General features: G+C 40.6%; 2 protein-coding genes across 4 annotated transcripts; one reads left to right on the top strand and one right to left on the bottom strand.

Annotated features, from left to right (window-relative positions):
- Window positions 1–9398: 9398 nt before the first annotated feature.
- LOC134488097 (visual pigment-like receptor peropsin) lies at window positions 9399–35824 on the bottom strand. Its single transcript, XM_063290352.1, has 5 exons — window positions 35601–35824; window positions 16931–17030; window positions 15541–15645; window positions 14249–14472; window positions 9399–9905 (listed from the first exon to the last, which is right to left on the bottom strand). Exons 1-5 carry the CDS (start codon window positions 35799–35801, stop codon window positions 9462–9464), a joined length of 1074 nt encoding a protein of 357 aa, XP_063146422.1. The 5' UTR covers window positions 35802–35824; the 3' UTR covers window positions 9399–9461.
- A 17398-nt stretch (window positions 35825–53222) lies between these two features.
- Window positions 53223–83951, top strand: LOC134499168 (microtubule cross-linking factor 3-like). Of its 3 annotated transcripts, none has more exons than XR_010068099.1 (9): window positions 53223–53488; window positions 54671–54895; window positions 57378–57536; window positions 69223–69294; window positions 70293–71471; window positions 74224–74393; window positions 77073–77167; window positions 78856–79186; window positions 82475–83951. XR_010068099.1 is itself a non-coding variant. In XM_063305774.1 (6 exons), the coding sequence occupies exons 1-6, from the start codon at window positions 53282–53284 to the stop codon at window positions 74151–74153; spliced, it is 1953 nt and encodes a 650-aa protein (XP_063161844.1). In that variant the 5' UTR covers window positions 53223–53281; the 3' UTR covers window positions 74154–74321. The 3 variants fall into 3 exon arrangements, 1 of the variants encoding a protein (XP_063161844.1); XR_010068098.1 differs by having other exon boundaries at window positions 78856–79123; XM_063305774.1 differs by lacking the exons at window positions 77073–77167; window positions 78856–79186; window positions 82475–83951 and having other exon boundaries at window positions 74043–74321.
- The last annotated feature ends 28719 nt before the right edge of the window (window positions 83952–112670 follow it).

The raw sequence follows: 112670 nt of genomic DNA on the forward strand, positions 1-112670 counted from the left end.
GAAATTAAACCCATGAGAGAAAAATAAAAAAGAAACATAGCTAAATCTAATTTACACCCACACTGTACATTGTCCCTTCTTCCTATCCTTCTAGCCTTGCAAGCCATCCTTGCTTCTACCACTGTCTTTGGTTTTAAACTTCTCGCCTCTCTCTTTTTGAGGATCTCATCTACTCCATTCAGTGATGATTTCCTTGGTCTTTCCCTTCTTCTTAGCCAGTTCACTCTTCTGTCATAGATTTGTTTTGTGATTCAGTCTTCATTGATTCTCTATATATCACCAAAACACCTCAACGTGCATCTTTTGCACTGGTTCCGCATTTTTGTATTCACTCCACGTTCCTTCATCACCCAGTAATTCTTGTCCTGATATTTTTGTTCCTTTACCATACACATACTTCCTAAGTACCCCATTTCCACTGCATTCAATTTAAATAGTAAATAGACAAAGTAAATAGAAGCATGCTCTTATATGCAGCCATTTTCATTTATTTCTTCAAATGTTCATTTCTTGCAACTAACCACATCTCAGGCATTTCTATATCTTAAGATTTCTTCATTCCCCCGAGGTGAGGCTGGCCACAACCCTGCTGGCCTTCCAGAAGGCCCTTAAAACATGGTTTTGTCTGAGGATGGCCTGGGGATCCCACAATAGAGTGGAACCTGCTAGATGGTTATATGATAGTTAATTGGAATGCATTCTCTTGAATGTTTTTTCACCATCTTGTTTTTACCTTTTTAATTTAATTTGGTTGTATTTTAGTTGTTTTTTTAGGTATTTGGATTGTTTTATTATGTACACTGTAAAGAGTCACTATGTGAGATGAGCAGCTATATAAATGTAGAAATAAACAAATAAATAAATAAATAATTTTTTTCCCCCATCTTTAGTAAGCATCCTCCCAAGGTACATAAACTCATCTAATTGCTCTAACTTGCAGTTGTTCACTTCATTTTTCCTGACAAATACAACTACCATGGTTTTTGAAATATTAATTTTCAGAACCTTGTTGTATTCCTTGTTGTATTATGTAATCTACTGTATATATATTGCAGATAAGCCCATCTGCAGATAAGCTGACCCTCGAATTTTTAACCAAAATACACTGAAAAATGTGCAACCTGAGGATAAGCCAACCCTCAAAATTTTAATAAGTTTTCATTTTCATAATTGGCTTATCCACGGGCAGCACATTTTTCATGTATTTTAGTTAAAATTTTGAGGGTCTGCTTAACCGTGGAGTGGTGTATCCATGAGTATATATGGGACATACAGGTACTTTAAAAAAGTATTATTGTATATACTCGCAGATAAGCTCATCCACGAATAAGCTGAACCCAATTTTTGGGTTGTATTTTGGCACCTGAAACTCTTGGCTTATTCATGAGTATATACAGGTATCTAACATTGCCTGCAAATAATTCCAGCAACATGGAATCTTCTCTATATAAAATTACATGCATATTTATGTCCTCAACCAATGTATCTCTAATATCACCACAAGCATTCTTTATGCATTTATCTATAAACATACTAAACAACTAAGGGGCATTGCACAATTCTTACTTGTTGCTCCATGTTGAACCATTCACTAAGCATTATATTTATTCATATACATACTTTACTTCCATCAAATAGGCAACAGGCTAGAAACCAGAAGACTGAGAGTTCTGATGTCATGAGTAAGGATGGCCAGCAGGGGGCTCCCATCCAGACTGTCAAGCGCATGCGTAGCACTGAGGAATTGGTCAGCCATTCAAAGAGACACAGATCGGGACCGCCTTAACCCTTGGGGTTTATATGGCTGGGTTTTTCCCACGCTTCTTCAGTTTGTTAGGATTCCTGTTATGTACAAGCAATAAAACATTAGAGACCAGTTCCTTGTCTCAGCGTGGTTCCTGGCTGTTAGGACATCTAGTCCCGCCTTAGGCATGAAAGCCGGCTGGGTGACCTCGGGCCCGTCCCTCTGTCTCAGCCCAACCCACCTCACAGGGCTTCTGTTGAGGGGAAAGAGGAGGAGGAAGGAGTCTTAGGTATGTTCCCCGCCTTGAGTTATTTATAAAAATAATAAAGGCGGGATAGAAAATAAATAAATAAATGAACAAATATGACATTTTTAGACAAATTATCACTGCTAAAAGAATACAGTACTTTTCCAGTGAGGATATAATGAACTGGGAAGATCATGGGAGAGTTGGCTGATGGGAGGGAGGGAAGTGTTATCAAGATTGGCATGTGTGCTGTGGGAAGATTGGGGAAGTAGGCAGGCTGGGAGGAAGTAGGAGAGAAGGTGCTGCAAAGATTAGCAGGTATGTGGCAAAAACTTGGGGGAGTGGGTGGGCTAATGGGAAGGAGGGAAGAAAGGCCCTGTGAAGGTATGCAGTGAGGAGATCATTGTGGAACATTGGCAGCTGATTGGTGGGATGATGGAGGGCTTGGACGCCTTATGTTATTGTTACACAAGCACAAAATAATGAACTGATTTAATAAATGTTCACGTGGGGCAGCCTGAGGGTTTCTAAAAAAAATCAGAAAGGGAAAGCAAGGCATGTGATGTTGAGAACTTTGGGAATTCCTGTTCTAAATCAGCAAATGTAAACTAAACTTTCTTTCTTACACTCACACATTTCTCAATGATTTGCTGAAGAGCAAAAGTCTGGTCCTCACATTCTTCTTGGCAAAAGCCTCACTGCACTTCCCAGATGTTGGTGTAATGATGCTGTTTTAAATTGCATTTTATATTTTTATTTTGATAAACCATCTTGGGAATATTATGCACTAAAAATCCAGCCTATAAATAACTATGGAAGTATGCATTCAGAAATGATCCAGAAATACTCGACATGTTCTAATAGGTTATCCATTTGCAAATCTAACTCAGAACATTAGATTTGCACATGGGTTATTAGTTTAAAATATTTGCAGTACAGTAGTTCCCTGAAAGCCAACCAGGGTCTGCAGTAGAAAACTAATGACCTGCCCACCAACCACCTGCCAATGTTCCACAAGGAAAGGATGTTTATAAACAAACAAACAAAAATATTACCCAAATTCAAATTCACTTTAAGGTACTTAGAGAAATTGAAAGGAGTGAAAAACCTCTTTGAAAGCTTACTTTAAAAATATGTGTGTGCGTGCGTTTAATCTAAAAAGCTAATATAACTCTCCAAATCTTGTTATGCAGATAAAGTAAAATCTCCCTTGAGTAGAGCTTACCTAGCTTACCTCCTGGTAATTATGTGGATACAGTCATGCTGTTTTCTTGGCAACATTATGGGAATAGTTTACCATTACCTTCTTCTGATCTTTCACATTCCTGTCTAGTCTACAATCCTGATGTTTCCTGATTATCTGCCATCCAGAGATTAACCAGACCTGACCCTGTTCTACTTTTTCAAGATCAGAAGGTCAGTTATACGCTGCCACTTGCTGTGATGTTAAGACACAAAGCCTTCTTAATATGCCCCTATTTATGCCGTCTTGGCACCAATCTCTGGCCAGTGCTTCACCGTGTTCTCTGACAGGCCATTCTGATAAAAGCACGGTTTAACTATGAGGGAAGCCTTGGAAATGCAGGGCAGGGCTGTTCCTACCATTAAGCAGAGTGAAGTGGTAACTCAGGAAGGAGATTTGGGACATCGGTAACTCTACAAATTTTAGTTATTTCTTTTGTAATATTTTTACTTCCAGGATGGTAGAAGAGACACTACCAGGATTTTTTTTTTCTTCTTCTCAGGTGCCAAAGTAATTTGACAAGTTATGGGAATTCTGTACCTTGACTTAAGGATCCATTATTTGTTTCTCTAGCTCAGGTAACCAAATATACTGGGTCAATTTACATAATATTGAGAAAGCCAGTCTGGTCTAGTGGTTAAGGTGCTGGGCTAGGAATCAGGAGGCAGTGAGTTCTAGTCCCACCTTAGACATGAAAGCCAGCTGGGTGACCTTGGGCCAGCCACTCTCTCTCAGCCCAACTCACCTCACAGGATTGTTGTTGTTGTGGAGAAAATAGGAGGAGGAAGGAGTATTAGGTATGTTCACTGCCTTGAGTTATTTATAAAAATAAAGGTGGAATAAAAAATCTAAAAAAATATTGCTTATATCCTAATATTCTATTATATAATAATAATCTGTTCCCTTTTGTGCTATCTCTTCTGATGAAGAATTATGGGGCACTCAAAAAATTATGCACTATTTTATTTATTTATTTTATTATTGTCTTTGAAAGAAGGAACCGTGAATGGCTATTTTATTACTGAGTACAAAACAATATATCGTAAAAAACTGGAGTTGTAAAAATACTTGAACTAAACATAGATAAAATCTCCTTCTAGTCATGCTTGACAACTGATGACTTCATGGACCCATCCCTTTTTTGGGCAACAACATGGAAGTGGTTTGCAACCAGCTTTTTTCAGGATGTCAGAAGGTGGCAACCTGGCCACCCTTGTCTAAGCCTGGAAACTAAGCAGGATTGCAAAAAGAACCCTGGAGAAACCTCCAGAAAGTATCAGGGCTATTGGCTAAACTCGAAAAAAAATCCCCAAAGGACACATATATAGGAATATCCACAAAGTTTGCAACTCTCAGTGAGCAGAAAGCACTCTTGAATCTGTCAGGAATTTAATAGAAGGGGCTGCAGAAACATTAATCAAAATAACTAATGAACCTCATTGTTCAGACTGTTAGAAGATATTTCAAAGGAAGTTGATGCAAACTCAGATGTTTTCTTGGTTAATATGGGCCAAAGTTATACCTAGGTCCAACTGAACTGAAAATAACAATACTAAATAAGCAATCAAAAACCAAAAACTTGAGGGTAACACAAATCCTCTAAAGATCTGGCTCAGCATTCCTTTTCCTTCTTTTCTACTTCAAACAAAAGCTACATTTTTTAAAAGCTGACCTTTCTTAATTGTTTTCTAATAGCAGTTGGCTGGAACAGCTAGGAAAGTGTTATGTAACCAATTTCTGTGATTGCTCTGTTGAAGTTGAAGGAATGTCACTATTGGATTTAGTTTAATTAAAGCCCCACACATCTACACTCTGCTTGTCTTTGTCTTCCTTCTTTGTTGACTGCTGTGAAATGTCATGGCTTTGATATGCAGAGGTCAAACAGCAGCCATGCTGTTAAGCTCAACAAGATCTTTTCAAGAAGCCATTGTTCAAAAGATTATCTCCACCAGTGAGTTGATGCTGACTACTTCTCCAGCCAATTCCCAAATACTTTTACACTCTGTTTCTTTCATTAACTGGATTGTTTTCCAGCATTTTTCTGGGAAAGCCAAACTGTCCCACACCTGGTCAGTTAAAGCCTAATGTAATTGTGATGGGATCAAAGTGGTTTTGGGGATAGGTAAAGTATGAATGTAGATATCTGTTCTTGATCCTGAAGCTACTATCATAATTTAGTCCATTTTGGGCTTTCCCAGATCCTAAGGCATCTAGTCCAACAATCCAGTGGTTTAAAGATTGTCTATGACCAACACTGATCCACTTTTAAAGGAGGAGGGTGTTCAGCTGAACTTTTTACAGGAGTCCCAGAATCAACCACATCAATTCTGTGGACCTGTAGGAAACAAGGGGTGTCCTTCTCTTTCGTCAATAACAAGGAGTTACAATATTAAGCAGAAGATTGGCTCTCCCAAATAGTAGTTGGGTTGATCCATACAACTGCACTCCTGAACAAGAATATATATCCAAAATGTGTTGATGATTGGTCTCAGAACGACCCTTTGAGTCTTTTATATTTGAATTGGGGTAATTTTGTTCTGAACCGTATAATCACTACAGTTCCCTTAAAACTCATTCCCACACTGAGTACCACTCTGTTTGCTGGGATCCAAGGCAAAAATGTGTTCACTTGTAATTATTCTGTTTTTTTCCATCCTGTTTCTTTTTTGTTGTAACTAAGTAAACAGGTTAGAGAAGAAAACAGAAAAGCTGTACTGTGGTCTTTGATTTGTAGCACTACGTATTGCCTGAAATTATTCTGTGTGTTGTCTCTTAGAAGTGGTAATTCAGTCTCCTGTAAACATGTATTTCTACACATCTGACATGAGATTGTTGAGATAATTCAGTCGCATGTAAGGGCTAATTGTCATTCTCATTCATAAGGTTATGATGGGGTTTTTTTTGCCTCAACTACCAATATATTTAACATCTCCTTTTGTCTTTCTTTTTGTATAATGTTAATGTTGGAAATAATGCCATAGATAAGCTGTAGTAGTACCGCATCCCTCAGTCATATTATTCACGCCTCTCCCTCCTTACTTCGGATGAATTGTCAATTGAAAAGATTGACAAAAGAATTGTCAATCTTTCAAGAGTCCAGATTGCTTTGGGATCTGTTCAGGGCTGTGTGTGTGTGTGTCCGTGTGTGAAAAAAACAAAATAGCAGCCACAACTGTGTGATTGAACCCCACCCCTTTGTTGCATAAGTTGCATGCGCAATACATGTAAAAAAATGGGCAAAACTCCAATCACACAGTCACAGCTGCCATCTTGACTCTTTTTACACACTGGGTTTCACACCAAAATGCCCAGATTTGATTAAATAATAAAAGGACTGGGCTGAAGAAGGTCAGTTCTGAGCACAGGAAAAGGTGAAGGAATAACTCTGGAATATGGAGGAGGGAAAGGGGACAATAGATTTGTCTCTGGCCTCTGCCACCTCCCAGAATGGAGTGGTGTTGTGGTAGTGGGGGATGACTGAATCAAGCTTTTGTTCCTTTGTTGTCAGCCTCTCCCACTCTTTCATTCACAGCCATTACAGTCAAGAGAAAAAGTTAAGCTCATATCAAGAGGCTGATGTCTGAATGGTTGATCTGCCACAGAAATATTTCATGAGGCTTTATGTGCTATGGTTCAGAGAAGAAACCCCCAGCAAATGGAGTTCGTGCTAGCCAATCCATCCTGCTTTGGCTTCCAAGCAAAGGAAAAGCTGTAGTGTTAGTGCCCTTAGCTCAGGTCCCTTCAGAAATGGCCATGGTCAGCTCCATACAAGAAGAAACATACTATCTATTAGCTTTTTATTACTGATGGTAATTAAGCAGAGAGAAAAAAAGAGAAACCTCCCATTTTCTCCTAAAAATGAATATACCTCCAGTTTACCTAAAAATGAATATATCTTCAGTTTATCTGTGATTCTTTCTTATTGCTTATAATGTTTATTTGTTCTGAAATAGAAATTAGAGATGACAATCTTAAAACAAATATACTAAGGAAGGAAAGGAAGGTGGGCCTTTTTTGTAATCATCCCTAAAATCACAAATCGAAAAATATAGTCTTCGTAAAAATGCATGAGGCACCTATCCCCTCCCTACCAAACCATGTACAATTCCACAGGCTTGCAAACTCTGAGTGCCTTTCCCCTGCCCACTCATTTAATGGTCAAAGGAACAAATATTGTTTATTGGACAGATATGAGTGCACAAAAAAGAGTGAAGAATATAGGCCAGTATCAGATGTTTTCTATTTGCTGATTAGCTGGGTTTACACACCAGGTTTGTGTTGCATGAACCCAGCAGTGGGTTATATAAACCATTATAATGGTTGACAGAGATCCATTAGCCCAATAATTAAGACTACATGGGTGACACAACAGAACTTTATATGAGATTCCTAACAATTGAAGTTCATTTTGCATCCATCTTGAGACTGCTGTAACCCAAGTTTCCATTCTTCCCAAATAATTGATCTATGTGCAATTCTGTTTCAGTATCATTCATATGATTATAACATGCTGCACTGAACTTATGGTTTTGCTGTGATTTTTTTTTGTAGCATAAACAGCATCATCCTTTTAGCCGGGTGGTTGAATTAAATGAACCATTTTCATTATATAGAAGTATCATGGTCTTAGGCTGCTTATTGAAGGAAGGTTAAATAAAAGATTTTAAAAATCCGCCAGTCAAGGCTTTTCTGCAGGCAAGATGGGGATGTCGCACTGCCTTCAACCGTTGTGTTAGCAAAAATAAGACAATGTATCATCATCTTTGCTTCTCAGTTCGGGTTCAAAAATATTGTTAGCATCAATAGTCATACGATACATGTCAGTCATAATAAAAAGCACATGGGTAGAATTATTTCACTCTTTTTATTCCCCCCCCCTTTATTTTTAGTATTCCTAATGTAATGAAGAATTTTTGCAAACAGTTTTCCCCCTACTTTTTTTGGCCTTTTGGTTGGTCCTGTTAAAGACAGGGTTATCCCTTAAAGATCTTGCATAACACTTTTTAAAAAAATAATTCCTGACTATTGTCTGCACTTTTGGGCCAGTCACATTCTCTCAGCCCAACCCACCTCACAGGGTTGTTGTTGTGGAGAAATAGGAGGCAGGAATATTAGGTATGCTCACTGCCTTGATACATACATACATATATATAATATATATATAACATAGATATAACATATACTGTGTGTGTGTGTGTGTGTGTGTATATATATATATATATATATATATATGTATATATATATATAAAACATATACTGTGTGTGTATGTGTGTGTATATATATATATAACATATACTGTATGTGTGTGTGTGTGTGTGTGTATATATATATAACATAACACACACACACAAATACACATATATATACAGTATATATATAAAAAGGCAGGATAAAAGAACAACAACAATATGGATTTGTGGGAGTTGTATTTCAACGATCTTTAGAAAACAACAGTTTTTTCCTTTCCTTAAATTGACTAATATAGCTATTCTTTTCTTAAATATTACCCAATACAGTATACATAAACTAGGTTTCGACTATACTCTACGTGCAGCTATGATTAAGGAATCAGGACTGCCACCCCAGTGGCTTGGCTGAGCTTTTGGGTTAATTACAGCTTGATTTTCAGGACAGTTTCTGTAGTGGTATACTTAGTAAGCATATTAATTTTTTCCCACCCTCTAGTGGCTGAAGGTGGAGCCACATTCAAATGCTGTTGGCAAAAGATTCCCTGATTATCAAAGCAATATTGTGATTTGGTGGAACAAGCAAAATAATATGGGATTCCAAGCAAGCAATAAAAAGGCAGAAAAATGTAACTTCTAACTTCTATGAATTAGGAGAGAAAAAAATTGTGATTTTTGTTAAACCTGCCAGAAAATAAGAGGTGTACAAGAATATCTTTCTCCTGCAATCTTGGAGCGCTAGAAGGGAAATACCACCCAGGGTATATGTAGGGTTATATAATAAACCGCCCAGAGTCCACCTATTTGGGGGGAGATGGGTGGTGTTAGAAATTTGAGAAATAAATAAATAAATAAATAAATAAATAAATAAATACCATCCGTGTTAAGTTTTACTTCGTATGTAATCACTTGCCCACTTGTAAGTCTTATGATTTTGGTTGTAGTTTCATGTTTTTGTTTAAAATCAAATGGGCAGAGAAAGGACACTCAAATAAATCCGTATTCTGTTGGTTGGATTCATCAGATGTCCATGCTCATATTCACAGTCGATCACATTCAATGTCAGGATTTTTGGGGAAGTTATCAAAAACAATAAAATACCCTTCTCTATTTTCTGGGGGAGGAGTATTAGAACGATTCCCCACCCCAGAATCAGAATGCAGGGCAGGCTGAGCATCTCTTGCATCCTTCTGTTCTCCATGAGAAGGGGAATTGTCCGGTTTCTGCTTGAGGATCTTGAACTGTTTGAGCTTCACAGGGTCCTTGATCTCTTTGGCAAAGTGGAACAAGATGGAGATGTCTTTTCGGAATTTGGAGCTCATCCCAAAGTAAATGATAGGGTTATAGAAGCTGGCAGATTTTGCAAAAAGGCTGGCAAAGATGCTGGTCAAGTTGGGTACTGTGTAACCACAGGCAGACCACATGGAAATGACGGCGTATGGGGACCAGGCAGCAATAAAACACGTGCAAACAACAAGGGAGACCTAGATGAGAAAAACAAAAGAATAAGATTTGTGGTTTCCATTTCCATGCCAACAGTTTAGTCTATTTAGATTTACTGAACTTTATAAAAGGTTTATGTTAGAAATCAACAGACAGGGACCAGGGGGGGTGGAATCTGGCTCCTGCTCTGTGTATTATCAGCTGGCCCTTTCAGAAATAAAATAGCATGTAGAGGAAACATCAGCAATGGCACAGCACTTCCTGCAGTCCACCTTCAGGAATGGCTGATTCTTGGGACTTTTGAGAAGGCTAAAAAGTTCTGGGATCAAATATATATTACTATCCAAAAGATTCTTAAAGTAATTATACAAAAAAACCATAACTTCTTCTTCTGGGATTGATGGAGGAGGAGTTAGAGAAACAACATGGAGTTTTGCTGTTATACATGATTACGACTGCAAAACTGTGATACACACAACGATGGAAGGATCCACAAATACCTACGGTTGAAGATTGGATTGTTAAATTAATGATTTGGCTCAGATGGCTGAATTAACAGTTTTAATAAGAGAACATTCTGTTTCTGGATTTGTATCTATTTGGCAACCACTTTTAGAGTACTTGCTTGTGATAGAAAAAAAATGATGTTTTGACTTTGGGTTTTAGTGATTAAATGGTCTGTTGTAATAGAAATAATGTTATGATAGGTTAATTAATTGTAAGAGATTAGATTTGTAAATTTATTTATATCTGTATTGCAGAAAGTCAGAAGTCACTTTCTGTTTCTGCTTTCTATCGACACTTTTATAGTTTTTTTCCCTTTAGCTCTGTTTTCTATCTACAGTATTCTATATTCTCTTTTTTGTATCTTAACTATACACTGAAAATAATAAAGTTTTATATTAAAAAAAAAAAAGGAATAGCTGATTCTTTGTCTGGATCCACTTTTGGGTATTGAGATGATGATGTTGGTCTCTAGGAATGTTTTTTTTTATTTTTTTTATTGGCCTAAACTGAAATATCAGCTGTGCCTTCTTGGGAGACTGATCCAGTCATAGCCATATCTAACTCGGTTATTTCTAGCTTGAACTAATGTAAGTCGTTCTCTGTGAAGGTCCCCTTTAAAAATGTGTTTAGAAACTTGGGTTGTTCCACAATGCTTCCACTTAAAGATACAGAGTCTAACCAATAACTTCATATAGTTTGCATTGCTTAACTATTTGTTTCCAGATTCAAAATAAGGTACAGTTCCTTCACTTGGGAATGTGCATGTGGCGGTCCATGTGCTTCTTATAGAGATAGTCAAGCACCATGCTTGATGGCTAGCTGGGGATTCCAAGGTCTTACCTGTCAGGCATAATAGCACGGGCATTATCTCCTACCAAGGAAATACCATCTTCAACTTATTGTGTAGCTATTCCTACTATGCTGGCTGGGGAATTCTGGGAGTTGAAGTCCACACATCTTGAAGTTGCTGAGGTTGAGAAATACAGATATAAAGTAGCTGATTTTTGTTCCAATAACTACTGTATATACTGAATGCTGTTACGTTTTTGTTCTTGTTTTTCTGCTGCTCAAGGGCTGGATTTAGAGCTTTTAGTATTGCTGTTGTTTATCTGCTACTCAGTTCTGCTTTGATTATTTGTCTGTTTGCTTCTTTCACTTCCATTTGAAGGAAAATAACCTCAATAGTAATAAACCGAACCAGGTAAGGGAAATCTGTCTTAGAAAAGGGTCTTGCTGCAACTGATGGAGAAGCAGATTGAGTGCCAGAGGTTCACCTCACCACCGTGTTCACTCAGGGGCACAGAATCAGCCAGCGTCTTTTTCTGATGCATCCAGACAACCTGTAGTCTGGGTTGTGGTATGAGTGGTTCACAATTAGAGCTGGATTGGAATCAGTGTCTGTATCATGTTCCTGATGTTATCTGATTTTGGGTGGGCATCAGACCCTCAAATAACGCTTCAAATACAGGAATTCCCACTCAACTATGTATGCATGTGGTGTGAATATCCATGTGTGTGTGGGTATGGGGTTATGAATGTGCTTGCTGCCACTGCCAGGGGGTGGTGGTGTATCGTGTTTTTATGTTTTTTAATTCTGTAAGCCGCCCAGAGTCACCGTGTGTGAGTTGGGCAGCCTTATAAATGTGTTTAATAGATAGATAGATAAATAAATAAATAAACATGGGGTTAACCCCCTTTTTTTTTTAAATGGTTCCATGTGCACTGTTGGGCCAGGGAAGAAACTGAAGGTAAAGAACCTCTCTGTGGCTGCATTTCTTCATTTTGCCAGGAACATGCATGTGTTTGTGACCTGTTTTCACAGCCATAAGGTGACATCTCCATCAGAATGTATGTGCTTTAAATTCTAGGTGCCACATTATTATACTCGCTGATGCTAGCTCTATCTTTTGGTAGAAAGAACTGAGCATCAGGGAGGCTGTGAAGCACTTGAACCCAGGTCTGGAGGTAATTTTGGTACAGATGAGAGTTGGGAAGAATCTAGTCAAGAGACAGGTGCTTACCCATTCCGGGTAGAAATCTACAGCTGGTCTTAGATGGGATTCTAAGCCTCTGGAGGGTGTGCAACATGGAAGTTCTTCTAAACTCATTGCTAGCAGGGAAAGCTCAGGAGCTGGTATTAGCCACCAGCAAGAAGTGTTTTTTTATGGCTCTTCGCTACCTAGAAATTCATGGTAAACAGGGCAAATTGAAAGATACACCATACTGTGTTGCCTTTACAGACAATCTGGAAACTTTCTTTGTTGCAAAATGCTGCTGCTGAAGTCTTCCTGTAATTGCATTGGTTGCAACTGTCTCTCTGAGCCAAATTTAAAATGCTGGCTTTAACTTTAAAGCCATAGGATTTGTTAATTACAAGAGCATCTTAGCCTAGCCAGCCTGTCTGCACTTAATTTCTGCATTCTTTCTCACTTGTCTGGCTGTGAGAGAACACAAGTTGGCAAAAGCAAGTGGGAAGAACTTATTCAATTCTTTCTAACTCAACAGAATATTGGAAAGAACTCACATAAAGGAGTTTGGGACTCCATCTCAGTCTGTCAGCAGGATAATTCTCCCAAAACAGAATAGGACCAAATTTGGTGTAGGGGAAAAAGCCAGCATAAGAAAAATTAAGTTCAACAATGGGCTGGATCCGGCTTGGGGCTACAGAGGAAAACAGTCTCTGGATGTGCCCCTCTGAGAGACCCGGTGGGCAGCACTTGGAATGCTTCCAGTTGCTCCATTCTTAAGCCTCCGGCCCTCCTGGTCAAGTGACTTGGGGCAGGGCTGCTGCTATTATTTATTTATTAAATTTACATAGCCACCCATAAAAAATACAATTTAAACAGTTAAAAACTATAATAAAAACAGGGGAGGGTGCATTTTAAACTTAAACACACTGCAGCCATTTCCCACCTTCTTAAGAGGTGGGAAAGAATCCCAGGAACTAGTGCTGGCTCCAGGCTATATGGCGCCCCTAGGCCACAGTGACTGATGGCGCCATCTCCTGCCAATGAGAAGATCTGCATTTCTAGAATGATTCGGAAGGAGGGGCAGCATTGCTTTGGGGCCTTAAGCCAGAGCCTCCTTGGTTTTAGCCTAAAGCCATGCTTTACATTGTTTCCCTTCTTGTTTTGCTTGCGCACTTGTGCACCAGAGGACACCACAGTGGAGTTGAAAAGGTCAAGCTGGTGGCCGCAACCTTGTGATCGAAGCCCCGTCCCCTTTTCACATGCATTGTACATGCAACAACACTTTAAAAAAGGAACAAGGCTTCAATCATGCAGCTGCAGCTGCCATTTTGATTTTCTTGACCCACTTGATTGACCCTGTCATTCATAATTAATTAAATATCAGAACATATAATTTAGAAAGTCTTTTATGACCTAGTCTTGAACTGCATTTTAATAGAAGCATAATATGGATTTTGTTTTTTTCAGTTTGGCTTGCAGATTGATTGGGATAAGAGAAAAAGGCCTTTTTGTAATGGCTTCATGCATTTATCCTATAAGCCTCTTCAGAATGGTTTCTTATCTTAAATGTCAGTCTAAATATACTGTAAATCAATGGGTAAATCCATCTCATGATTCTCTATTTGTATCTGTTCCATTGCCGTTTTCTGTCAGTATGCTGCTGTGGGTTACCATGGAGATATAGGCAATAACCTATGGAAAAGGTACCATACCTGGGCTGCAAAAGTCCCCAATGACCACTGGATGGCAGTAGAGATCTGTCCACCATATTTTTGCTGCCCAGATATGGTAGCTATCACAATGTGTCACTTGCTGAGATGGGCGGCTATAGAAATCAAATGAATAAATAAATAAAATGGAGTTATTGCTGTTTTTGTTTCAGCAAAAGACGAGAAGGCCAGACCAACCCTGGTGACACTTTGTTCCATCCTCCGCTGCCGATCTGTTGGGTCGCCCATTCCGCTTAATGCATGGCTTGACTTGACCGTATTGATGATGGACACGTATGAGAAAACCATGACCATTACGGGCACGAAGAAACAGCAGATGAAAACGGACACAATGTAGGACTTGTATGTGGTTGAGAAGTTGGCCTTTGTCCAGTCAATTTCACATGTTCCATACATTCGGTCTAGGAAACAGGAGAACTTGGTTCACTGTACAGTTTTTAAAACAGGTCACTCTTAACTTTTGCATTTTAAGAAACTACTCTGCTGGTTTTCCTAAGTAGGGGAAAAGGTTACAATGTCTTAAGGCACGTCAAAAATTACACTGAAGTTTGTACTGGGGAGAAACCACACCTAGCTCAGCTTTTCTCATCTATGGCAGAAGTGACCTACTTTCTGCCTTGCTTCATAACAGAAGTGATACATGATGGTGTAGCATTATTGGTGGCAGCATTAACAAAGGTAGCCCTACCTGGACCTGCAGAATGATTTCCTGGGGAAGTAAAAACTTTCCACGTGTTCAGCTCAACTCAGTTTTTGCTGAGTGGATGGGGGAAACACTGAAAATGTGCATGTTCATATACAGGTATTTTAATCCTCTTACGGTTTCCTCTGATAAAGCTGTCTTCCGTAGAAATGTATTTACACTGCTTCCACTGAGTGGGACCATCCACAGGGGGAGGTAAAAAAAAGCCAATACGACAGCCACAGCTGCACAACTGAAGCTCTGTTTCATTTTAATGAGCATTGCAGGACTTCAGTTGTGAAGTCACAGGCATCATTTTGCCTCTTTTGAACTCCCTCCCTTGACTGGGACATCCCTGCCAATAGATAATGCAAGATGATAAGTCAGAAATTGAAAATCCAAATAGTTTTATAGGAAAGGTAAGTGTGTTCTCCAAAGAATTCTAATTTATGATTATGAACACTATTTCTATGAGATTAAAAAAATGAAATTTCATGCAAGCCTGCACCCAAATAAGGTCAATGAGTTTCATGGGGAATACTCGCAGGTAAATGGCATGAATATAGTACTGGAATCTTTAAAAGCTCATCTTCAGATCTGGATTAGAGCAGGAATTGAGCCACTAAAATTTGGGACCTGACATTTTATTTCCAGTAGAATAAGATAATAAGCCCGTAGAATAAAATAATAATTCCCTTAATTCTTCTAGAAAGACCACATCTGTCTGTCTACCTCTCTCATCTACTCAGATTCCTACAAATACCTCACTTAAAGAAAAATGAATTACCTGTATAGCTCCCCCATCCCAAGAGTGGGGCCAGTGACCAGAAGAAAGCTGCTGTCCAGATAAGAAAAATAGCAACAGAGATGCTGCTGGTGCTGATACAGTGCCCTGAAATACACACCAGAAGTTGGCTTTTAACACCTTTCGCAATAATACATTAGATAGGCAATAATAAAGAACGTTCCATCAAGAAATCAGGAATCCAAATTTTCATACTGTATTTAGAATTTCTAGACAATTTGACTTTTCAGTTGTGTACATTTTAGAAGATTAAATAATGTTCTTACCAAAACTATTTGAATTATAGGTCTGCTGATTTGTCCATATCACATCTTCCAATTTAACTTTGAAGAAAAATTATTTCACCTCTAATGAATTAAGAATATGACTAAGAATATCCACTCTTTAGGATGTAGGAGCACTGCTCTCTTGTTTTATTGGCTGTAACAATAAGGACTGAACTGCAATCTCTTGATCAGACATTGTCACCTTCAGGGGTCATGTATGTATATCTTTTCAACTGCCATACCCCTTCTCTGGAATAGTATTTCTCCTAATGTGAAATGAATCCCTTCCCTCCTATTTTTAAAACTACTGGTGAAAACCTGGTTGTTTCACCAAGCCTGGAGAAGGCTAGACGGTTATAACTGCCCCTCACATCAATTGATTGTTCTTTATTATTAATGTTAATTTTTTAATCATGACTCCTGATTTTATGGGGCTAAGATATAGTTGTTGTTTTTAATTTTTATGTAGATGGTTTTAATTCCAAGTATGTATTAGGGAATTGCACACTGCCCAGAGTTGGTGGATTGGAGTGGCTTATAAAGGTAAAGGTAAAGGTTTCCCTTGACGTAAAGTCCAGTCGTGTCCGACTCTAGGGGGCGGTGCTCATCTCCGTTTCTAAGCCTTTAGAGCCGGCGTTGTCCATAGGACACTTCTGGGTCATGTGGCCAGCATGACTCACGGAACGCCGTTACCTTCCCGCCGAAGCGGTACCTATTGATCTACTCACATTTGCATGTTTTCGAACTGCTAGGTGAGCAGGAGCTGGGACTAGCAACGGGCTTATAAAGTCTGACATAAAAAAATGAATAAACAAACAAACAAACAAACAAATGCAAGTCTTGAAGGCACTAGGTTTGGAAGATTGTTTTAGAAAAAGAGTACAATAATTAACTTGTACAGTAGATATGACACATTCAAACATCCTGGAAACCACCAAGGCGGCCAGGGACTGACTTAATGGCAGTGATAGCCTACCACAGCTGGGACAGCAGTGATTCCTGTCTTTCCATCATAACCAGGAATGTTCAGGGTTATACAAGCAGGTCTAAGGGTTCAGCTGGTACAAGTGTGGTGGAGTGAACTTTGTACCTCCCAAATCTCTTACCTCTGTTGGGATGGCACCCTTTTATGTAGCGAGTTACACTAATCACTGTGAGTGTATTAATACTGGTGAGGCCAAACAGCAGTGTCAGAAATCCATCAACCTAAATAAATAAATAAATACATGCATAGATTAGAGCAGCCTTTCTCAAGTTTTTGATCCTGGAAGAATCCTTGAAATATTTTTCAGGCCTCGGGGAACCCCTGCACATTCAGGCTCAAATACAGGCCAGAAGTTACAAAATTAATATATTCGTTTCACGTGTAGGCCTCTGTACATACACTAATAGTGTTCTTAAGCTAAAAATAAAGAATGAAACTTACCCCTTTAATATGAAGTTGCCTGAATTTGAAATATTTTTTTTAAATAAATTGTGATCTCCCAGGGAACCCCTAGTGATCTCTCATGGAACCCTGGTTGAGAAACCCTGGATTAGAGAGAAGTGGTGCCACTTGGTTTTAGAATGAAGAGCAATAGCAAGTATTCCAGGATGTGGGTGAGGTGTGTGTGTTAAATGAATAAGCAAACCCACACTCTGAATTAGAGAAAAGGGGAAAAACAGATTTTTTAGATGGATGTGGAAAAAGACCATGAAACAGCCAAAGTCAAACACTTGTAACTGCTGTTGCTTGCTATAGACAACAGTTACTTACAGGAACTTAAAATGCAAATTCTGGATGGAGCACAGCCCAAAGAAAAGAGAAAATGAGGAAAACAAGTTAGTCACATGATATTTTCATGTCAAAAAAAGATTCACATGCTATTAAAAATGTATGACATGCCAGGCACCATCAGGGGCATCCAGGGAGGCAAGGAGTCAAAGAAAGTCAAGAAAGGCTTTGATCTCATGGTTGTGGCCACCATCATGACTTTTTTGACACCTTCCCATGGATGCTCCTGGGCACTATCAAACCAGAAGGACAGAGTGTAAGATGTTGTTGTTGTTGTTCAGTCGTTAAGTCATGTCCGACCCTTCGCGACCCCATGGACCATAGCATGCCAGGCCTTCCTGTCCTCCACTGTCTCCTGGAGTTTACTCAAATTCATGTTCATTGCATCGGTGATGCTATCTAACCATCTCATCCTCTGCCGTCCCCTTGCTTTCAGTCTTTCCTAGCATCAGGGTCTTTTCCAGTGAGTCCTCTCTTCACATTAAGTGGCCAAAGTATTTCAGCTTCAGCTTCAGTATCTGTCCTTCCAATGAGCAGTCAGGGTTGATTTCCTGTAGGATTGACTGATTTGACCTCCTTGCAGTCCAAGGGACTCTTAACAGTTTTTTCCAGCACCACAGTTTGAAAGCATCAGTTCTTCAGCACTCAGCCTTCCTTATGGTCCAACTCTCACAGCCATACATTACTACTGGAAAAACCATAGCTTTGACCTTTGTCCACAAGGTGATGTCTCTGCTTTTTAATATGCTGTCTAGGTTTGCCATAGCTTTCCTTCCAAGGAGCAAGTGTCTTTTAATTTCATGGCTGCAGTTACCGTCTATGGTGATCTTGGAGCCCAAGAAAATAAAATAGCCAATCTCAAAAATGTGTTCTGTTTCTCTATACTTGAATGAAGCAGCTACTTATTTTTCTATAAAGTGTTCCTAGAAAAGAATCAGAAATGCTCTTTTTTCCCTAACCTGAAGGCATGCACTATATTTAATTTGAATTGTAATGTGTAATTACATGTTGTTGTTGTTTATTCGTTTAGTCGCTTCCGACTCTTTGTGACTTCATGGACCAGCCCACGCCAGAGCTTCCTGTCGGTCGTCAACACCCCCAGCTCCCCCAGGGACGAGTCTGTCACCTCTAGAATATCATCCATCCACCTTGCCCTTGGTCGGCCCCTCTTCCTTTTGCCTTCCACTCTCCCTAGCATCAGCATCTTCTCCAGGGTGTCCTGTCTTCTCATGATGTGGCCAAAGTATTTCAGTTTTGCCTTTAATACCATTCCCTCAAGTGAGCTGTCTGGCTTGATTTCCTGGAGGATGGACTGGTTTGATCTTCTTGCAGTCCAAGGCACTCTCAGAATTTTCCTCCAACACCCCAGTTCAAAAGCATCGATCTTCCTTCTCTCAGCCTTCCTTATGGTCCAGCTCTCGCAGCCATATGTTACTACGGGGAACACCATTGCTTTAACTATGCGGGCCTTTGTTGTCAGTGTGATGTCTCTGCTCTTAACTATTTTATTGAGATTTGTCATTGCTCTTCTCCCAAGGATTAAGCGTCTTCTGATTTCCTGACTGCAGTCAGCATCTGCAGTAATCTTTGCACCTAGGAATACAAAGTCTTTCACTGCTTCTACATTTTCTCCCTCTATTTGCCAGTTATCAATCAAGCTGGTTGCCATAATCTTGGTTTTTTTGAGGTTTAGCTGCAAACCAGCTTCTGCACTTTCTTCTTTCACCTTCATCATAAGGCTCCTCAGTTCCTCTTCGCTTTCAGCCATCAAAGTGGTATCATCTGCATATCTGAGATTGTTAATGTTTCTTCCAGAGATTTTAACTCCAGCCTTGGATTCCTCAAGGCCAGCTTGTCGCATGATGTGTTCTGCGTACAAGTTGAATAGGTAGGGTGAGAGGATACAGCCCTGCCGTACTCCTTTCCCAATCTTAAACCAGTCTGTTGTTCCGTGGTCTGTTCTTACTGTTGCTACTTGGTCGTTATACAGATTCTTCAGGAGGCATACAAGATGACTTGGTATCCCCATACCACTAAGAACTTGCCACAATTTGTTATGGTCCACACAGTCAAAGGCTTTAGAATAGTCAATAAAACAGAAAGAGATGTTTTTCTGAAACTCCCTGGCTTTTTCCATTATCCAGCGGATATTGGCAATTTGGTCTCTAGTTCCTCTGCCTTTTCTAAACCCAGCTTGTACATCTGGCAATTCTTGCTCCATGAACTGCTGAAGTCTACCTTGCTGGATCTTGAGCATTACCTTACTGGCATGTGAAATGAGTGCCACTGTTCGATAGTTTGAACATTCTTTAGTGTTTCCCTTTTTTGGTATGGGGATATAAGTTGATTTTTTCCAATCTGTAGAGGAGGTAATAATATGATGATTGATTCATTGAGGGATAATTAATTATGAGGTAATTTATTAAACAAATTGGATCATTGAAGAACAAATTAATTGAATAAGAACTGATCTGAGTGATCTGGAGTAGTGTCCAACTTAATCATGAATGTTTGCCTTGCTTGTTCATTCCAGAAACTAATTTAAAATATACAGTATACATAAATATTAAGACATGCAAATTTCTATTCAAATTGTTATCCTTTTTATCTTTTTTTCCCCAGGAGTTCACATCCTTTTTTGGTGGTGGTGGGGCAATGCATAAATATTTCCCTTTCAGAATCTACATCATCTGATGCAATATCTCGATTCATGCTTCTACACTGGAATACTTTGAATGAATTAACTTCAGGGAAAACACAAGTGGTTGACTTTGAGCCAACCTCTAACCTCTTGTAGGGTTGTCACATGGTGACATGGTTGGCTTAATTATTGTTTACTGGGATCACAGCACACACTGAGCCATAAAGCATGCCTGACAAAGCACAATACTTGAGATCACACAATGTGCAGACTCAAAATCAAACAATACAAAAAAACATAGGTTGGCATGTTGTGTTAATATAGTTACTGATTGGGAGGAAAGAACGCAATGAGTGGGCAGAAAGAATCCAATGTTCTTGAATTTGTTCCCGGAACAAATCTTGCTCTTTGAATATTAAGCAGCACTGTTGGGTTTAACATCTCCAATTTGTGGATGGGATGGTTTTTCTAGGATCTAGGAGAAGCTCTCCTGTTTAATGAAGAAAGGATGAAAATAACTATTGACTTTTTTGTATAAGAAATCCCATCAAGAATGTTTAGCTAATTTCAGTATTGACTCTCTTGGCTTTTCTTCTTTGAGATTAGAAAATATTAGCAGATTGCCAGTTTTACACCAAGACTGTTGTTTCTATAACATAGGGATTCATTAATTTTTACTTACGTGTTGTCTGCATGCTAAGCAGAGCAACACAAGAAATTGTCACATTTAAGCAATTTTCTTTTCATACTATATTTTAAACTGCTTTATATATTAATACTACAATCTTCTATATTCAAAACTGAAGTCCAGTGTGTTTCCTCTCAGGATAAAGTGAACAGTATTACATCCTAAAGCTTCAATTGTGTGTTGCCTTGGGGATAATTTCCATTGTACTCAAGAGCAATTACTTCCAAGTAACGTTAATGGGATAGGACTGACAAATGATTAACAAGAAACTTCATGAGAACTCCTGATGAAAATGGATTTTTCATTCTGTCTCTCCATCAGAGTCCTGCTCCTGTGCTTTTAACAGCAGCCTAAAACACAAGAACACAAACTTGTGTGTATCTGTGCAGGATGAAATACAACCTGTTTCAGCTCAAAAGGGAAAACAAAGTTATGTTAAAAAGTTATATAAATGGGGCCTTTGAAGTCCTTGGTTTACTTTGAACCCAAATCCAGCCTCCCAACTGATTTAAATGTTGGCATATGGACCCAGGAAGACGAAAAGTACTGAAACAAAAAAATACTAGGCTTGCTCCCATGCATCCAGGCCAGGGGTGAGGAGCTTCTCTCTCTCCTAATACAGTTTCCTCATCTTTGGCTATGCTGAGCAGGAGCTGCTGGGAGTCTGATTTTCTAATAGATGGAGGAACACAGGCTCCCCACTGCCTGATCTACCTTCATTGGAATAGCTTCAAGATTGTGTGGATGGCTTCACTCTATTGAGCTATGAACTCTGTCACTAACTGTTTCAGAATACAGACATCATTCCCACATTACTTTTTATACTTCATGATTCAGATGTAGATATGCAGGAAAATGCCATAGAAATACTACTCCAATATATTTTGTTCCCAACACAGGCACAAAGATTTAGAAGATAAGCAATTTCAGCTTCTCACTCACTTATGGACCCATGTCGTCTTCTGTCATGTGAGTTATGGATGCTCTTTGAATGAATCTGAAAATGTCTTATTGTACATTGTTAATGACAATATCTGATTGCCTGACTGATTGCTCTTATCTACTCAGATGTAAGGAGCTTAATGGAACTGATTTGTCATGAGTACGGATGGTGAGCAGGAGGAGGCCCCTATCCAGGGGGGAAAACACATGTGTAGGTTAGAGACTTTGAGCTGTCATTCAAAGAAACCCAGAACAGACCCGCCTTGAGTTTTGGGGTTTATCTGTCTGGGTTTTCCCATGCTCCTTCAGTTTGGTAGGATTTTCTGTCTACTGTAGCAGTTAATAAAACACTAGAGACTTTCTCCTTGTCTTTGTTGGCAGAGTGCTAGAAAGCATTTGGCCCAGGAGAGATCAGAAAAGTCACACACTATTTCTATAAAAATAATTTTATTTACAGAAAACAAAAATATTTAAAGGCTGTTTGCTGAGAGGGGAGATTTCTCTCAGCTGCATATTCTCTGCAAGCCTACACAGAAGGGAAACTGAAACTAAAACAAGTTCAGGCAAGTTCCTCCCTTAGGCAATGCAACCATTAACACGTGAAAAGGGGACAATTAAATTCAACCTCTTCACCCGGCCAAAATGATTAGTTACCATAGTAACCTTAATCTGTAGTAGAAAACATATTAACTGTCTTGGCGTAGTCTTTACTTAAGCCAGGACATGATTGAAAGTTAAGCATATAGGATTGCAGTTTTAGTCATTAAATTAGTAATTATTTTCTATAGTAGCTCCATTTAGAGATTGCTGTCAAAGTCCTATGTGTTCAGGGTTTCTATTGTAGGATCATTTCCCTACTAGTGATTTATAGTATCTCTGAGAATCATCAAACCATTGTTATGCCAAAACAATAGCGATGATGAGCAGGGCCACAACTGGCGGGGGGAGGCAAGCGGAGCATGTGCCCTGGGCGCTGCGCTGGGGTGGGTGCCAAAATGGGCATGGAATCCATGTTTGCCCCGGGTGACACAGACCCTAGTTGCGGGCCTGATGATGAGGACAGGCTTTTTATCAATCAAGATGAGTAGCTGATGTTATAAGTTGCTAGTTGGAAATTGCCTGAGATGAAAAGCATTTAAGTTTAATAATAAACACCAAGGATCCATACAAGACAGGACAGTCTGAGTCTAGTGTGAGAACCAATGGTGCCTAGCCAAGGTAATGGATTGGCTGTTTTTGTTTTGTTTTGATAGTGTACCCTGGCTGGAACAGCATCTATGCAATGGGAAACACAAAAAAGTAAAAGGAAACTCAACTCAGATGGGGACTGCCATGCTGGAGAGTGAGCAGAGACAAGCAAAGCCTGAAAAAAAATCACACTCTGGAGAACCAATCATGAGCAGGAAAACTCTCCGCTGGCCTTCAAAAAGAGATAGGAGAAACTCCATTTGAAGAGGAGTTTCAAATGGAACTATATATATAGTATATACTTCCTTGAGCTCCTGAACGAAAGAGTGGGGGATATAAATCTAACAGACAAACAATTGTATAAGATATGTGATTACTATTCTATACAATATACATTTTATTCCTTCATTCTGTCAATTCTTAGTTAAACTCTTACCTCCTACAAAATGAATTAGGAAAAGAAACTGTGCCACAAACCACACTTTTCTCTATTATGCTCTGCTGGATTAGCTTTCCTCAGTCTGGCACAATCCATGCCAGGTTAGTGATTCTGGAAATTACAGTCCCAATGTACCAGGGCACTGCCTGGCTTGGGAAGACTGTGATAAACAATTATATATCCAGATTTTTCAGTAACTGAAATCTGTTGGTGTTCATAATACAGCATTTAACATTCTAGTTCCTATTTAAAGTATCAAATGTTTGCACCAAAAGTTTTAGAGGAAGCAAGATTTCACTTTTGTTAGTCTTTCCTGTTGGCAGATGCTGGGAAAGCCTTCAGCCCAGGAGAGGTCAAAAAAGTCACACACCAAGCATTTCTATAAAAATAATTTATTTACAGAAAGCAAAAAACAAAAGCAAAACATTTAAAGGACTTAGCTCCCTTGGAGCAAGCCTTGCTTGGCTACATTGCCGGCAGAGAAAAAAAGAGGAAGTAAGAAACAAGTCCGGCAGGTTTCCTCCCCCAGGCTATTTTGCATGAAGCACGTGAGAGGAGACAATCAAATACAACCTCTTCACCGGCCAAAATGATTAGGTACAATAGCAGCTTAATCTATTAGGAAAACCTCAACATTTCCCATAAGAATATGTCAATGAAGATTCTCAGTCATCCAGGTGAAATTGTCTGTAGGTTGAATCATGGCAACTAGATTTCTTTCTTTTTGGTTGAAATGTTTCACTGCTTGTCCAAGCAGCTTCTTCAGTCTGGGCAAAGGTTGGTAAGGGGACCCCATATACGTCTTCCAGGGTGGCTGCATTGTCCCTACACCTGAATGGCTTGCTAATTGTGCCATGGAGGTGTGGATTGTTTTTGGGATGTCTTACTCCTAAATCCCTCGCTCATCCCCAAGTGGATCGTTAAGAGAGGCCTTCCTGGTGAACTTGTGAAGTGGTCTTAATCTTCCTGGGGACTAATGAAAGAGCAGCATAAAAAATAGGAGACAAGTTGTGTCTGAGGCCACCGCCTCTATTGAGGGAAGGATTTTCCACTTTGGCATGAATGGATTTCCCATAAGAAGTAGGAAACTGAAACACTCTTGAGGTCTCTTGTTTTCTGCTTCTGGCTCAGCACTATGGTTTAAAGCAACTCCATTTTTAGTTGATCCAGCATGTCAAAGATTGCTGAATGATTTCTCTGATGCATCTCCTCAGCATCTGTAGGACTGCTTTATCCAATAATGCTCTTAGCATTGTCAGGTGCACAGTTGGGTTGCCAGTGCTTCCATTTTGCACAGGGAATAATGAACTATATATATGCACAAATCTGCAGGAATACTTGCACTTCAGAAATAGTTTAATTAAGCCTAAGAGTGTTTAAATGTCAGCCTTCTCTTGCATTCAACATAGGTTGCTGCCATCTCCCTCATTTACAGGGCTTTTTCTTTAATGCCAGATAATGTTGTTGTTTATTCGTTTAGTCGCTTCCGACTCTTCGTGACTTCATGGACCAGCCCACGCCAGAGCTTCCTGTCGGTCGTCAACACCCCCAGCTCCCCCAGGGACGAGTCCGTCACCTCTAGAATATCATCCATCCATCTTGCCCTTGGTCGGCCCCTCTTCCTTTTGCCTTCCACTCTCCCTAGCATCAGCATCTTCTCCAGGGTGTCCTGTCTTCTCATGATGTGGCCAAAGTATTTCAGTTTTGCCTTTAATATCATTCCCTCAAGTGAGCAGTCTGGCTTGATTTCCTGGAGGATGGACTGGTTGGATCTTCTTGCAGTCCAAGGCACTCTCAGAATTTTCCTCCAACACCACAGTTCAAAAGCATCGATCTTCCTTCGCTCAGCCTTCCTTATGGTCCAGCTCTCACAGCCATATGTTACTACAGGGAACACCATTGCTTTAACTATGCGGGCCTTTGTTGTCAGTGTGATGTCTCTGCTCTTAACTATTTTATCGAGATTTGTCATTGCTCTTCTTCCAAGGATTAAGCGTCTTCTGATTTCCTGACTGCAGTCAGCATCTGCAGTAATCTTTGCACCTAGGAATACAAAGTCTTTCACTGCTTCTACATTTTCTCCCTCTATTTGCCAGTTATCAATCAAGCTGGTTGCCATAATCTTGGTTTTTTTGAGGTTTAGCTGCAAACCAGCTTTTACACTTTCTTCTTTCACCTTCATCATAAGGCTCCTCAGTTCCTCTTCACTTTCAGCCATCAAAGTGGTATCATCTGCATATCTGAGATTGTTAATGTTTCTTCCAGAGATTTTAACTCCAGCCTTGGATTCCTCAAGGCCAGCTTGTCGCATGATGTGTTCTGCATACAAGTTGAATAGGTAGGGTGAGAGTATACAGCCCTGCCGTACTCCTTTCCCAATCTTAAACCAGTCTGTTGTTCCGTGGTCTGTTCTTACTGTTGCTACTTGGTCGTTATACAGATTCTTCAGGAGGCATACAAGATGACTTGGTATCCCCATACCACTAAGAACTTGCCACAATTTGTTATGGTCCACACAGTCAAAGGCTTTAGAATAGTCAATAAAACAGAAATAGATGTTTTTCTGAAACTCCCTGGCTTTTTCCATTATCCAGCGGATATTGGCAATTTGGTCTCTAGTTCCTCTGCCTTTTCTAAACCCAGCTTGTACATCTGGCAATTCTCGCTCCATGAACTGCTGAAGTCTACCTTGCAGGATCTTGAGCATTACCTTACTGGCATGTGAAATGAGTGCCACTGTTCGATAGTTTGAACATTCTTTCGTGTTTCCCTTTTTTGGTATGGGGATATAAGTTGATTTTTTCCAGTCTGATGGCCATTCTTGTGTTTTCCAAATTTGCTGGCATATAGCATGCATTACCTTGACAGCATCATCTTGCAAGATTTTGAACAGTTCAGCTGGGATGCCGTCGTCTCCTGTTGCCTTGTTATTAGCAATGCTTCTTAAGGCCCACTCAACCTCACTCTTCAGGATGTCTGGCTCTAGCTCACCGACCACACTGTCAAAGCTATCCCCGATATTGTTATCCTTCCTATACAGGTTTTCTGTATATTCTTGCCACCTTTTCTTGATCTCTTCTTCTTCTGTTAGGTCCTTGCCATCTTTGTTTTTGATCATACCCATTTTTGCCTGGAATTTACCTCCAATGTTTCTAATTTTCTGGAAGAGGTCTCTTGTCCTTCCTATTCTATTGTCTTCTTCCACTTCCGCGCATTGCTTGTTTAAAAATAATTCCTTATCTCTTCTGGCTAACCTCTGGAATTTTGCATTTAATTGGGCATATCTCCCCCTATCACTGTTGCCTTTTGCTTTCCTTCTTTCTTGGGCTACTTCTAGTGTCTCAGCAGACAGCCATTTTGCCTTCTTGGTTTTCTCTTTCTTTGGGATGTATTTTGTTGCCGCCTCCTGAACAATGCTGCCAACTTCTGTCCAGAGTTCTTCCGGGACCCTATCTACTAAGTCCAGTCCCTTAAATCTATTCTTCACCTCCACTGCATATTCCTTAGGAATATTAGTGAGCTCATATCTAGCTGATCTGTGGGTCTTCCCTAATCTCTTTAGTCTGATCCTAAATTGTGCAAGAAGAAGTTCGTGATCTGAACTACAGTCAGCTCCAGGCCTTGTTTTTACCGACTGTACAGATGTCCGCCACCTTTGGCTGCAAAGGATGTAATCAATCTGATTTCGGTGTTGTCCATCTGGTGAAGTCCATGTATAAAGCCGTCTCTTAGGTTGTTGGAAGAGAGTGTTTGTTATGCAGAGTGAATTGTCTTGGCAAAATTCTATCAGCCTGTGTCCTGCTTCGTTTTGTTCTCCCAGGCCATACTTACCTGTAATTCGAGGTGTCATTTGACTGCCCACCTTAGCATTCCAGTCTCCTGTGATGAAAATAACATCTCTTTTAGGCGTGTTGTCCAGTAGGTGCTGCAGATCCTCATAGAACTGCTCTACTTCAGCTTCTTCAGCATTTGTGGTTGGGGCGTATATTTGGATCACTGTGATGTTAGATGGCTTGCCCTGAATTCGAATTGAGATCATTCTGTCGTTTTTTGGGTTGTATCCAAGCACTGCTTTAGCCACTTTACTATTAATTATGAAGGCTACTCCATTTCTTCTGTGGTCCTCTTGTCCGCAGTAGTAGATCTGGTGGTCATTTGATGTGAAGTGGCCCATTCCAGTCCATTTCAGTTCACTGACGCCCAGAATGTCTATCTTTAATCTTGACATCTCACCAATAACCACATCCAATTTGCCCTGGCTCATAGATCTTACATTCCAGGTTCCGATGGTGTGTTGATCCTTAGAACATCGGATTCGCCGTTCACCACCAGCACCGTCGGCCACTAGCCGTCCTTTCGGCTTTGAGCTAGCTGCGTCATCACGTCTGGGGCTAGTTGAGCTCATCCTCTGTTCCTCCCCAGTAGCATTTTGACCATCTTCCGACCTGGGGGTCTCATCTTCCGATGGTATACCGACATATCTCTGGTTGTACTGATCCATTTAGTTTTCGCGGCAAGAATACTGAGGTGGGTTGCCATTACCTTCCCCAGGGATCGCATTTAGTCTGACCTCTCTGTCATGACCTTCCCGTCTTGGGTGGCCCTTCACGGTTTAGCTCATGGCATCATTGAGGTGCTCAAGCTCCAGCACCACGACAAGGTAACGATCCTTTGCTGAAGAATGCCAGATAATAGCAGATACTTATCGAGGGTATAGTAATCATAGTACAGCAATGAAATTCCCTCCTGGAGCAGCCTTCCCCAATTCAATGTCCTTGAAATGTTGGACTCTGACTCTTGTCCAACATCTAGTTAAATCTGGAATGCATTGAGGTAGGGAAGGTCTTCCCAGAATCATACATCTTTTTGAAGCATTAGAAGACATTTCCATCTGGTCTGCTTGGAGTACTTTTTTTTTAATCCATTCAATCGTGTCTGATTCTTGGCGACTGCCTGGACATGTCCCTGCAATTTTCTTGGCAAGGTTTTTCAGAAGTGGTTTGCCATTGCCTTCTTCCTAAGGCTGAGAGAGAGTGACTGGCCCAAAATCACCCAGCCAGCTTTCATGCCTAAGGCGGGACTAGAACTCACAGTCTCCTAGTTTCTAGTCCAGTGCCTTAACCACTAGACCAAACTGGCAATGGGGTCACCAGGAGTCAAGCTAAACTTGAGGGTATGTTTAGTTGATTTAACTGAATTTTAATTAAATTTTAATTAAATCAAATTTAGTTTTTGTTTTGGCATTGTCCACTTTTTGGACCACTCAAAAACTAATTGTGCTGCTTGATTCCCCAAAAGTTTTGCAACACTGGCTTTAAATTTACTAAGTTTTTGAGGCTACAATTATGTACCTTAATTGTATTTGTTTGTCTGTTTATACCCTACCTTCTCTTTAAAGAATTCAAAGCCATGTACAAGGAAGTAACTCATTTTCTCTTCACAACAACCCTGACAGATAGGTTGGGTTGAGAAAAAGATATTGGCCCAAACTCACCCCATGGGCTTCATTGTCAAGTGGGGAGGTGAACCTGATCTTTCCATTCTCAGGGTTTATCCTGATGCCCTGCTTACCATGGAATAAAAACTTCTTGATAATCTTTTTAAGAAAGATGTCCTCATGATCTCATCCCCCGCATACTGGGGCAACCCAGAGTTGTCTTTAGTTATTACTGTGTGAAAGTGGTGTTTCCCCTCTTCTCTTGAAGCAGATCTTGCCATATGGACCACTCTAGTGTTCTGGTGATGCTGCAGCAATGCTGTGGTCAAGATCAGGAAACTCCCAGCATCAATTGGCTGTTTAAGGCTACCGGCGGTACCCCCTTTTCCTATCCAGTTGCTGGGTACCGATCTCTACATCCATTTGGATCTGGGCTGCAAGATAGATGGGATATTTGGCCGTGTGCGGCAGACCAGTCATTTGTTTGTTTGTTTGTTGCTTGTATTTGTTTTTGGGATAGGACTATTGATATCCTAAGAGATCCTGTGTCAGAAAAAATCAAAGAAAAATATCTAGCTATCAGGCCTAACCTGTCAAACTCCTTTTTCTGCATCTTTTAATATTCACCCAAACCTACCCTCATTTAATGTAAGACCTGTACATCTAGTCCTCTTGGGCACTGGAAAACAATTTTTGGCCTTGTGTGTCAACTCTTCCAGTTTGGAAAATGCTGCCATAATTTATTTACTTGAGAATGATGCATCTTGATATGTGAAGGAAGTGCATATTCTATATTTGTTTGGAAGTAAGCCCAAGAATGGTCATAGCATTCACTAAGGCTACTCTGCAGCAAATATGCTTAGGACTGAAGTTTGATGGTTTGCAGGATATTTGTTTGTTTTTCTGTTAAGGTCAGACTGAGTTTCAGCTAGTTCTTTTGCATTTGACTTTATTTATTCCATGCTGGCAGAGCAAACTGTTTTTTGTTTCTGAGCAAAAAGTTAAACCTACCCAATAAATGAACTGTTGCTTGAGTTGCTCAAAGCCAGTTTTGCCGCAAATTGGCAACAGGACCTTAGAGGTAGAGTCCTGGACTTGGACAGCTTTGAAAAAAGTCTTGGAATTATTGGCAGTATGAAATCTACTGCCAGTAATTCAGTGAATTAGACATCAATTTAATACGATGATGTGTAGCCCCCACCTTGGATAGGCTGCAAAAAATAATCTGGCCCTCCTGACTGGTCCTTACAGGGGATCATGAACCACCTGGTCCCATATATTCCAAGTGATTCAACTACAGAGGTTACCCTGAGTTTCCTCCACATCTTCAACATTTTCATTTGGCTAAATGTTATGGCTTCATTTAAACATACTTGTATGTTTATACAGTCTCCAATAATTGTTCCTTTTGGAGAGAAAGATATTATATGTATTAACTCTACTGTGAGACAAGATTTCAATCTTTCAGATGCTCATAACTGGGAAACTGTGAGCATCCTAGACTAAATCTGAAAATGCTAGGGGATTCCTGGAAGCTTGACATTCTGACATATCAGCCATCAATAGACACATAGAGATAAATCATATTTACACACCATTCAAGAGACAATAAAAAAGCTAAGAAGGAAACAAAAAGACCAGAACACATCCCCTTGAGCAGCCCACACCCAGATCAGCAGGGATTAACACCAGACAAATAATCATGCAGAAAACAATCCCCTAATCAAGGAACTACCAAGGAGAAAATCACACCCCCACCAACCCTGGAAGGGCAAGCTGCTGTATATAAACAGGGAGCAAACCCCACATTCACTCGCACTGATGATGTTGCCTAGTCAGGTAATGAAACATCTGTAAGCAAACAACCAAGCTCAGAGAGCACCAAGGACTCCACAATGTGGTTATCGTTTATCTTAATGGTTATTTGTACAAGTATACACACAGACATTATCATCCATCCATCCATCCATCCATCCCTTGCATGTTTGTTTGTTTGTTTTTACATCAAGAACTTTCAGGCAATATGTAAAGATCACAACAAGCACCATGCATTTTTAATACATTACAATTTGTAATTGAGAATTTGTACCATTTGTAATCTCTCTCCCACATCACCTGCATCTGCATAACCAACCTGTTTTCCTCTCCCTTCCTCCTGTCCACCTCACCCCAATTTAAATCCTGTATCAGTCTAGCCATTGCATGCATCTGATGAAGTAAGCTGGAGCTCACGAAAGCTTGTGTCTTTTAATAGAATTAGTTAGTAATAAAAGGTGCTACCAGATTCCAGATTTTTTGTTACTATTGAGTCACATGGCTCTCTTCCTACAATACTTAATGTTGTCTGCCTTAAGTCAAAATATGCTTTACATACTTAGGGTCATCCTGTGCATTCTATTTTATTCAGTGTGAGCATGTGTGCACCTGTGTATGTTTTTCCGCAAAATATTTTCACTGTTTTCCATGTTGGACCTCCCAAGAAAATCTGATAGCATTCTGTAACTACAGTTCATAAAAGGTGCCAACACATGCTTTCAATTTCCTTGTTGCTGGTTTAAAACATTTAAAAATAAAATGTTATGTGTTGGCAAAAGTTTGTTCTATAAAGTCAGTGTTCCAGTCAAAATGATAACAAGGAAACATTGTCAGCCAGTGTTGTTCCATTTGACAATTCCATGCCACAAATTCATTGGCAGGCAACATATATTTTTGCATTAAGAAATGTTAGCAAAATGGTTTTTCAGCTACAAAATGGGCAGAGTTCTCCATGTGTTCTACTTAAGGCTCTGTAATATAATTGATTCCATTTTAATTCAATATTTGTGTAATCTTAGTAACAGTTTTGTAAGAAATTTTTAAAAATGAAGTATTTGTTTTAGCATCTCAACATAAACAGGATCTAATACTGCTATCCATTACTTAATGATGCATATCATATATAAATGTATATTTGTGTGTGTGTGAGAGAGAGCTTCCTTTGCCTTATTCTAGAGTTACATTCCTTGGAAAGCTCGCATAAAGCAAATTTGCAGAAAGCGAGACACCAAGCCAGAAGGAAAAAAGAAGGTTGAGGGGTATAGTGTCAAATTTTATAACTCAGATGCATTGAGAGTCTTATTCTTAAGTTCGGTGTTACTCATATCTGTTTTATTCCTTGTCTTGTTGTCTATGTACAGTGAAAGCATTTTCTCCATCTTTTCTGCAGCTGGACTTGGTGTATGATCATAATTTCCTTTTCATTTTGGGTAAGGAGGTTGGACAAGATGTTGATGGCCATTTTGACCCCATAGTAACAGGAGAGCTATTGCAGGCACGGAAATACATGGGAGGCGGGAGGCACAATTAGAGCAACTGCCCAACACAATGGTGCATGTGCACAAGAGAGCAGAAAGGGGTTTTGGCAGGAAAATGTTCAAGCAGCTTTGGTGGGAAAAAGTCTTGGCATGTTTCCAGACCTTTGGTGCAAATGGACTGTGCAGGCACTACTTACTGTACATAATAGCGGGTTTTTGTTTTGTTTCCTTTCGTTTTTGCATAAAGTGAATTCTTGGCAAGAATGATCAATCACATAAAGTGAGGGAAACCTGTGTATAATTTCCCTACACATCAATAGCATAATAGAAGAGAAGGTAGCTATATAATGAATCATCCATCTGGCATGTTTCTTTTTTCCAAAAAAGAGAACTTGGTGCATTCAGTTCATTTGATTCAGTTCCTATAGATTGTAATAGGCTTTAAGCAGTTTATATGCAGAATTGCAGTTTAATTGCAATCCAAAGCAAATAATTTCTAAATCCAAACTTCTGGCAACTTTTGCACTTTCATTTGTTTAATAAAAAATACTTTAAGTTGACTGGCTTCTGGGTGGAGAAAATGGCTGACTGACATGTCCTCAAAGAGTGGGGATGATGCTGATGTGGAGAATCATGATTGGGCAGTGGGCCTGGACTGGTGGAGCTTCTCTGGATAAGATTGCCCACATGTGCTTCAGAAGGCAGCTCCCTGTGAGGAAGCCTGCAGAAATTCTGCAAGCAACTCACAATTAAGAACAACAGAAGCTGAGGAAGAGAGATTGTGCTCACAGCCTCAGCGGAGCCTGTAATGGACACTGGGTCTGACCTGATTCCACTTTCTAAAACACATTTGCATTATAATTATTTAAAAGCTACAGAGATCTTCAGAGCAGCAGAGTAATTAGACCTCCTGGTGAGTGTTCCTATGACCCGGGTCATGAATAAAGGGAAACGGAAAGAAATAAGTGCAAGGATTTAAAAATAATCTACAGCAAAAAGCTTGCTAAGGGTTTGGACTATGAAAATTTAAAATGGATAAAGGATTTGGCTGAATTTGGATTTTGCTTATTTAAAAGTATTTTTGAATTAATTAAACAAATTAAATAAACAAATAGCACATATCTTCGTGGGAAAGAAAGGGGACTGTTTGGGTCTTCCAAGAGAAACAGTTGGGGGATTTTTCTAAACAAAAAGTCAAGGGACTGTCATTAAAGAGCACAGACTACAGAATGTATTGAACGGGATTAATGAGTTAAGAACATAGAGAAAGGGAAAAGAAAAAGAGAAGGGCTCTCTTTTGGCTGTTGCTTTCCCTTGTTGGACAAATTTAAAGAGCGGGAGGAAGGGAGGGAGGGAGGGAGGGAGGGCTATTATCAGGAAAGCAGTGAAAGAAGGGAGAAGAGGATCATTAACGCAGCAAACACCAGGACAAGGCGTTATACCAGGGATGTCACAAAAGATGTTTGAGGAACGGAGGAAGAATGTTATAAAGTCAGTGACATCTTTACTGGCTGAAAAATTTGAAAATATGGAAAATGAATGAAAAATTGGAATAATCTGCAATAAAAATGATTGGAGGAGTTAAACAAATCGAGGAGAAGTGGAGATCCCAGAAAATAAGATGGAAATAACCAGAGAAATGAGTGGCATCACTGGAAATAAGAGAGGAAGAAATTCATCCAAGAGTAATTTTGGAAAACCCGGGGAAGGCATTTAAGGAGAGGGCTGTTGGAGTTTTAGCAGAATCTATGGCATGGGAAGAGGAAGATGAGAAGCAGACAGGGTGTGCAGAATACAAAATCTGTAAAGACAAGAAATATTTCAAGAGATATACCTGTGCACGCTGTCAGGAGGACAAGAGTTGAAGTTATAGAACAAAACTTTAATATCAACTTAATTCTGCCCAAAGAAACATCTATTAGAAGATTGCCTATGAGGAAAGAATACAGAATAGACTTATTTGATCAGGGGTAAAACAATAAGTATTTTTATAAAAGATTGAAAACCCTTGATGGATTTTTTGCTGAAAAGGGTTAAAAATGACCTGGGTGATTTTTGTTTTTGTTAATTAAAAAGGGTTGAACAAGGGGAGAAGGGAAATATGCATGACATTTTAAAGGGGGAGGGGAGAAAATAAGCTTGTTTGTAACTGCTGTGAAAAAGATTGGAAGTCGCTTCTTTTTTCTAATCTCTTTTTCTTTTTTCTTTCCTTTTTTTCCTGCACTATTTCATCTTTTATCTTTTTTTTTCTTAATTTTCTGTTTTATATTTTTTCATGTTACTTTTATTCATATAAAAAACTATACACACACACACACACACACATACTCTAATAAGTGAAAACTAATGTTTAGGTATTTTAAAAAATCCAATGTTATTGGTATTTCTGAAAATAGCAATATCTTCTGCTGAGTTCCAAAGCTTCAAAGTGAAATGTCAGTGAGGTTTTTTGGTACTTTTAATATCTATTGATTTACTACATTTATATAAATAGAGAGAGACGATGCATCTCTCCTAAGATTTTGAGTGGCTTACAAACATAAAATACAACAGAATACTAAAAAATCCTATGAAACATAGAACATAAAAGAATCTGCATTATCAAAACTGAATCAACAGATAAAAATCCCATTTTAATGACTATAATGTATAATGCAGGGGTTTTTATTATATAGTCACTAGCAGATTTGTTTTTGTAGTTGTTTGTTGCAAAAAATGAGGATGAGAGAAATATGTTTTCTAATATGTATATAGAGAAAAAGATACTTACAAAGAATGTGGTCAAGAAGAACAAGGCATGGTTCTTCTTGACTACATAAAAGGGGCTCTTAAAATTCAAAGGGATTCTGACGGAAGTGAAATATTGGGTTGAACATAGATGGAAATGACTAGACAAGGAGCTTCCAGCAAAGTGAATGGAATTAAAACTAAAAATAATGAAATTATTTGGGATGAAACTGAAATGAGGGAATGATGGAAGAAGTACAGCTGGTCCTTGTTTAATGGCCACTCATTCAGTGACTGTTCAAACTTACAGTGGTTCTGAATGAGTGGTGGTTACAACTGGACCTTGTAATTACTGCCATCGCAGCATCCTGCAGTCACATGATCATGATTTGCGACCTTCCCTGCTGGCTTCTCACAAGCAAAGTCAATGGGGAAGCCTGCAGGAAGTTGGAAGTCATGGTCAGATGAGGTACTTGCTTAATGACCCGCTCTGGCCTCATTTAATAATGACAACTGGGATTGATTGCATAGGTGCTGCCACCATCTTAAATTTTGACAATCCCTGGTAGATGCTCCTGGAAGTAGGCTTCATACTGTGTGATGTTTGTCTTCCACAACTGCATAATAGTTCAAAATGGAATGCTTACCTGGCAAGTCCATATTGATGTTACAAGGAAACCATCATCTCGGAACACATTGAAAATGTCAATGATACCACGGGAATAGCCAAAAATGGCAATGCTGCCATCCGACACAGCCAGATTAAATGTCAAATAATCCGTGGGCTGAAGAACAGCTCGTTGTTTATATAGTACAAAAATTACAATGCTATTCCCAATCCAAGACATCCACCCTGGAATATAAAATTAAATAAAATATTTAAGTCTGCATTCATATAAATCAAGGCAAATTCTCCTTAGGGATTACACAAAGGCTTTCCTATTTTGGGCCTATTAGTGTAATTACTTCTCCCCGAATGTATATTGCGCTTTCTCCAAAGGAAAGTTTATGTTTATCAAAAGCATATGAAGGCAGTAAAAGACAATCCTCTATATGCTTCCTCCTCTTGAACATTTTGCAACCAATACTAAACAAAAAGACCCCTCTTAGACTATTAGGCCTTCTCACATCTGGGAGCAGAAGAAATTTCAGAAATAAATTTGGCTCATCGGACAAAGTTAACTGAGGCATGGCATTTTGTACTAATATGATTTTCTTCATTGAAGTTGCTGACTAGAATTTCAGACTGCTGAATAGCAAAAGTTACATATCCCAAGAAAAGAATAAAGGGAAATAAATACACAACTTATACAACCATTTAAATAAAATGATCAAACTGCAAGACAAACATAAATACCAAAATAATAAAAACCTAAATGGCTAAAATAGAAAATTATAGACATGTTAAAATTCTAAATGATTAAAATGCTGGAATACTCATGTATTAGACTATTAAACTACTCTGCTAAACACAAGAATATAAGATAGCACTTCAGACTGTATTCCAAAAGGTAATTCAGAGTGTGCAGAAATACAGCATCTGTCTTCAACTCATTGAAGTAGCCATATCTTGAAGAGCCCTACTTGAAGACATAAATTCTCAAATGCTACAATGGTTATCCCTAGAGCATCCTTTTCTATTTCTTCCAATCAGGCCTTCTCTTCTTTGCAGTATTGCTTTATCACACAAAATTAGTTACTTCTCACAAAGACAGAGAGAAACAACACGATGGCAGATCTGACCACTGCCAAACCAAGGAACAGATGGAATCTGGGCCTCCTGCCCCAAAGAGCAGCAGCCCATTGTATAGGGCAAGAAAGAGGAAGAGGATCAAAAGAATGTAACGATGGATTCTATAAATTGGACTTGCTCTTGAAACACAGCAGTCACTGGAACTCTTAGGTAATGGCTTCCTATATTTTCTTCAATGAAAACTACTTATTCGAAATTCTTGGAGTTTTGTGAGCTTGCCTGATTGGTTCCAGACCTGCCTGCCAATTGAAGCCAGACAGAATTAATTCCTCCAGGGAACTTACCACCTGCTTCCATCTCTGCAACACACAAAAAACGGATGGGGTTTTGAATGCACAGCCCAGCCAACAACTTGCCTCTTTTGACATCCCCTGCAGATACCCCTGAGAAGGTCACAAGTAATAGTTCTTGAAAAACAATAGATTGGGACTAGCACTCATGCAAATGGGTTGGGAAAAGTTTGCATCAAACAGCTTAGCTTTGGAAAGAAAAATATTTGCAGCCCGGACTTCATCAGTTTCTAGTCCAACTTACCTGAATAGCAGACTGGACTGATAATCTTGTCTTTCTCTCCCACCTTTCCAAAATCTTGTTTACTTTAAGATAAACATATATTATTGTCCTGCTCTCCTAACAACTGCACAAGAAAAGAAAATGGACTCTTATTCTTTAATGAGTCTAATTTAAACATCGCCTGTATGTTTCATTTCATAAAGCAAACAGACACCATAACCATACATACCTAGAGCGAGCAGATAAAAGCCAATAATTGTTTCTCCTTGTTCAGAGACTGGGTGGTCTTTATTTAAAATGGTAATATTGTTGTTCCTCCAGGGTGCCTGAACAGAAACCTGGAAAGACATCTTCAGGTTTCCTAGAACCCAGGACTTGCTCTTTTCCCCCAGTCCCTATGAGTCCCACAGGGGGAAGCTGACTGCTCTCTGTCTAAAACCTCTGCTCTGTATTCTGTGGAGCTGAGCCTGGAGACTGATAGCAAAGGGGAAGCTAAAGCAATAAATAGGAGATTTGCTGTCTGCTGCATTTGCTAATCCTGTCTATTAATACCCAGCAATCACCAGCTGTGCTAGACAAAGACATAAGAGTTTTTATCCATTACCTGAGGCTATTACATGTCAACACTGTTTAGTATGCAAACAGTGTGCCCGTACTTTGCAAGCTGACCATGTAAGAGAATACCTCAATGTTTATCTCATGAATCAACATCCCCAAATTTGTCCAGATAGCTCAACATTCTTCTTCCTTTGCTGAAAAAAAAGCCTAATTTAACAGCTAACATATCAAATATATGCAAGCTTATCATATCTAGGTTACAAACTCCAGACAATCACTGGATGTTATCAGAGAAGTAAAGAAAATTCTTAACTTTTGCTGCCATCATGTGCTCATCTAGATGTTTGAAGCCAAGATATGGTTATCCTGCATGTGTCTGAATCCATTGCTGCCAATCATTTTCCTTCTAAAGTTGTATGATGATTCTTTTGGCCATCACCGATGTGTGAAACATCCCCAGTTGTTGATGTCTTCATAGGCTCCAAATCTTGCAGATATAGTCAAACAGAATATATGCGTCTTTCACCAGCAATAATAAAAACAAAGTTATGTTAACACTTCTGAGGCTTTCAGGATTTTATTTTACAGAGATTATAAGAAGTGAAGAAAACTATGCCTAAAGTTTGCATAGAAGTGCATGCCTTGTAATAATTGTAACAATTTAGATACAGAATTCCTCTTAGATAAATCATGAAATTTTTTTGTATGCCTTTCTGGGCACTGAACTTTGGTAGGTTAAAATAATGAACATCTGCAAAAGATGCAAAATCTAGAACTACCCTGTGCCATCAAATTCAGTGCTTCTACTCTTTGCGAGGAGTGTGTGTGTGTGGTTTTGTTTTGCTCAGGATTCTTCACTGATACAGTGATTAACATCTGAAGGAATAATAAAATTTAGCACTAAAAAGAAGGGTTTATAATATACTACAAAGTAGTTTTACTTAGATTCAGGCCAATAAACCTGAATATCCACATCTCTAGATGCAGCATATTATTAATGATAATTCTATCCTTGAATATGGCTAAGAATTCACCTTATTTTGTCTCTTTCAATAATATTATAGTTGGAAAGGCTACTGGGGGCAGATTGAGCTTTCCAGTTTATCCCAGCAGGAGCGCAAGCCACCCACCATCTCTGAAAGGCACGATGTATGACATCATCCTACGCCACCCCCAGCAAGTAGCTAAAACTATCTTTGCCATGGTTTTTGGGCTGCAAGTCAAAAGTACATTTTTCCATCTTGAGCCACCTACAAGCCATGCCGTCTGGTTTCTATGCTGTGCTATAGTTCCTTCTAAGCAAATCCTTCCCCTCCAGTTGGCTAATGGGCCTGTGGTAGGAATACCCCCTTTATCTAGAATTTTGTCACTTTCCCTTTTGGCTCAGGAAAAAGAGTAAAACTGTGTGGGTTTCTTTCTTTTTCTACTGATCCAGGAAAGGTAAAGAAGCAGAGGAATCCACTAATCAGCAGCTACAAAAACATGGTCAGGACAGAAATCAAGCCATCACAGCAGCCAAAACAAAGGAAGGGGCTGAAATCTGGAAAGAGATTTCTTAAACTGGCCTCATTTCCAGCCAGATTATGCATGGGAGACAAGCAACTGAAGACTGCAGTATAGTGAAGCTGCCAGTCTAGTTCCTTACTCAATGAATAAGGGCATACAGCCAGTGAAGGGAGCCCACCATATCCCTTGGTAAATGTTCACTACTGAACTACTCACGCTATCAGGAAGTTTTAAAAAATGTTCAATCTGAAATTGACTTCCTATAATGTTAGATTATTAATTTATATCCTGCATCCTGGGGCAATAGAACATGGCTCTTGGCATTCTGTGTGATAACCCTTAAGGTACTAGAAGGGTGCTGTCATATCCCATCTCAGTCACTTTTCTAAAGGCTAAAAATGGACAGTTCCTTCAGTCTTTCTTTGTAAGACTTAGCTTCTAATCATCCTTCTCGCCCTTCTCTGAACGTATACCAGTTTCTTTGAATTTTTCTGAAAATATGGTGCCCAGACCAGAATACAATATTCAAAATGGGGTCCAAAGACTGGTACTATTACTTCTAGTGATTCGAAAATTATATTTTTATTGATGTAGTCTAAAATTAAATTTGCCCTTTTAGCAGTTATGTAACTAGAATTCTGGAATCTTTTTCATACATTATACTGTATTTGATACCTGTGTATCTGATTTCTGTTTTCTAAATGAAGATCTTTGTATTTATTTTTATTAAATTTCACTCTGTGCTTTTCTGTCCACTTCTGTAGCCTATCAGGATCATGTTGAATTTTGCTTTCATCATCTAAAGCAGTGTTTCTCAGCCTTGGCAACTTAGAGATGCATGCTGGCTGGGGAATTCTGGGAGTTTCGTCATTCATTCATTTGTTCAATTTATATGAATGAATGGAGTTGACATCTCAAAGTTGTCAAGGTTGAGAAACACTGTTCTAAAGTATTAGCTATCTCAGCCAATTTGAAACATCTGCAAATTAGATAAGCATTTCCTCCACCTCTTCATACAAAACCTTAACAAAAATGTTAAAAGTAAAAGGTCCAGGACTGAACCCTGTGGCACTGGAATTAATACCAGTTGATATGAACTGTTAATGAGCACACACTGAGTGCAGATTTTGAGCCAACTCTGATTCTACCTAACAGAAATGTTGTAATGAAGGAGGAGAAATCCCATCCCAAGTTCACCCTACATCAGATCCATCAGACAAATAAGTGACTCTGGGCAGCATACAACAACAAAAAACAAACAATGAACTAAACACCACATAACATTAAATCATATACAGTATATAACAGACAAAATGTAAAATATAAAATGGTGACCAAGCATCATTCGAAAACAACCAAAAAGGGATTCCACTCAACTGTCCCTTAATGCTTGGGGGAAAAGCAAGGTCTTAAGGGATTTCTTAAAGGTGAGAAGAGTTGGGACCTGTTGTATATGGGGGGGGGGAGGCGGGGAGGATTGTTCCGGAGACAGAGGCAACCACAGAAAAGGCATGCTTCCTAGGTCCCATAAAATGACAAGACTTAAAAGAAGGAACCTGGAGCATATCCTTTCAATGGGATCATGTGGGGCAGACAGCTGTTCTTGGGAGAAGGTGGTCCCACAAGTAACTCAATCCTATCTCATTAGTGATGACTAGTAAATTTTCTTCTATAAATAAATTTGTTTGATCTTTTCTTTATCAGAGCAACCTTTACTACAATACAAAAACAACCTCTCTTGAACAAGTATAATACATAAACCTCTCTGCTTTAATATATTTCTAAAATTTAGCAGCTGAAAAACAAAAATTTCTCTCACTGCAAAATTCAACTATTAGCAATATTCTAATAGTTTTCCTGTAATATAACTTTTTTACAAATAATTTCTTCCATACTTAATCTATATGCCACTGACATACTCCTTTCATCTCACTTCTTATGATGGTGAGGCAACAGAAATCAAGCAGTGAGACTGAGAATTATAATACAAATCTAGGATTACTGTGTCTAGGCTGCAATAATCCAGATGACTGCTCAAAGATTCACTTTTCCTGCCATCAACTGGTCATCTTGATTTTTGTGGCCAAAATATGTTAGTGCTAATAATGTCCAACAGATGCGAAGGGTTACCTTTAATATTAGTGAAATCCTGAGCACTTAATGGCAAAATGAGACTAAACCTCAAGTTTGTAATCAAGTTTATTTTCCCAGTCCCTCTCTTCTTGCTAATTCATTTTACATTGTTATCACTTGCCTATCTCAGATTTAGGCAGGCAATCTTTACTCCTTGTTGCCTGTGATATTTAAATCAATTCAATAGTAGGATTTTATACCTCCTACCAGCAACTATTGCTTCTCTTTATATTTTATTCTTCATTTATCACAATTACCATCATTGAAAAGAAGAAAAGTGAGTGAGTGAGATGCAGTTGATTAGTTTAGAGCTGGTTCAAGGAATAGCCTTGGTATTCATAAATAAAATATGACAAATAAATAAATAAATAAATTCATAGACAATATTTTGCATTAAATAACTGCTGGAGAGGTAGAATAAAAATTATCTTTACCTGGTTATTCATGGACAATTTACACCAGTTTTTTTTTTCATGCAATGTATGAGTCACTTGTTAATCTGGTAAAACATCTCATATTAGTCATTCCCATCTTATTTCTACATTTATGATCTGGAACTTTCCAGAATAATTTTGTGACAATATGGGTATCTATTAACTTTGCAACATTATAAATCATACCCAAAAGAGTGGCTTAAAAATGGTGCACCATTCATATACTACTCAGAGGTCAAATACCGGAATGCAAGTTGAGAAAATAAGATATGGAAATAAATGGTTAAAACTCTCCATGCTTATGCAGTGGAGGAGTGGGCTGCCTGGCTAAAGTAATGGGAGCTAAAATACAACATATCTAGGGTGCAGCAGGTTTGGGAATCCTTAATATTTACAATTCTGAGAGCTAGGGAGGATTTCTTTTCATGACATCCACTTTCTCTTCAGGTTAACAGGGAAGTTATCAGGGTGTAATTTCTGAGAAACTGAACTGATGGTGGCCCTGGACTTTTTATGAGGCTGCTAAAGGAATTGCTGACAAACAGCAGGCATTTGGGCCATGAAGCAAATAATATGAATTGCATTGCATATTATCTCATCCCATGAACAATTCCAAAGCAATATCAGAAACAAACATTTTGTGCAGAACCTGCCTTCTGACATATTACTCCAACTCATACTTTTATAGCAACTGCCTTTCTGCCAATATAGGATAAGAATAGCTTTTTATAACCAAACTAATAATATGCCTTTTGTATGAGAAAGCAACTCAGCAAAGGATCGTCACCTTATCGTGGTGCTGGAGCTTGAGCACCTCAATGATGCCATGAGCTAAACCGTGAAGGGCCACCCAAGACAGGAAGGTCATGACAGAGAGGTCAGACTAAATGCGATCCCTGGGGAAGGTAATGTCAACCCACCCCAGTATTCTTGCCGTGAAAACTCAATGGATCAGTACAACCAGAGATATGTCGGTATACCATCGGAAGATGAGACCCCCAGGTCAGAAGATGGTCAAAATGCTACTGGGGAGGAACAGAGGATGAGTTCAACTAGCCCCAGACGTGATGACGCAGCTAGCTCAAAGCCGAAAGGATGGCTAGCAGCCGATGGTGCTGGTGGTGAATGGCGAATCCGATGTTCTAAGGATCAACACACCATTGGAACCTGGAATGTAAGATCTATGAGCCAGGGCAAATTGGATGTGGTGATTGGTGAGATGTCAAGATTAAAGATAGACATTTTGGGCATCACTGAACTGAAATGGACTGGAATGGGCCACTTCACTTCAAATGACCACCAGATCTACTACTGTGGGCAAGAGGACCACAGAAGAAATGGAGTAGCCTGCATAATTAATAGTAAAATGGCTAAAGCAGTGCTTGGATGCAATCCAAAAAACAATAGAATGATCTCAATTCGAATTCAGGGCAATCCATCTAACATCACAGTGATCCAAATATACGCCCCAACCACAAATGCTGAAGAAGCTGAAGTAGAGCAGTTCTATGAGGATCTGCAGCACCTACTGGACAACACGCCTAAAAGAGATGTTATTTTCATCACGGGAGACTGGAATGCTAAGGTGGGCAGTCAAATGACACCTGGAATTACAGGTAAGCATGGCCTGGGAGAACAAAACGAAGCAGGACATAGGCTGATAGAATTTTGCCAAGACAACTCACTCTGCATAACAAACACTCTCTTCCAACAACCTAAGAGACGGCTTTATACATGGACTTCCCCAGATGGACAACACCGAAATCAGATTGACTACATCCTTTGCAGCCAAAGGAGGCGGACATCTATACAGTTGGTAAAAACAAGACCTGGAGCTGACTGTAGTTCCGATCACGAACTTCTTATTGCACAATTTAGGATCAGACTAAAGAGATTAGGGAAGACCCACAGATCAGCTAGATATGAGCTCACTAATATCCCTAAGGAATATGCAGTGGAGGTGAAGAATTGATTTAAGGGACTGGACTTAGTAGATAGGGTCCCAGAAGAACTATGGACAGAGGTTCGCAACATTGTTCAGGAGGCGGCAACAAAATATATCCCAAAGAAAGAGAAAACCAAGAAGGCAAAATGGCTGTCTGCTGAGACACTAGAAGTAGCCCAAGAAAGAAGGAAAGCAAAAGGCAACAGCGATAGGGGGAGATATGCCCAATTAAATGCAAAATTCCAGAGGTTAGCCAGAAGAGATAAGGAATTATTTTTAAACAAGCAATGCGCGGAAGTGGAAGAAGACAATAGAATAAGGACAAGAGACCTCTTCCAGAAAATTAGAAACGCTGGAGGTAAATTCCAGGCCAAAATGGGTATGATCAAAAACAAAGATGGCAAGGACCTAACAGAAGAAGAAGAGATCAAGAAAAGGTGGCAAGAATATACAGAAGACCTGTATAGGAAGGATAACAATATCGGGGATAGCTTTGACGGTGTGGTCAGTGAGCTAGAGCCAGACATCCTGAAGAGTGAGGTTGAATGGGCCTTAAGAAGCATTGCTAATAACAAGGCAGCAGGAGATGACAGCATCCCAGCTGAACTGTTCAAAATCTTGCGAGATGATACTGTCAAGGTAATGCATGCTATATGCCAGCAAATTTGGAAAACACAGGAATGGCCATCAGATTGGAAAAAATCAACTTATATCCCCATACCAAAAAAGGGAAACACTAAAGAATGTTCAAACTATCGAACAGTGGCACTCATTTCACATGCCAGTAAGTCTTAATGCTCAAGATCTTGCACGGTAGACTTCAGCAATTCATGGAGCGAGAATTGCCAGATGCACAACCTGGGTTTAGAGAAGGCAGAGGAACTAGGGACCAAATTGCCAATATCTGCTGGATAATGGAAAAAGGCAGGGAGTTTCAGAAAAACATCTATTTCTGTTTTATTGACTATTCTAAAGCCTTTGACTGTGTGGACCATAACAAATTGTGGCAAGTTCTTAGCGGTATGGGGATACCAAGTCATCTTGTCTGCCTCCTGAAGAATCTGTATAACGACCAAGTAGCAACAGTAAGAACAGACCACGGAACAACGGACTGGTTTAAGATTGGGAAAGGAGTACGGCAGGGCTGTATCCTCTCACCCTACCTATTCAGCTTGTATGCAGAACACATCATGCGACATGCTGGGCTTGAGGAATCCAAGGCTGGAGTTAAAATCGCTGGAAGAAACATTAACAATCTCAGATATGCAGATGATACCACTTTGATGGCTGAAAGTGAAGAGGAACTGAGGAGCCTTATGATGAAGGTGAAAGAAGAAAGTGCAGAAGCTGGTTTGCAGCTAAACCTCAAAAAAACCAAGATTATGGCAACCAGCTTGATTGATAACTGGCAAATAGAGGGAGAAAATGTAGAAGCAGTGAAAGACTTTGTATTCCTAGGTGCAAAGATTACTGCAGATGCTGACTGCAGTCAGGAAATCAGAAGACGCTTAATCCTTGGGAGAAGAGCAATGACAAATCTCGATAAAATAGTTAAGAGCAGAGACATCACACTGACAACAAAGGCCCGCATAGTTAAAGCAATGGTGTTCCCCGTAGTAACATATGGCTGCGAGAGCTGGACCATAAGGAAGGCTGAGAGAAGGAAGATAGATGCTTCTGAACTGGGGTGTTGGAGGAAAATTCTGAGAGTGCCTTGGACTGCAAGAAGATCAAACCAGTCCATCCTCCAGGAAATCAAGCCAGACTGCTCACTTGAGGGAATGATATTCAAGGCAAAACTGAAATACTCTGGCCACATAATGAGAAGACAGGACACCCTGGAGAAGATGCTGATGCTAGGGAGAGTGGAAGGCAAAAGGAAGAGGGGCCGACCAAGGGCAAGGTGGATGGATGATATCCTAGAGGTGACGGACTCGTCCCTGGGGGAGCTGGGGGTGTTGACGACCGACAGGAAGCTCTGGCGTGGGCTGGTCCATGAAGTCAGGAAGAGTCAGAAGCGACTAAACGAATAAACAACAAACAACAACATGAGAAAGCAAATACTCCTGCTGATAACTGTATTTTACTGGAGAAACAAAGAAGCTGGCAGTAATTAGTGGATGCTAATGGTTCCTTTTAAGAAGCTAAATCTCTCTATGTAAAAAAGTGTACATTCAGATCTGGATATATTGCTGGCAATCATGCAGACCTCTGAGGAAAACAGCTTTCCTTTCTGACTTCAGTAGTTATTGAAGGTTGAAGGTAATGTATATGAATGGATTGACATATGCCTGTAGGAAGAAACAAGTAAGTTTGTGTGTGGTAAGGAGAGTTTAGGGAAATGTTGTATTTCAGAGTTATATGGGCTCACGATTCGTATATGCATCACCTATCACTTGCTGTTATAAATGTAAATATACACTTCCCTGTTTGTAGATAAACATTTGTAAACAAACAGAAATACAAATAACTGGGCCAGAGGTGTCCACAGGAGGGTCAAAAAAGTCAAGACAGCCACAACCACATATTAAAGTCCCACCCCCTTTTTACATGCATCCCACGTGCTATGCATGTAAAAAGGGCATGGTTTTAGTGAGCAGTTGTACCTGTCAAATTGTGACTTTTTGACACTTCCCATCCCCCAGTTCCTGGGCTTTTTAATCTGAAATATAGTTTCCTTCTAAAAAGTACTGGGAACCTTTCCATCTTTGAGTAGGGGGACATCAAACTAAAATCTCTAATTTATTTTCAGGAGATACTTTCATTCTTATGTCGTTTAAAAATATTATTTCTAAATTTTATATGGAAATTTTGTAAAAACTTACACTGAAAGTTGCAAAATAACAAGCAAATGAATTTTATTTTGGATATCAGCCCCAAATCTGTATAATGTATTATGAGACTTACTGAATTAAACAGAGAAAATTAAATGACACAGAAAGCTTGATGCATAAACCAGCTTTCTAGGATGTTGAGAAAATGGAACTTAAAAAAAATGAAATAGCTCACAAAAATATTAAGTTTTATTAAAGCATAAATGCACAAAAACATGTGATCAAATGTTAATTTAAGGTTAGGACAAGAAACATTGGTATTACCTTCTATGGATAAAGAGACTTGTCAATAGTTCCTATGGATGTCCTTGTACCTAAGCTCCATTTCTGTCTTTTCACTTATGAATGGCTGAAAATCATTTGTAGTCAAATGGGCACACACTGTTTTCACCCTGAATCGATTGAAGCCTGCAAATTTTCCTTCTGAGCAGATTAAAGTCTAGCATGTGTCACAGGCATGTATTGTATCTTGAATCCAAAACTTAGTACAAAACAAGACATTGCAGATGGCTTTGGTTTTATATGTGTAGATCATAAATCCCCATTTTCTTTCAACAGGGACTGAGGGCTGCAATAACCGAACAGGGATCCAAGCTTATTACTGAGATAACCATTCATGTTATCTTTATATTTTAGTTTTCATTCTGTTTTCAGGCAAACCCAGGACTAAAGGCTGTAGGCTAGACTGGACAGTCAATAACATCAAAGAAGGCAAGAGAAAATCACTTTAATGATTGCTCTTAAGAAAACTGTCACCAGGAGTCAAGCTAGACTCAGAAGATATTGGGCGTTATTATGGTTGGTCACACAGTCAGCCAGATGTTTAGACTGGTTTGGCATTTTTGTCCACCTATCAAGTCCTTCCCAAGGACCTGGGACAGGCAGATTTTTTAAAAAAATAACATTAAAGGTATAATTTGTTCCAAGTAAAGCTGCCTTTTGCTATTGACTGATAGTGATTTTGTCAATGCCGATGATATTCAAGTGGTGCTCCAGATGTTTTGGAATTGCACCCAAGGGGCCTATTGCTATTGGTACTATCTTTGCTTGCTTTTGCTACAGTCATTTTATTTCTATTTGCAGGTCTTTATATTTTGTTTTCTCCAGTTCTTTCTCTTCTATTCCACTGTCTCCAGGTATTGCAATGTCCACTATCCAGACTTTTTTGTCTTTCTTAGCAACAATTGTTAAGTCTGGGGTGTTGTGTGGCAAATGCAAGTCTGTGTGTGAATTCCAAAGTCCCAGAGCACTTTGGCTTCTTCATTTTCTATTACTTTGTCTATTTTGTGGTCCTACCAGTTCCTGCTTGCAGGCGAGTGGTATTTCCTGCAGATATTCCGATGCACCATTGTTGCTACTTCGTCATGCCATTGTTTGTAATCAGTCTGTGCAAACTTCTTACAGCAGCTAACCAGGTGGTCCACTGTTTCTTCAGCTTCTTTGCAGAGACGGCATTTGCTGCCTACTGCTGTCTTCTCAATTCTGGCTTAATAAGCATTTGTTCTTAAGGCTTGGCCTTGTGCAGCCAGAATCAGCCCCTCTGTCTCTTTTTTCAACTTTCCTGCTCTAAGCCATTGCCAGGTCTTGTTATGTGCTTTGCCAGCTAGGTTTTTTTTATGTACTAGCCATGTAATACTTTGCCTTGCCATGTCTCTTTTCTATTCTTCATTTGGTCTTTTATTTTCTCCATCTGACTCAGAAGAATATTGGGCGCTGTTGTTGTTGTTACTACTATTTCTTACACTGGAGTGCCCTCTAGAGTTTTAAAGTCTTTCTTGCAATTTTCTGGCCATTTCTCACATTTAATCATCTTTGGTTTTTTACCCCACAAGCAAACTCTGCTTGTCACTTGTAGAGAACCAGGGAGATATCATTGAAGCAAATATTCAGAATCTGTTATGCAGACAAAAAGGACAGAAGTACTCCTTAAGTCCTGAGAAGAAGGACAGTGTTAAGAAGAGTCTCAGGCTGGCCCCTCCCTGACCCATGATGGGGGTATAAGAGGGAGGGGAGGAAAAGCAGAGTCAGACTCGCAAGAGTCTGTTACTGTATAGCCTACCTCAGTAAACAATAGTTCTAGTCTTCCTGTGGAGTCAGTTTCCTGGTCTGGTCTGCCTCATAGGGCTGACATCACTAGGGTTAATCTGCCCACAATAAGGCTCTTCTAGTTATTCCTGAGTCTCTGTGCAATACCTCTTTTGTGCCTTCAGCCTGTCAACTGGGTTTCCTCTACTCAGAGCTTTAGCACTCATTCAGAATGCTTGACCCACATTCAGAAATAGCCCACATTTTGGGCACAGGCAGACAATACCTCAGTGCCTGCAACCTGTCAGCCAGGCAACTTGACAAGTGGCTAAATCCATCAACCAAGAGCATCATTTTCCTTTATTAGGAACCAAAATGGCAACCTTAGATATCAATATGATCATGGACACTTCTCTTTTTACTCACCAGACCTCCTTTCACTCTACTTTTTAAATGTCTTGAAGATCATTTTAATTTTCAACAAAAACTGAGCTGGCATGCAGCAAGGCACTAATTTCTAGAATCATTTTTCAGGTGGTCCTCAGGTTACGACCACTCGTTCGGCAACTGTTCAAAGTTGCAACAATGCTGAACAAGGAGAACTTATGAGTCGGTTCTTGGAGTTCCGACTGTCACAGAGAGCCACAGTCACATGATTGCGATTTCTGACGTTCCCTGCTGGCTTATCACAAGCAAAGTCAATGGGGAAGCTGGCAGGAAGTCAGAAGTCATGGTCATGTGAGGTCCTCGCTTAACGACCCACTACAAAAGAACCTCCACAAGAAGAAAAGTTTTTCTTAACAATGGCTCTCCTTACACAATCAAACTTATCCAGTTTTCCTTATATGATCTTAAGATCCTGACAGTGAATAAGAGTCCTAGAATTTTCTGCTCTACAATTCAAAATTCTTATAAAAGGTCTTACTTTTCTATTATCCTCTGTTTCTCTCCTTGTGAAGCTGGAACTCAACAATGGGTTATTTCTCCTCAGTGTTGTGTTCTTTTTCTCTGAATTTTTCATGACACCTGTGTCCTCTCTTCCAATCTTATAGCATTAAAAATTTACATGTATTAACTAACACATCATGTTTTACATGATAAACATACAGCCATAACAAATTTGTAACAAATTCATAACTTTCTCCCTTTTTGAATAAACAAGTCATAGTGGGTTGGGCTATACTGTTACTAAGATTGCTTATCTTGTAAGGAAGTGAAATAATCTGTTTAATGAAATTTAGAGAAGGGTTTCTATATTTAGACAGATTAAACATTTAATATACTGTATAGGAGAGTTCTTTAATGTAATGACCTGATACCAGTTTCAATAAACTGATTCTATTTGTATGTACCTGGTTATCATTTTGCTATAGTATTTTATTCATTTTTGGTATGTAGACTCTAAAAAGTGTAATTTCCAATGCTGAATGATCATTTAATATGTTGCCATCATCATTTGTTTAAAAAAATACTGTTGCATTTATATGTTATCTTTTTTCTAGGAGCTTGAAATAGTATATTTTGTTCTCTCCTTTGTTTTACCTTCACTGACTTACCTAAGTTAGGCCAAGATATTGTCACCAACTCAAAGGTACACTGTGGGTTTCATAGCAGAGTAGGGATTTTTTTAAAAATAAGTTTTATTAAGTTTCAAGAGAAGAGTAAAAAAAACAAAAACAAAAAACCAAAAAAACTACAAAGAAGGAAAAAAACCCTAAAAAGGTGCAAAAATACAAGAGAATTTTTTTTCAGGTTTACAGAAAGATGTTAAACAGCAAGGATATACCAAAATGATATACAAAAATTGCCATAATCAATCCTACTCTATATTAAACCAAAACCACATTATTTCTATAAATCATTCCACTTTGACACATAATAAAAGTCACTAAGTACAGTTACTCCTCCCACTTATATTAAAAAAAGAAAAATAAAATTTCATATAAACTTCCTAAACATCTTCCTCCCCTCTAAAAGATAACACATATTTAATTATTCCCTTCCTACCGCTATTCTATACATTTCTGTCTACTAAAATAAGAATCAAATTAAAAAGCACATAGATTGTCTGCTATTATACTTGACAATACAACAGTTTTAATAATCTTAATCTTAATAAACCCCAAAAAACAAAGACAATTCAAAATGGTAACCTTAAATCAAATCCTTAAAACCATCCAAACAGTTTTATAACTTTAATAATCTTAATCCAAATCTTTAAAGGCAAATAGCATCAATCAAATCCTTAAAGCAAACCAGATGAACATTCTTCAACCTTTATCCCACTTCAAAATAAACCAAAGCAGTTACATATCCCCACAATGTGCAGAGAACTTTCCTCTTAAAAGAATCAAACAGCCCGACTGCCCCTCTCAAAAATTCCAGCTTTTCATGGCATTCCACCAGAAAGTCAATTTCACTTGTGACTTGCAGATCTCTCTCTCCCTTAAATTTCTCCAAGTTCACTATCCGATCTTCATCAAGTATCTCAATAAAAATCCCAATATCACTCTTAGAAGAAACATTTTTATCGCTGTTGAATTCCTTAGTTTCATCCACTGCATCCCCAACTTGATGGCACATTTTAAATCTCATATTTTCCACGATATCCTGAATATCTTGCATAAAAGCTTGGTAAAAGTCAGAAGAAATCTGTTTAAAATCTTGGTCAAGTCAGAAAAAATCTGTTTAAAATTCTCCATGTCTCAGAGTAGATTATGGTGCTCCCTAGGAGCTTGACCAGCAAAAGTCCAAAACTTTTAAAAAAATGTTTAAGAAGTAATCCCAGAAATAACAAGTACCAAGAGAGTCAGCTTCTCCTTGCTTTAGAAAGCCTCTCTTGGGGTACATATACGAAATAAATAAATAAATAACATACAAACATACATATTTGGTGATCTAGAAATGGGGTGGCCAGTCTTAGTGTCCCTTTAAGGCTACAGCATGGCTCAGAAAGTGATGATGTTCCCGCCTCCCAGCTGGCTCTTACCAGTCGAACATGAAGTGCTGTTTGCAATCTTCTGGCTGCAAGCAGCTGTCCGGAGGACAGATGGGATGGTTCCAGGCGTTTTCCTTTATCCAGAGAACGTTTTTGGGCTTTAGGAGAACCTGCCTGAGCCTGAAAAAAGTTACTGTGTTGTCAGCTCCACCCACTAAGCCTGCGGGCACAGCTGCTCAGTCTGCCATTCCCTACTGGAAGCCCAGCAGAGTAGGGATTTGAATGTGGGTCTTCCAAATCATAGGTTGCCATTCTAATCACTATTTAAAGCTTGTGCTTCCTGAAAATTGTTTGCGAGGTTGGTTTGCATGTAGCTCATTAATAGAACTAATCAAGTTTAATATTAGATTAATATTATTTAATATTAACATTTAATATTAGACTAATATTATTTCAGCACCTTCTGTGTAAATGGAACAGTGGTCCCAATCTATCGGGAGTGAAAGCACATTTGGTATTTTCAAGCATGTTTGTCATCTTCACAAAACAACTGCCTCCATGGCCAAAGCTCATCAACACACCCATGCCAGAATGCAAGGGCACTGCATCACTCTTGTTTTCTTTTTATTGGGTAAGTAGACATATTAAAAAAAAAAACCACTGGAGTGCAGTCCCCTTTCATTTTTATTTTCCGAAATCACCTCCTGGATGTACACAGGGCCTGGGAGTATTTTTGGAAAAAAAGCTGATGCTTGAGACAGGTGTTCTGCAGCACATTTGCTTCAATCTTTTTTTTAAAATTGAAATAATTTAAAGTAGATAAAACGAACGGTACCCAGAGCAACATAGACCTTTCATTCACAAAAATAAAGAAATCCTGCAACAAACGCTTCAGTAAAGGGATTTGTTCCTAAAACCAGCGGAGAAGTCTACTCTGAAAAGTCACCGACTTTGTCCAAATAAGGTCGTTTTAACAGGAATGTACGAGGGACTCAAACTTCGGCTCAGCTTCAGCAGTTTCTCTCTGCAACGGCTTTGGCCCGGCACTGCGGCGATTTCCACGTAAGCCCTCAGGTGACGCGCAGCGCTTGGAAAGAGCCGGCCTTTCCGAGAGGGAAGCAGCGAGAGACAGGCTGTCCGCGGGGAGCCGGAGACTTGGCTGGACCAGCCGCCGAAAGGAGCAGCCGCGCGGGCCTCCCTTCCGCCGCGCCGAAGCCTTCCCCTCCCCAGCTGCTCACTCACCCCGCACAGACTTCTCCGCAGCTGCTGCTGTTGTGGTGGCGGCGGTGGCTTCCAGAGCTCGATTGCCCGGCAGTCCCTACCGGCGCGGCAGCAGCCAGGGCGACATCCCGCCTGGGCTGAGGGCGGGGGGGGGGAGTGGGAGGGGACAAGCAGCTGACAAGCGGCGGAGACCTGCCAGAGACGTCGCGCTCGCAGCGCCCGCAGCCGCCACCCGGGACCGGCCGGCCGGGGTAAAGCCGGGGGCCTCTCTCTCTGCTGCCCAGCAACTGAAACGGCTTCTGCAAGGGGAGAGGGAGGCGGCCCGGTTCCTCCATCTTCTTGCTGGGCTGGGCTGGGCTGGGCAGGGCCCCGGCGGGGGGTGGGCGGCGGCGGCGGCACAGCACGAGGATGCTTGCGAAGTGAGCGCCTCCCGTTCTGTCGCGAGAAAGGGGTGGCGCGGCGGCCCAGATGCAAAGCCCAGACGGCGACCTGGACGGCGGTGCCCCGTCCGCGGCCTCCTCCTCTTCCACCCCTTCGCCAATGGCGCTGGGAGCGGTCGGAGAGGGCAATGGCCGTGGCCGAGCCCCGGATGGGGTCTCGAGCTTGAACCCTCGGCGGCCCCAGGAGCTGCTGGAGGAGGTGGAGAAATTGCGGGAGGAGAATGACGCCCTCAAGGTGAGCGGAGGTGGGGTGGGAAACGGAGGGTGTGGCCCAGCCGGAACTGGGGGGGGGGTATCTTTCATTCTCCTCCAACAAGAACCCGCATTACAGGCGAGCAATAGGGCTGTTCGTCCATCTATTTTCCTTGCGTGGGGGGGAACCTTAATGTGCGTCGATGCTTGTCCTGCCCCACCCCCCCATCATATATTGCCCAGGGAATTTTCTCTGTGGGAGGACATTGAAATGTATCAATCGATCAAAACATTCCGTTTTGTAGAGATGAAGCTTCTGTTTTGTGTCTCCCGGGAAACTTCTTAACAGATGCTGAAGGGTGTCCTCTTGATTGGGGCGTCTGGAAAAGCTGACCATTTCAGATATGATGGCTGTGTTCGCACTTAGCTATGGTTTTTTAATCATGGCTTATTGAATAAGCCAAAACCCCTTAATAAGTAATGGTCTTTTACAAGCCACAATGGCTAGGCCCAGATGGCATTCCAAGCCAGATTAAACAAAGCATTTTATGATCATCTACGGTGTGTGAACCCAGCCTGTGATTTTCTGTAGGTAATTTCTTATGATAGAAAAAATCATATGGTTTGTTCAGTGATGCCTCCCTGGTCCATGTTTCTCACTTGCTGCATACATGTTTTTTTTATGACAATAAAAGATCATGATTGACATGTTGAGGAACTATCTTGTTCTAGTGTTTCACAGAATTCTGAATAAATTTTAACTTTTATATTTTTCAGAACATACTTTTGCACCAGTTTATTTCTGCTGCAGAGGAAAGGAGTATGTTTAAAAGATCTGTTTAAAAATCAAACTATATTGTGCAATTATTGGTAAAATATTCAGGAATAGCTTACCATCATTTACTTGGAAGTTCTAATTTTGTGGTATAGATTTTAAACATCTGTAATATCCTCATATAGATTTGATAAACTGTGACATGTACTTCGGACCTCCTTCTGATGCCAGCACTGGATAATTAATAGCTACCCACAATTATATCATCAATTACTAATACAGGTGTCAAAGCATGGGAATACTCATTGGGTATGCATAAGAGATTAACTGATGCATCTGTGAAAAAATACACAAAGATTATCTTAAATCTCAGTCTCCCCCTTTTTTTTAATTTACACGAAATACCATTGTATAATATGTTTCTGCCTCTTCCTTCTGATTGGATGCCAGAATGAGATAGATGAGCTGAGGACTGAGATGGATGAGATGAGGGACAGCTTTTTTGAAGAGGATGCATGCCAACTACAGGAAATGCGCCATGAATTGGAGAGGGCTAACAAAAATTGTAGAATTCTACAGTATCGTCTTCGGAAGGCAGAGCGCAAAAGGCTTCGTTATGCACAAACTGGAGAGATTGATGGAGAACTTCTTCGTAGTTTGGAGCAGGACTTGAAGGTACCTCTGGGTTAGAAGTTGGCAAAGTTCATGAGATCTTTCAGAAAAAACTGGCATGGCTTTCTCTCGATCACTCTTTTTAGTACAGGAATTTTGTTAACTAGAGATCCTAAATGTGAAAGCTCAGTTTTTAGGTAATTCTTTAGATTTACCCTTTCCCAGTAATTGGAGAATGAGTACCCAGGTGTTCTGAGCTCCATTGCTTTTACAGTTGTTCTCATGATCCTTTGTATAATGCGATCCGTGGTCCTTAAAGGTCATTTAAAGGAGTGACTATATATAAAAGCTCAATCTTTTTTGACTTTTTGGGTCACATTATAAATATGCCTTCTAATCTAGATATATGAAAAGGTAGATAATGTACCACAAATGCTTTAATATAATAGGAAAATATAAATGTGGTTAATATAATAGGAAAATATAAATGTGGTTAATTGATCAAAATGTCAAGGGCATAGATCTTTCTATTATTTGATACAATATGATTTTTTTCTTTTCTTTAAACCAGGTGTTGTAATAGTATGTGAGAAATGGGGTGAAGAGATGCTGCCTGGGGAATGGTCAGATAAGAGAGGGCATACACAGCTGCATAATGAGTGGAGAAAGAGGCTCAGAAGGGACCCTCCCTAACTTCTCAGGCTGTAAAGGAGACGGCAGGAGATTTGTACTTTCAGACTTGCAAGATTCTGTTAATGTAGCCTTGCAATAAAGTAGAATTAGTTCATCTGGTCGTGTTTCCTGTGTGGTCTACCTGGAAAGGCTGACGACATCCTACTTAGGTAGAAATCAGTGCTCTTGAAAGTGGTGCTTATGTCTGGCAAGATGGGCATTTGATCAGATTGTAAGCCTAATAGATTTTAAAGTTTAAACTTGCTATCGGGATGCTAATAGATAACTAATACAGAAATATGATGATAATTGGATTCTAGTAGAAGAGAATATCTGTAGCTCAGGGTTGAACTATAGAGTTCATGGTGCTCTCTGAGCTTGGTTGCTTGCTTGAAGATGTTTCATTACCCAACTAGGTAACATCATCAAAGCCTTGCTTACATCAGTTCTACAAGAATACAACATTGATCTTAAAACAATGGAGATAGAAAGCCTAGATAAATAAAAGTTTACCCAGATATTCAGTACTTACTTTCATTTTACAAAATGGCATATTTCTTTGTTTATATTTTAATATAGTTTGTATTTTGAAATAAGTTGCATTATTTTGAAAAGAAACGTGATATTAGAATAAAATTAGAACTGTCAGTGTTTTTAAAAAATGTAATTGTTGTAGACACAAATCAGGAAACTTATTCTGTTAAATTATGAAGGGAGTATCTAGCTCTGCAGTGACCAATAATCTGCCTTTCAATTAAATTATTTAAGGTATTGATCAATGGTGGCAAAAGCTCTAAATCTGAGAAACACATGTTGACGATTTTTAACAATACTTTCTAATTTAATAAACAAATTGACAACTCATTTTCACATACTTCATACTGTAAGTATTTGTCAGGCTCCCTTTTTATGCCTGCCATAAAGTACTGCTACGTGTATCAAACTACTATACACATCAACCTAGGGAAAACAAACCTGTGTCAGCTTTGCAGCTTCGTAGACATAGAGAATGCTTCAGCACATTCCTTCACAAGTCGTTAGAGCCAAGGACGGGCTGATAAGACACCTGGACTCTAATTAAGCCTAAAGAGCTGAGAGGGGTAGATCAGGAGTAAGAAAGAGCTTGTTTGTAAGACAGGGAGGAGGGAATGATGTCAGAGGGAATGAATTACTTTGAATGCTTTGGCGCCAAAACATTATTCAGAGCTTTGAAACTGTCCTGTGTAATCAGATTTTAAATAAATGAGTTCTCTAAGCTTCCTAAAGGACTGTCTGGAGATTTTCTTAGGTTAAAATCCTGGTACTGGGATCATCACAGTATTTCATCTTATAGTGGCATACCAGAAGCAAAGCATTTTAAAAAATAAATACATGTGAGTGCTTCTTAAATCTATCAATAAAAATTATTCTCATCTGTTAAAAGTTGTATTTATCCAGGTATCTTATCTGGGTTAATTTGCTACCAAGAATATTTTACTGACAAGAATTTCAGGTCTAAATTTTGGTTAGATTATATCCAATGATAATAATAAACAGTGGGTTGGGCCTTGACTTGGGAATTCCAGGTACAGTGCCCTCTTAGTTGTATAATCATTGTTCAGATTCCTATTTTGTAGAAATTATCAAGGGAATTACTGCATGTACAAACTGAGCCTCAGTCACATTTTCATTTTTTAAAAATCTGGGAAAATAATTTACTGATATTATAATAAAATTGAATTAAGCCATAACTGTTTGAAATATTATATTATTTCTATATCAATGCCATTTACAATACCTATGCTGTTTCAATCTTTGTTTGCCAAATATAAGGTTCTATAATTGTATGACCATAGTTAGCTCTGTTGTAAGTTTCTAATCGTGTTCCATTTAGGTTGCAAAAGATGTTTCTGTGAGACTTCACCATGAGTTGGAAAATGTGGAAGAAAAACGCACCACCACAGAAGATGAAAATGAAAAGTTACGACAGCAATTAATAGAAGTAGAAATTACAAAGCAGGCTCTACAAAATGAACTTGACAAAATGAAAGAGGTTAGTGGTGTCTACTTGTTTTAAAGAATTGAGGAATATTATCAATTCATATTCTCTGAATTTCATAAGCTCTCTTTTGATGATTAGTGAAGATGCATGCCAAGATTCATAGCATCTAGGACTATCCAAAACTTGAGAGACGTGGATGGAAATTTGGAAAACTAGACATTTTCCAAAACAACAGGGATGAGCTTTCTCAGCCTTTGTATATTTGTTGAAAATTTCATTGTACCTGTTTTTGAAATTAGAATCACTGAGCCTTGCTTGAGGTGAGAAATGCCTTTTGTTCAGAAAAATTAAAGCCAAAATAATGTTGCTCACAAAATATAAAATCATGGTATTTAACCCAAGATGCTCTTATAAGTACAACCAAAGAATTATATGAACACTGTAGGATTAGTGGTACTGAACAACTTGTTGCTATTATATCAGCCTCCCTGCCTGAGCTCTTTGACTCCATTTCCAGGTTGGCAGTGGAGTTCCCCAGGCTTATGGTCCTGAGGGACTTCAAACTGCCTTCCTTGGGAGTGGAGTCTGAGGTGGTTCAGGAGTTCATGGCCACCATGACAGCCATAGGTCTATCCCAGGTCATCCAGGGTCCAACATGGGACAGTGGTCACACTGATTTGGTTTTCAGCTTGGAGCAGTGGTAATGTGCTTTAGAATTGGGGCTCACTATGGCTCCCCTTTCATGGGCAGATTGTGCCCTGATGACCATGGGATTTTCTGGTGCTACTTCCTACCACAGGGAGGCAGGACCCATTCAAAAGGTCCACCCTGGCGACTGATGGACCCTGAGGGATTTTGAAGGGAGCTGTGGGTTATTCCTGAGGGTCTGCTGCATGGTCTGCCTGAGGCGGTGGTTGTCACCTGGAATAGGAGGGCGACCCAGGCCTTGGATCGGATCACGCCCATGCAACCTCTCTCCTTTCTTGGATACGATCATTCTTTGTGGTTTATGGAAGAGTTGAGGGAGAAGAAGTCGATTAAGAGATACCCTGAGTGCCAGGAGAAATGAATCAGAAGGAGAATGAAGAACGAACTCCACCAAACATGAGTGAGAGTCACTGTTAAAGCCTTCCTTGTGCTGGTAAGGGTGGCAAAGCATCAGTACTTCGCCCTTATTGCATCCATGGGTGGCCCTGTTTAGGGGGACCAGAGCCCTCTTGGGTAGAGGGGATACTCTGGGATACATCTTCAGGGCTGCGTAGAGGAGATAGCAGAGCATCCGTCAGACAAAATTGCTTGGATTCATTCCGAGCTGGATGCCAGCCTTGGTACAGGTCCTGTGGAGATGCCCGGGGCACAGTTTTGCCATGTTATCTGGGAGGAGTTCAAACTTGTTGGGTCCAAGGAAGCAGACAGGGTCCTTATGACTGTGAGCTTGGACATGTGGTTGGGTTTCAGCAGTGGTGAATTCTTTGAAAGAGGGGATGATGCCAGGACCCTTAAAGAGGAGTTGGTTCCTCAAGAAGCCATCACTGGACCCAACCATTCTGGACAATTTTCGTCCATATCCAACCTTCCCTTTTTAGGGAAGATTGTTGAGAAGGTGGTTGTGCAACAGCTTCAGAGGGTCCTGGATGAAGCTGGACCCCTTTCAGTCAGGTTTCAGAACTGGGTATGGGACTGAGACAGCATTGGTTGTGCTTTTTTATGGCCTCTGGCGAGAGCAGGATGATGGTAGGTTCCATCCTTGCTCTTCTTGACCTCTCAGCAGCCTTCAATACCATCTTGACCAGTTGGGGGTGGGGTTTGGGCAGCACTTTATTGAGTTGATTCTCTTCCTTCCTCAGTGGCCGATTTCAGCTGGTGTTGATTGGGGATGAGAGGTCCCATGATCGGCCCCTAAATTGTGATGCCACAGCGTTTGGGACCCTGTTTGCTCCTATTTAATGTCTACATGAAGCCACTAGGTGAGGTCTTCCGTAGCCATTGAATGAGGTATCATCAGTATGCTGATGATACCCAGCTATATATATCCACCCCTGGTGAAGTAAGCAATGTTGCCAATGTCCTGTCGGACTCTGGAGGTTGTAGGGATTGGATGGAGAACAACAGACTTTGACTCAACCCTGTCAAGACTTTGGGTTTTGGGGTCACCCAAATGTAAGAATTTACCACCTTTGGTTCTGGATGGGGTTGCACTTCCCCAGACAGACTCGATATGCAGTCTAGGGATTCTTCTGGACTCAGAACTTCTGCTCAAAGAGCAGGTGGCAGTTGTGGCTATGAGGGCCTTTGCACAGCTTCAAATTGTGCGCTAGTTGTGCCCATTCCTGGATCAGGAGGCTCAACGCACATTCATGCCCTGATTACCTCCCGTATGAATTACTGTAATGTGCTGTTCATGGGGCTGCCTTTGAAGAGTACTTGGAAGCTTCAGTTGGTGTAAAATGCAGCTGCATGGGCAGTTATGTGCATACCTAGATCTGCATGCATTACACTTCTGCTCCACAAGCTACATTAGTTACCAATTTGCTTCTGGGGTCAAATCAAGGTGCTGGTGATAACCTGTAAAGCCCTACATTTGAGGGTTATTTGAGGGACCGCCTTTCCCAGTGTCATCTACCCATCCCATCAGGTTCAGCAGAAGAGGTTGTTGCAGGTTCCGTCCACCAGAGAATGTCATCTGGCAGGACCCAGGAGGAGGGTCTTTTTGCTGCTGTATGGAACATCATTCTCCCCTTGGTCAGGCTGGCCCCAACCTTGATGGCCTTCTGGAAGGGCCTGAAGACCTGGTTTGGCCATCTGGTCTGGGGATCAGAGAGTGGTTTGGAGCCAATAAAATGGCTGTTCTGTTCTTGAATGGCTGTGCTCTCCTGGGGATTGTACTGTATGCCTTTAATTGTTTAATCGTTTTCAATGTTTATATTGTTTGTACGGCTGTTTTATTATTTTTTTTTGGTATTATTTGTTTTAATTTTAAGCTTCCCAGAGTCACAAATGTGAGATGGGCTGCTATATGAATTGCATAAATAAGCAAACAAACAAATAAATAAGAAGTCTGGGAGTTTTCTACTTTGTGGCTATACATTTTGAAGGGCATTATGAATCATCTTGCCCAAATGTAATCTGGAGTTATTGATTGATTTTATTTATCAAATTTATTACCACCCGTCTCCTCCGAGCAGAGGAACTCTGGGCGGTTTACAATATAAAACAATATATAATAAAATTCCAATATAAAACACATTATAAAACAATTTCACAGAGTTAGGTGTCTTATACAGGCTGGTCCAAGATAATTCATAGTATCTGAAGAAGAAAAAAATTACTTATTTCTGTAGATTAAACATCCTACAATTTGCGAGTCACATCAACGTTCCAGCAGACTACTGAGATCTGCTGGTATCCTAGCCAAGAGAGAAGGGGCATTTGGATGTTCCAAAGAAACGGGGAGGAAAGTGTTCTGATTCCTGACACTATGTCTTTGGTGTGACCAGTAAGAAAGAAACAGTGGAGATAAGCATGCAAGTTCTGTGCATATATTAACTTGAGCACAGAAATTCAATAAGTTCTTGTGCGTACATACTGAGATAATGAGGGTAGTTTAATTGTCCTTTTCTTTAGAACAGCTGTTTCTTTTAAAATCCATAGTAGAACATTATCCCTTTTAAGCCAACTCAAGATCATAAAAATGATATGTAAGCTTCCATGTTCTAGTGAACATTTGGTATGATGGTAAATAAGATGCCAAAGTTATGTTCAGTCCCATGCGTCTGTATTAGTTGCTGTCTTGATGGGATGTGGGAACACACCATCAGGTACTAAGATGGTTTGTGGGATGAAGGAACAATAACCAATTTTCTACGTCTTGGGAATATAAAATCCAGCTACAGTATTTCATTTTTATTTTGTTTTAAGATACCTGTACTGCACAAGAGTTCTGCCTGTTGTTCTGGTTGTTGCTTTATTGCATTCATTAGATCAGAGGTGAAATGTTTGCAGGATTTGCAACATGAAGTGTCTGACTTTATAATGCAGGCTTACTGAATAGAATTTGAAGAGGCTGTCAAAGGTTGAGGCCATCTCATTCTTTAAGTTCATGAGATCTAGCCTTTGAATAGCAGTTTGCCTCCAGTTATGAATCACAAGCCAATGATTGTGGTTGGCTTCCATTATTTGCTGCTAATATGAAAAAAACTAAGTATTTTATTTCAGTTCTTATGGATAGCAACAAGAAGAAAGAGCTGTAAAAATGATCTATCTCTAGCTGTGTTGCATATATTTTCCTTCATCATTTGCTCTGACAGTCCTGCAAGGATTTATATTCTTCAAGATCTTTTATTTGTTCTACTGTCATCTTCATCTTTGGGAATCATCTGTATGTGGTGATGTATGACAGAGAGGTCCACTTCCTTTGATTTTTCAAATTGTTTAGACATGGTATAAAGGAAGATTTTTTGAATAAGGAAACATGTTTCTATCCTTATTATATAGATGCGTTTATGATACATTTATCAATCTGTACAACCATGGATAGTGATCAGAACTTTGATCCATCACACTCTTAAAACACAGTTATTGGATTTTGAGAATCCCAAGGAAATGGTGAAGTGTTGAGCTCTTTTTGCTTCTGTGGTCATATTTTTGTACTTCAGGTCCTTGTCACAGTAAGAATTGTTAATAGGAGTTTGTAACATGATTCAGAAATCAATGACAAATGTGGTATTACTGGGATAAATAGTGTTTGGCTTATCATACATTCTGAAAATTGATACTCAGATTTTACCTTGATACAACTGCTATCCTGAGAACAAGAAAAAAGTGCTTGAATCTTCAATTAGTGTTGACTGAGTAGACAAAAAACAACATACTAGGTAAATATAATAGTATGCAGTGATTCAATGCTGTGTGTTATAGTTAGTTGTTGATCTTGTGTTGCTCCTTGATATTTATACGCTCTGTTTAGTTTTAATTTTGATTCACTTCTATTCTCATATATTTGTTATATTATTCTGAATTTTGCATTGTATTCTGTTAGCAACTGAGAGTTGGATTCGATTGCTGCTGTGCGTGGTGGTATACAAACTCGCTAAATAAATAAGGGAAATAGACTGCCTTGTTTAGCTCTTGGCACTATCTTCTTGGATCCAACAGAACACTTATGTTGCCTAAGTTAGCTGCTTAGGGATTAATATGTGCTACTGGCCGCATTCTAGAATGTTATAGGAATTGTAGTTCCAATATATCTGGTAGGGAAGGTTGACATACTTGCTAAACATTTGTGTTTATCGAAGCTTTGCAAAACCAAGTTTGTTTTGCATCTGCATCAAAAAACACAAATTGTTTTCTACTTTGTGTTGTCTGCCCACATACAGTATTCCTCTTTTAATAATGGGAGATAGACCTATCCTACCTACTCCCTGAAGGCATTTGCTGTTTATTGCCAGCAGTCAATCCACTAGCTATTGACAGGACAGCATTTGGAAAGCAAAACTAAAACTAATTAAAAGATATTCAAGCGCTTACACTGAGGCTGATTCCAGGATCATGGTACCATATCCCGCTATATTTTAGCATTCAGGATTTTATAGATTGTGCTAACCTCTGTCTGACTTGCTCTCATTTGCTTGAGAAAATACCAACCTCTTTTTTAAAATGTCACCATTGGATTCTATAGTACAGCTAATTAAATATCAGAGCTTGGAATTGTCATTTTGTCAGCCTTCATTTTTATATCTTTCCTTCTGTCCTTTCTGATTTGTGATTCTTGGGGGCAGGGGGGCAGGATAATAAATGCTAATTAAATACCTTAATTTTATTTTGATGGACATGGTTTATTGGCAAGTCATTGTTATTATGGCAAGTCCATAGGAATTCTGCAAGATAAATTTATAAAACCTTTCTTTTACATGGCATTTATAGAATGGCCCAGGATTTCATATGGAAAAAATATAGCATTTAGTTTCTTAAAGTAGAATAAAGAGATAGAATAAAGAAGGATGCCACTAGTAATACAGATCTAGCAATGCTTGGGAAAAATAAGCAGTTAATGACATAATTATTTTCTATCTCAATCCCCAATATATTTCTCACTAGTAAATGCAGGAATTTTATTTTCAGGAGTTGATTAGATGGAGTACCTGGGTATAGCTTTCCCCCAATGTGATTGGCTAGATTGCAACTATCTTCATGACCAACTGTCATAATCAGCTGGCTGTAGATGATGGTACCTATACCAGCTAGTCCTCAAGTTATGACAGTAATTGGGACCAGAATTTCCATCACTAAGTGATGTGGTCGTAAAGCATGATGTCACGTGACCATATCACTTAGCAATGGCAATTCTGACACTCCCTATTGCCATTGTTAACTGAATTCCACCAGTCATTAGCCAAGGACCCACCCCAATCCAAACCATTCTGAGCTTGGTCCCTCCCAGCCCTGAGCCTCGGTTCTTCCAAGGTAAGGGTCTGCCTCCCCTTCAACTCCCCTAACTGCCCATCTCTGCCCTTTTGGCTGCCCTGCACCCTGCCTTGTGGGGCAGCAAGCAGCCCCAGAACCACGCAGTTCTGGGGTTGCTTGCCACACTGCAGTTTAGGGGCTTCTTGGTGTGCCATGGCTCTGGAGCTACAAGAAGTCCCTGAGCCACAATGCAGCAGGAGCAAGAAGATGGCAAAGGTGAGCTAGGGCATCAGGGGCTGTGAGGTACAGGGAGCCAAAAGAGCATAGAAGCGGGGGAGATGGGTGGGGGGAGTTGAAGCACCCCTGCAGTCGTAAGTATGGGTAGTCTGCCAAGCACCCAAATTTTGATCATGTGACCATGGGGACACTGCAACAGCTGTAACTTTGGGACAGGTTATAAGTCCCTTTGTTCAGCACCGTAACTTCAAATGGTTGCTGAACAAATGGTCATTAAATGCTGAGCTGTCGATCGGAAGGTCGGCGGTTCGAAACCGCGCGGCGGGGTGAGCTCCCGTTGCTCGTCCCAGCTTCTGCACACCAAGCAGTTCGAAAACATGCAAATGTGAGTAGATTAATTGGTACCGCTTCGGCGGGAAGGTAACGGCGTTCCGTGAGTCATGCTGGCCACATGACCCGGAAGTGTCCTATGGACAACGCCGGCTCCAAGGCTTTGAAACGGAGATGAGCACCGCCCCCTAGAGTCGGACACGACTGGACTTTACGTCAAGGGAAACCTTTACCTTTACCTTATAAGTCCCTTTGTTCAGCACCGTAACTTCAAATGGTTGCTGAACAAATGGTCATTAAATGAGGACTACCTGTACCACATCTTGAGGATATTGTACATTACCTTGGTAGCTGGCTTTATATTTGTTCCTTTTGTGATCACGATAGAATAAGTACAAGAGAAAGCCACACTATAATCATTAAAATGTTAATTATTCAAGCAGAGTGCAGGACTCTGTTTTTAGAGGGAAAATGTGGGTGAAATGTCTCTAGAATTAAAACTGTAGTATTGCAAAATGAATTTTTAATGACCTCTCCATAATTGCTTCTAGTATAGTTAATAAAAGTATTAGAAGAGTAGTTGAATTTTTCATTATTTCCATGAAATGATTGACGGCAAAGACATTCTACGTGCCTCAATGGGCACAAGTAGTTTAATGGACAACTTAGCAGTATTTTGCATTCTTTGGAAGTATGAGGGTTACTCAATCTGCCATCAAATTCGATTCATACATAATTGTAGTAGAAATCACTTTAATGGAGTGTAGCATACAGAACAGTGAAAAAGTTGCAAATGTAAGTTCCTGTGTTTTCCCCAAGTTAAGCAGCCCAGTGAGTTCAAACCCCCTCCCTTACTCAGGCATGCAGCCCCCCTCTTCGTGCCAGTCAGTTCAGCTCCATGCAGATGTCTTCAGTGGCTCAGATGCTTGACCTTGGATAGCAGAGATAGTCCAAACAGGATGCTTTCACACTCCTGGCATGTTCCCCCTCCCAATTCTACTAACTTGCAAGTCCCAACATGTGTTAACTCCACTCATGCATGTGAATCCAATCAGATAATTCTTTAGTGTAGGGTATTAGGATATGCTGATACTGTACTCTTATTTTTTTTAGGGAAGACAGCACTGTTTTGGGGTGCAAAAATATGTTAAGTAGGCACGTAACTATTTTTCTACTAATGGTTATTCCATTCTAAATCATCCTTTCCAAATTATTTCCAATGCTCATGTTCCAAGCATTTATTTGCAAGGATCCAAATAGGAGGAGCAATGGGATAATAGATGGTCACCCACTCCCCACAAGAACAACCTTGTGAGGTAGGTTGGGCTGAAAAATACTGACTGGTCCTAAATCCCCTAGTGATGGCTGAGGGCAAGCTTGACTTTGCTGTCCCTAGTACTAGCCCAGTACCAAACCTTTTACACCACATTGACTCTCCAGCATCATGAATAATAGTGAAATACCAAATTCACCACATTTCTCCAATTGAGAATCTTGAAAAACAATTTTAGTTGAATGTAATATCCTGTTTCATGATTTGGATAATTACATCCAGCACTATTATGAAGGATACTTATATTATTTGTCCCCCCCCAAACATATAAAGAAAAATTTACATTAATTTAAAATATGATTGATAGTGACTGTCTTAATTACTAGAAATACATGATGCAAGAGGTTTAGCTATCCCTTAATTTGAAAAGATACCGAACAGTTTGGATCTATCATAACTTGACTTAGAGTGGTTGTAATTGTGGTTCTATATCAGGATCTTATTCTCCACTGAGAATATTACAGTACAAGAATATTGGGCTGTTATTCCATTGGAAACCAGGACTTTTGGGAGTTGTGGGAAGAGTTGTATATAGTATCTTGAAAGGATTTGACAGATACAGAGATTGATAGGAAGAGATTTCAGTAGGACTTAATAAAGAGTAGTGTTTTTAATCACTGGTGTCATAATTTATCATAATATTAGAGTTATTATTGAAGCCAAAAAAAAAAAAGGAAAAGCAATGTACCTTGATTGGTGTCATCTTGATAAAGGCTCAAAAATGTGTGTGGGAATTTTGTGTGCAGAGGTATCCACAGTGGGGGCAAGGGGAAGGGCAAATAATGAGAGCATTGTCATGTTGCACGCTCTACCCTTCTGTGTGTGCGTCATGCATGCATGTACACAAGAGATGGAGATGGCAGCATAATGATACTTTCAAAAGGATGAAAGCACTAGATCCTGCGGACAGTTCTCTCTCTCTCTCTCTCTGTTCTACATTGTCTGTGTCTCTAGGACTAGTCTATGAGCAGCTTAAGATAAATCAAGAATAAGTAAGGGATGTGAGTGGTTAAGCTTTAAGAACCAGTCAAAAGTGGAGGACAGCAAAAGGCAATACAAAAGGTTTAAGTGACCAGTCTGAATATGCGGAGTCAGACCAGAAGTGCTATAGCTGAGACTTGAAGTAAACATTATAGAATCAAAGAGTTGGAAAGAAACATTTAATCCATCTAATCCAGTACCCTTCCAAGTATAGTTCCAAGTTAAAACATCCATGACAAATACCTGTCTGACTTCTGCTTGAGCACATCCAGCAAAGGAGAGCTTATCACCTCTCTGTGGAATTGATTGTACTGTGTAATTCTTATTGTTAGGAAATCTTTCTTAAGACTCAGCTGGAATCTGGCTTCCTGTAACCAAGACAACTTGCCTGTTCTGAACAATTATTCTCAGTAGTCCATTATAGATACAGTTCAAAGTGCTGGTCTTTACTTATAGATCTCTATTCGATGTTCTCATTTCAAATCACCTGGGTATTAAGTTCAGGCTTAGAAACTCTGCTTTTGTTTTGGCCATGGCCATCTTTTGAAATGAAATAACCAGATTACAGGAGATGGCAGTTTTGTGCTGTATCATCTTGTCTTTGAAATCCCTTCTCCAGAAAGGTTTACTTGACACCACTTGGGTTTTCCATTGGTAAAAAGCTAAGAAGGGAGGGAGGGAGGATAAATGCATCAAAATCAGATGGTTGCATGGATTTGCAAAGTCTGGATGATCTTGAATCCTGAAATAAATTGGAAGCCAGGGGTAATTTATACTAATCCCATCAGCTAAGGAGTGTTGGCTGGCAGGGCCCAGGAGGAGAAACTTTTTTGTCATGGCAGCCACCCTCTGGAATATCATCCCTCTGGAGATCAGATTGGCCCTGTCCCTGTAGGCCTTCTGGAAGGCCTTGAAGACATGGTTCTGGGCTTGAGCCTTGGCCCCGGGTGTGGGACGGAGCCCATTTCTTGGTTATATTGAATGTTCTATTGTGGTTTTGTGGTTTTTTCCCAGCTGCTAGAGATTTTATATATTTTTTGTATATGTTTTTATCATTTTTAATATTGTTAGCCACCCAGAGTCAAGTATATGAGATGGGCGGCCATATAAATCCACTAAATAAATAAATTTAGTTATATCATTCACCTTGCAACCATTGTTTTTGCTGTCCCAGTTTTCAGTGCAGAGAACTGTAGCTCTATCTAGTTGATGCTCATTGTTGAATGCATGTGGACATTGTGGTTGGTGAAAATAGGTCACTGTGATTGAATTAGGCTAGCACTTTAATCTACATTGACTTTTGCTAAACCGAACGCCAGCAAAAGGGTTTGTACTAACCTGCAGATTCCAGCCAGCTTATAACTGTTCTGTATGTGAGAAAAATGTTGTGTTATAGTATTTGAGATAAATATATAATGCTTAATTTGAGTCTGGCTGATTGGCAGTCTGAGGGCCCTGTTTAGTCCTTGTTTATCAGACTCCAAGGCATGAATATCTATAAAGAAAATGGTTGTGACCATGGGACTGGAAGTCCCCCTTTTGAGATGAGTTTAGGTCTTGGTGCTAAACCTTTCAGTCAGGAATGATTTGGACAATGTGCTTTTGAGTTTCCGGTTGTCTAAATAATAAATGGGCTCCAACTCAGAAAGGCCATGAATGAAAGGAACTTTTGTTAATAGTGTAGAGTAACATCAATCTTGAAATCCCTGCATTGATTACCAGAAGGCTTTCAGGCCCAATTCGAAGTGCTGGGAGGGAGGCAGGGAAGATTGGACAGGCTGTGTGCTGGAGCAACAGCTAAGGAGGAGAGAAGGAAGGTGCTGGGAAGTTCTAGTGGATGAGCAGGTTCACCAGTAGATATATGATGGGGAGTGGTAGCTATTCCTTTTAATGCCCTGTGAGTCTAACTCCAACCAACCAATGATTACTTGTTGACAAAGCAATTGGAGAAAAAAGGGCCCTTCAACAGACCCAAAGATTGGCCCCAATAATGACATATCTTCAAGTCCTATAGTGTACTGAAAGGGAAAGAAAAAGAGGAAGGAACTTTCAGGTTTAAAAGACATTTGGGTTCAACTGATGCCCCTTCCTCCTGCATGGTCCTTTAAATCAAAGTTTTACTGTAGGTGAATAAATTTTCTGTTCCTTTTGAAAAAGGACTTGCTGACACTTGAGCCTGTCATTCTGGAAGAGTTTTCTTAAACCATGTTCATTAAGTGTTTTGCAATATTTTTTGGCTATTTGCAGATATTTTGATTTATTCAAACTGTGTCTAAATAAGCAATAATGTAATTTTATTTTATATGATGTATCTAATATAAACCTAATATTAAGTTAGGAAAGGTGATTTTTTCTCTGGCTTGTGAAAAAGCTGTAAAAAATTCATGTACTTACTGGATTTGCATTGCATCATATTTAGTAAAATGTTAATTTCATCTTGTTTTTCTTTTACAGCAGTCCATGAAAAGAAGAGGAAGCAAAGACTTGCAGAAATCAGAAAAAAAGACACAGCAGACTCCCACTGAGGTGACTTAAAAAACTTATTTTGCCCCTATGACATTCCAGTAAACTATGTGTCCTTAGCTGACAACTAGGCAAAGATTCAGGTTTTCCTTAATCAACAGGGAGAAAATTGTTGTTATTTTTGTGACATTCATAGTCCAAAGATCTAAACTGACTTTATTAATTCTGTTTCTTTATCATACCTACATTTATTTCATTCTCTGTGGATGCAAATCTGCATTTGGTATTTAAATTACAGAGATTGTAGCTTCTTGCATTTGAAATTAATAATTTGAGCCTCTCTGGAATAGATATTACAGTGAGGTAAAAGAGCAGGACTATGTTCTTGAAAAAATATCACAGGCATGTTTATTTGATAATAGTGCCCTTTCTCTCAAGAATAAATAATTGTCAAAATCTCAGTTATTCCGCATGGGTGCTTTCCTGATACTATATTTTAAGTACATTATAACATATAAATCATAATGTATAAATCACAAATATGAATGTTTTATCAAAAAGGTCTTTGATAAAACAAAGTTTTATCAAAAATCTCAGTTATTCCGCATGGGTGCTTTCCTGATACTATATTTTAAGTACATTATAATATATAAATCATAATGTATAAATCACAAATATGAATGTTTTATCAAAAAGGTCTTTGTGTGTGTGTTTATATCTGTAGTTATTCCTTCCTGTTAAAGTGTAAAATCTGCTTTATTTGTTTTCAATATTGTTGAGCGTTATTAAATGCTGTTGAATAGGTTTTTAACTGAGAACATATTGTAAGGCTGATCCCAAATGCCTGGCAGATTTGTTGGAATATTGTGCTTTTGCGGCATGTTCAGTATTGAAAATATGGATCAGATGAATTTTGCCTCCTCTAAAATTCATTGAAAAACTCAGATTGGGGTTTTGGAACCTTCGTTATTATAAATATCATTGGTTTTCTTTTTTAGTTGCCAAGTAGGGTTCGTACGTATATATAAAATAACTACTGATTTTTCCCCCCCTTTTATAAGGAGGATAATGAAGATCTGAAATGCCAGCTGCAGTTTGTCAAAGAGGAAGCGGCCCTAATGAGGAAAAAGTTGGCCAAAATAGACAAGGAAAAGGATAGATTTGAACATGACCTGCAGAAGTATAGGTCATTATATGGTGACTTAGATAGTCCCTTACCAAAAGGGGAAGCTGGAGGCCCACCCACCACAAGAGAAGCAGAACTCAAACTTCGTCTGAGATTAGTAGAGGAAGAAGCCAATATCCTGGGGAGGAAAATAGTGGAACTGGAAGTAGAAAACAGAGGGCTGAAGGCAGAACTTGATGACTTAAGAGGAGACGATTTCTCAGGGGCAGCCAATCCCCTAATGGGGGAGCAGAATGAATCTCTCTCAGAGTTACGACAGCATCTGCAGCTAGTTGAGGATGAAACTGAACTCTTGAGAAGAAACCTGGCTGATGTAGAAGAGCAAAATAAGCGCATCACAGCAGAGCTGAACAAATATAAATACAAGACTGGGACCCATGATACTTCAAGGCATCATGACAATGCCAAGACTGAGGCGTTGCAAGAAGAGCTCAAAGCCGCCCGCCTGCAGATCAATGAACTCAGTGGCAAAGTTATGCAACTTCAGTATGAGAACAGAGTCCTGATGTCCAACATGCAGCGCTATGATCTGGCCTCACATCTGGGAATCCGAGGCAGCCCCAGGGATAGTGATGCTGAAAGTGATACAGGGAAAAAAGAAAGCGATGATGATTCGCGTCCTCCCCACCGCAAAAGAGAAGGGCCTATTGGTGGGGAAAGTGACTCAGAGGAGGTCCGCAATATCCGCTGCTTGACCCCTACGAGATCCTTCTATCCAACAACACCTGCAGGGTGGCAAAAAAGCTTCACGGACCGTCAGCAAATGAAGGATATTCGCTGTGAGGCAGAACGCTTGGGCAAGACGATAGACCGCCTGATTTCAGACACAAGCACTATCATAACTGAAGCAAGAATTTATGTGGCCAACGGGGACCTGTTTAGACTTATGGATGATGAGGATGATGGCAGTAGAATACGGGAGCACGAACTTCTTTATCGGATCAATGCCCAGATGAAGGCCTTTAGGAAAGAGCTCCAAGCTTTTATTGACAGACTAGAAATTCCAAAGTCTTCAGATGATCGAAGTACAGATGAACCTTTGTCAGTGAGTCAGGTAGATTTTTACTTTGTAAGCCATCTAGGTAAAAAAAAAAGTTCTGCCTGAGATATTGCAAGAATATTTGATACCCATTTTCTTTTCAATCTTAGATAATAGGAATGGCAGAAGGAGCAGCTTAATGGAAGTTTCTGTGGTTTAATGGAAAAGGCTAGGTAGTGGTTTGCAGCCTAGTCCTAATTTGTTACTAAGGGCTGTATCAGGTTGGTATCATGGCTTGGCATAATTGGGCACCTGCCAAGACCCATGGTCTTACTGTGGATCCATTAGCAAAAGCTCTCTGGCTTTTATTGTTGGGTCTCTTCACTCTTGCCATGATTCAGTTGTTTTTCACCTCTTATTCAGGGTAGGCAAATGATGGTTATAAGAAGAGGGAGAGCTGCTTTCCAGCAGTCCCTCTGGCAAAAAAAGCATGCAATGGGAGGAAGAAGAGAAAGGGGAGGAACAGTCATGCAGATGGGACGTAAAAGTGTGGGGATGGACAGGACTCAAGTAGCCTTGCCTTTGGGCCTTCCAAAATGTGTAGCCTATACTAAGCCTGTAAAAGCAAAATATAATTAATTGAAGGAAAATAACCACTGAAAGCCATTGAGAGGGAAAGAAATCTTTTGCATATATTTTTCATGGGAATAATCATGGTAAACTGCTGATGCACTTGATAAGGAGAGGGCTCAGCTAAAAAATTATGCTGAGAGAGTGTGTCTGCAGGCAGAACTGCTCCTTTAGGTCTTGTTCAATTCCAAAATATGACCTCTGTAGGACAAAAATTATGTATTGAAGATTGAGAGAATCATTGCACAATAAAATCAAGGAAGTAACATAGCATAGAAGTGATTACATGCAATTGAACATCCAAGGAGAGCCTCATATTTGTACTTGTTTAAAATTATGCATTCTCTGCCTTTTCCTGTAGGAATTCAAGGTGGTTGTAAATTTCAAAGATAAACACTCTGCATTTGAACAGTAAATATTAAAATATGCAGCTGCATTGCAAATTGCTATGGGACTTTTAAAATAGGAAACATTATACATTTTCAAAAAATAAATGTTACAGCAGAGGCCAGTAGTTTTTTTAGACACAATTGCAGGATTTGGCACAATGCACCAAAAAAGGGTTTGTTAAATTGAAAAATATCAGAAATGTTAAATTGAATTTTTAAAAAAATAGCCAAAATCTTGCCTGATCTTAGTATTCTTCAGTGTGGTATCACAAAATTTGGCTATCTCATAAGAATTTGACCATTTTAAGGATTTGTTTGTACTTTTAACCTAAAGGGATCCCAAAAATTCATTCATTTATTCATGACTTTTTTTTTTGCCAGAAGATATAATGAATAATGTTTTTTTAAAAAATCCTAGGCAGGTTAATGGAGGACAGCCTATCAATGACCACCCATGTTTAGAAGTAATATACTGGCATGGCAAAAAGAATGGGGAAGGAGACTAAGATCCAGGCCATATTATAGGATTGTGTGATAGTGTCAGGTGCTCCCCCAAAAGTTTCCCTCTCCTGCCTTACGGCATGATACAACTGTCATTAACTTTTCATTATTTTAATAGTCACCACCCATTATTTATATTTAAAGCTTGTGTGTATAATGGAATAGTGGACCTAAGCGCATTTATGGTATGAGATGAAGCAAGATGAAGCAAGTGCCCCATTCTGACAGCCTTTCCCTCTGAAAAATAGTAGAATACCATGGGATCTAGCAATGTCCCAGGGGGATGTCAAAACAGTAAAGATGGTGGTCTCAGCAGTGGTCAAAGCCCCACCCGTTTGTATTTGGGTGTGAAAAGGGGCAGATGTTTGATTGCACTACTGTGTCAGCCATCTCGACTTTTTTGATGTGCACCCCCCCCCCCAATGCTGCTGATGGAATCTGCAACAGGTTATATATTATATATATTATTAATATATATATATATAATCTGGAACAGATTTTATATATATATTAGCATCTGCAAAGTAAGTGGCTGCAAATTCAGGCTTAATGTAACCCCAGATCAAGAGGTTTCCATTTGGTGGTGGTTTAAAAGCTCACAATGGGGTGTTTGATGAAGAAGTATTTTAGTCCCTGCCTTAGTAGAATAAAGGGTGATATATCAAATGCTGGTGGTCCATCAATGAAACAGAAATAGAGTTGGGAGATTATCTGGAGTAGATTTGGGCGGTATCTAGGGGCCCAAGGCAGAGCAAGTAGACCAAGAGGAATTCCCATTACATAAGAAAAATCCAGACATAGCTCTGTCACTATAATGCTGTTTTCTCTATGCAAGTTAAGTAGATGGTAATGAAATCTCACATTAGCATGAAAGTACTGTGTAGTCAATCTAGGCCCAAGAAAGTCATGTTTAAGGAGAACTTTTGGAAAAAATTATTTCTAAGTTAAAAGCAATTACAACGTTACTTTTTTCTTCTAAAAAACGAATCCACCCTGAAGCTAACTGGACCTGGCAAACAAAGCTTTGCAATATAAGCCTCCATTTGCATATTTTTTTTCTCTTGAAATGTTAATTTTGTTGTGCGATTAACGTAGTATTATCTTGTTTCTGTATTTACTTTCCCAGATGTTCCAGCCTATCATTTTACTTATTCTCATCCTTGTCTTATTTTCATCCCTTTCTTATGCAACAATATTTAAACTTGTCTTCCTTTTCACACTGTTTTTTGTGCTGTAGATCTTTTCATCATTTTACCATTCATTGTAGCATTATTATCAGTTTATTTTATTTTGTCCATCCTCCCAAGATAAAAAGTGCAAGAGCTGTAGTTTCTGTAGCAATCGCTGCTGTAAAAACACTGAAGACTATTTGTTTGAAAGCAATGGGAACAACCCTTACATTCCAAAATGTGGATCATAAAAGAAGTGAAAACCAAAAATCCCCACCACCGAATCTGAATTCTGCTTATGAGGAAAGGTAGGAATATGAAAAGCAGATCTTTATTCTTTAATAAATTCTTCTTTTAAGTAATGCTTAGATGAAATGTGATGAAAATCTCACTTTTTTTTGCAGAACTGAAAGCCAGTTCTAGAATAGAAATACTGCATATCCATCACACCTCCCTGAATGCAAATATATATGTTTTTCTGCATATATAAGAGATACTGTAATGATACTGTACAGAACAGAGTCTGTGGATGTAAAGAAAAATTACACAATATTTTCACTTGATTTCTTTCCTGACAGTTGATAAGCACAATTAAAATATTGTACTAGGATTGGGGAAACCCAAATTTAATTCACCTTCCACCATGACAGCTGACTGGGTGACTTTGGGCCAGTCTCACTATCTTTCACCCAGCAGTCTAGCGGTGGGAAAAAATAGGTGGCAATAGGCTCTGTATATTGCCTTGAGCACCTGGAGGTAAGGTGGGGTATGAATCAACCAACCAAATAAAATGCAAAAAGATCTGAAGAATGGCATTTGGGAGTTAATATACAACTCCCTAGCCTGGGATCATCCGGCGCATTAAGTGATCTAATATTTTATTGGCGAATGGAGATTAGTTTTAGGTTTGATGATATGAGGGTATTTGTCATGAGTAATGATGGCGAGCAGGAAGGGGCTCCCATCCAGGGTGGAAAACGCATGCGTAGTACTGAGGAATTAAGCAGCCATTCAAAGAGAGACAGATCAGGCCCGCCTTAGCTTTTGGGGTTTATATGTCTGGGTTTTTCCCACGCTTATTCAGTTTGTTAGGATTCTGTTTATGTAGCAGTGATAAACACTAGAGAACTACTCGTCTCAGTGTGATTCTCACTGTTAGGACAGTATTTATTTTATTTTTATTTATTATTCACATTTCTTTTACCACCCATCTTCCCCCAAGAGGGGGAGTATGAAATATCAGAAGTACAATACTTATTTTTGGGAACCTGAACTTCCCAAAGTTCTGAAGCCATAGGAAAAAGCTGCATTCCTCCATCCCAGAAAAATATTTGGAATAAGCTAAACTAATTTTGCTATGTAAACAACATGAATAATTTAATTGGTATAATTATAATACATGTAAGGAGGAATCTTATGCATGCATCCCACTGTCACAACGCAAGTTTGGCATATAGGACCCAAGTAGCTAAGACATTTGTTGCAACATTGCAGTACACATTTCATCATTGGTCCCCTTGCCAGCACTTACGACTGTGCTTCCCCCTCCACTCCCTAAAGCAGCCAGTTCTGAAGATGTCCAAAAGGGTGATCTAAATTGCTTGCCTGCTGTCGCTGGCATGGAATGGTCCCAATGTGTGGCATGATGAAGTGAGCGCTTCTTTTGATCTTCAGTGTCAAGGCCTGACAAAGCTTTTCTGCTTAATTTAAAATAGAATAAACAGTAAGCAACAGAGCACTATAGTAATAAATGCAAATAATCAAATAGAAGGCTGTATTAAGGAAGCTTTTTGTAACTACGAAGTAAGTTTTGTGCACTGTGGAATCTTCTTCCCCCAGAGGTGAGGTCGGCCTCATCGCTCCTGAGCTTCCAAAGGTCCCTCAAGACCTGGTTGTGCCAGCAGGCCTGGGGACCCCAGGGGACGGGTGAACTAGGGAGGTGGCTCCATTATTATTAACATCCCTTTGTCTACTATTTTCTTATCTCTGTTTTAGTTCTGTTTTTACAGTTTTTAATGGTTAATAGTTATTTTTAAAATAATTATTAGATAATGATTATGGTAATTCTTGTTTTATATATCTACTGTTTTATTGGATTGTTGTATGCCACCCAGAGTCACTTTTCCTGAGAGGGGTGGCCATGTAAATTAGATTAATAAATAAAAATAAAAGTTAGAGGCTGGTTCTAAAGCTAGCCTCATGTAGCTCTTATAAAAAGCCAGGATGCTTGGATTAAAAGTCAGTTGCAGAGGCTTACTGAGAATTCTGTGGTTTATACTAATGTATACATTTTAAAACTCTGAATCTTAATATTTACATTACAAGATAGAATTATATTTGAAAACAAGTGTTCTAAACTATGTAGAGATCAAAGCAATTTTGTTTTTTATACATTAATCCAGCTGTTTAAATTCTGTTGATAAAGCTGGTAGTGGGCAGCTGTAGGAGACTTAAAATATGGTTATTACATCGTCAGAGTTGCCCCTCACTTTTAGATAATCCCTCTTCCAAATGATAATGAGGTGGAATCCCTCTGTTCTAGCCATACATAGAATTTATGCACATAAGTATTAATACAATTTTGTGAGCTTGGTAAGTTAGTATTATGCCTATTGGAGTTCAATGATATTTGATAGATGTTCTTCTCTATAGAAAAAAATATTTGAACACTTTTGTATGTATAAATGGTTCTTTAAAAAATATGAAAGAACATTACCAGTGTGACATTACTTCTGGAAATGAAAAAGAGTAGGTTTAAGTACAAAACTTAAAATATTTTAAATATGAAGTTAAAATAATACATATTTACAAGAATTTATTGAAAAATACTCTGAAATCCTTCTCTGTGTATCCACATTACATGGAAATCAGCTGCTGGGACAATGTTTTGATTTCCCCCCCTTTTTGTGGTACATTGCAGAGTTGATACAATAGGATTAAATGAGATTTTCCTAGTGGAAAAACTGATAACTTTCTTTTCTTTGAAGACCCTGTCTTTTCCAGAACTGGAAGCCCCATGCCTTTCCTACTACTTTATGTTTGGGTTGAAATGTTTCTGAAGGGATTCTTCACATACTTAAAGGTAGGTTTATAGTTTATTTTTATTTTAAATCTAACTATCTTCTTAAAGAAGGATATAATATTTTCAAAATGACATAGACAGAAAAATCATTTCTATCTCTCTTGTTTTCTTTTCCATAATGGTCTAAGGGGACTGTTTTGTTTTGTTTTTAAAAGAATGATTAACATGATTTTCTCCAGCCTAATGCCTTCCAGATGTATTGGATTCAGCTCTCCAAAATGTTTGGCCAGTTAGCCAGCTGATCAGATCCCTGATCTGAATCTGTTGACAGCACATTATTTTATACACTTGATTTTCTACCTACAAACTGAATTTTACAATGTATACTCAAAGGTGACATAAATGTGTGATTGGGATGCTGCAAATCCTTCCACCCTTCCCCAGCCTTCCAAGATCTGATTGAGAGTTGTCTTAGTCATCCATTATTGTTAATCTCTGTTACAATATCTATCTGGTTTATAACAAATTGCCAGACACTTCTTCTAGTTGCCTTCTGTGGAATTGTATGTATAGTTTTGTGCAGAAAGTGGGAACTAAACTGAAAATCTAATTCTGTACAGCATTTTTTTCAAATTGTTTTAGTGAAGAGGGAAATGATAGATCCTTCCTTTCCTTCCTTCCTTCCTTCCTTGATGTGTATATTGCCAGCCTTAAAACAATCTCAGGAGTTTACAGCCATGAAAATACAAAGTCGTCTACTAGAGCAACAAGTGTGGCATCCATCCAGTGTCCAAGCCTGAACCTTGACTGAAAGGGATCCAGATAACCTTTTCCATCTCGAATAGCCTACAACTAATACCCTTCCATCTTCTCCAAAACCTTCTCTAAAATGGGAAGATTGAAGATATTTGTCTAACATGGTTGGATCAAGAGATAGTCTCTTCTGAAGTGGATGGTAAATCCCCCCAAAAGCATTTACCATCTCCAGAATCAACTACTCAAGCACACTCTGGTTGCCCAAGGAATTGAGTAGGGTATGGCTTCAGCCTACAGATGTCTGAGTTCAGAAGAGGAAAAATCTTCATACACACCCTCACATTTATGCATCTACCAGGATTCCTTAGGCAAGAGCGTTTTGTGTGTGTGTGTGTGCTCTGGTTATATGTATAGAAATGCGTAAGAAGTCCATTCCTAAACTACAGTTGAAGGAAATGTTGTATGAGGGAAGACTGATAAAGAAGAGGCTGAGATTCTTTATAGAATTTATCCAATATAATTTTGGAACTGTGCACTCTATCTATTTGAGCATTTGGGGCAAAATCAGTGATCTATTCATATGTATCAATAGTCAGATTTTAGCTCCAGGAAATCCATAAATTGTATTCTTTGGAAAGTCAGATAAGAACAAGACACATTTTGCTACCCCATTGAAATTCTCTGTGCAGTGTCTGCGAGTTTCTAAGAGGTTATTGAGGTGAAGGAAGGTTTGTTGGACACGTAGGTTTAGGGGATGATTTTCAGACATTATTCCAGCAGTGATAGGTTGAAACATAGGCAGCATATTCGAATTACATTGCTTGTTTTCTGAAAATAAGGCCAGAAACATTTAGCTTTATAGCATTTACAGAAGATATGTCACAGATTATTCAGTCCATCAATGATTTTAAACTTTGTTGTCCAACTTTGCTGGTTTTTTGGACTTGTAAAATCTAATTGTTCTTCGCTTTTTAATTTTTTTTTCTTTCCAGTGTTACCAGAAGGCGAAGGAGAGTAATAGATGAATATCGTTTGAAAATAAGGCTGTGCATATAGCAAGGCCCAGCAGCAGTCTGCATATTTCAGCTTCAGTGTGATGTGCCTTACCAGGTCAGAATCACTGTTCACCAGGAATATAAAGTTTTAGGGAAGGGGAGGGGAGGGGAGCAAGGCCACAAAAAATGAAGGAAATCCATGTGAAGGAAAGCTCATCCTTTGAGAGTTGCAAAATATCCAGAAGGTCTCAGAAGTGAGGATATTGTGAGTGAATGGGTGTTTCACTGATGGTAATCCAAGAGTCAACCTGTAACCTATTATATATCGGTTTGTGTGTGTGTGTGTGTGTGTGTGTTTCACATATGCAATAATAGACTTACACAAATATGAAAATAATATTATTAGTTAAGTTAATGGTTTACCTTTTGAATAAAAATGCAGCATAAAGAATAGCAATAAGAATAGATTTTTATTCCACTTTACCTGCTGAAGAGATTTAAAGTGGCTTAAAGATACCCAGTGAACACTTGTGACCAAATGTGGATTTCTTAGAAACAGAGAATTGGAAGGCACCTCAGGGTCATCTAGTCCAATCTCTGGCTTGGTGCAGGATCCACTAGGGAATTTCTGACAAATGATGATCCAGCCTCTGTTTGAAGACCTCTAGCAAGGGAGAATTCACTACTTCATGTAATAGCCTGTTCCATTGGTTGATAGCTTGTAAAGTTAAGCTTCACCTGAAGTCCAGCCAAAGCTTGCTTTCTCAAAGCTGTAACTCACTAGTCCTAGTCCTGCCCTTTTCTGTGTAGCAGCCTTTCAGATACTTGAAGACTGCTGTAATATCTCCCCTCGCTCATCTTTTCTGTAAGCTAAACATATCAACTATTCCTCATAAGGCTTGGTTTCAACAATCTTCACTATCTTGCTCCAAATTGTCATTGTCCTGTTCCAGTACTGTGTCAGAACAGGACACAGTATTCCAAACGGGATCTGATCAGGGCACAGTGGAGTGGAACTGTGACTTCCTGTGATCCAGACTCTGTGCTCCTGTTAGTGCACCCCAGGGTAGTATTTGCCTTTTTGGTAGCTACATCACACAGCTTTTGTTTCTTAGATCCTAATATAACACTGTTCCACACTAGTTAAAAAAAAGTAGAAGATTTAGACACTAAATACATGTCAGATTGAATGTGGTAACCTAGTAGATCAGTGCCCACAGGAACCTCTTTTGAAACTTAACAGGCTAAGTCATCAAATGACAATTTTAAAAAAAAGTTTGGTATTAAAAAAAAAGGAAAAATGGCATATTAAAAAGCAAAACAGGACCTCTAGTGTCAACTTTATTTGCAGGAATGTATCTGGTGCCCAAATAGGCCTTATCAAGCCTCCTTAAACATGCTGTCTCACAATTTACAAACCATGGGTTTTCACAAAGCCAGACCATAGGATGAGGAAAATGCCTGCCCCTTGAGGAGCCCAGTGCTGTTCTGAAACATGCTTGGCTGCTCAGAAAGAAATATAAACCTAGGTAGAAGACAACATCCAACAGGGTAAAAGGACTAAGCCGATGGCTTAGAATTCCTGTCAGTACAGGTAGTCCTCATGTTACGATGATAATTGGGACTGGGATTTCTGTTGCTAAGTGATGCAGTTGTAAAGCGCAATGTCATGTGACCACATTGCTTAGTGACGGCAATCCTGGCACTCCCTGTTGCCGTTGCTAATCCGATTCCCACTGGTCGTTAGGCAAGGACCCACCCCAATTCAAGCCATTCCCGGCTTGGTCCCTCCCAGCCCCAAGCCTTGGTAAGGTAAAGGACTGCCTCCTCTTCAACTCCCCCACCTGCCTATCTTCTCTCTGCCCTTTTGGCCGCCTCTGCCAGCCTTGCCACCCTGTGCTCTGCTTGTCCTGCCGCCCTGCACTCTCTGGCCCTGCTGCTCCCAGCTGACCTTCACCGTCTTCTTCCTGTTGATGAGGTTCACCTGGCCTGGCCCTATGCAAGGCAGCTGCTGACTACGCCATGCCTCCTTCCCAAGGCCACTTCCACTGTTCTCCAAATAATGCACGCCATTCTCCTGATGCTTTGGAAAGCATCTCAGGCCTGTCAAAGCATCATGAGAATGGCATACACAATTTGGAGAACAGCAGGCCCAGCATTCTTGTGAGTTTTTAGAAGGCCTCAGAAGCCTTCTGAAGCATTAGGAGAATGGTGCATGCAATTTGGAGAATGGCAGGTGCAGCCTTCTTGTGAAGTTTTAGAAGGCCTCAGAAGTCTTCCGAAGCATCATGAGAGCAGCACATGCTATTTGGAGAACAGCCTGAACAGCCTTGGAAAGAAGGCCTGGCATGGCCAGCATAGGGCCAGGCTAGGTGCACCTCAGCAGCAGAAGGAAGACGGCGAAGGGCAGCTGGGTGTGGCAGGGCCTGTGGAGTGCAGGGTGGTGGGGGCAGCTGGGGCTTTGTGCTGGGGTGGCTGGCCATGGTGCTGGGCTTGAGGCAGTATTTCTCAGCAGCAGCAGTGGCGCTGGGGCTGGCTGAGACCGCTGAAGGCCTTGAGCCTCTACTTCAGCCCCAGCACTGTTGCTGCTGCTGAGGAGTGCCACTGTTCAGGGCAGCCAAAAGGGTAGAGATGGGGGTGGGGGAGATAGGTGGGATGGAGGAGGTGAAGTGCTCCTGTAGTTGTAAGTGCAGGTGGGCTGCCAGGCAACCAAATTTTGATCACAGGGGTGCTGCAATGGCTGTAACTTCAGGGACCAGGCGTAAGTACCATTTGTTCAGCACTGCCGTAACTTCAAAGGGTTGCTGAATGAATGGTTCTAACTCAAGGATTACCTATATTCAAAGTACTTTCGGTTCAGAACCACGGAGAGCAGACTTGCACCTACTGTATGTGCACAAACAATTTACCCCAGAATTAGTTTGATATTCTTTTATGGTTGAAAAGAAGGCCTAATCTCTCTACAGCTTCTGGATGGAGGTGGGGAATTGTGCTGTCCTGATGTTGAATCCAATATGGATGGGGCAGGATCAGGTATTGGTTCTCTTTTATCTCCAGAGCTGCTGACAGTGTTTTTTGGGCCATGCTACTTGGAGGATTCTAGACCTTTTCACATTAGTCTGCATCAGAAATGGCCTTTCTGATTCAGATTAATTTCTGGTGTTACTATATATCCTGCCATATTCTCAACCAGAAGTGGGATGAGAATTGTCCCCCTCTAATTCTAAGTAGCTGGATAATAGTTGAATCAGTCTTCCTTTAAATGTTTGTTTGTTTGTTTACAACTTGCTGATAGACCAGTGCAGTAATAAAAACCATCAAAAAATAGTTCACTCTGAAACCTGCTTGGAGAAACATTATTTAATGCATATTGGCTGTATATAACGACAAGGTCATTTAACACTACATGAAAGCTTCTGGAATGTTTTGTATCTTCCTTACATACCATGCACTTATTTTTTGCATTGTACCTATTTTTGTCTTAATGTAAACATATAATTGGTTTTCTAAAAGCAGAGCAATTATTTGCTGAAGGGCTGATCAGCAAAGCTGATAACTGTTCTAATGCTGTTCCATCAATGTTTCTGAGGGGTTTTATTTTATCTTTTTCACTCAGGTGATCACATTTGCATTGGAGGTTCCTAAACTGGCTAAATGGGAATGGTGCATCTTGGCCAGCATGACCAGCAGATGCTTGCTTTCTATATGGGCTTCCGGATTGCTATCAGTGCCACCTGCTATGAGAAGAATAACTCTGAAGGAACTCCCTTGAACTTTTGCTGAGGGATCTCAGTGAAGCTGGGTTTAGTGATTTTGTGAAAGCTTCATACTAGCAGTGGTAAACCTTTCTTTTCCATGGCCACAACCAATTCTGTGCTGGACCATAATCAGTTCACTTTTTGACATGCTGGAGAAATGATGTTGATTCTTAGATCAGCCTTCCAGTCTTCAGTGTTTTTATCAATGAGAGAAGGACACCCCTCCCATCACGCATATATATAGATATTTATAGCTCATGGCAAATTTTCCTTTAAATGACATGCTAAGGTTCGTCTCCTCCATCCATTTTTTTAAAAATTAAATAATGTATAATTCTGTATATTCTGATTTTTCCCACAAACAGCAGGAAGAAATGCTGTGTGCATGATCATGTGTTCATAGGTGCATGTGTTGGAATAGGAAGTATTACTAGTCTGTATTTAGACGAGACAAACTTAGTACTAGTATTGATGCTGAAATTAGACATGCCTATATGCAGGCATACACATATACAAACAAAAACTTTTGTGGTTTACTTTCTTTGAAAATATGTAGCTCTGGCAACAGATAATTCCAAAATACCTTTTACAGGTTTCACAGGTCCACTATTTGATATAAAAGAATGAACATAGGCATTTTTCTAACTGCAACAACAGGGAAAAGGCATTCACATAATATGTACTACTTAGCTCAGTGGATTGGTTTCTCATTTGTGCTTAATGCTCTTTTCCTCTTCTTTACAATGCTAGGTCAAAGTGAGCTGTGCATATTTTTCTGACTTCACTAATCTACTATTTATAACTGCACTTGCCTTTTTCAGTGCACAGACATTTGTTAAAATGATCACCTCTCTTATCATTCTGCCACTCACGGTAATCCAGCTTAGAGACTGGACTTCAGTGGAATTACTGTCCAGCAACACTGTTAAACAGAGGAGAAAGAACCAGACCCTCATCTGTACAACATCCTAGGGCATAAATAAAGCTTTTAAGAAAATGCAGGCCTTCTGGTAACACTTACCTTGTGTCATGCCATGTTAGCGTCCCTGCCAAGTGTATTTAGTGATATGGAGATGCTCATTGAGAGCACGCATTGTAACAAAGTCCAGATGTGAAAGAAGATGAACCATGTGACATGGGGTGGGATGGGATAGGAATTTGATAGACGGATGCTATTTTGTAGGGACTGTTTCATTGGTCCTGTGAAGTTTTTTTTCTGTGTTTAAACTGTTTTTAAAACAACCTCCTTAAAGTACTGTCTTTTAAAATGGTGCCCAAGAAATATATGGTGACTTACCCTTACCTGGTGATGTCCAGGTGTGCGTGTTAATTTCTGTAATTAATTAATTAATTCTGTAATTAAACAGTCAGCACAGCCTTGTATTGAAGTCCAAAATATTTGGAAGTTGCCAGATAGAAGGCTGGTGTATATAGCTAATACGAAAGTTTCTCAGATGTCAAAGGTTCACTCTGCTGGATTTGTTGCCATTCTTCTTCTGGTCCTGATGATCAGCAGCTGTCAGGACACAAGCTGAATCTATTTTAAACAAAAACAAAATAGGAAGTGCTTGGTGGAATACAGGGCTGTATTCTTCCATGTGAATCTGTTTTTATTTTTGCTTTTTTAAGCTGCTACCTGACTTCTAGTGGTCAGGTTAATCATATACATTCTTCTCATTGAAACAGCTTTTGTGATTGGATAGCTTTGCTTTTGAATTGTGCCTAATATATGTTTGGGGTGCCCGGATTCCAGACTCACTCTCTGTGTGATTGTTTTAATATAGTATGTGTATAGCCTGATTGATTTTCCCTCCCAACAGTCTAAATGAAATATAGATCCTATTGAGGTGCCTGGCTAAGTCATGAAATGGGCCCTCTTCCACCTCTGAATTCTCATCCCTTTGGAATTTCGTAGGAGGAAGGAGCAGACAGTATTCAGCTAGCCTCTTTAAAATATTCCATCTCAAGAGCAAGAGAATAGGCCTACTGTATGTGTATTAAATCAAAACTTCTCTGCTGCTGTAATCCACATTTCATGCCAACACAAGCTAAATTCTGCAATCTGTAAAATTTATATGAGTTAAGCAAATTTGCCTATCTTTCGTATTTTATTTTGTTTCTGCTGTTCATGGGAAGGAACAAAGAATGGGGCTTTGTTTTCTAACCATTATAAATACTATTCCACCTTGTACTGTTACAAAAGTTGTAAATTTTTATTAACAGTTCCTTGCAAATCCAATGCTAACTCTCTCCCCTAAATGATTAGAAACATTACTGTCTTTTAGTTAAAGGAAAGCAAGATTTTCAAGATGCTGACTTTTGTATACCTGGCCAGTTTCTGCAGACACATGGTATAATCAAAGGGCTGGTTCATACAGCAGACTAAACCATCATATATTTTGCTTGGTTTAAGGTATTGAGTGAATTCAGCTATTATTGTTTGAAATGATGGCTTATTGTGTTTTACAAATCCAAATAATTGTAGGGTATTTTTTTTTTTTAGAAATCATGGCTAAGCAAACCATGTCTTAGCAGGAAGTCTAGCCATAGTCACAAAATACATTCCATTCTGGGCAGAAGAAAACATTGGGCAATATTTGGCAAATACTCTGAATGGCAAATAAATGTAGATTGAAAAGAAAGTGACCCTTATGAAAGAAATCTGAGGGAGTCTGGTCACACCTTTTCCAACTAACAATTTTTATTAACAAGAATAAGCTTTGTGAGCTGCAGCTTGTTTCATCAGATGCATAAAGTGGCAAGACTGATGTAGTAAATCCTAATATAATTCTAATTGGGGTGAAGGAAGGGAGGGGAAGACAGGCTGGGACAAGAGACATCAAACACAATGTTTTTTTTAACACATTGCAGTGGTTAACTGATAAGGTATTAGTAAGCTGTGCAATTTGCATCTGCATAACCAGCCTGTCTTCCCCTCCCTATCTCACCCTAATTTAAATCCTACATCAGTCTAGCTACTCTATGCTTCTAATGAAGTGAACCACAGCTCATGAAACCTTATGCCGTTTAATAACATTTGTTAATCAGAAAAGTCACTACCAGACTCCTCCTGATTTTTTGCCACCATAGGCTAATACGGTTCTTTTTCTACAGTGTTCATGTGAAAATATATTGAGTAGTTTGGTCATACAGAGAGATTGAATGAGATTTGAACTTCAAAGCAAATATGTGAAGGAATGAATAAATTGAGAGGAAGGGAATGTCTGAGAAAGTCATGGTTGTGATGTTGATGAGATCTTCATGAAGATGAGAAAAGTATAAGGAGCAAGGGTGATACATAAGTGAATAGAAACAAGGATGGTTTGCAAAGACAGAAAGTCTGGAATGGTATAGTGACTTGTCAAGAAAAAAAAAACTTATCACTAGTTTTTATTTGGTTACTATTTCTTACTCCTTTTCTGAATTTGTAGTAATATTGTTTACCCTGAAATTAAACACTGTGATGGGTGTACATGGTAGACATTTCCTGATACTTTGGGCAAAGTAACATAATTGATAGTAGCAATGTAGCAACCATACCTATAGCTAATACTGGTATCTGAAAAGGGAGGACATTTATAAGAATTAGCTGGTTGGTTTCTTGAGCCTCCTTGACAACCTCATGTTTATAATCAGTGAATATTATTTGTGATGAGAAGCTTCCCCGAGAACTGAAGGAAGAATAACAGAGTCCTATATAAGTTTGTTCAAGTAAAACACACTGAATTCCACTGAATGTGACTTATTCCCAGGTAATCCTCTGAAGAGCAATTTGGGAATAATGCCAGCAGAATGCAGTTAGATGTACTGCTGAGTAAATGTGAATAGAATTCCATTGTGAAATTCTAGAATAATATTTAAAGGCTAATACAATTTCCTCCTGTCTAGTGAATAATTATCAGTCACTGAAGGACCCACTCTCATTCTCTCCCATATCTGCAATGCCATCGATCTTCATTAGCAAAGCTGAGCAATGCCTTTCAGAGATCTTTGAGTAGACTAATCTTTAGATGTGTTGGAACTATGATGCTCAGAATTTCCTGCCATCCTTTGCATTGTGGCCTCAGCATGTGTGAAAAACATCAAGTGGGAGAAAGTTGTTGTAGACAATAGTCTATAGTCACTTATAGCTTGATATGTGATTGCTTCATATCTTATATTATTGATGGACTTGTGTAAAAATTATTGTGCACGTGTGTAACATGAAGTGAGCCATGATTTTTGTTTTTCCATTTTTCTGGGACAAAATCTTCCAAGTATCAAACCTAACCAGCCTGTTACAAAATAGATACAATATGGATTATTCCTTGTTTTCCTCTACTGTAAGACTTCTTGTCTTGAAACCAACAATACCTGAAATGTTACTGTAGTCAAAATACTGGTGCCTAATATACTCAAAGTATGACTTACTTAATTCTCTTTATGTGTGCATCATGCTAAAACAGAACACTTTTATATTATTCCAACATGCAGTTTTAAGTGACTTGAGGTTAAGTTTTAGCCACTTTTTTGCTGACAGTGAACGCTGTGTTTCTAATACTGCTGTGGCCTGCAAGAGTTCATCAGATGAAACTGTTACCACTAGGTGAGTGCAATGATGGGAAAACTTCCATCTTCTGGATTTTTTCCTGTGATGAAGCTGTTAAAAGCACAACACTATAAGGAAAAATATGTTACCCACTCTAGCCCAATATTATTTAGATACCTGAATTATAAGTGACTAAAGTTGCTACAGTTTTGAAGGGAGCGAATTGCCTATTAACTCAATGACTGTCACTTGATATTGGAGTTAGAATTAGCAAAACCTTCTCCAGACTTTGAAGCATTCCATCGGGTATTTCTGATTTTGTCCATCAAAAAGGAACGGATCACAGTGGAGATGAAAAAACTCATGGACAACCTTGGGAGAAGAGTAGCTGTCAGATGTTTCCAGGGTCTTGACAAGCTACTGCTGATTTGAACTAAGTAATTATTTGAAGAGGAGCTTGGCGATATTGGTGAGAAATTAACCAATATTGCTTGCCTACCTTGCATTTACTAAGCCCTTGTGGAGGCTTCCTCAGATCCAGTTTCCTGCAACCTTTTATTTGGAATGAACAGCACTCGGTAAAGTGGAGTGTACTTCCAAGAAAATAGAGATAAGCACTCTTATGTCTTATGGGTGCTTGAAAATAAACCCTATTGAAAAATGTAGGATTTGGGTACATATTTCTAGCAGGAGTCCCTTATGGTAGAGACCCCTTTGCCATCCCATATCTTGGAAGGATTACAGTGTGCCTCTTTTATCAACCTCATAATCATGTAATAAAGGTTTTCCAATGCCTTGCTTTTCAGATGTGCCATGGTGTTTTACCTGCCTATTGAAATCTAATGTGGTTTGCAAACCTGTATGAAAATGAAGTGTACTATTTAAGCAGCAGTATCTTTTGCTGTTTCCTCAGGCTCAGCAGATCAACCTGCCTATTTTTCTGCATCGCATGGCAATGTTTGTTTGTTTGTTTGTTTATCAAATTTGTCACCGCCCATCTCCTCCGACCAGAGGGACTCTGGGCGGTTTACAATATAGAATAAATATACAATAAAAATTCTAATAAATATACGATAAAATTCTAATAAAATCCCATTAAAACTAAAACAATTGCTTAACTACCCCAGCTCATAAAATCCAGATGGCTATGGTCTCATTCAGTTGTTGTATAGGAGGGGCACTTTAAGGCACTAGCCAACCCCAAGTATGTTGATTCTCTTCCCTGCCCCAAGCCCAGTGGCAGAGCCAGGTCTTCAACTTCCTCTGGAAGGCTAGGGAGGGGCTAGTTCACCTCCAGGGGCAAGGTGTTCCAAAGGGCGGGTGCTACTGCCGAGAAGGCCCGCCTCCTGGACCCCGCCAGATGGAATTCTCTTACCGACGGGGTTGTTACTAGTTTTTCCATTGATGCAACAGCTTTCTTGACAAGGGGTAAATGTCCAGGTAACAGGAAAATCACAAGGTTCCCCCTCCCTCCAGGCAACATGTATTTATTCCTCAATAATTCATTTTCTGGCCAATTCTCTGGTTCAGTGTGTATGACCTTCTCTACTAATATTGGAGAAAAAGATCCATTTAACTTTTTTTAAGGTAGTTGTTGAAGACACCTACCCTTTATCTCTGTGATGCATGTAATTTTCATAGAGGTTTTCCAGAAGTAAATAAAATCCTATTTAAAAAATTGTTCTGGCCATTTGAGTTCCCAATGATAGCCAATTCAGATTCTTTTGCAAATCATTGGAACTGGGGCTGAAGCATTTATTGGAGTTGGTGGATAATGACTAGGGATTATTCAGCTGTCTATCAATACTAGATTGCTTTGCAGAATTACTGTAACTGGTGATTTTTCAACTACAGAACTCTTTGTACTGCTGCTGGCCCAAATTTGGGTTCTTATTTAAGGTTTGAAAACTCCAAATAATGATTTTCATGAAATAAGAACTATGTTTTCTTTTGAGATAGAAACCTTACTGTCCAATAGTGTCCAGTGTTAGGTTTCTCAATTATTTGCACTTATAATGCCCACTGCATGAGGAGACCAAAGTGATGGAAAGGAGGAGAGTCAGTATTTAGGTAACAGTAAAAATTAGCAGTTGCAGTTCAATCATAGTTGTAACTACATTCCCTGGTTAAGAACTCATACCATTGCTGTTCGCACAATGTGCTTAATCTGACTACTGAAAGAAATGGCGAACCAAAGATGGCTCTGCTAAAAGTGGAGCTGACAACCGCAGCAGAATGAAGAGATTTGTCTCTTTTATAAAAAGAAAAAGGAAGAAGGGTGTTTCACGTGAATGTTAAAGGTTTTGCGGGGGTGTGCAGGAGCATTCCAGTTTACACACTTCAGGTCCTGCTGAATTTCTGTTAGCCAGCTGTACCAAATTGTAGGCATTCTTGTGGCTGTCAGCAAGGAGTATGGTAGCTGATGCAACAGTCTGCCTGCTCACACAAAAAAAGCCATTGACAAAAATCACTCTTGAACAAACTCAGCAGCCATTGGATAAGAGGACAGGTGCTCTCATAGGATATGAATCTAAGCACAGAAGGGGGAGAGAGGAATGAAGAGTTTTCAAATTGGAGAGGTTCAAACTGGGGATTCCCAGGATTCATTGTTGTGAGCAATACTTTTTAATACAATTTATACATTTTTTATAATACTTGTAAGGTTATGACAGCCAAAAGATCAGCAACAGAAGTGAGTGCATGTTTAAAAATTAAGTTTTATGATTACATAAATATATCTTAATATTATGTATTTGTTTAAAACTTTGCTAGTGCTTCACTCATTCTTGACCTTTAATTTACCTTGAAACATGTATTATGTATGCGATAGACAGTATCACAAAATTTATCAACATTATAGGAAATGCTCAGTAGTTGCTTTTGCAAAAGGCAAGATACATAGCAAAATCCCAGCCTGGCTGACTCCTTAAAATCACGTCATTGTCTCTAGAAAGATAAAGTGTACATGTCCATAAAATGGTCGCCCATTTATAACCCATTCCTTCCTCTAGGCCTGCTAGCACAAAGATTAGATAAATTTTAAACAGGTATTAAAAAGATGGAATGACAAGCTCTACCATGACCAGCCTAGATTCTAACCAAAGAGTTGTATTGAAGACACATTTGCAAACAGCAAAGCAGACCTTAAAAACAATATTTAAGGGGCCAGATTTACAACAATAGGGACGCGGTGGCGCTGCGGGTTAAACCGCTGAGCTGTCAATCGGAAGGTCGGCGGTTCGAAACCGCGCGGCGGGGTGAGCTCCCGTTGTTAATCCCAGCTCCTGCTCACCTAGCAGTTCGAAAACATGCAAATGTGAGTAGATCAATAGGTACCGCTTCGGCGGGAAGGTAACGGCGTTCCGAGTCGTCATGCTGGCCACATGACCCGGAAGTGTCTATGACAACGCCGGCTCCAAGGCTTAGAAACGGAGATGAGCACCGCCCCCTAGAGTCGGATTCGACTGGACTTTACGTCAAGGGAAACCTTTACCTTTACCTTAGATTTACAACAGGAGCAGATCTGTGCTCTGTAAATCACTGTTGTTTCACCAGCTTTTAAAATGGTTGGAAAATAATGCCCATAATTTGTAGAAAAAGACAGTGATTGTGGCCACACTTACTTAAACACATTCTACTGAATATTTAACATGGGCCTTCTCTACTTGGGTAACTACCCCTGGAAAAATTGGGGCACCTGTGTGATTTAAGTGTCTTCGTTGGCCATCTATGTTTTGATTTCCTCCCCATAAAATTATCTGTGTGTGTGTGTGTATGATTGAATGACAATTTCTCAATTTTGCAAAGGGAAGAAAATCTAAAGTTCTTCTCATTCCAAGCAGGGACTCTGGAAAGATGATTGTGTCACCCGCATAGGGCAGGTCTGAAAGGGCCTTCAGAATAAGTGAATAAGATGATAGATCACCAGCAAGCTAAGATGAAAAGAAAAAGAATGGGGTTGTCAAAATGAAGCCCTGAATTGCCTTTTCCATTCAGACAGTTTTTCCTGAAGATTACACTTGACCCTGAAATAGGAATCTTCACAGAGTTGGGGGAATCAACAAATGGAATCATTTGCCAATTGAGGATTGTTCTGATTTCTTCCGAAGCCTGTCTTTGGGCAACACAGAGCAGATTTAAAATTCACAGATACCCTCATCAGAAGGGAAAGGGATATTTCTCAGCCAAGGAAAATTGGCTCTTGAAAACTCCTTAATCTGGCCTGTAATCAGTTTGCTTCCCTGCCAGAATATTTTCATTTTCTAGCCACTTTAGTAAATGACATTTAGTTGGCAAATTAGAATAAGAAGGCTGATCAGTCTGTAATTGACCAGGTTCAGTTTATTCCCTTTTTAATAAAGTGGAATAATGAGCACACTTTTGAAATCTGTGCTGTACAATCTTTCTGGGTGAGCAGCATGCAAGACTAGGGGTCCACCAACTGGCTATTTTATTTTTGCGATTTGAGATTTCAGAAACCATTACTGGTGTGGCCTGTCTAGAAGACCTCCACATGGGTTTAGGCGGTGCCATATCAAATTCTGCAGTAAAGATAGAGTAAAAATATACCTCCTTCAGTCCGGACATGCATGGCTGGTTGGGTCTCCAGCCTGCAATTATCAAGACTACAAAAACTATATATCCACTAGATGGCATCAAAGAGCTAGAATTTTTGTTTGCTTGTTTCCATTTGTTGGTTTTGGTTTTATAATTGTTACTGCTTATAATATAGAAAAGAAAATAACAAAAATGTAACATGCTTAAATAATCAATGGATAAAGAAAGGATGAATGTAATTATGCACAAATAATGCATTTTTGTTGAAAGCCAAAAATGCAAAGGGTCTGAAAGCCCCAGTACTAAAAGTCAAATAGCACAGTGAAAAAATGGGACTAAAATTAAATATAAAGAAGACCAAATGAATGACAACAGGTACAACAACCAGACTTAGAATTGACAGTGAAGATATCGAAGTGGTAGATAGTTTCTGCCTTTTAGTATCAACCATCAACAGTAAAGGAACAAGCAGTCAAGAAATAATGCCACAGACTAGCACTTGGTAAAGGAGCTATGAAGGCTCTAGAAAAGATACTCAAATGCCGTGATGTGTCTACACCTGCAAAGATCAGAATTTGGCTTGCCTCAGTTCATGATATGGCCTGTGACACTCTATAGAAGTGAAAGGTGGACTTTAAAGAAGCCTGATAGGAGGAGTATTGACACCTTTGAACTTTGGTGTTGTCGAAGACTCCTGAAAATACCAAAGACAACCAAGAAAGCAAAGAGATGGATCACTGAACAAATCAACCCAGAGTTCTTACTCAAGACACAAATGACCAGGGTTAAATGATCCTACTTCAGACCCATCATGCGAAGACCCAGCTCTCTGGAAAAGGCTCTAATGCTGAGAAAGGTGGAAGGAAAGACAAGAGGATGACCAACAGCAAGGTGGATGAACTTGGTTACAGTGGCAATAGGTGCACCATTGGGAGACTTGAAAGAACATGTTAAGGATAGATCATCGTGGAGAAGATCTATGTGGTTGCCTGGAGTCGAAAACAACTTGAAGGCACATAATCAAAATCAATCACTGCATTTTTGTATACTGCATATCACAAACCTCCATTTTTAAACAATGACCACATGGAAGGGTATTGAACTGACTTTTTTTTTCATCAATATAAATGAAACTCATAGGTTGGAAATGAACACATTCCATCAATCCAAAATGTAAAACTATGTGAGAGTCATTCCATCAATATGAAATAATATTTTTAAACTACAGTTCATGCCTAGTAAATCCAGACTTCTTTATGTTGTTAAATACATTTTTGCTATATAGCTGAATGTTACATAATGTCTATAAACCTTATTTCTCTTCACAGCACCTGACTAAACTTTTATTAGCCAAAAAAGGACCACCATGGAGCAGGCCCAAAACCTATTTGACTATGTTTCCTCCATCACTGCCCACTTCCCAGAGATTGAGGTTGACATCCAGCCCAAATCAGAAAAGAATTGTTTGTTGAATTAAATGCAACTTAAGGCCATAAGCAGCAAAGAAGCAGAGGGGGCATGGGAAGCATTTCAGAAGGGACCCTCCCTAGTTTTCCAGAGAGTAAAAGGAAATGAAGGGAGGAATACTTTCAGACTTGCAAGATTGATGTTAGCCCTTCAAGGTAGTCCAGACAAGAAGCACATCTAGGAGTACTAGCTCTATCTTTATTGTAAGGTTGCATTAACATAATCTTGCAAGACTGAAAGTATTCCCCCTCTCCTTTCCTTTTACTCTCTGGAAAACTAGGAAAGGTTCCTTCTGAAACGCTTCCCATTCCCTCTCTGCTTCTGTGGACTGAGATACCTTTTGCATGATGGTTGTCTGGTCTGTGGCTCTTCCTCCTTTCCCAAGGTCATTCCCACATACCTTTATAATATATTATCCATCTATTTATACAACTTAACAGGCATTAACAAAGATCATGTCATTTGGAGTGACATTCATCCTGACAACATTAATTCTTCCCCAAAGTCTCATATGCATTTTAGCCATCTACTGATGTCAAGAATAATCAGAGACAGGCAATTTAGAAATTTGTACCTCTTCAGATTTGGAATTAAACAGGCCAATGTTTCTGAAATCAAATTAATATAAGAAGGGATAATGGACATCTTTGATAAGTTCCATGAAATATCGTGACAAATAAACAAATAATCAAGTTTGTAATAACCTTGTCTGGTGGATTAGAAGGAACTAATTTATTCAACGAGGCATCATTATAAAGCTTCAACAGCATAGGAACAAACCAAAATCAATCTGAACCAGGAGGTTTACTACTTTTTGTTGCTGTAAAGCATCAGTTAATTCTTGAAGTGATAAAGATGCAACTAAATAGAAAGCTTGGTCAGGTGTTACTCTTCAGAATATTTACTTTATTGAATAATTACTTCATCCAAGACCTTAATTACTTCATCCAAGACTTCTGAATCTGGGTTATAAAGTCAGGTATAAACACTTTTTAAAATTTAAATTCATTAGCAAACAAAGAGAAAGAAAATACACTTCAAGTATTTGGCATACCTGCTAAATTATAAGGCAAGCTAAATTATGCTATCTCCTCCCAAACTGAGAAGTGAGTTTGTAAATCAGGATCAACTTTTTTCTGCATTCTAATGATCAGATTTTTGCAGCCCCAATACGGTAGTCAAAGTTACCCCTCTAATTACTTGCCAGAAAAAAGCTTTTTTTTTTTTTCCACTGGGGCTGCTGAAACCAACCACTTCTTGGAAAGACATCTTTCTTTTTCCGTTGGATTAATGCTTTCTAGTGCTTTTTCAGCAACCACAGGGCAAGTGATAGGGTAGACTGCTTGAGTGATTGGTTGATGGTAGTCTATATAACTGTCCATTAAGGCATTTCCTGATAATTTATTTCCTTGGTCAAACCAAGGTTTGGAATTAGCAATTCACATCCAGGACTTCTCTGCACATCATCACATAAAAGATAATTTCAAATGTTCTATTAAGGGATTATTTTCAACTAAATCATCCCCTAATGGAACACTTTAAAGTAGGATATGGTAGATTTGACTCCATGAAGTGCTTTGTGGTTGAGAAACTTTGGTTAAGATAAGAAAATATTATTATTGCAAAAAGAAGCTTTCAGACTTTTCAACTGGACATATTTCAATGAAAAAAGTCTAGCTGAGAAATGTTTGCATAATACTTTTTAATAAAAGCACTATTATGAGAAATAAAATATTTATTAAAAATATTACCCCATATAACTGAAGTAGAGGATTGAAAAGTGTATTTAAATTTTGTAAAATGTCTGTGCTAGTAAGATAAAATATCACCCCACATAAAAGAGATGACCGGAAGAAGTTAACTCTGAGACTGTAAATGGGAAATTTGGGTTATAAGCATTCATATCAGAACATTTATTTTGGAATATATATACTCTGTGTGGGTGGGTATATATATATACCCACACACACACACACATATACACATACAGTATATATATATGTATATATGTATATATGTATATATATACAGACACACACACACACCTGTATTCTCATTTCAGATAATTTACTTGCTGTATTGGTCAGTCTGCTGTACCTGCCTTTGTCATATGAACATATTATTATTTTGTATTATGGTGGTACTGTCATGCGCTGCCTACCTCCGAGTAATACTCAGACGCTGATTCTGTGAAACAGGCTCTGATTTATTCGCAGTGTAGGTACAGTATAGGAAAAAAGCTGAGAGTGACAGGAGCGCGCCGGTGCGGGGTTTAAATACCCCGCGCCGGTCAGCGCCCCCTCACTCGCGGTTACGTCACCCCCCCTTTGTCCAACACGCTGTCCTGCCGGTAGGTGAGGGGTTGCGAGGCCCCGCTGGCGTTCCGGGATCGCCCATCATCGGTTTCCCTATTCCTCCGGTGATTGCTGTCAGCTGGGCGATCTCCGTTGCGTTAGCGCTAACAGCTTGGGTGTGCCTCGCGATCCGTTTAGCCATTGTCTCTTGTCCTTCAGTCTTTGTAAGTTGATGGCTACTTATCTTGAGCCCCTTCCCCTGTTTCCTTGTTATTGTCATGTGTGCCATTGCGCTGATGTCTTCAGCTCAACGGCACTCATGACATACTGCCCCCTGTCCGAATAGTGCCCCCCCCCCGGTTTTCTGGTTTTTACCAGGGAGCTGTCAAAATGGTTTCTTTTTTTTTTTTTTTTAATTTCCCGCCGGAGTGTTTTTCGCCCCTCCCTTTGTTCCGCCCTCTACCACGTGTCTCTCTAGGGTGTGTTCTTAGTGCGCATGCCAAGGTCACACCCTGGGCGTGCGCATGCTCCGGCCACACCCTGTTTGTTTGGCTCAGTTCGACGAGGAGAGAGGCGTGGCTGGTCGGGTGCTTATCAGCTCCAGGTAGGGCCCTTCTTTTTTATTCTGAGTGCGTCGCCTTTGTTATGTGTGCTCCTGGGCGTTGCCCCCAGGATGCACTATTGACTTGCTTGCCACTCCCCCGTGGGCCCGGGGCGGGGGGAGGGTGCTGGCGACCGCTTGTTACTGCCTCGTGGGCCCGGGGCGGGGGGGGTGAGTCCCGGGGGGTGGAGGTCGCGGGCTTGGGGGGGCCCTTTCCCTTGGGGCACGGTAGGCGGGGGGGCCCGTGGGGGAGGGGTTATGCCGGGGACGGTTTGCTAGCCTTGGTTTTGGCTTGTTGGGGTATGCCCGGTGAAAAGCCCGGGTCAGGTCAGGCGCGTTAACGTTGTGCGCCGCCACCCATTCTGGGTGGGGGAAGTGTTTCCACCTGACCAAATAGTGTAAAGTCCCCCGTTGCCTGCGAGAGTCGAGTATGTCCCTTACGTCAAAGTGATGTTGCCCGTCGATCATCACCGGTGAGGGCAGTGGCGTGCTTGGGTGCCATCGAGAGGTGGTTGCCGGTTTCAGGAGGCTGGTGTGGAACACCGGGTAGAGTCTCCGTAGGTTGTGTGGCAGGTCCAAGCGTATTGCCACCGGGTTCACCATCTGCGTGACTCGGAACGGCCCGATGTACTTAGGCCTCAGTTTTTTCGAGGGTTGGGGCGACTTTAGGAATTTGGTGGATAGGTAGACCATATCCCCCGCTTGGAACGTCGGTTGTTGGCGCCGGTGCTTGTCGGCCTGCTCTTTGTAGGCCGCCTGTGCATCCTTCAGCGCTGCCGTGATTATTGGCCACGATTCCGCAATCTTCCGTCCCCAGTCGCTAGCGTCCACCTGGGGTTCTGGGGGTTGTGGTAGCTCCGGTATGGGGATGAAGTCGTGCCCCGAGACTACCTCGAACGGAGTTTTCCCCGTGCTCGTGTGGACGGCGTTGTTGTATGCGACTTCGGCGAACGGGAGCAGTTTGGCCCAGTCGTCTTGATGATAGTTGGTGTATGAGCGTATGAATTGCTCTAGGGTGGCATTAAGGACCTCTGTGGCTCCGTCCGTCTGGGGGTGCCAGGCAGTGGATAGGGCCTGTTGGGTCCCCGTCAGCTTTAGAAAGGCCCGCCAGAACTTAGAAGTGAACTGTGTGCCCCTGTCGGTCACCACACGTGCGGGACATCCGTGTAACCTGTACACGTGGATGAGGAAGAGTTTGGCTAGTTGTTGTGCGGATGGGACCGACGTGCAGGGGATGAAGTGGGCCTGTTTCGAGAAGTAATCCTTCACCACCCAAATGGCCGTTTTCTTCTGGCTGGGTGGGAGGTCCACTATAAAATCCATGGAGATTTCCTCCCATGGGCGGGAGGTTCTGCCACCTGTTGTAAAAGCCCCGCGGGTTTGCCTGGTGCCCGTTTGGCCCTAGCGCACGTTGGGCAGGACGCTACGTATGCTTTCACGTCTCGTCTTAGCGCGGGCCACCAGAATTGACGCCTTGTTAGGTGTAGGGTCTTAAGGAACCCAAAGTGTCCCGCTTGCTTGGCGTCGTGTGATCTATGCAAGATCGCTTGGCGTTGCGCGTCCGGGACATAGATTCTGCCTTCCCCCCATGCCAGGTCCTGTGCCATCGTTACCTTGTCGGGGTTTGCCAGGAACCAGGGGTCGGTTTTGAGGGCGGCGGCGAGGTCCGTGCGTATCCCCCCTGGTAGTTGCGGTTGGCGTCGTCTGGTCACAGGTTGTCCCGCCGTCGGTTGCGCCGTAGAGTCGAGCTGCCTCCGAGCGCCGCTTCGGGTGGTCACGGCCATCCCCAGTTGCGAGGCGGATAGGACCGTCCCAATGGTGTCTGGGGCGGGTTCTTCGTCTTGGGGCAGTCGGGAAAGGGCGTCGGCCAGGAAGTTCTTTTTACCCGGCATGAACTTCAGCTGGAAGTTGAAGCGGCTGAAGAATTGGGCCCATCGGACCTGTTTTGGGCTGAGGCGTCTGGGCATTCGGAGGGCCTCGAGGTTCCGGTGGTCGGTCCAGACCTCGAATGGTTGGGTGGCTCCCTCGAGTAGGTGTTGCCATGTTTCTAGCGCCGATTTTACCGCGAAGGCTTCTTTCTCCCAGACGTGCCATCGCCTTTCTGTCTCGGAAAATTTCCTCGACAGGTAGGCGCATGGTTTCAGGAGTCCTGTGGGGTCCTTTTGGAGTAGGATGGCCCCCAGGGAGAAGTCTGAGGCGTCGGCTTGGACCACGAACGGCCGTTCTGGGTCCGGGTGCGCGAGGATTGGCTCCGTGGTGAACAGCGCTTTCAGCTTGTTGAATGCGGTCTGGCATGCGGGAGTCCAATTCAGTACTGTGCCCGGGTTCTTGGCGTGATGGGTGTCCCCCACCCCTTTGGTTTTGAGGAGGTCCGTTAGGGGGAGGGCTATCTCTGCGAACCCCCGGGCAAATGACCTGTAAAAATTCGCGAAGCTGAGGAAGCTCTGGAGTTGGCGTCTGTTGCGGGGGCGTTCCCAGTTCAGCACCGCCTCGACTTTTGCGGGGTCCATTTCTATGCCGTCTCCGGAGATTCGGTACCCCAGGTAGTCTAGGCGCGCTTTATGGAATTCGCACTTTGTAGGTTTGGCATAGAGCTGCGCCCTTCTGAGTTTGTCGAGGACTTGCCTGACTAGGGTCACATGTTCCTTGTGCGTTTTAGTGTAGATAAGGACGTCGTCTATGTAGACAAGGACCCCTTTGAACAGGTGTTCATGCAGGACCTCATTGATGAGCTGCATAAACACCCCGGGGGCCCCCACGAGTCCGAACGGCAGCACTTTGTACTGGAAGGCGCCTAGGGGGCAGTTGAACGCAGTCTTCCATTTGTCCCCCTCCCTAATTCGGATGCGGTAGTACGCCTCGCGAAGGTCCAGTTTGGAGAAGACTTTGCCCGTGGACAGATGGGCGAGCATGTCTTTCACCAGGGGTAAGGGGTATTTGTTGGACAGGGAAGCCGCGTTTAGGCCCCGGTAGTCGGTGCAGAGCCGTAGGGTGCCGTCTTTCTTCTCCCGGAATAAGACGGGGGCTCCGACCGGTGAGCATGCTGGCTCTATGAATCCCCTCTCTAGGTTTTTATCGATGAACCCCCGGAGGGTTGCCATCTCCTTCGGGGTCATCGAGTAGATCTTCGGTCTAGGTAAGGGGACGTCGGGCAGCAGGTCGATCCGGCAGTCCGTCTTGCAGTGGGGGGGTAGTTGGTCAGCTTCCGCCTCTCCGAAGACCTCGGAGAAGTTGGCGTATTGTTCCGGTAGGTCTGCTGTGGTAGCGGCGTTGTCCTGTGTAGTCGCCTCTGCTCGTCCCACAGTGGGGTTGGTTCTGCCCGCCGGAACTGGTGCCCGATACTCGCCGTCGCCAAATGTGAAGGTGCGGGTCTCCCAGTCGATGCGCGGGTTGTTTGTCGCGAGCCATGGCATTCCTAGGACTGCAATGGGTCGTCCGATGTGGGTGACGACGAACGATGTGCGTTCGGTGTGAGTGCCCATTTGCAGGGTGACCGGCTCGGTTTGCATCGTGGCTGGTTTCCCTCCCGCTGTAGAGCCGTCCAGCTGGTGGAATGCCAACGGCGTGGGGAGGGGGAAGCAGCGGAGGTCGAGTTTGGCGACTAAGTTGGGGTGGATGAGGTTTTTTGAGCACCCCGAGTCCACTAGTGCCGCGGCCGTGGTGGCTCCGTTGCCGGCAGAGAGTTTGATTGCCGCCATTATCACGGAGCTTTCGCCGTTCCGTCGAGGTGGTCCGCGTTGCTGTCCCACCGCCTGCCTCGCAACGCGTTTCAGGGCAGGCGGGGAGCGTTTCCCGCCGGCTGGTCTGGGTCTACGTCGTCCTCTTCCCCCCAGTAGGTGTCCCCGCCTTCCTCTGGTGTCGCTGTGGCTCCGGTCATTCAGCGGTGAGGGGGCGGCGGCGGGTTAGGTGGTTTGGGGCTAGTTTTCGGGGTGGGTTTAGGCACACTGGTCGGCGGTCGGTTGGCGAAGCAATCTGCCGTTTTGTGCCCTAGTTTTCCACACCTCCCGCAGGGCCCCCGATTAAATTTCTTCTTTGGGTATGTGGGGCCGGCCGTCCCCACGTGTGATGCGGGTACCTTTTTGCCGGTGTTGTTCGTGTCTTCCGTAGTTGACATGAGGAAGGTGCAGTGCGCGTGTTCTGCTTTCCCCGCGAGGTGGATCCACCCGTGCAGAGTTTCTGGGTCGTCGCGGTAGAGGGCCCATTGAAGTACGTCGCGGTTGAGCCCCCTTTTGAACATTTCCAGCAGGGTGGTCTCGGACCAGTCGTTGACCTTCCCCGCGAGGGCTTTGAACTCGAGGGCGTAGTCTGGGACAGTGCATGTGCCCTGTTTAAGTCTTTGGAGTGCGCTTTTCGCCCTCACTTTGGCTAGTGGGTCCTCGAAGTAATTTTTCATCTCATTGATGAAGGCGGGGAAGTTGGCGAGGGCGGGGGAGCTGGACTCGTACAGTTGGACGTACCAGTCCGCTGCCCAGTCTTGTAGTTTGATCGCCACGGCAGCGATCTTGTCCGCTTCGGAGTCGTAGGAGTGTCCGTGCCTCCCCATGAACTCCCTGGCGTTCGTGATAAAGAACGACAGTTTCGCGGGGTTCCCATCAAAGAAGATGGGGAGGTCCTTTGGGGCCCGGGCGTTTTGTGCGCCCCTTCCTCTCGCTTCCCGGCCTGTGGTGTCGTCCGCCTGGGCCGTCTGTTGACCTTCATTTGGCCCGTGGGGGTTCGGCGCTTCGCTCGGGGTGTGGACCTGTGCGGGGACGTCGTTGGGCGGCGCGGGGGGCATGAGCGACTGAAGCATGGTCCGGAGTTCCTTCAGTTGGGTCTCCATGGCCGCGAGTCTAGCTTGTGCGTCCTCGTCCGCGATCCGCGCCGCCGCTGGGGCCGGTTCCGTCGGTGTGTCGGCGGGGGTGGGTTGCCGGTGGGGTTCAGTCTCTCTCGGCCGTTGGTCCGCTTCCTCCGCCGTCTGCTGGGTTGCTGCATCGTCCTCCCCCGTGCTCACCACCATTGGGCTGCCGCTCCACGCCCGTTGCTTGGGTGCGATGTGGGGCGCGGGGTTCTCCGCTAGTCTCGGGAGGTATGTTGCTCCCTCCCGTGGTCGGGTTGCCTCCGTCGCCATCTCCCCTTGGGGTTGGAGCCGAGGCTCGGGTTGGGTCGGGTGGGCGTCCATGGCTCCGGGAGTCCGCGGTGCCTCTGGCCTCGATCGGTCCTCCTCTGCTTCTTGCCGTGCGGCTCGCCCCCCTTGTCTGTGTCGCGCCGGCCTCATCTTCCTGGTCTTCTCGCCGTCTACTCCTCCCGCGGCTCGTTGTCGTCCGGTGGGGCTCGGCGAGGCTGAGTTTATGACTCTCAGCTTTATGTCATGCGCTGCCTACCTCCGAGTAATACTCAGACGCTGATTCTGTGAAACAGGCTCTGATTTATTCGCAGTGTAGGTACAGTATAGGAAAAAAGCTGAGAGTGACAGGAGCGCGCCGGTGCGGGGTTTAAATACCCCGCGCCGGTCAGCGCCCCCTCACTCGCGGTTACGTCACCCCCCCTTTGTCCAACACGCTGTCCTGCCGGTAGGTGAGGGGTTGCGAGGCCCCGCTGGCGTTCCGGGATCGCCCATCATCGGTTTCCCTATTCCTCCGGTGATTGCTGTCAGCTGGGCGATCTCCGTTGCGTTAGCGCTAACAGCTTGGGTGTGCCTCGCGATCCGTTTAGCCATTGTCTCTTGTCCTTCAGTCTTTGTAAGTTGATGGCTACTTATCTTGAGCCCCTTCCCCTGTTTCCTTGTTATTGTCATGTGTGCCATTGCGCTGATGTCTTCAGCTCAACGGCACTCATGACAGGTACTTACACTGAGGGATAGACTTTCTGTACAGACATGAAGACACCTTGTTGAAGGATTTGAACTCAAAGAATTAATGTATACCAAGGACACCAAAATATTCAACAAAGTATATTGCTGTATGTTGTGTGATGAACATGTTCATTCTTTGGTTTTACCACTTTATTGCCTGCCTGATTTATGTTGTTTTTTGCTCTTGGAGACTTCATTTGTTACAGCGAAAAGACTGATTGATGATGAACTTGATTCTGTCGTTCGGTTGTATCGTTATTGATTATCCAGATCTGGAGTCATTGAATACAATCTCTGATTTTAATCATAATTCCTAAACATTTTTTCCTGATTCATTCATGTGCCATGAAGAGGTTCTGCTAGTAAATGCTGCCCTCATGTGGTTTTGTTTAAATGCTTTGTGCTAATCACACTGAATTTCCATCCTAGCCAGAGCTATTCTTTGGGATGAATTAATGGTTACTTTGTTTAAAGGGTAAAATCAAGTGCTAATCAAAGCAATGGCCATTTGATAAGGTTCTTTGTAGTGCTGCCTGACAGAAGTGAAATATATAGTGTTAATACTATCTGACATGTACTCAAAGTTTAAAATGTCCAAGGTCTTCTTTTATTAACAAATCCCATTTATGCCTGAGAGCCAACATACCTATTACATTATTTTATAAACTATCACTTTGTATCCATTGGCCATATTCCCTACAAAACTGTTGTGATATCATAATTCCTACAATTTTTTAATGGAAAATGTAAGCTGCATTCCTCTACTTACCCTCTGGACCATATCTCCTACAATTTTTGAACATTAGTTTGCACAATCATGGACAATTTTCGTAATATCCACCAAGGTTCAAAGGTGCAACAAATGCATTAATGTTTCTGTCAACACTATAATGATTGATGATGTGCCATTAAGTTGGTGTCAACTCTTAGCAACCATATATACAAATGCTTCTTGTACCACTCATCTAAGCATAAAATTCTGTGCTTTCAATTTTATAATTCACCCTTCTTGCTTCTATCATTGGCATATAAATTGTCTGATTTCTAGATTGTATTATTATCTTCCATGAATGTTCCCAACAAAGCTAACTTTAAGTATATTTTGATTTCCTGATCAATTATTTTTACCCATTTCTGTAAATACTAAATCCCAGAAGTTTCTAATCCTGAAACTGTCTGGGGAATTCTGGGAGAATAGACACTAGCTGGGGAGTTCTGGGAGTTGAAGTCCATAACTCTTAAAGTTGCTGAGGTTAAGAAACACTGGTCCAAATGCCCCTTCTTGTTCTATGCTTCTGTTATCACTTTCTGCTCCTAATCATATTAGGAGCAGTTCTGTATGTCAGCCTTCTCCAATCTAGTGTACCTCTGTAAGTGTTGGTATGATGTTGACAATTCCCACAAAGAAACATATCTGAAATGACACAAGGCTGGCTATTGCCTCAGAGTAAGTACCTTGGGCTTGCTGAAATTACCTCTATGTAAAATTGCATGGGATTGGCTTTTGAAATCTTATTTTCTCCTGTACATGATTCTAGAGACTGATGGAACTGTAAAAATGTCTGGTACATCCCACTTTTTTTTGCCCATCTGAATGGACTCTAAACTATTTTTTTTAATAGTTAAACTTCTTTTTTATTTTGTAAAAGCAAGAAAGTAATTAATATTAGAGCCTAATTTCAGATGGAATGAGCATGCAAATAGTTAGCTTGAGTATCTTTTATATCTTCTGTATGTTTATCTCTCAAGTACTGGGATCATTTTTTAAAGAAAGAACATATATTCAGTGGAGCTTCCCAGAGGATGGTCCTGCCAGAACTTAATTCCCAATATCCCTAGTCAATCTTAATTTGGCATGATAGTAGATTTAGTCTCACAGTGCCTTCAGGGTCACAAGGTTCCCACTCTTGGTGTTCCTTGAATATTGTTTTCAGTAATTTCTCTAACAGAGTATCTTCCTAATACTTGTCAAGTTTATTTTTTTTTCTGAATCGTCTTTTCCTTTTCTTTGATTTCTCCTGTTTCCATGGCAGTGGGAACTAGACAGCTATCTATATATTTTCACTGGATTAGCTCAGAGGATTCAGGCAAGCTTAATTTTATTGCTTGTTCATGTTTATGTCTCTGGTGGCTGTTGGGGTTTGCTGTACATACACACACACACACGAGTGTGCACAACCACTCACCCATGTAAATGTACACCATAAAAATGAAATTAATGTTTGGAAGTTTCCATTGAAAAGCATCAACATGCCAAGACAAATATTCCGTGAGTTGAGCAGAGGGATTCTAAAAAAGGAAAGAACTAACATGCTGTTGCTATTCGTAGATGTTTGTTCCACAGACACTTTACCTCAAAAATAGAAGAGCAAAGCAAAATATGACCAGAAGAAAAAAGTTTTAGGCCTGACTCCATGCATTATACAAATGCTATGATTCAGGTCTAAATAGCGGTAAATGGATACAGCTTTACTGGCTATCAGCAAAGGCATAAAATGAATAGCAGTGAATTCATTGATATATAATGTGGAAGTGTCAAAAAGAACTTTAAAATTTGAAAACCAAAACAGCGAAGGTAATTAATGTATAGTTAATCCTTTAGAAATTAATAACACTGGTAAGCAACAGCAGATGGGACAGTTTTCTGCTGTAACACCTGTTTTGGGTGTGAGGGGATTATGTGCCACCAAGTCGGTGTCAACTCTTAGCGACCACATAGATTTTTCTGCATGATGATCTCTCCCTAACTTGGTCCTTCATAACTGGTCTTTCAAGTCTTCCAACAGTGCACCCATCGCCACTCTGAGTCGATCCACCTTGCTGCTTGCTGTCCTCTTCTTCTCTTTCCTTCCACCTTTCCGAGCATTAGAACCGGCTCTTCGACTTTTGCTTCCCTAGAGTGTCACAGGGAAAACCATTCCCTGAATGATTCTGATATTTGTAGGTACAGACAGATCACAGGATCTGAATATCTTTTCCAATACCTTCATTGCTGTGCTTCCAAGTGCTAGTCTGAGGCATATTTCTTGACAGGTGATTCCTCTACTGTTGATAGTTGATCCTAAAAGACAGAAGCTATCCACTACTTTAATGTCTTCATTGTCAGCTCCAAAGTAGATTGCTGGACCTGTTGTCATTAGATTGGTCTTTAAATTTAATTGTAGTCCCATTTTTTCACTGAATTCCTTGACTTTCATTACTAAAGCTTGCTGATCGTCTGCATTTCTGCTATCAGAGCAGTATCATCAGCACAGCACAGGTTATTCTTCCAGCTCTAAAACCATCTTCTTCTAATCCAATCTGCCTTAACATACATTCAGCATATAGGTTGAATAAATAAATAAGCAGGAGAAAGTACAAAGCCTTGTTTGGTAGGATCATCACAAGTGAAGCTCTTGGTAGTCCTATATTGTTGGGAAGAAAGCAGGTGCTGAAGGCAGGAAGTCATTTTTTCTGTTATGTAATGATGCTGCGGAACAGCCTCTAATAGCCCCTACAGTGATGGTCTTCCTGAAACGCTGAAGACCAAGCCTTTTTAGACGACCTTTGATAGTGGAGTGTCATTTTTGTATGCCATGTGACCTGAATTTCACAAGATTGTTTTATTTATTTGTTTGTTGTTTGTTTTGTTTTGATTTGATTTGATTTATATAGCAGCCCATCTCACTTTTTCGTGACTCTCAGCTGCTTACAATAAAACAAATAAAATGCATAAAATACATAAAATACATAATATAAAAAACAAAAATAAAAACACATAGCAGCCAGGCGTAATCTAACCTATCATCCAGACAACCAGGAGATGGGCTGTAACCCACGCCCAGGGCCCCAGGCTTGGGCGCCAACAGGGATGGGGCTAATCTAATCTCAGGGGAGGATGATATTTCATAGGGTGGGTGCCATGGCAGAAAAGGCTTCCCATCTGGGCCTGCCAACTCACATTCCCTAGCAGATGGTAGCTGGAGCATGCCCTTCCTGCCAACTTGGATAGGATGGGTAAAAACAATTGGGGAGAGACTGTCCTATAAGTAATCTGGTGCTAAGCCATAAAGGGCTTTAAAGGTGACAACCAGCACCTTGAATTGCACCCAGAAGCCCACTGGAAGCCAATGCAGCTTGCAGAGCAATGGTATCACAAATGCCTAGTAGCTGGCACCAGCAACTGCTTGCACCACTGCATTTTGCACCAGTTCAAGCTTCCAAATGCTCTTCAAGAGTAGCCCCATGTAAAGTGCATTGCAGTAGTCCAGTCTGGTGGTCACAAGGGAATGAATGACTGTAAGCAAGCCCCCCATGTCCAAGAACGGGTGCAACTGACACACAGCACTAAGCTGTGCAAAGGTCCTCCTCACCACGGCTGCTACTTGCTCCTTGAGCAGCAGCCATGAGTCCAGGAGGACTTCCAGGTTGCGCACTGGGTCTGTCTGGAGAAGTGCAACCCCATCCAAAACCAAAGATGAAAGGTCCCTGGAGCAGGAGGTCCAAAAACCCAGAGCCACACAGTCTTCCTTGGGTTGAGCTGAAGCCTGTTGTACCTCATCAAGGCGCCCAGAGCCTCAAGGCACTAAGACGGAACCTCCACAGCTGCTTTGTTTATTTACTGCTTTGTATTATTTTAATTTATTATGAGAATATCAATATGGTGCTATCAATTTCGCTTCTCATGAACTCTACTGTTACAAAATTATTATAGATAACTTGGTTATTTCTATATTACTGTAGACTTTTAAGTGCATTATATAAGCCTCCATGTGTCTGATTGGATTCAGTGACATACATACGAATTCAATAAATAAGCAAATGGAATGCTCCTATACTCAATCCTTAAAATGAGAATAGTTTTTATCTTCCATGTTTCATACTTAGAGGTACTTTCCAAAACAACATAATTTATCAGTGGCTATGGCCCTCTATAGCACAACTTAATGCAAATATGTAAATTCAAGAAAAAATATTGATTATACTATGGGCATACTACAGTACTAAGTCAACACTATGAATACACTAATGGAGAATGTTGTGCTTGGATGGGCTTGATAAAATTCTCAAAAAGAGAAAAGTTGTGTAATGGGCAGTAGGAATAACCTTGGGGAACAGGAGGAAGAGCTGTAACCAAGACAACAGGGGCTACCCTTGAAGAGTATCCAGAAGTTACAGCTGGCCCAAAATGCTGCCACGTGGGCAATTCTTGGTGCCCCTAGAAGGGCACTTGTACACCTTTTCTGGGCAAGCTGCATTGGGTACCAGTCTGCTTCCAGGTGCAATTCAAGGTTGGTTATTACCTTTAAAGCCCTTCATGACATGGGTCCAGGGTACCTGAGGGACCATCTCATCCCCATGACATTGACCAGTCCTACCTGATCATTCAGAGAGAGGGCATATTACAGACCTCATCTATAAGAGAATTCCATCTGGCAGGGTCCAGGAAGTGCGCCTTCTCTGCAGTGGCTCCCGCCCTCTGGACTATCCTTTTCCCAGAGATGAGGCAGATTCCATCTCATGTGGCCTTCCAAAAACAACTGAAGACCTAGTTTTTATTTATTTAGTTAGTTTATTTATATTTCAAATTTCTGTCATCGCCCATCTCCCCAAAAGGGGGACTCTCTTTTGCCACCTCTCTTGGGGCGGGAAGGGAAGTAATCACCCATGGAGATGGATAGCGCCCTAAAATGGCCCTTTAGATATACATGAGCAATATTACAATTATCATTGTCATCTGGATTTTATACTGTATTTACGCTTAATATTATATTAGTATTTGATATCTATTTATGTTTATGGTATTTTAATGCTTTTATCTTTATTGTAAACTGCCCAGAGTCCCCCCTTTGAGGGAGATGGGCAGTGGCAAAATTTAATAAACAAACGAACAGTCAGATAAAAGAAACTTGAGTCCAAGGCAGCAATGTAATTTGAGAAAGTGTCTCAGACTTGACCCTCCCTAGTTCTCACAAAGAGAAAGGGAGGGAGGGGGAAGCATATTCAAACTTGCAAGATTCTGTTACTGTAACCCAACAATAAAAGTAGTATTAGAATTCATGACTTTGGTTTTCTGGTTGGGTCTACCTCAAAGAGTTGACAATTTAAGTTGAAAAGTTTAAGGTGAAAAGTTTAAGGAACAAATGATAACGGGCCAAGCAATATATGGACATGGTGGAAGCAAGAACGGCTTGCAGGGATAAGGAAAGATAGAGTGAATGGTGATGTAAACTACTTTTACAGTAGTAAGAATTCCTTTTCTTTTTTCTTATCTCCTGTTTCCATTTGCCTTTGCTTACTACTTTTTTACTACTATGCCTTTTTTGTACTTTGCATAACATGGCTTACTCCAAAGAATAGCATGATCTTCTAGGAAGTGTGTGAATGTACTATGGACAAATTTATATTTTTGACATTTTTAAAAAATCTGTTCAATTGTGTCCAGTTCTCAGAGACTGCCCAGACAAGTCCTTGCAGATTTCTTGGCAAGGTTTTTTGGAAGTGGTTTGTCATTGCTTCCTTCCTAGGGCTGAGAGAAAGTGACTGGCCAAGGTCACCCAGCTGGCTTTGTGCCTAAGGCAGGACTAGAACTCACGGTCTCCCAGTTTCTAGCCTAGTGCCTTTACCACTACACCAAGCTGGCTCTCAATTTTTTTTTGACATAAATGTCTCTAAATATGTTGGAGTGGCATTAAGAAGCAAATGAGAGTGATTTAAAAAAAAAAGAATCTGGTTTCCTTAAAGGACAATGGAAAAGTGGGGGAGCGGTACTTTTGGTGCATCACAAAGATCTCGCTATATCTGATGAAGCACAGATGGGCAAATGTCTGTCAGAAACCCAGTTGTAGAGCACAGAGAGTTGACTTCTTTCCTCAGCCAGCTCCTATTTCTGGCTGTTGTGTAATCAACATGCTTATATAGGTAACTAGATCTGTTAATGCTTTCCATAGCACCCCGCAGCAAGAACGTAACACCCTGCTGTGACTGAGTTAACATGAAGCTTCTTTGGCAACCTCAAACCTTGTGAAAGGGACTTACCGCAGTCTACCACAGCTCCTAAGTCCTACTTTACTTCAGCTCAGTTCATGTATTACCCAGAAGCAGCAGGGGGGTGTCAGGTTACTCAGCATTAAGTTTTGTTAAATATACTTGGCACTAAAGTTTTGTTTTGCCTGGGTGGAGATGCATAGTTGTGTATAATATTGTAATGTTTGGAACTGTGACAAACATTATCCAGCCCATTCTCCAACTCTGTCTTTCCTCTAACCACTTCTCTCTCAGCACCAAATGGCTTCCAGAAGAACATAAAGAGCCATGGCTTTGTGGTTTGTCTTAAGGACACACATACACAGTTCCAGAATTCTGTTTGGAAAATAAAAGAGCTAGAAAGTTTTCCTCTGCCATATTTGACTGGAAAGATTATGTTGCTCAGCCCAAACGATGCATTGTTAGGTGTAATTTCAGATCTAAGATTAGCTTTTGAATTTTCTGAAATGGGACTACAGTAGATAAAAATATTGATATTGCTATGAAAATGTTTTCCAGTGGATGCAAGGCACTCCTACATAGGTGAATTCTATTATCCACACTTCAGTGTATTTCCTTCTGTGGGGAGCCATATCACTCTTTTAACAGCTGTGTTACTTCTAAAGGAGACATGTCAAAGAGAGAGTAACTTTACAGTGTCAAAGATTCTCTAACACAAGTCAAGAATGCACCACCCACAGAGGCTTCCTGCGGGGAATGGCAGACTGAACAGTACTGCTTTTTTAAGCAGCAGTGGAGATGCGGTGGCGCAGCACTTAATGACACTGGAGCTTGCCGGCCAGAAATGGTCGACACTCCAACAGTTGGAGCTCAGCTGTGTGTGACAGAAGTGAGCTCCCGTCATTTTGTCCCTAGCTCCTGCCCACCTAGCAGTTTGAAAGCATACCATCTGCAAGTAGATAAATAGGTACCCCCATTTCGGTGGGGGGAAATGCTGGTGATGCTCTGCGTGAGAGCAGGAACTGGCGCTGGATCTGCCTGGATGCGAACGGCGGAGGATTGGTGGAGAAAAAGCCCCGGGTGAGCCAACTTCCCTAGGAATGCTGCTGGTCAGCTGGTGCGAAGCTAGCTTGCCCTCTTGTGGTGCACCGGTGCAACAAAGAACTAGCAACTATAGGCACCAGAACATCTACTGTATGTAAAAACATTGTAGACTCCCTGGCATTGTGTGCCATATGATAAATAAATAAATAAATTTTAAGCAGCGCCAACAGTGCAGCATTTCTGGGCATGGGCTGGGTCCCTGCAGCCTGAAGAATTCTCCGGGTAAGGAGAAGCCAGGAAATCACCCCTTTTGTTCTCCGCACAGTATTTGCTTGAAGGGGGGTCGCGGAATGGAGTCCCTGCGATCGATCCGTGATTGAGAATGCTGGGAGGCGCAGATGTCATCAAGTTCGGGGCTGCACCGAAACCATAAAACAGACACTAAACCTTGGCACCCCATTTCTAAAACACCAAGGGTTTTTGTTTGTTACCAAAGAGAGGCCTTTTGCAACAACAACAACAACAAATGCGAAGCTCTTGGTGATTTTCATTATTTTTGGAATTTATTAATTTGAAAAGTTGTCTTTTTTAATATTTAAATTCTAATATTGGGATTTGAAGATTTTTGCTGTTTTGTTGCCATTTTCTCAATGTTTTGAGGATTATAAAAGGTTTATCTACTTCGCTGAATCTGCGGAGTTGAATTTTGAGCTATCTGCCTCTGCTTTCCTGTGAGAACGGCTCTTGTTTATCTTTTTTCTCCCGCTAACACTTACAGTTTCTAAAACTAGAAATCAAGACATGGAAGAAATGAAAGCGATCTTTAAAGAACTCTGTCTTGACGTCACCCAAGCCTTGGATCGTCTCCTAGGACTTGTGGAGTCTAAAGCCTACCAACAACTTGAAAAAGAAGACAAGAGTGACACCTACTTTGGGAGTAGTGCTGCTTCTTTAAAGAAGAAAATGAGGATTAAGGTTTCCAAGTCAAAAAGTGAAGGGAGAAAAATTGGACTGTGGAGAGTTGACTTTGATTCTGAAGAAAGAAGAGTTTCGGGCGCAAAGGGAGAGATACGATTGGCTGAGCTCCTGGAAAATCGAGGTCAAGAATCAAGGCTGGCTGCTGAATTTGAGACCTGTAAGGGGAAAGCTTTGCATGTAATACTGAGATATGTAAATGCCTTAGTCTATTCTGAAGTCGGATAATTGTTTAAATGCGCTTATCAGGATGGTCTCTTAAAGGTTTAGACTGATGTTTTTGTTTTGGGGATAATGATTTTACCTTGGGTAAAAGGACATTAACCAAATGTAGATAACTTATTTTTTATTATTTTACTCGGCATATCAGGCAGTAAGGGTTCTCCAGCTTTTTCGGTCTTGGGCGAGTGTTTCGGCATCCTTCCATGTGATACGCAATGCCTTCAGGTCTTGTGTCGGTGTTCTAACTAATGAGGAGGTGCTCCGAAGGAGTAGCTCCTGTAAACTTCATAACATCATCGCACGCAGAAGACTTCAACTGGCTGGTCACATCTTCCGCATGGAGAACAACTGGATCCCTAAAGTGGCAATGAGTTGGACTCCTCCTGACGCTAAACAACGAGGACGCCCTCGAATAACATGGCAAAGAACACTGATTTTAGTAGGCAGAGAGGAGTAAAATTTTGGTGAAGTAGGATAATGTTTGAGTATTTGCTTATTAGGCGAATTATTAAGTAAGAAAAGGTTTTTTATTTTTTTAAGAGGGAGAGATAGTTTGTTTTAGAGGAGAATGTCACAGAGAGATGGAAATGCTTTATAGAAATAATGTTTATCTTAGTTTAAATTAGAGTAAGAGATTGATAATGAGTTATATATATTTGTTGTAGAAAGCTGGAAGCCACCATGTAATAGCCTTTTCTGTATTTTCACACTTTTTTAGTTTTCTTTTTTTCTTGTAGTATTTTGTTTCATTCTTTTTAGTTTTTATGTATTTTATATAAAGTATATGTTGAAAAATTAATAAAGCTTTATAAAAAAAAAAAGAATGCATCACCCAGATGACCTGAACACTCAGCCAAAAATGAGCTGCAAGAGCTCAAAGGGGTCATCTCCAGGGTATGGTGATCTGAGTAAACACTTCATTTCTTCAAATTCTGGACAAATTCAGGGCTAGTTTATTTTCTAGCTTGCTGAAAGCAATGAAGCAAGTACAAGGATTTTTTTCGTAGTCACTGGAGAAATACTATAGCTTTTGATGTGAAAAAATAGTTACAGAAGCAAGGAAACAGTTCCAACAGTGTGGAGGAGGGAAATTGAACAGCCATATGAGCTTTGTTGACGAAGAATGTAGTTCATTCACATGCTACAGGCATCATTCTTATAAAACAGTTGATGGGATACATTTAGGTTTTTTTTCCAGCTTGGGATTCTGTTTGTCAGCAGCACAACTGGACCCCATTTGGTGCTGAGAGAGAAGTGGTTGGAGGAGAGACAGAGTTGGAGAATGGGCTGGCTTTGGCTGGGGCTGCAGAGAGAAAAAAATCCAGGAAAACAAAATCTCCAATGCGTCTCTAGGGGAGAAACAGCTGGACGGAGCAGCTCAGAATGCAGCTAACAGCTATATTCCTAAGCCTGTGCTTCTTACCATGGTTCTGTTTTATGTATACTTATCAGATTCAGGTAACAGAACTTTTTCAAACAGTTTATGGACAAGGTAATAGTAGGGATTATTTTGTTTCTGTTATTTATTGGGATTACAGATCTATTTGTATTTTGGTGTCTGAACTTAGTA

The sequence above is a fragment of the Candoia aspera genome, chromosome 1, assembly GCF_035149785.1.
Source record: "Candoia aspera isolate rCanAsp1 chromosome 1, rCanAsp1.hap2, whole genome shotgun sequence".
Taxonomy (NCBI): domain Eukaryota; kingdom Metazoa; phylum Chordata; class Lepidosauria; order Squamata; family Boidae; genus Candoia; species Candoia aspera.

Bases quoted from the DNA above. Each gene is read 5' to 3' on its own strand.
- LOC134488097 (XM_063290352.1), bottom strand. From the start codon at position 35,801: ATGTCTTGGATTGGGAATAGCATTGTAATTTTTGTACTATATAAACAA. The intron at 17,031-35,600 runs GTAAGCATTCCA...TTATTTATTTAG, and splicing joins CATCAATATGGACTTGCCAG to GTTGATGGATTTCTGACACT. The intron at 14,473-15,540 runs GTAATTCATTTT...CCTGTTTCCTAG, and splicing joins GGGATGGGGGAGCTATACAG to ACCGAATGTATGGAACATGT.
- LOC134499168 (XM_063305774.1), top strand. From the start codon at position 53,282: ATGCAAAGCCCAGACGGCGACCTGGACGGCGGTGCCCCGTCCGCGGCC. The intron at 54,896-57,377 runs GTACCTCTGGGT...TGTTCCATTTAG, and splicing joins GTTTGGAGCAGGACTTGAAG to GTTGCAAAAGATGTTTCTGT. The intron at 71,472-74,042 runs GTAGATTTTTAC...TTACTTTCCCAG, and splicing joins AACCTTTGTCAGTGAGTCAG to ATGTTCCAGCCTATCATTTT.